The following is a 133121-nucleotide window of genomic DNA, read 5'->3' as shown; positions in this document are numbered from 1 at the left end:
AATAAATGGTTTTTTAAAATCAAGAAATAGAAGATAAAGTTAAAAAAAATCTCTAAGCTTTGGAAAGAAGAAGTCATTAGGATGGAAAAGAAGATAGAAAAGATAAAATTTCGCAATTAGTTCAGGTGCCCTACCTTGAAGTGTCAAAAGGATCTGGAAAATAGCAGAGATAAATAGAGGGGAGAGACATCTTACAGAAAAAGAATAACAGAGATTCCCTTCACTGAAATGGTGTGTTGTACCCAACAAAGGGTAACCACCTGACATACCCCCTCTGCACACACATGAAATTTCAAATTCTAGTAACGAAGAGAAAAGTCCTAAGAACAGGAGACTGTGGAGGGATAAGTCACATACAAAGAAATAGAAATAAAAAGGAATTGTATATTTCAATGACAGTAATGGAAGGAAGCCACAAGATAGTTGAATGTAGAAGTCTGAGGGATGGAGAATGGCTATTTACTTGCTAGAAATCTGTTTGTACTAACTTATCTTTCAATTATGTGTGTGTAGTGCTTTGCTGAAAGATGGGAAAGAGGCTTTGGGAAAAAGTTTTAGAATATAAACTAAGAGATGCTGTTTCTAGTACCAATACTAACCTAGTGGATGAATTTTTTTGACCATCTAATTTCTCTGGCCCCATATTTACTTATATTTAGAATGAGTGTTTTGGACTAGACTGGCTATATAAACAAGATTTTTGGTTTGGGTAATTTTAAGATTTTATGGCAATACTCTCTATTTAAAAGTATCTAATACCAACATATGTTAAGCCAAAAAAAAAATGGAGAGATGTTCTGTGATTAAAAAATAAAAATCAACATTGGCCGGATTCTACTGTTAGCAATATCCATACCCCCCCCCCAGCATAAGGTTGTTATGTACAGTAGTCTTCTATATTCTTCAAAAATAGCCTATGCTGATGGAGCTTGACATCTTCAAACTGACTATACCTACAATTTCCTTTTCCAGTGCCTGATTAATTCCCAAACATCAAAAGATTTTATGAGAAGCTTCCAAGTAATTACCTTACAGGAGGTCCCACATACTGTGGGATTTTCTGAATGCCTTAATAATGGGTTTTATAATCAAAAAACATTTCTGAATCCATTAACTTTTTCTTTCTCAATATTATATATATCATAGGGAAAATAATATATGTGGATCTGATTTATACTAACTCATCAAGGCGTTTCAACCTCATGAGAAGTTTTGAAATAATTTTTAGACCGTTTTTGTCTAAGTATTCTAAAAAAGCAAGCCAAATTTAATTAAGAATAATTAACTAGAATTAGATTTTTCTAGTACCAAAATGTTTTATCTCAATCAACAATTTATTCTAAGTTTTAGACAAATCCTAATTGTAGCCAAAATCAACTCATTCCTGTCAACATTGTTGATGATTTGCTATTCTTTTTCATTACAAGATAAAATCAGCCAACTCAATTATGAACTTGAATTTCTTTAGGGACTTAATTCATATTTAATCTGTATTTGCACAAGGGGCATAATTCTAATTTACTGAACTCTTTTTCTAAGCTGCAGGTGTTCTCAAATTAGAAGCCAGAGGAAACTGCTACTTCCTTCTTGTTAGTCAGTTTTTGGAATCAGAAAGCAAGAACTTTGACTTTCCAACAGTATTTTTTTTTAAACATATTCCCCACTCTCAACAGAATGTTCCACAAAATTTGTAAATCACTCTAGGGAAATTTCCAGAGTTTCAAGATGTGAACAGCTGTGAACTACCTAAATGATCCATCTTGCCAAGAAATTGTTACTCCAGAGACGATGAAATAAACAATCACCATTTTTTTATTGAAAGTTTCTGCCACTGTTCAATAAGAAAGTACTTAAAATTCTAAAGCTAATGACTGTATATGTTAGGAAACTTTATTTATCTCTTTACATATTCTTTATTAACTATTTTCTTTCTTCACAAGCTACACACACACACACATACATACCGAGTCATTTAATTAGGGAGAAAATATTTAAAACCACTGCATTCCACAGTTTCTGTCATCTCCACTGGTTGTTAATAAACTGGCAGATGCACATGAAGACTATTTTATGACTATAGCGGGAGAAAAATCAAATGCCAAATCAAATATGATGATAAAGAATACAGGGTTTGGATTCAAATCAACTTAGATTTGAATTCAGTAGGCCTTCGTATCAATCCTCTTGCTTTGTCTGTAAAATAATTGTGAGGGCAAATGAGAGCATACATAGAAGAGGGCTTAGTACAGTACTACATAGTAAAGATTCAATAAAATGGTAGCATTTGATATATACAATTTAATGACTGTTTAATATTTCAATGCTTTAGAATACAGTCTCTGAGCTGTAATAATAGTTATTCAAATAAGCTAGGCAATCACAAGTCAAAGTAGAAAATTTGAGGTAAATTTTGTCTGCTAAGGTAATTCTATAAAATGAGAAATGAACATAAATATGATGTAGTTGTACTGTTAACAGGATCAATTAAGGGACAGGTAAAAAATATGCATTAGATAACTTTTAATTAAAAAAATTTTTTTGACATAATTGTCTAGGAAGTGCTAATAGATTTTTAGTATGAAAATTTTTCTAACATGGGTTTTAAAAGGGCAAAAATCAGTAAATTGTTCTTTTTATTTACAAATTTATATAAAACTCATCTTAAAATATTTGCATATGTCTTATTTTCCTGAGAAGTTTTAAAAGTTTAAAAAATGATCATCATTATTGCTTGTGTCATCCTCCCAAATATTCAGAACCTATATCATTATTCATACATGAATAATAATGGAAATTTATGATCTGAATAGACATCAGAATTCAAAATAGAAAAATGATCAAGTTAGTTGTTAATGTTTTAGTGTGAACTTGCTGAAAACTGTTATGTTTTTCTATTTTGCTAATGTTCACAATTTTCTTTTTCTCAGTGTGGAATTATCTAACTGAAGACCCAATAACCCATATAATTTGGCATAGAATTTATATAATTATCTTCCAAAAATATGTGAAATAGTTTACCAAATTAGATATTTTTCAAATAATGAAATATTGGTGGTAACATGTTGTAAAGAAGGAAGACACGTTCAATAGCGAAACACCTAGAGTGTCAAGTTTCAGTTCTACCAATTTCCAGTGGAGTAAACTACTAAGATTCCGTTCCCTCACCTAAAAAGTGGGAATAAAATCTCCACAGAATTAAATAAAGAAAATGTCTAAAAAGCATATTTTTGGAAACAATCCTGGTTTTCAACAATGCTACTTTTCTGTCCCCACTTTCTCTAAAATAAAGCAGAGACCCATCAGTGTTACTAGATATTAAATACTTGAAAATATCGTCATGAGCTGCATTTCAGTCAATGATGAACCACACATGTGACAGTGATCCCATAAGTTTATAATGGAGCTAAAAAATTCCTATTCCCTAATGATTTCCTAGCTGTTGTAATGTCATAGCACAACAGATTACTCCTGTGTTTGTGGTGAAGCTGATGAAACCTACTGTGCTGCCAGTCATATAAAGGAATAGTGCACACAATTTTGTGCAGTACACAATACTTGATAATGATAATAAAATTAAGTTATGGGTTTATATATTTATTATACTATACATTTTACTGTTATTGTATTTAATTTTTACTTATTCAATTTGGAGTTTTTTTGAGACAGAGTCTTGCTCTGTTTCCCAGGCTGTAGTGCAGTGGTACAATCACGACTCACTGCAGCCTTGAACTCCTGGGCTCAAGCAATCCTCCCACTTCAGCCTTCCGAGTAGCTGGGACTACAGATGTGCACCATCAATTAAAAAAAAATTTTTTTTTTGAAGAGACACAGTCCCACTACTGTCTTGAACTCCAGGCCTCAAGCAATCCTCCTGCCTCAGTCTCGGGAAGTGCTAGGATTATAGGGGTAAGTCACTAAATCCCACATTATTATTTTAGAGTGTCTTCCTTCTACTTATTAAAAAATAAGTTAACTGTAAAACATCCTCAGGCTGTTCAGAAGAAGGACAATCCAGAAGAAGGCATTGTTTATCATCAGAGATAACAGCTCCATGCATATTATTGCCCCTGAAGACCTTCCAGTAGGACAGGATGTGAGGGCAGAAGACAGTGATATTGATGATCCTGACCATGTGTAGGCCTAGGCTAATGCATGTGTTTGTGTTTCCATTCTTAACAAAAACTTTAAAAAGTAAAAACAAATAAATTTTAAAAACAGAAAAAACCTTATGGAGAAAAAATATTTTTTATAGCTGTACAACGTGTTTGTGTTTTGCTAAGTTTGTGTTTTGCTAAGTTGTGTTAAGCTAAGTGTTATTACAAAACAGCTCAAAAAATTTAAATTAAAACTTTTAAAATCAAATTTGACTTTTTATAAATTAAAAAGTTTATTGAGTAAAAGACACAATAAGCTAAGGTTAGCTTATTGTTTCAAAAAATATATATTTTTTTACAAATTTATTGTAGCCTAAGAGAACACTATTCATAAAGTCTACAGTAGTATGAAGCAATGTCCTAGGCCTTCACATTCACTCTCCACTCACTCACTCAGAGCAGCTTCTAGTCCTGCAAGCTCCATTTGTGATAAGTGCCCTATACAGTATTCAGTACAGCTACATGCTGTACAGGTTTGTAGCCTAGAAGCAATAGGCTACACCATATACCCTACGGGTGTAGTAGGCTATGCCATCTAGGTTGTGTAAGTACACACTATGAGGTTCACACAATGATGAACTCACCTAACAACCCATTTCTCAAAACATGTCCCGATTATTAAGTGACATATGACTGTAGAATAGTTGACATAATCCAAAATCAAATTTGTTTTTATGCTTCCTTACAATTAATCCAAAAAAAGAGAGTCTTTTAATTGTAGCATTTTTATTTTCTGAATCTAAAAATGCCATGAGAAATGAATTTTAAGAGTATCACATATAAGGGACTGTGATTAAAACTAAGGATATTAACTTCAACTAATACTTTGTAGAAAGTCATAAAAAATTTCTAGAAAAAGTTTTTGTACTTTTCTCCTGACCCAAACCTCATCCAGACCCACCAGCATGTTCCTAAAACATGCTTTGGATTATATGACCCATTGAACATGGAGTAAAATACAAATTCCTTACCCCAATCAACATGGCCCTACATTCTGTGTCCTCATGTACACATATGTGTCTCTCTTCTTGCTCACTGGTCTCCAAGCTCTAGGAGCAATCCAAGTATAGCACTTGAGCAAGTTTTGCCCACCTGCAACAGCCTTTGTAGTAGACTCTGTTTTGATGCCTCTTCCACATATTTAAAAAAATTGTTATATAATAGTCACACATTTTATGGGGTACATATGGTCTTTTGTTAGGTGCACAGAATGTGTAACAATCAAGTCAGGGTATTTAAAGTATCTACCACCTGAGTACTTACCATTTTCCTATATTGAGAACATTTCAAGTCCTCCCTTCTAGCCATTTAAAAATATATGATACATTGTTGTTAACTCTAGTCACTCTACTTTGCCCTTGAACACTGGAACCTATTCCTTGTATTTAAGTGTATGTTTGTAACCACTACCCAATCTTTTTTTTTTTTATCCCCCACCCACCCTTCCCAGACTCTGGTAACTATTATCCTAGTCTCTATCACCAGGAGATCAAATTTTTAACCTTTCACATATGAGAGAGAACAGGCAATATTTGACTTTTTGTGCCTGGCTTATTTTACTTAACATGATGATTTCCGGTTCTATTCATGTTGCTACAAGTGACAAGATTTCATTCTTTTTATGGCCAAGTAGTATTCCATTGTGTAGGTAAACCAAATTTTCTTTTTCTAGTCATCCACTGATGGACACTTACGATGATTAAAGATCTTGGCTATTATGAATAGTGCTGCAATAAACATACGGTGCAGATATTTCTTTGATAAACTGATTTCCTTTCCTGTGAATACTGTGGGATTGCTGGATCATATGGTAGTTCTGTTTTTAAGTTTTTAAATAAATCTCCATACTGTTTTTTATCATGGCTATGCTAATTTACATTCCCACCGACAATATATAAGCTTTTTTTTTCTCCACATCCTCACCTACATCTATTGTGTTTTGTCTTTTTAATAGTAACCATTCTAACTGGAGTAAGATGATATCCCATTGTGGTTTTGATTTTCATTCCCCTGATGATCAGTGATAATAAGCATTTAAAAAATATATCTGTTGACTATTTGTATGTCATCTATTGAAAAATGTCTATTCATGTTCTTTGCCTACTTGTTAATTGAGTTATTAGTTTTTGCTGTTATTAGTCCCTTGTCAGATGAAAAGGTAGCAAATATTTTCCCCCATTCAACAGGTTATTTCTTTATTCTGTTGATTGTTGCCTTTGCTATACAGAAGTTTTTTAATTTAGTATAGTATCATTTGTTTATTTTTGTTTTATTGCCTCTGCCTTGTTAAACATAAAATCTTTAACTAGATCAATGTGTCTCCTATTTTTTTCTAGTAGTTATACAGTTTTGAGACTTATATTTTGGTCTCTAATCCACTTTGAGTTGACTTTTATATATGATACGAGATAGGGGTCTAGTTTCATTCTTCTGCATATGGTAATCCAGTTTTCTGGATACTGGTACCATTTATTGAATTGGTTGTCCACTCCCAATGTAGGTGCTTGGTGCCTTCGTTGAAAACTAGATGGTAGTTTGATATGTAAATATATTTCTGGGTTCTCTATTTTTGTCCATTGAACTAGCTTTCATAGGGGAAGACTTTTTCCTGAAGACATATCTATGGTATTGGTTGGGTAGGACACTTTAGCTTTAATTTTGAGAATGTAGTCTCTGTGTAATATCTGCAGCTACAAATAACATCAGTGGTGTTTGTGATTTCCTCAGTGGCTTAGGCTGCAGTTGTTATTGCAGGCTGTGGTGAGATTTTGCTGGGAACAGGGACTCTGCTTGGGCCAGTCCTCAGGACCCAGTGGATGCAGTGGTGGGCCAAGTGTTCCTGTCCTTAGGTCTCTGGTTAGCCTACATGGACATCAATGTTAGCAGGTGCAAACAGGCTAATTTGGGGGCTTTCAAGCAACTCTCCTCAGGTAGTGGCAGAGATAATATTGGGCAAGGCAGGTGGGTGGGCTTTTATTCCCCTGGGAATCATGTGTGGCATGGGCAATGGCAGTAGCAGTAGTGAGACAACCCTTAGGCTTCAAAATAGTATGCACTGGTGTTAGCAGGAGCTACATCATACTAGGTGGGCCAGTTCCCATGCCCTCAGGTGGCAAATGCAAGTAGGTACTGGCTATGGCAATGTTAGCAGGGTGGGAGTCATTAAGCCAGAGCAGGATCATAGTGAATTAATGATTGATTTTGTTTCCAACAGATAGTGGTGGAACAAATGCTTTCCATGCTGTAACATAGTGAGAGCCTTGTTTATCAGACATGAGAGACATTTATCACTCTGTTGTTAGTTTTCAATGATTTGATTTGTATTCCTGATCAGATATGTAGGAGTTAGTCTTCTTTGGCCTAGCCATCTCTAGCTTTGAATCATGAATACAGATGGAGTGATAAATACATAGAAAGACAAAAGAAGGTATGCCATCTTAATTTGTAATTTTAAAATTACATTGCGATTTAACATTTATTACATCATTGTTTTCCTTTGCACTTAAAATTCGATGAAATACATATTCTCCATCGACCATATGGGCTTTAATTTGTATAGTCTACATTAAGTACCTGCCCCTTGTAACTATATTTATCAAGTACATAGACTGTTTTCTTAGAAATCTTCCCTAGTTGTTGAGATTTTTTTCATTAGAGAAAAAGCAATAGAATTTCATTTTTATTCTGGTCAGAGAACAACTTTTTGTAATTTGAGAATGTCTAACACTAGATGGCAGGATGACACTATAGATTCCTCAAAACTGTAAAAAGAAAGATGTGACACTTTCTCAAAGGTGTTAAGGGTTCCTAGGCAAATCCATCATACATTTCAATATATGCATTACATACAGTTCCATAGTCATTAATAGTTAAAGTCTCACTGTATGTTATTGACTAACATTAAATATGAATAAGCTTTTAAAGAAAATGAAAATATAAGTTGTTAATGTTTTTACAAGTTATATAAATATGATGATAGCTGAAGAAAATAGTTCGTTAATACTGGAAAGACATGAATACTATTTGGCATCTTTAGAACTTAATGATTAAATTATTTATGTAAAATATAGGGATTGGTCATTTAATCAAATACTACTTAAGTCAAAATGCCTAAATACAAATATAAATAAACCTTTTATTTTCACACTCAAGATTGATATTTAGCAAATAAGAGGCATTTCAGAATAAATCCACATTAAATGCATATCCAGAATTAAAAAGGGCATCTTTTTTGATGCCAACTAAAACCATCCTAGAAATAGTAAGAACTATTTTAAACTCTTCTGGGAAAGAAGATTTGGGTTTCCCAAATAAATTACTCACACACTCTTAGTATTTATGTGCTACTTGTCATTGCTTTATTGATAAGTATGGCTAAGTTCACCATATACTGTATAATATTTTTTTCTTCAAACCAGAGCATTTTTGAGCCTGAAATTATGAATTGGGACTGCCCCAGAAAACTAGGACATATGATCACTCTATTGAAGGTATTTCCCCTCAGAAAGTTCATTGTGTGCTCCCATTTAAAGTAAGCATTTATAATTTTGTTGGATTTAAAAATCCATTTGAATTAGTCTACGACATAGCTCACTAGCCAGTACTGGCACTTTATTCTAGCAATAGCCACCCCTCCAACACTCATGAATATCTGTAAGAAAATACTAAGTTCCCAGGAAGATCTAAATCCATCAGGATATAAGAATTTTTAAAATAGGCAAATGTTTGGCCAATTATTTTTTATGTTACTTGGCTTTCTTGAGAAAATACATTATTGAATACTAAAAGAAACTCTACATATAGGCTATAAAATAGTTTTATTTATCTGTATATTAAACTGGTATACATTTCTGTATATCTGACCTGATATATATACTGTTCATTTCAAACATAGTTTTCTGCACCTTCCAAATTCTTATTCATAGTAACTATTTTTAAAAGAATATTGTAATCTTCTTTAAAATGATAGCTATGTGCCCAATTAAAGTGAAAAACGGCCCTTTGGTTTTAGTGATAGATAATAGCATATTCACTCTCATGTCCCAGACATTGTACCTAGATTCTTTTACTAAATGCAATTTATTTTTGTTTTGAAAAGCAACTTGAAAAGTGCTAACAGCAATTGCTAGGTAAAATAATAAAAGGTTGGGTCAACTTATTTCCTTGCTAGAAGTAGTGTTTTAATGTAAAGCTTTAAAACATATAAGCTTCTGATGTAAAGTTTATGTGTTTCTCCTCAAATTATTGGTGCATTTATCATAAGGCAAGTTATATATAATATTGCTGACTGCATAAATTATCACCAAGTATAAGTAATTGCTTTCAGACAATTAAGAACACAGAAGAATTATTAACATAAAATAATAACTTTTAAAACTTCAGAATAATTATTTTAAAAGTCTTTCTTTTGACTTATTCTTGCGCTCTCACTAGGGAAAGTCTGTCCTTAATATATTTCCTGTAAAAGTGTTCAGCTTTATTTTGTTTGTTCTTGTGGCAAGAATTATGCTCCAAGGCAGTATCCATACAAATTCAAAATAAGTGGTCAGTTTGGTCAGTAGAAAATTAAATTTGTCAAACCACATTTTGGTCTGGTTTAACTAACATATTCAATATAAACAGTAGCCCAGAAACTTGGAGTTAGCCTACTCTTAATTTTGAGTCAACTTGCATTTCACATAGTAACTAGTATCCCCTATTGGAAGAAAAGGTCGCTTGTGAGCCTTATGTGTGAGCACAAATAAAAGCACAAATTCTGCATGTAGGATGCTAAAATGAAAATGTGTGACTGTCCATCATTACATGTATATATTTCTACACTTATACACCATTCCTCACTTCTACAGAAAACCTTATTGCAGTGCTCTGCATCATTACCTCTAGATTCTGTGTTAGCAGCATCAGTTGCTAATTTCACAGAATTTGGCCCTTGACTTCTCATGTGCTAGTCAATCTGTTCATTAAAGGACTAGATAGCAGGGAACATTCTATTTTTACTTATCTCACTAAAACAGTTAGCACATTACCTAGCTCAAAGTACAAATTTGGTCACTACTAATTAAATTATTGCAAGTGGCTTTAATGTCTTCTGAAGAAAGATTATAATATATAAATCCATATAATGCCACGTTGGCTCAAAATTGCTTCATTGATTATTGAAATGTTTTCATTTAGCTCTGCTACAGTTTTCCAAACATTTGCCTTCATGTTTCAGTAGGTATTAGAGAAGTTTTTATGATCTATCTTATCACTTGCTCCTACATAACTTAGAATACCCTGAATGGCTTCCTGGAAGTCTTTGTACCATTTATTTTTTCTGAAGTTTATGAAATGGCAGCTCTTGAGGATTACTAGGATGCAATTTTCCTGTTATGTCTAAATAAGAATTAAAGATGATATTAATAAAATTTATCAAGGAGTCTTCATGGACTACAGCCATGGGCCCATGTGTCCATCAACTTAAATATAAATGATACAACTTCTATTAGACACCCCATAAAGTATAGCACTTGATAGAGAGTAGAAGAGAAAGAGCATTGGATTAAGGGTCTTATGACATGAGCTCAAAACATGAATTTTTTTCCTTCAGTAGACCTTACTAGTATTGGGCAAATGAAATCAATGAATCTCACCAGGCGCAGGGGCTCATGTCTGTAATCCCAGCACTTTGGGAGACCAAGGTGGACGGGTCACCTTAGGTCAGGAGTTTGAGACTAGTCTGGCCAACATAGTGAAACCCTGTCTCTACAAAAAAATACAAAAAGTTAGCTGGGTGTGGTGGCGGGCGCCTGTAATCCCAGCTACTTGGGAGGTTGAGGCAGGAAAATTGCTTGAACCCGGGAGGTGGAGGTTGCAGTGAGCTGAGATTGCATCATTGCACTCCAGCCTGTGCAACAAGAGCAAAAACTCCATCAAGAAGGAAAGAAGGAAGGAAGGAAGGAAGGAAGGAAGGAAGGAAGGAAGGAAGGAAGGAAAGAAAGAAAAATGAATCTTTGGAAAGACAAAAATATTAATGCTTTTATAAACATATTGGGAAAAGTTTTAGTTTTCCATGATTTAATTAAATTCAAAAACTATATATTAATCTCTTTATAGGATTCATATATTACACTTAGCATGGAAGATGAGAAGACATGACCCATTATTACCTTCATATTAAATCTAGTATTTGTTTTGCTCTGAATTTCAAGATGGGAACATGAAGCCTAAAAAGCTTTGTCAAGATCACACCAGACAGTATCAGAACCGGTTCACCAGTGTAACTCAGTTTCTTACAAGTCTTTTCTATTAACCATAATTATAGAGATAAAAGTATATCTATTTTTATATGTCTGTATTTTTTTATCAATATTGATCTTACTGGTCTTAAAATCAAAGATTGTATAAACATTTTCTTCCACTAATTCAGACGATAAAAATGTCAACATGAGCACCCTGCTTTAAAAACATGATATTCCTGAATTTATTTTGCCTTTACCTCCTTTGTTTGCCTATAAGGTGTATGGGCACCTCATTTTATCCTGGAATTGCACTAACAATTTACTAAGAGTTGAATGATCCTCACCGTATCTTATCTATTTCAAAATGTTATGACATTTGTCGATTCAAAGCCTTAGAGATAAAATCTATCTCTTCTAGTTTATAGATGAGAAAATTTATGCCCTGGTAAATTAAGTGACTTTTAGTGCTGTTTAGGTTACAGGGATTATAATTATTGCTTCATATCGAACATTTACCAAATTATAAAAATGATAAAAGCATTTCAAATTTACATTTTCCCCTGATCATATCCAATGATGTATTAAACATATTCAGGAAAAACTATGCTTTGAGATGAAATTTTGTCTAAGAAATAAAGTATCCTTTGTATTTATATTATTTTATAATATTACGTTTACAACATCTATCTTTTCTTTAAGATTATATTGACTTACAAATATTGTGGTATAAATTATTTTTATATTATAAATAACATAATTATACCAAATATTTTTAAATGTGTGCAATAATTTTAAAATTATGAATTATTCAAAAGGCTATTTTGTCAAATATATATACTTATATATTATAAAAGAAACACTCTGTACACACACATACACAAGTTGAATTTATAACACATACACTCATGTTCTTATGAAGAAGGTAAAGGAAAAAATAAAAGATTTAAAAACTGCAGGATAAAGTTTCTTTATCTAATTAACTGATTAGGAACTGCACTTAGGAACTGATGGAGGAACAGCACCCAATTAGCAGAGCTCCAAATTAAGAAGAGCCAAATCACAAAACCAATTATGATGAATACAGTTATTTTTTTTTCTGTGTTGTGCTATGAACACAGATTTGTTAGATTTTTTTTCCTGGATACTTTGTAAGCTATAATTCAACACACACACACACACACACACACACACACACACACACACACACACACGCCTAACTCCTTTGATTCTTTGAGCAGAATACTATATTCAGATTTCCTTCAAATCACAAGTAGCTTGTTTGGCAAGTTCTAACAGAACTCAGTCAAGGTGAAAGCCAGCCAGCTTTTTACTGGTAACAATGTATTCACACAGCCTATGATCTCTCTCTGTTCAGGCTGCTTCTTGCTCTTGTCTCACAATAAGAAAGGAGTGCTGCTTTCCTGGGGTATGCTATTTGAGAAAGAAAGTAACCTAACACTAACTGCAGGCGGGGTCAGAGTGATGTAACAGGAAGCTCTGATGTTTCCCTTCTGCTGCTGATCACTTACAATCTGACAACACTTACAATCTACTCAGAACAACCTCTCTCTCTCCAGCAGAGAGTGTCACCTCCTGCTTTAGGACCATCAAGCTCTGCTAACTGAATCTCATCCTAATTGCAGGATCACATTGCAAAGCTTTCACTCTTTCCCACCTTGCTTGTGGGTAAATCTCTTCTGCGGAATCTCAGAAAGTAAAGTTCCATCCTAAGAATATTTCACAAAGAATTTCCTTAAGAGCTGGACTGGGTAAGTGCACATTCAAAATAAATATATTTATTCTAAGTAGTATTCTCATATAGTTTGGCAATGTTTCTATTATAGAATTTAGTAGATAGCATTGAAATAATGTTGAAACATATTCTCACTTATTTCACATGCTAGAGAAAATACAGCCTACTACCCCAACATGAATACAAAATCTAATACTACTAGATAATATTGTTTACCATGGTATTCTAGAAAATAAATTTAGCAAGTATTAAAAATGTAAATGGATTAAAAGACATATTTCTGAACAAATACCTTAATCACAGAACAATGTCTTTTAAAATTAGCTCTAATATTAGCTAAGCTTGAATCTTGACAACTGGAAAACATTTCTCCCCCCGGAAGGGTCTTTAAACTTTCCATGTTATCAGCTGTAAGAAAGAGGTGAAAGAATAACTACTTAATGGGTCTCGGAGTCTCACTTACTCTGTGGTTGATCATAATGCAGAGTTTTGAAAAGTAATCACTTTGCATTTATTACATTTGCTTTTATTTGCCTTTCACCTTTATTTACACATATAACTGTAACTACTGAACTAATTTTTGTGTTCATTGTTGCCAGATGTGTTTAAATCTCTCTTCTGCTAACCCTGAACTGTTTGCTCTTTATTTGGATCATGGTGTCGGCTACAAAGAAAAAAAAAACCTAGAGTTTAGGAAATGTAGATTTTTAAAACAATTCTTAATTTTGAAATCTTTAAGAGAATACTTCAACTTGACTGGTTCCCCTCTGCAAGCTTTTGGAGGGGGGTGTGATACCACGATATCTGTGGATAAAGAAACGTGACAGCTTTCCCAAAGAAGTGTATTAGACGACTAAACAAAGAAATTAAAGTACTTATTAAAGAATTTCCAGGATGGAACTTACTGAAATGTTGAGATAAAACATCTGTTAATGCTCATTCCGATAGTACAGACTGTCCTGAACAATTTAAGAAACTAATATCTGCTTAATAAATTGTTTGTGTAGATATATCACAAATTTGTTGCTGGAGAAAGTTTGATGTCAAATTTTAAATGATGTTGATAGATATGATTTTTAAGTTATATATTTTCTTGCCTAAATGCAATTATACTTTCCAAGATGTCCTGCATTGGAAGCATCCTGTACTTAATCACTTATATCTGGCACATTAATAATAGACTACAAACATCCTGAGTAACTCCTCAGTAATTTACAACTCAATTTTTCCACAAATTCCTCAATATAATGAAAATTTAAATTAATTCTTAGATTTGTGATTCTTTAAGAGTATCATGGCTGATTTCTCTCTCTTTTCAGTCTTCAGTTGTACTGAGTTCCCTGACACATGTGTAGAAATGGGAAAAGTGTTTTTAGAATGTGACTTTAGCCATTATATAAATGGGGGAGAAAGTGGAAACAACACATTTACTAACCCAATGCCGTGGGTTAGTAACAAAAATTAAAACAACATGATTTTTAATTCAGATTATTTTCTTAGGAGATATTATATTATGATCATATTTTATAATGAGAAACTCTCCAAACTTCCTTAACTTTTGTTTAATTGCTAGTCCCAAACCCATAATTTTCTTGTATAATTTGATTAAATTTTTATGAGTTTACTTACAGTATGGTTTATAATCTTTGTTTTCCAAAAATACTTTTGAAAAACACTAGGCGATGAACATTGAAGGTCATTAGCCAAAGGAAATATTTGAGGACATAACTGGAAGTTTGAAATAAAAATTCATATTATTGTATTCAAAATGTGCTTTCTTTAATGATAAGAAAATATCAGAATATCAATGCATGCTTTTAGCCATAAAGAAATGAATTTACTTTGCTAGAAGATGTTTCCTTGTAGCATCATAAAATCGATGCATTGAGCCTACAGTCAATTCTCAATATGTAAAACAAAACATAGAATTGAAATATTATGTGAATAATGTGAGCTGAAATATGTTTTACCTGAAATATTCTATTTCTTAAAGAGATAATGTTTTTGGTTATTGTTACAAGATTTTTTTTCTATCTTACATACCAAAGCATTATACTAAAAGTTAAAATATGTAGATTTTTATAATATATGAAACTGTTCATTCACTTTGAAAAATTGGAATAACAAAAACATTGTTTAAAATAATACTGGGTCTGTAATTTTAAAAATTATTTTAAATGAATGGGAAAGATGTATATGGTTTTCTCACTGGTGACTCCGAACATGTAATGAATTTTAAATGAAGACAATACTTAGCATATTTGTAAGAACATTTATGTTCACCTGCACATATTATACTATTTTTTCATGCATAACAGAAATACAATTTCATAAAAAATTGAAAATAATATAAAGGTAAAATGATTACCTTGTTTGCTTTACAGATTAATGTGGACAAAGTATTTGATAAACACATAAACACTAACTGAATTTCAGTTAATGGCATCATTATATATTTCTAACTAGATCATATTTGGAAACGTAAAAATATTTTGCTACCAATTTTATCTACATGGCAAAAGTTTGATAGTAACTTAATTTTAAAAGATTGTTCTAGATCTTTATAGAAAAAATATAATAATCTTTAAAGGATCAAAAACGTATTCACTAAACAAAATTTATTTCATACTCTACATATGACTTTGAATACAGCTTTGACAAATAATTCTGGTTTTGGAGATATAATGATTATAGTATCGACTTTTCAGAATACAAATATGTTCAAGAAATAGTATTTAAAATCTTTTGCTTTATTGCGTATCTTATGCTTGGCATTCAGAGAAGCTATTAAACCATAAACACAAGCTCTATCATTGCAAGGGTGTTAATGAAAGACGCTCTTATGAGAGTCAAGTGTGTAACGTATCTTAGTTTTGACTTAATCAGAATATTGGAGAATACGCTTAAGATAGACAAATGGTACACAGCTATTTAAAACATTTATTTGTATCTGGTTTTCAAATCCATGGGTAAACTATAAACATTCATAATTTCTCAGGTATGTTCTATTTTTCTGACAAAGTACATGTACCATACTGGATTACAAATTATTTCAAGACATCTTCTCATTTAATATACAAAAATATTATGATGCAAATAGGTGGAAAATAAAAACTTACCAGAAATACAAGATAAAGTCTACATTCTAACCAGATGGATCTATCTTTTTCCCATTTATTCACATGGACCATGTAAATTAGATTAGGTCAATTAATCTCTGCATTTTTCCTTATTTGAATAATCTTAAAATCAAATTAATTTAATTATAATAAGCTATATTTATTCACATGGACCATGTGAATTAGATTATGTCAATTAATCTCTGCATTGTTCCTTATTGGAATAATCTTAAAATCAAATTAATTTAATTATAATAAGCTATATTACAAAAAAGAGAAGAAATGTATTCAATTTTTAAGGACATAATAATGTCTTACTTCTTCTTACAAAAATATAAAATAGTATCACTGCCTGTGAACTGAGTTAGGGTCTATGTTTCCTAGGTTACTAGAATTATTATCAGGTAATAAGTTGCAAATATTTTCCTAAAACACATTTCTTCCATTTTTTTCTTCAATTAGTTTGTTTACTTAAGAGACAGTATTATTCAAAACTAATACACCAAAATATTATTGTTTGCAAAAATAGCCCAAATAGTGTATTTACTTTTGAAATGTTAAGCAAGTTTTATTTTTTAATGTTTTCATGGTTTAAATTAAATGTGTTATACACCTTTTCCATTACTAAAAATTAAAAAGACAAAAATCCCAACCCAGTTCAATCTAGCATAAGCCAAAATGAATACATAAATAACCCCTATGGTATTGGGGCTATAGTTTTATATTTTATTAACACTGCTGGATGGAGCCCAATTTTCAGACAAATCTTATTTCCCTTAACATGGAACATATCTTTTTGAATTAAAAAGTGTTAATATGATATAAACTTTTGTATAAAACTGTAGTTATTTCTCTATTCAGGCTTAGGCTAACCTAAGCTCATTTATGTTTCTCATGAAATTATGGTGAATTTTGAGCATATCATTTGGTATGTTAAATTGCAATGATTTAGTTACATAGCAACTAGATGGTTTATAAGTGCCCATCTCCTTACAGCGTAGTCACATGGAGGATCAATAGCATATTCGTGAGCACACAGGTTTGGTTTTATTAACCAAAATGAAGATAAATTTTTCTTGTATCCAACTACCAAATTCATAAATTTTACAAATGAGTGTTAATTTGAACCCACATTCACTAATTAAACTGAGACCAATGATTACGCAGATATTTTGCATATGCACCTCAATTTTGCCTTTCTTCCAAGGATAATTTGAAGGAAAAATAGAAACTTTGGTAAGTATCAGAGAGCAATAAATAACATTATAATAGAAAAAGAGAGTTAAAACCATGGGAAAAGAATGTCATCAATACAAAACTGTGATTTTTATTTTGTACTTAGTAATGGAAACAATATTAAAGTAACATGTTTATTGTTTTATTAGTCAATGTGCATATGTCTTTAAAATTTTACTTTTAATGATATATTTGTTTCTGTCTTTTCTACAAATATACCAATATACTTTATAAATTAAGAAAAAATATGCATTTATTTTAGAAATTTAGGTATATGGTATTTATAGAAGTGCACTGTGATGCACTTTGGATTTAGATAATCCACATAAGAACCCAAAATTTTCCACTTATTAGTTCCCCTTTCTCATCCATAAAGTGGAAGTGATAATCATACTGCTTTATAAAGTTTTGTAAGTAATCCATGAATTAACACGTGGAAATTTTTTAGCACTTGGCATTTAGTACATATTCAATAAATTTTCATGTTCACCTTAAGTCTGTTGTGAATGAGACTGAGGACATAATTTGTTTCTATGCAAAATTTTATTCCAAACAATCAACAACCATACGGATAGACAGAATGCAATCTATCTGTAAGACAGGAAGAGTGAACAAGTGTGATTTATAATTACAGTTGTTAGAGTGACCATCCTTTTGCCATTATACAATACATGCCAGAACCTAATAAAATTGATATTGATAATTACTATCTCCATAGAACTTGAGCACTTAAAAATACCTGCATATTAACAATTTAAAAAGGTATATTAAACAAAAATTATTGTGTTTCTTTACACATGAAACTCAATGAAACCCAAAGTTGCACAATCCTCATTGACAAAACTCTGGTTTTATCCTACATATATTATGAATATAAATCCTAAATATTTAATTATACTATTGTGTATTATCTATTATTAGACCTCTCATTACTGAAGTTGTGCAAAGTTGAATAGTGATATGATTCACCAAATCCAAACCGAATCTCTTCTAACATAAGATAATAAAAGTAAATTTATTTACACAAATTTGTTTGCTACTTGTGTGACTATACTACAGTAGAGATAAATGTAGACATCTGTTGGAAAATTTTAGTTTTGATTACTATAGCAGCTCCACAATCTCAAAATGGGAACATTAAGAAGGATCCAATAAATTCAGTTTTTAGGATTCCAAGTTGTTTTTGACTATTTTTTTTAAAGTTCTTATTATAGGAACTTATTACTGCCACCTAATGGAAGACACTCATATTTTCTTATTTATTATATTTCAAAAATACAAAGAAAGAGTGCCTGTGCAATAGGATGGCAAAAACAATTTAGGTTTTGGCTTAACATAATTCATTTTAAGAATTTATCATTGAATATTTTATAAATTAAGACCCACATTGAGAATGTAATGAAACCAAAAACTTTTTTTCCATAAATTAAAAAAAAAATACATTCAAAGGGATTCTCATTTTGCTTACAGTTGCATGAGTTTCATAGGATCTCCTTTTTGTTAGCTATGTTAAGAGTTCTTCAACTCTCAGTTTAAACACCCATGTTTCAGGTAATTCACGTGACAGTTACTCTTATAAAATAAGGTAAAATATATATATACACGTATATATATACATATACACGTATATATATACATATATACACACATATATATGTGTGCGTATATGTGTGTGTGTATGTGTGTGTGTGTGTGTATGTATGTATGTGTATATATATATATAATGTTTTTAAGCCACCTCAGATACTTTTATAGATCAAGGAGTAAGGAACAGAATTCAAAAGACAGACATGGACATCAGAAACAAATGGCCAAGAGTTTTCCCAGCAGACAGACAGCATGACTTGCAGGGCTTTAGGAAAAACTATACAGTAAGTACAATCTGCAGTTGGTAATTTTCCATCTCTCTTTTGGTATCCCTCTCCTTCCACTAAGTTTTCTCACTTAGCCTGTCTAACGTTCACTTTTTTCCAAACTATATGCCCAATAGCTGCATTCTGGCCTCAAGTGGTCAAGAGTAGCATATTTTCCTGTTTGCTGAAATTGCTCTTTTTCTAAACAAATTAAAATCTGGTAATATTGCAGTATATTTCATTTGGGGGAAGGAAGCAGACTGATTTTTCATCCCAGAGTTTATTTCTGTTAAAGAATATTTATATTTTAACTCATATGACTATACATTTATTTCCTTTAGGGGATACTAGGATTAAACAATATGGTCCATAGAAGTACCTCATAAGAAGTACTTATGAGGTGCCTGGCCCTATGCTAGGTGTCAAAGGCCAACAAGACAGGTCTCCTTCTCTGGACAACACCACCACCACTTCCATGTTATGTAAAGACAATTCCAATCAAAGTGTAAAGTCTTAATCCATACTGGCTGCCACTCTATTTTTCATCTTGTCACAAGATCAAGACTCAATATCTTAACTAGAGTGTTTTCTAAAATGACAAAACCTGGTAAATCAGATCTCTTAATGTCTCATAAATTAGATAAATCAAATACATATAATAAATATGTATATATTATCGTAGCAAACCTTCAGTTATTGATGAAACATAAAAAAACCTGAAATAAACAACAACCAGATTCACTGTGTTCGCAATTTTATGTTTTCCTTGGTTAAGATATTCTGAAATATCTCCCTTTCAATTGCTTCTAATATAATTTTTACCTTTCTTACTTTGACAAAAAGTATTTTTTTGTGTCTAATTCCATTGCAAATACCATGGTTAAAGAAAGTGATATTCCTAAGAATAAAGCTTTGATGAATATTTGTCTTCATTAATTTGAATAGGAAGGCCTTCAAATGAGATATGAGCAAATATTAAGGTCTGGAACAACCTGGCAGGAGTGAAATTCATATAATGATTTTCCTAAATATTGTTTAATTTTTTAATTAATTGAATTTCTCACAATAGCTAACTTCCTTAATTATGCACTTTCCAAAAGGATTTCCTGTTCTATGTTCCATGTTATCAGTGTGAAAGTCGTTTTGATCATAAAATTAATATATGTTTATATCTAATGAACCAAATTCCAGTCTACTTCCTTCAAAGTAAATACACACCAAAATTAACAAAGACTTTATATTTGAGTTTAGATATAACACAAGCATTCTTCAAAAACATCCATTAAATGTGTAATTTTCCATACTAATCCTGAAAGCTAAGTTCGTTCAGCAAGTTCTCAACTTTCCTGACTCCAGTACCATAAAAGACTGCATATGTTCAAAACCTTAAATATAACTTGTGCCTTCCTAAGCTACAGGCCTGAATAAGTTAAATAAATTTAGTTAACGGATTCCTAACTTAGAAAAGGGAGACTCCATCTCAATGTTTCATTAAATCTAACTATGGTGTAGGTCTTGAAATGGCATGTGCTTTTTTAAAAGAAATAAAACATGTTAGATGTTTACACTCTGACAACATTCTACCCCTAATTACTCAAAATAGTTTAGACTTCAAGGCTTGTCCTACATTCTGGTCTACATTTTTCCTTACAGAAATAGTTGTGTGATGTTATCATCATGGAAGGGAAACAGTCTTTATAACAGACATGCTTTTTTTTTCGTCTGGACATTTTAGTTCAACCTAATATGCATATGGACATCAGTTACTACAGTATATCCATTCCAGTTTAAAAACTATTTGCAATGAAATTAAATTTTTGGTAAGGAACAAAGATCATTGTGCATCATATAATTTTATTGATATAAGATTATAATAATAATATAATAATAGTATGAGGGAGTATTTATTTGAATAATTTCTAAGTTTATTATTTGTCTTTTTCTCTACATTACATAAGCATCACATTAGCATCTGAGTATGAAAAGAATGCTAATCTTCCTTACTTATGGACCTATAGATCTTGTATTCCAGCTTTAAATGTCTCTTCTTCCATTTATCAAGTCCTTCACCTCTAGACAAGTTTACTTACTGCCAGTACTTCTGATTTCATTTGGCACAAATTTAAAGAAAGATACGCACATTTTCTAAAGGAGAATTAAGAATTACCTGTGGGTTTCTTTCAACTAGCATAAAATGTTCTTATTCCAGATATCCATATACCTAAGTCTCTCACCACCCTGCAATCTTGCTCCAATGTGAACTCTTCTAAAGAGCTTACATCGATAATTATTTAAAATCAACCTACGTCTATACTACCACAGACCTCTTTTCTTTTTCATCTATTTTAGTTTGTCCTTTTTTCCTGTAATACTAATCATCTTGCACCAATCTACTATAATTTACATATTTACTGGTTTTTTTGTTTGTTGGTTTTTTGTTTGTTTTGTTTTGTTTTGTTTAGTATTTATTTAGTTAGTCATTTGAAACACAGTCTTGCTCTGTTGCCCAGGCTGGAGTGCAGGGGCATGATCTTGGCTCACTGCAACCTCTGCCTCCTGGGTGTGAGCAATTCTCCTACCTCAGCGTGACCACACCCAGCTAATTTTTGTATTTTTAGTAGAGATGGGGTTTCGCCATGTTGGCCAGGCTGGTCTCAAACTCCTGGCCTCAAGTGATCCGTCCAGTCTGGCCTCCCAAAATCCTGGGATTACAGGTGTGAGCCACTGCACCCAACCTTGCTATTATTTTTTATTTTCCAGCCACCCACTAATACGTAAGCTCCAGTGCAAGGATTTCTGCCTGATTTTCATTTCACTAATATATATGAAGCACCTAGATAAGTGCCTGTATATTAGGTGCCCCAAAACTGTTTACTAAATATTTAAATGAATAAATGAATGAATGTTTCTTTATACTAGAGTCTAAATCACAGAAAACTGGATATTGGCTTCACGTGAGTTTATATATTATTCAAGAGATGCCAGAGTAAAATTACTGAAGGTGTTAGAATCACTGTATATTTCCAAAAAGAAAATATTCAAAAATTAGTTTTCATCTTTTTATTCTTACTTCAACCTAATATGTATTTCTTCACTGACTTTGAAAGGAAAAAAGTTAGTAAAGATGCTTCCTGTAATATACTTAGTGTTCAGATTTTACTAAATTCCAAGGAATGACCTTTCACATTAGGGTAAATGAGAAGATTGCTCAGTATTTTAACATAAAATGTTGAAGCCTTTCCCCAAATGGCCACACAATGGCTAAAACTGGCAGAATTCTTGTTGAAACTGGCTGACTTGCCAACTCTTGCCTCCCAACAAAAGCCTTATTCCGTTACTTATTGCCTTTCTGGACAATAGCACTAAAGAGCCTATACAAGGAGGGAAAAAAAAACAACTTAGCAATGAAATTGAGGGAAAGAAAATTAATCTTTTCTAAAAACATCTATAGCAGAATACAAATTCTGTTTAATTGCCAAAAAGTTTTACGTCTGTTTGGTAAACAGACATGTTTGTCAGTCTGTAATTTATTAAGCTTTTCAGTGTTGATGTATAAATACAGATAACTCTAAAAACAATGCCAACTGTCAATGACCTTACCTCATTGTATTGTTATGGAAGTTTTCTAAACTTACAGCCAAAGGACTCTTTTATAAATTGAAATACATATTTGTGATTAAATAAATCATAATTTGTTTGAAAGCTTCATTATGGATCTTTACACAAGTTATATTCTGAATGGACCCAACTCATATTATAATAATACATCTTTTATTTTCCCATTTAGATTCCCCATTTGTTTGAGATTCAGTGTTAACTTTATTGTTTTCTTTTAAAACAGAATTCTAATTATTCATTTACCTAGAAATGTCACTATTAAGGTTTTCTTTCTTCTGAGTTCAAATATGTATGTCATTCAGTAAAACAATAACTTTACTTTGAGAAAAATACTGATTGTCAACATACATCCATAGTATTCAGATAAAATATGTATATAAAATGTGTCAAAGTTGTAATTTTACTGTTTTTCTACATATTCTCTTATCACACTACTGACTGGATTTTAAATCATAAGCAACACACTGGTTTGGATTAAATAACTCTCTGTCTTAGATGAACTATTACTCAAAACATTTTTAAAAATTGTCAAATGGCTTCTTCCTACCACTATCCTTTCCTGTTTCTTAACTCTTATCCCTAAACTTTCTGACTTTATTTGATACAGTCATTATCAAACAACATATTTTTGATAAAGTTATTATTACAAAACATAAAGATAAGCATGTCCTTTAAAAAACTATATTTTGTTTTTAAAATTAGTCAATTTGTTCTGATAAGTTTGTATATGGCAAGATAACTCAGTATTCTACAACACATTTTCTTTATTCTAAGGAGCTTAAAATAGAAAAAAAATAGGGCTGTCTTTACAAAGACAAGAGAGTGGAAATTTCTAATCTGAATAGGCTTGATGAAATAATGTAAAAGGCACTTAAGATAAACTTTACATAAATAAAAGCCTTGAAAGAAATTTGAATTTGTATACTTTGCCCTTAAAATTTGAGTGCAAAGATGACTAATTTTTCACAGTAAAGAGGCACTTCACACTTTCTCAAGCTAGTACCAGTCCCTGCAATAACAAATGGTTACTCCCAATATTCTTGTTTAGAAAAAGGCTGTGCCAAAATACTTGTTCACTCTCATCTAGATTCAGTGGGGACACCAAATATCCTTGAGAGCCTTTTCCAACAAAACACTACTTGTAGATTGAATTAAGGTTATTTTGAAGTCTGAATAATTGTTTGATCCTAAATTAGATGTAAAAACATTTTCTATAAATTTTAAATAGTTTTGCTAATTATTACAATTTACTCTTTGTTGCAGAGTGGACTTTAGGGTATGTATAAAATTCAAAACTTTTTTAGTAGTTTTTATTTATTTATTTATTTATTTATTTATTATTTTTTATTTTTTTTAGCTCTCTGTTATGTTGGAGTGCCTTGACTGTGTTAAGTATGTCTATTCCAGAGATTGATAGTAACACCAGTGACATAACCGGCTAGTCTACAGCATGAAATAGAACCTTAAATCAATTTTATAATTCATGATGTAGTTTACAAACAAATGTTATTAAGACTTCTCTGATAAGTCCTGTTTTAATTAATTCCTATTGCTAACTAGTTCTTCACTTCAGATGTTTCCAAAGTAGATGTGCTCTCCATGTTTATATGTATGTATCTCAGCTTTTTTTTTTTTTTTTTTTTTTTTTTTTTTTTTGAGACGGAGTCTCGCTCTTTCGCCCAGGCCGGAGTGCAGTGGCGCCATCTCGGCTCACTGCAAGCTCCGCTTCCCAGGTTCACGCCATTCTCCTGCCTCAGCCTCCCGAGTAGCTAGAACTACAGGCACCCGCCATCACGCCCGGCTAATTTTTTGTATTTTTAATAGAGACTGGGTTTCACTGTATTAGCCAGGATGGTCTTGATTTCCTGATCTCGTGATCAGCCTGCCTTGGCCTCCCAAAGTGCTGCGATTACAGGCGTGAGTCACAGTGCCTGGCCTATATGTATCTGAGTTTTAAATATGTTTTTAAAATTGAATTTAACATTTTAAAACGTTGCACATCCTAAACTTTGCTCTTTTTGAGTAAATCCAGAGCAATGCATTTTGTTTCAGGTCTGGTGACAGTGGCTTTTACAAATGCAATGTGAAGGCTTGGGAGATTGACCCAAAAATTAATGAAATTTGAAATGGAAGGAACAAGATTAAAGAGTGAAAAGCCAACCAGAACAAAGTATATCCAAACAAAATTCTCATCTAAAGAATAGAAAGATATGACTTTAAGAACAAAATTAACTTAGTGATTATTGCTCACCAAGTTAAAAGATCAGAGGGAGGCCTGAAATTTGAAAGTAAGAGAAACCTTAAAAGAAAAGGGGAGCACATAGAATAAAGACAAGAAAAGAAAGAGAAGATAAAAGGAGAGGCTGTAAAAGAAGACAAATTAGTCCAATAAGACATTTGATTTGCTAGATTTATATAATTTGTTAGATTATAAAAATCCAGTGCTGAATCACATAAATTGAGATGCTTTGGCCTACGTGGCCATGGACAATGGGCATGTCAGTGGGTACCATTTTTAGTTGACATGCAAATATCTTCCAGGTGCTTGGTCTAAACTTTTGGATGGTAAAGCCTTATCTGCCTTTTCGATTGGGACATGGTAAGTGTTAAGTCTCAGGGTTATTACTTCTGATCAGGGCTGAAAAGTATTTATTTAAAAAATTGTGAAAAGTAAGTACCACCTCCTGGGTGGTAATAACTGACTCGTGTTTCAGGATTGAACCCAATTGGTCGAGATAATTACTCTGCTTTTAAGTGGAGGGGTCATAAAATCTGTCTCAGTCTCTCAGGACCTCTACAGGTTGGGCTACACTGATCATACCACATTTAAAGCAGCAGTGCTGTTTGGTAAAGTGAAAATCTCTCTGCTTATTCTGAACCTACCAAATTAGTCTGGGATGGCTCAATGGACAGATGGAGATGATGCTTAAATGATGCATGTGTGCCCTGACATAGTGTTCTCTTTTCTGTATTTTGGATTTTGTATGAATAGGGCATAATAAAACAATAGAGTCAAACTAACAATAACAAAATAAGTCAGTAAATAGGATGCATGTTTAAATCAAGTGATTGTCTTTACAAATAACTAAATAATAACTATAAATATATATTGAACTACCAATAAATAACAAGAAGTATGTAATACTTCCCATTTTAATTCTGGGCTGAGAATGATTAGTTCTGTGAGTTGGTGGCATATTTTTCCTGTCTGAATCGTTCTAACTTAAAAATCTTAGGAACTTGGTAATAATCCAAATTACAAATTTGTAGACACTTTTCACCTTCATCAGATTCAGGGGTAAATACACACACACACACACACACACACGCACAAACACACCTTGATTCAAGGGTTAGTCATTATTGCTGTTCCAAAATTCCTTTGTATGTATAATAATAAACTTGAAATCATATATAATTTATACATTTAAATCACATAATAAACTTTCAAATAGGATCAGTACTGTATAAGGCAGCTCCATCTCCGATCCAGATCCCTTGACCTTTCCCTAATAAATTGCATTTCATATATTTTGATACATAGATTCATAACAAATACATCATTCCATAGGAGAGAATTATACTCTGCATACTTTTCTACAAAAACCTTTATAATTAAGAACATTTCTTGTATGTAGAATATTATGTATACCATACTGATATAGTTTAGATGTTTGTCCTCTCCAAATCTCATATGAAGGTTGAATATTGAAATGTGATTCCCCAGTGTTGGAGGTGGGACCTGGTGGAAGGAGACTGAATCATGGGGATGGCTCCCTCATGAATGACCTAGCACCATCCCCTTGGTGATAAGTGAGTTCTCGCTTAGTTAGTTCACACAAAGTCTGGTTGTTTGAAAGACTATAGGACCTTTCTGCTCCCTCTCTTGCTCCCTCTGTTGCCACGAGATAGGAGATATGAGGATATGTCAGCTCCCCTTTTGTCATGATTGTAGACTTCCTGAGGCTCTGCCAGAAACAGATGCTGGAGCCATGCTTATACAGCCTGCAGAACCGTGAGCCAATTCAACCTATTTTCTTTATAAATTACCCAGCCTCAGGTATTTCTTTATAGCAAAACAAGGACATTAACACATACACATATACTGTTTAAATAAATAAACTCCTGTATGCCTAGACCCAAGATTGTCCATCATGTTCTTCCCTGATTGACTCACACGGACATCCTCAGAAGTAAACCTTTACCCTAAGCTTGTACTAATCATTTCCTTGTTTTACTTTATGACTTTACCACATATGGTTTCTGGGCAAACTATTACTTTATTTTTCTGCTTTTATTTTTACTTTAATGAAAGTGGAGTTATCTTGAATACATTCTTTGAAGACTTGCTTCTTCCATTCAGCATTATGTTCTTGAGATAAATCATTGTTAATGGGTATAGCTGTGGTTCTTTCCTTTCACTATTACAGTGTTCCATTGTATGAATGTAACACAATGTATTTATCCTTTTTCCTGCTGAGGAACATCTGGATTGCTTCCACAGTTTTGCTGCTACAAACAATGAGGCTATGAACATTTTGTTAACATATCTCCTGGTACACATATGTCCATGATTTTTTGAGGATATATTTTTCAGTGAGATTTCAGGATTCTAGAAATTCAAAATGCTTATGCCAATTTATACTCCCACCAACAGTGTATGAGGTTTCCATTGCGTCATATCTTTTCTAATGCTGTGTATTATTGTCAAACTTTTTAATTGTTGCTAGTCTGCTGAGTGTAACATAGCATCTCATTGTGGTTTTAATCTGCATTTTCCTTATTATGAGTCACAATGAATTTGTAAGCTAAATGAATTAAAATTTTCCTCTGAAACATTTGTTTCTAATTGAATGGCAGTGACTTAATGTTGCAGGGTTATAATTAAGTCACTTTTTGCTTGTAACTATTTAAGAGAAGGATTAAGTATCTCTCTTTGGTTAGGTGGTCCAGGGAAAGCAAAAATATGTTTTATTGCTTTTAAAATTGGATATGTATGAATAACATTTCTCATGAACAAGAACACAGATAGAAAATGTCTTGAATCTTAGCTCTAACTTTCTATTTCTCTTTATTCAAAAACTTTACCTAATATCTATCAAAATCTCCTTTGAAAAATAAAGAGAGGAGGAAAATGAATAATTCTATTCAGGGTGTGTATGTCTTCTTTTTTAAAAATTGGTCGCACATTTACAATAATTTATGAAGCTTACATATCTCCTGAGAGTGTGTCTCTCTACCTATTGTAAAAATTATTTCTTATGCGTCAAAACATCATAGAAAGCATTGAAGTTTGTGTTTTTCACATAATTCCTCATTTTTTAATTCACTTGATTGCTTTTATAGCCATCAGCTGAATTTAACCAGTATATTTCTTCAAGGTTCTGATTTTCTGTTCATAAATATACTTAGGTTTTATATTTTTTCTTCAGCTAAGTTGTTATATTTCACCATGGCAACATTATATCAAGAAAGTATAGGTGTTATCCCTATTTGCTGTATTTCTCCAGATTTAGTTGATTAGGATTTTATTGTCCAACCATTTCAGCCAGTTTTGCTACTTGAACAAAATTAGCTCTTTCTTTTGAGTTTTCTCTAGGTATTTTTATCTTTCACATTGGGGCTTAATAATGTTTTCTTTTTGGCCTTTCTTCTTGCCTAATAATCCATTTTAGTACATAATTTAATACCACAGATAACTGATATTTTTCAGAAGAGGTAGTAAATACATGTTCACACATACATTGTAATTTTATTAATATATGCAACATGTTTATTAACCAAAATTAACTCATCAATACATTTTCTGATAGCCAGAAGTGACCATTTACATGTCCCAAACACCAAAAAGCTGGAAAGATTCTTTCATAGCATTTTTTGGCTGGGATGAAAAAAGAACCATGCAGAAAAAAAAAAATGCTTCTGAGTATTTCTACTTCTACTGGTATTTTCTAGCAAGTTGGGAAAATACTCAAAATAAACTTCAACTTTGAACCTGGTAAATTCCATATGTATGCCAATAAAGGCTGAGACTAATAGGAACTTTTATTTTTTCTGAAATAGCTTTTAGAAATCCAGATTCTAAATACAGTCAGTTGTCACTTAAGGATTGGGATATGTCCTGAGAAATGTGTCGTTAGGCAAGTTTGTCATTGTGCGAACATTACAGAGGGTACTTACAGAAATCTAGATAGGATAGCCTACTACACACCTAGGCTGTATGGTGAAGCTTATTGCTTCTAGAATGCGAATCTGTATCACTGTACTAAATATTTTAGGCAACTATAGCACACTGGTAAGTCTTTGTGTATTTAAACACACCAAAACATAGAAAGTACAGTAAAAATACAGTATGAAAATCTTATGGTACCACAGTCATATATGTGGACCATCTTTGACTGCAACATCCTAATGCAGTGTGTTGACTGTATATGCAGACTTTTTGCCAATGTACAAATACACATCTAATTAATACGACCGCATGATTCTAATTATAAAATGTGTTAGTTAATTTTTAGTGATATATAATATGTTTTAAAAACACATGAAGGAGGCCGGGCGCGGTGGCTCACGCCTGTAATCCCAGCACTTTGGGAGGCCGAGGCGGGTGGATCACGAGGTCAGGAGATCGAGACCATCCTGGCTAACACGGTGAAACCCCGTCTCTACTAAAAATACTAAAAATTAGCCGGGCGTGGTGGCGGGCGCCTGTAGTCCCAGCTACTCGGGAGGCTGAGGCAGGAGAATGGCGTGAACCCAGGAGGCGGAGCTTGCAGTGAGCCGAGATCGCGCCACTGCACTCCAGCCTGGGCGACAGAGCGAGACTCCGTCTCAAAAAAAAAAAAAAAAAAAAAAAAAAAACACATGAAGGAGTAAACATTTACAAGGTAATTTTTCAAAATAATTGGAAGTGATTTTTGATTTACAAAAGATTCAGTTGCAGAGATTACTTTTAATAATAAGCTTTCTGAATATTTTTGAGGGTTTACATTTTGAGGGTCAACATCTCTGTTGACTTTAAAGAAATTATTGGCAATAGATCTGATTATTGTTGGGTATAGTAGAAAATTGATGCTCCATAAGCACAAGGTCATTAAAAGCCTTTCAAATGTCATTATGGCTTAATTAAGATAAATAATTCACAAAATGCAATTCTGACATTTTTCAAGTTCTTAAAATTCAAACAGCGTGTAAATGCAAAGCAAGGTAAACTAGCTATGTCTTGCTTTCAACATTAGTTTGAGCCTGAAAGGATGTATGTAAACTACATTTATGTAACTTCAATATTTGTTTGACAGGGAATGAGTTTAACTTGTTAGTAACATCCTGTTTATGGAGATTTAAAACTCATTACTGACAAGATTTGGCCTCTGGTTCCCTCTTTGACCAAGTTCTTGAATGCTCTTTGCCCTCATTCACTCCACTATGACCATATTGACTCTGTTTCTGTACTTCAAACTAGCCAAGTCATTCCTGCCTTAGAACCATTGACTCAGTCATCCTTTCTTCTAAAAATGACCATTCTCCTGAACATTTCTTGGTATGCTCTCTTACTTCAGGTCCACTGCTCATATACCACCTCTTCAGAGACGCTTTTTGTGACTATTCTATCTAGTATACCACCATCATACATTTCTCATTTCTCCCTATTCTCCCTTAGCTTGCTTTACTATCCTTCATACCACTTATCAAAACTGGCCATTTTAATATTTATTTGTTTCTTTTTTTTTCTCCTTATAATATAGGCTCCATGAGAGCAAGGACTACCATATCCCCAGCCCGTAGACCAGAGCCATTCATACATAGATTACACATCTTCCTAGGGTCAATACCTTAAACAACAGGCACTATCTGCCTCCATGTTTGTGCCTGTTGGAGTTCCTATTCTTTGGACATATGATGCCAAGAACAAAGTTACTGATTACTTTCAGGTTAGCATGGTGACAACCTCAATATACCTGGTATGTCTCCTCCCAACTTTCCATTGAAAAGTATCATTTGAAATATATATGTTTATGGTTTTAACAAAGAAACACACTAGTATTTAACTTGAGGTTAAATTCTGAGAAATCCCACCATCCACTCATAATATTACCAAATTCACAGGAATGTTCTCTTGTCATCTAGGGTCCTACGATGATACACCAACCACTTGTGCTACCACCTGTCAAAACTTTGGATGGCCCTACTTTCAGGTATTGCATATATTACAAAAGAACATTCATGACCTAATAAAAGTAACATGTTGCATTTCCAGTAAAGCTGAGGATAAGACCATGTTAACAATAGTAAGAAATATTTCACAGAAAGGTATATAGTTAACTTTAGAATAAAAGAGAACCTTGAAAGGCAATCTAACAAAATATTAATAAAGATGGAATTGTGGACATCTGTCAAACTTACAAAATTATTTCCTTGGCACCTTGGCAGTGGACTTAGTCTCCATATTGCTGTTCTCTTGGCCAGACTACCGGGAGTGTTAAATTAATTTGAATGTGTCCTATTAGATTTATTAATATTAGTTATTTTGTAAAATTAGCCACAGACATCATATATTATATGTATATATACTATATAAAACATATAACCATAATTATATGGATATATACAAAAAATTATGTTTAACATTATAAAATAGGGCTAATTTGCTCATTTGAACTAAATTCCTTTTCTCTATAGAGTTCTTTATTTTCTATTCACATTGTCACTTATATTCCTATGAATGGATGTAAAACTTTTTCATAATTGGAACATAAGATGATAACCTTATTTATAAGCGAAGAAAAAACTTTAAATGACTCTAAATATTATTTTTAGAACTCCCAGGCCACTCTGAGAGTCTCATTTTCAATCCTGGGCATTAACTACAGGATTTTGGGGCATTGGTGCTTCCAGAAAGACTACTGTTCCAGATGTGTTTGTCTTGTTATTTATGTTTGGCGTTATAGTACCAGGGCAAATAAAATATTAATTATGCAATTAATGTTACACCTCATAGCTGCCTTTCCTACAAAATTAAATGTCCTGCATTAACTTGTTTTTAGACTGCAAACATTTGACAATTCAATAATGTATCATCGTAATAAATGGTAATAACCTAAATTAAAACTAAAGGCTACTAAATTATTTTCTCCTAAATTTAAAGCTGGGTGACATCATTCCTCCTTCTGTACTTAAGCTGTGATTTTTAAATTCCCAGTTCATACTGCTGGACCCAAAAATAGATCCTCTATAATTGTTCTTTCTCCCACAGCATGTCTTTGGGAACTCATCATTGTTGTTCTGTCCTTTCATGTGTCAGCTTCCTTTGCACATTTCATTTCACATGACTCACTGTTCCTTAGAGCAAGGTTTGAATGCTCAAAATGCCTACTTATATCTGACAGATGGATTTTTCTTCCTGATGGTTTTATGTGAAGTAATATCAGATCAACTTTCAAAAGGCCCAAAGTTTGCTTAATAAAGATATATAGGAAAGAGAGCACAATGGGAGAAAATTCACTTAATAGGGAAGAACTGGATTTGGCCTCCACTATCTGTGTGTATCAGTCATGTCTTCATGTGAACACTGAGAGGAATACACTATATTTTTTCCAAGTGTGTTTTTCAACTTATAAATTATAACATATGTTTGAGAGTTTGAAGAAGATAAATTGGAAGTAGCTGATAATGAAAGGTCCAAGTTTAAAGGTGCATTCTCTTCATTAGCCTGGTCTCACAGAACTTGTAGAGCATTGCAAAGATTTTCTGTGAGAAGTTAATGGCTGCCTTTTGAGTTGTTTTTGTTCTAACAGTGCAGTTTAAGGTGTAAATTCACTTCAATTCCAGCAAGAAAGAGGTAGAAAAAATTATCTTTATGGAGATTAAAAATGTAAATGAGAACTATGATTGCAGTTTGCCATCATATTAGTTTGAATTATATATGTTTCCATTTTAACATAATAAAAGGAGTACAGAACAGACACTTAGGAGAGGGGGCTCCCAGTCTTAGCTCATCTACCACTGCCGTGGAATATAAAGAAAATCACAAAACCCTCCTGAACTCCTAATTTCTGTCTCTAAAATGAGAAGATTTTTCTGTGAGATTTCTCAGGTCCATCCCAGCTCTGAAGTTCTGAAATAGCTGCCTGTAACTCTCTGACCTAAAGATAATAGCTAGAAATAAAATACCATCTGAAGTTCTTTGTAACCAACTATGTGATTTATAATAGTTCAATTCCTCTAACTACAAGGGTTTTTTTTTTTGTATGGTTTTATTTATATAATCATACAGCTGACCGAAACTTGACAGATGGGTAAGAAGTGGGAAATAAAAAATATATAAAGGGAAATGTCTCTGGCTAGTTTGAATTTTGGCAACAGAAGCATCTATTTCTAGTTATCAGTAAAGTTTAGTAATCTTGTGGAAAGTTCTTTCAGACTCCAAAATAGTAAAGATATTAACTTATAAATTTCTAATCATTTAATAGATCAATTTTTGCATTTAAATTTTAATCCGGCTAAAATTGAAGCAATATTTATCATATTATATAAACTAAAAATATATTTGTAAATTATATGAAAATACTTCAGAAAAGTTATGCTTACAGTATTTTTTTTTTTTTTTTTTGAGACGGAGTCTCACTCTGTCACCCAGGCTGGAGTACAGTGGCGCGACCTCGGCTCACTGCAAGCTCCGCCTCCCGGGTTCACGCCATTCTCCTGCCTCAGCCTCCCGAGTGGCTGGGACTACAGGCGCCCACCACCGTGCCTGGGGTTTTTTTTTGTATTTTTAGTAGAGACGGGGTTTCACCATGTTAGCCAGGATGGTCTCAATCTCCCGACCTCGTGATCCGCCCGCCTTGGCCTCCCAAAGTGCTGGGATTACAGGCGTGAGCCACTGTGCCCGGCTGCTTATAGTATTTTGAAGTGTTGCTTAATAAATCAATTTTATGAATGATCATCTTATCGTCTCTTTAAAATTTTATAGCACACTGTCCTATTTCTCAGAGTTCAAATTAGGTATACTCCCATGTGTATGAGAGACACAATTAATGACTTGTAGGTCATAATTAAAGATTCAAAAGATTCATTTTTGTTAATAGAATGTTTACAAATACTTATTCTCATTTTGCTATATAATGAGCAGTGTCTCCAATTAAAGTAATTAAAATTCAACCAAATGAGGTCAGTGTGACTTGTCATTTATGTTAATTTACATGTACCACAGCAAAATAAAGCTGGGACTTAAATATGACACTGGCTTAAATAAGTAAGTACTGGTAATCGTCCTTGATCATGTGCCTTGAGGGTCTCATCTTAAGTGCCATGAAAGTCTACCAGTACTTCTTCATCACTAAAAGATTTTCATATTATTATTATTTCTGTAAAATGGTGGAATCCCTCATGAATATGCTTCCCTGCAATGTCCTTGTTAATTTGCCCTTAATCAGACTCTTCTTTAGTGCATATAGTTGTTCTGCTTTGCATTGATCCCTGAAACAGCCCTGGTGTTGATCTCTGTAAAAAATTTCACTCACACAGACAGTAGACTTCATTAAAGATTTACATGATAGCAGATATGGGAGAGGTTCACATACTACCAATGCAAACAACTTCAGATCAAATAGTAGAAATGACCATTTTTAGATGTCACTTATTTCTCCCAATAATCTATTCTGGACTCTCTCTATCTTTTTTACTTCATTGTGTCTTTACCCCATTCTTTCTTTTTGTCACTCATTTTCCAGCTTCTGTTGCATGAGTAAAAGTAAAGCATTTTCTAATTTGATTCATGGAGAGGAGAATTCTTCCCCTGATATTTGAGCACCTGATAACATTTATGACCAAGAGTCTGCTCTACTCTAAGTGGATTTTTAATTTCTTTTATCAGAAAGAACAGTTCCTCTCATAAGAGGAATTATGATACCAATGTAATAGCAATTATTTAATATGGTAGGTAAACATAAACTGCCATTGAAATTTAGTAGAAAGCATATTATATGCAGTGACGATAATACCTTCATGAAATTCTTTAGTTATCATTTTTTCTTTTCAAATTTGTTTTACATTAAATTAGGATGAATGTCTTATCCTTTTTACTACACTGCCCACCATAATGGTTCTCAAATGAAATGAAAATGAAAAATTTTCATTTTTGATAGAACTGAGTTTCATCATTTACTTTGTGTTACACTTTTCCCTAGACCAAGGATCTATGAAGTGAGTTATCCATACCCTTACCACATAGGCAGAAACAGCTTGTTTTACAGAAATCAATGTCCTGATTCTCAAACTCGATTTGATCTCCTTCCTAAAACTGACCTGCCAGAGAAAACTTCGAAGCTACAAGCTTCCAGCTAGTTATCCTTTTCCACTTCTCTTTTCACAATCTTCCTTTTCCTCTTTTACCTATGTCTCCCTCCCCACACAAAAAACACAAGTGTTGTATCACCCATTCTGAATCTTACTAGAGAGCATTTTTGGAAGGTGTAACAATCTCTTAGGCCACAAACAAGGGGACAGGGATGGTGGATACATTGATGTTTGCCAAGCCTCCTTTCAAAAGGACATGTGAGCTTCCCATTTCTTCATCTCATTAAATAATACAGGGTAAATAAAATTTTACTTTTGTTTAAGATGAATTATGAATCAAATTATATATCAAAGTCTATAATAATGCATTTTGATCTTGAGTGTAAACTTTAAAACCAGACTGCCTGATTCAACTCTTGAATTAATCAATTTTTAATCACATGTTAAAGTTAATAAACTGACTGAGCTTCAGGTCCCTCATAGGTAAAGCTGGGTTAAGCATAGTACCTACCTTACATGATTGTTATAAGGTGATCATAACTCTAGAAAATAAAATATTACTTTTGAAAGTATTACAATCTAATATATATCAGTGAATCATTTATTATATATCATTTGTGTTTCCAGACCTGGTGGACACTCAATATAAATAGATAGCTACAAGTAGAGGTATAAATAGGTAATGTATAGATTCGTGCTTGAAGCTTAGTAAGCCTTCCAGACGTGTTAGCCACTATTATTATCAACATGATAATTATTGCCATTATTTTTTATAAAAGTTGTAGTGATAATGCAATCTGGAAGAACTTTTTAAAAATATTCATTTGCTGCCATTTGGACAGGATTCTTTCAAAATAAAATGTTAATCTGTGTACAAATTTTGTTGCAAAACATTTTAGAGCAGGGTAAAGATTTTCACGAGAAAAGATTAGAAGAGATTTACATCACAGCAATGCACACATCTGCAAAAAAAAAAAAAAAAATGACAGACACCATAACATCACAGATTTTAAAGTGTTACCTGCTCATCTAATGATCTATTTCCATGTCACTTTATCTTCTTTCTTGCTCCGTGCTACCTTTATTCATTTTTTTTCTATATAATGAGTTTTCCTGGCTCTCTTTCAGGGTATCACTAAAAATAATTTAAAGTATAAAAATACATTTTAATAGAATAAAATTCTATAAGAGGAAGGGTGGGTAGTGGACTGGGATATGATTTCAAGGAGAGAAAGAAATGAAGTACCATTTCCAACCGCTGTGAAGAACTCATTTATTTTAAATGAATGTGGTAGATATTGAATTGCTTTTATATTTATGTTTCATTGTGAATTTTTAAAAATGATGTAACAGTTATAGTTTAGAATGTCAACATTTAAAATGTACTAAAAGTTATATGCTTTACAACTGATCTGTCAGTTGAAATGGCTGAAGTTCTTTCAAAATTATTTTACACAAGGTGTCAACAGAAAAACTTGAAGCACACTGCTCTTTACTAGAGTGTTTCATTCATCTTTGCACTTCCTGCACTATAAGGAATACACTTAAAATACGTTTATCAATAAATATGCATACTTTTTTCTTATCATGAAAATATGGTGAGTTATAATGTCATGCTTTTCATTGTACAATGCATTTGTGACTAGAACAACTAACCTTATTTCATAAACTTCACTTACAGAAGGAAAAATTGGATCTAGAATAATGCAACCTAATATTACATGTATCAGATGGAAATGTACTACTAATAAGCAAATAAATATAAGACTTTGAAGCTATGGGTGGAAGATACCAAATGGGTTTCTCTTGTGTTTTAAAAGGGTAATAAATTATAAGGAAGTTAAGAAAGGTCCATTGCAACTGGGACTGTATAATTCTATGTATAATAATTATATTTGTGACATGACTATTAGCAAATAGCTTGCTTTTGTTTTTGTTTTTGATAATGAATAACACTATACATTAACAAAAACATGTTGTCAACATTTATGTTGTCATAAAATGTGAGAAAAATCTATAATCTTTTTCCAAAATGAATTGACCTTTGAAACAAGCAATCAGTTAAATAGAGAGTATCTGAAGAGATTTTATTAGATTCCAAAACATTGTTCTTTGAGACAAATTCAGGTCTACCATTAATAATCTGACCCCTCAGTCCAAATTTCAGGAATAGTCCATTAGATCCCCAGACTAATTCTAATAGTCAATGCAGTGTTGATTTCCCTTATGCAGACATTATAAAAAACTTTATTTTTTAAAAAAATGACATTATAAAAAACCTTATTGCACTTAAATATTATTATTGTTACATTTGTTGTCCATCTTGTCTCCCAGGCCTTCCTTAAGCTTCCCTGCAAAGCATGTTAGTTATATTTTGTGGGATATATCAGTTTTGACAAAATATTTCTTCTTCCCAAATTATGTAGACTCCAGTATGAATATGATGAAGTGAAATTTTTAATCAGGCCATACCACAATTCATTTATACCTATCATGGTTTCAAATCTGCCATTTCTCCTTAATTTTCAGCCAGCTCTTTGTAAGCTGCACATCTTTATACTTTTCCAAGGTTATCCAATTTTTTTGTCTATATTACTCCATCAGTCACAATACTTAGGAATGGCCAGATGCCTTTTGACTTGCTGCATTAAGCTACAGGGTCCTGCTAATATAATTAACAATATATTACTGCTATTTCTACTAGTTAGTGAAAACAAATGAAATGATATTTGCATTTATTGATTTTTGTTAAAGTGAACAAATTTCTATGTAAAGTATTTGAGAAATGCCTAGGAAGGGTGTGGCTTATAAGAAAAGCACAGTCATTTACTGTGATTTTATGGGAAGTTCCTGCTGTGGCTAAATGTACTCGCTCTCTCACATTGCTGTAGATAGCTCACAAAGGAAAACCCAACACAAATATTTGCAGCTTTTAATATGCTGAATCTAAAACATTCCTGCCAAGGAGAAACAGACCCCTCATTTAAAGGAGGGTAAAGCTTGATTCAATAAGCCTGGCAAATGGACCTGCCAACCATTAGTTAACTCGAGCAAGCCTTTTAAACCATTCTTATTTCTTTTAGGCTGTTTTATATGACACCTATCTCCAGATGGGAATTTGAAACTTCTTCCAAATGTTCTGTCTATATGGCACCAAATATCCATTAAACTTTAAATAAGAGAAATTGGGTAACCAACACCTAACCAGCGATTCCCATTGTGAAGAACTACCTCATTGGGCATATCTGTATTTTGAAATCAGATGTGGCTATGCTAATCAGACTTTAAGCATGAGAGCCCCTTATCTATAAAGAAAAACTTATGGTCATGCTGCAGTTTTTTATTTTTTGTATCACACAGGGTAAACTTGTTTATCACATTTACTGTATAACTAATAATAAAGTCTAACTTCAAATCATTTGGGATTCTATTGCATGGAGTAATCTTAGTTATTTATTTCTGTAAAAGTTCATTATTCTCTATTTATCCTAAATTTTTTCCCAAGCCTTTGGATATGCCAATAAATGATCCAGAAAACAATGTCTTGACACATAGGTTTCCAGAATACATAGGTTTCCCTGTCACTTCAAACACTATCACACACACAATTGCAAAATACTTTAGAGTAAATTTTGCCATCCAAGAGTAAGTTTTCTAAATCTTGGGAAACCTTAGAATTTATAACCAGATAATTAAAATATTCCTCAATAATATCCTATTAAGGTCAATTTTGTGTTTCCTTTATGAGGAAAATATGATTTTGAATGCTTTTATAACATCTCAGATTCTACATATTTGATACCATATTTGGTGGGAAATTGTAGACATATGTACAGTTGGTGAAAAAAAAAAACCATACATACATGTAACTTTGAAGCACATTGGTTTAACTTCAAAGGCATTCCAAGTAAAAATTTATGCAATGAAAATGAGGAAGAAGTATGCTTGTTCACACAGATACATTAAATTAAAAACAATATAGACCATACATTCTGGTTTGCATTTTGAAGTGACTGTTGGGAAAGGTCTATTTCTTTGCAGTCAGAACAATTTTTCTATTATGTTCTATTATTATTGTTCAGACTTATATCTTTGAAGGTCAAATTTGTCTGAAATTTTAAACGTGAAATAAGGAAGAGCTATTTATTTCTCTTACTGTCCTATCTAAATACTGTAATGTGAATTGTAATTCCTTTTCTCTATTGGAACTTTATTACTTTGATGCCATTTCTGAACACAGAGCTTTCAAAATCCCTATATTTATATCTTCTAGTAGACTGTCTTCCTAGCTTCTTAGGATTACAAAGATCCTTTTATCTTTTTAATATACCCCCCTCATATTTTACATTAAAAATTGAGAAGCAAGAAAGTTAAAAGAAACAGAATAGTAATCTAGTGTCACAATCAGAATTATACCATTTCTCTTCAATACATTTGTACTGACTATTCCATAAATGTCCACAAACAACCTAATCTTGTCTCTTAGAAGTTATCAGCAACACAATGTTGCTGATAATTTCTAAGAGACAAGATTAGGTAATGTCTTCTGGACATTAATGTGCTCTTCTGGACATTTTCTTATGTGTTGAACTTCAAATTTAACAAAGCATTCTGTGATATTTACTATAAGAGCCTCACTATTATTAGACAAATTTGAGAAACCTTCTCTTGCACAATGCCCCAAAGCAAATTGCCACATACAGTTAAGTCTGGGCTTCAGGAAACTGCCTCATTTTAGATTCATATCCAATCCATTGTCCATTGAATTAGTCAAGTTATTTTCTAATTTAAGAAACTGAGCAGATAGTAAATGGAAATGAATTGAGAAAAAATATATTCTATTGTACTAGATGAAGCTGGATTTGTTAGCAGGGCTATCAAGCCGGACTTGTTTTTAGGGACATCAAGCTGGCACATTAGTAAAGCAAAAAAAAAAAAAAAACATAAAGCACTCTGTTCATTAAATGTAATTTTTAAAACTCATTGATTTTTTAATCTGCCTGAACGCAGATATAAATATCTATTTTCTAGAAACACTAATTTTTTATTGGAATTTTAGTAATAAAAACACGACCTGTGGATACAATTGGGTGTCAGTCCTTTATCTTATTTCCTGCTAGCTACCTTTGATCTCTTGGTAATAGATTTTTTAATGCTACATCATTGAATTCCTGACAATGTCTACTTTCCTTTTATTCATAAGGTGGAGCCAGGATAAAATACTTGGTCCAAATATCTTTCCTTTTGTCCACTTCCTATTACACTCCCGCCAGCATCTGTATGCTTGAAATAATGTGCCAAGAAGCTTTGAATTTTGTTGAAGAGGGAAAAGAAAGTTGGATGGTTTTCTTTTGTTTGGGAGACCCAACTTGTGACGATGAGAATGTAAAGGCTCAAAGGGTGGCATGGTGTCTATGCTTACTGGACACTGAACTGGTTTGGAGCTTCTAGACAGCTGAAGATGAAAATGGTGTTTTTATGAGGGAATTAATAAAACACTTGACAGGAATTGTGCTGCTGTAGGTCCCAGATGGCAACACAGCAGAGGGTAAAATTGAAGGCCATTTTTCGCCAGTTGTGCACAGAATGTAGCAGGACTCTGGCAGCCCAAAAGTTGATGACTTTGAGAGCATCAGGAGATAGTGTCAGCATAAAATAGTACATAGTAGCAAGAGTAAAGGCATTCCAGTTGACTATAAAGGCAGAAGTCATGGACAAATTAAATCGGACTGTTAGAGAAAGAATGGTCTATGGTGGTCCTATGAAAGAGACTGGCTTGCAAACCATCCCTTTAGAGAGTTTAAGAAACACCTTGAACTTTCCAGGATGCTGGAAGTCTCATGTTCTGAGGTGCAAATAAAAGTAGGAATTTATGAGTTATTTTGATATCCAGAGGCTTCTGAGGCCTAACAAGGTTTCAATCACAAGAGTAATTATGGAAGAGATTATTTAGATATAATTAAGATAAACATTTACTTACCAACAGTAAGTTTCAAAGTGTTTGAAAATAGTGCATGAACTATAGGATTATGTAGCTGATTTCAGTTATCTTGTACTTTCCTATGAGTCACCTGGCTGGCAATAAGAAGATATGTGATATTTTCTAATAAAGTTATTTTCAGATGAGAAAGATGAATATAGCTACTTCCACGTGGGAGGTCTTGCTGCTGATCTATGTAACCATAAGGATTAATCTATTCCTGGCACATGCAGTTCCAGCTAAGAAAGGCAACACGTAAATTATTGTAAATCAGCCATGATATAATAAGCCAGTATTCACAGATACCCTTTAGTGTGTTCAAAGGAAATTCTCAAATGGCTTTGAAACCTTTAACTCAATCTTTTCACAAAACTCATGCAAAGTATCCAATATTCAGATATGTTAAATCTATTTGAAAGTAAAACTCTAGATATGGATTATTACTGTATTTGTGTATCAATAAACCAAGATTAGATATTAAAAATTTACTCTTTCTTCCTCTGTTCTGAACCTAGTGTTTCCTACACCTCTACTCTCAGAAGAGTACCTCTCTTACATGCATATTTCAAAATTATTATTTTTTCACCCACAATGCACTTGAACATATATTTTTCTGAAATGTAAATTCATATTATAATATTTACCATCAATTTTGGACTTCCAAATAAGTTGCATGAGGCCCTACTGATTTATTGTTTTTCCTGGCAGTAGTGGACAAGAATTTATAACTGGTTTTAATGCGTTCTTTTAAAAAACTTAAAAAAATTTTTTTCTTTTGAAAAAAAATCAAAGAAGAAGAAATCTAAGTATAACTATTAGCCTATATAAGTTATACCTTCGATGAGCTTTATCATAATGTTTTTCCTATTCTTTGAAAAAAAACAGTGGTTCAGTAAATAAGAGATTTTTCTAAGATATTATTATGTCATAATCTTATAAAAGACCTTTGACTTCTTCCAGATCTAGTTCATTAAATGATTATTTTAATCAAAATAATACTTGATATGAAAGACAGAAACCTCTCTTTTAAAGATACTCACTGGCTGGGAAAGCTGTGATCGCTTAAGCACATGAAATACCAGCAGATTTGATTTACTTCAAGCACTACATGAAAATGATTTTTTAATGTTCTTGTCCTGAAGGCTTTCTTGAAATGTTAGCATCTGTTTCATTTCCTAGGTTTTGGAGTAATTTCTGTTAGGAATTTGTAGTTCAATGTGACAATAGCAACTAGGGGTTGAATTATTAGTAGGGCAAATAGAGGTTGTCAGTATATGAGCCAGCTTCTGCTTCCACAAAGATTAGCATATGACTCCAGAACTAACAGTTATTAATCATATCATTTAAAACTGCTATTTATAATGGCATAATATGCTATTTATATTCATTATGCTATCATAGAATGTTTATAGACAGATTTATGCTTCTAGCTAAAATAATTTAAGGGAGGCTCTTTTAACACATTTTACTTTAACTTCATATTCAGTAAGCATTTTCTTCAGTTAACGTAAGTTGCTCTTCTGCAAATTAAAATATATTTCTTTGTTTTTATCTTTGAAAAAAATGAAATGGCCTACTCAATAATAAGGAAGTGTTTAAAATTAGATAATTTAAAAAATTCCACTTATAAAATTTTCGAAATTTTTGCCAGCTTTCACTTTGGTGTTAAGTTCTGTGAGCTGGCCCAAGCTAACTCTATTAATTTGCAAGGGCTGCCATAATGAAAGCCATAGACTAGAAGGTTAGACAACTGAAATTTATTTTGTAACAGTTCTGGAAACTGGAAGTCCAAGATCAAGGTGTTGGCAGGTGTGGATTCTCCTCAGGCCTCTCTCCTCTATTTGCAGAGGGTCACCTTCTTATTGCATCCTCACAGGGGTGTTTGCATATCCCTGACATCTCTTCCTCTTCTTGGGAAGACATCAGTCATATCAGATTAGGGATACGCATTTATTACTTCATTAACCGTAATCACTTTTTAAAGGTGTCATGCCCAAATATAACCATATTGAGGGTTAGAACTTAAATATATAATTTGGGGGCAGACACAATTTAGTCCATAATATCAGCAGGGCCTGGTGGCTCATGCCTGTAATCCCAGCACTTTGGAAGTTTGAGGCGGGAGGATCATGAGGTCAGGAGATTGAGACCATCCTGGCCAACATGGTGAAACCTGTCTCTACTAAAATACCAAAAAAAAAAAAAATAAATAAATAAATTAGCCAGACGTGGTGGCACGTGCCTGTAATCCCACCTACTCGGGAGGCTGAGGCAGGGGAAATAGCTCGAACCTGGGAGGCGGAGGTTGCAGTGAGCCGAGATCATGCCACTGCACTCCAGCCTGGTGACAGAACAAGACTCCATCTAAAAAAAAGAAAAAAGAAAAAAAGAAAAAAAAAACACAAGTTTCTAAGAAATTATTATGAAGAAGGTGAAATTTTCTAGAATATAGGAAAAGCTGAATAAAGATAAAGAACACATCTCAGAACCTTAATATTATGTAATATTGACAGAATACACAAATATAATTCAGCTTTGCAAAGGTTGGTAAATTACTTAAACAATTGTATTCTAGGTCATTTAAATAGCAATTTAACCAATCTTCCAATGTCTACTATGAGCTGTCTTAAATGCTAAAACAGAAGGTAAGGTAAGAGTGAATAAACCTTGACCTATACCCTTAGGAAGATTCAAAATAACAATAGAAGTCGATATTTAAGACACGATTAGTTTTATTTACTCTCATGAAGAATATATAGGCTAATGAAAGAAAAAAGACAAAATCAACGTGATACAGTGTCATTAAGTAGATACGGGAATGTACACAGAAAAATAAATATTTTATATTGACTTATAGATCCAGTAAAAACAGGTTAAATTTTACATGATTCTCAATTCCTTTTAGAATGCTCTATTTTTATAAAATTATATGCCCAATTGAATATTTTTAAGCTTCAGCTGCATCTCTAAATATAGGTGTGAAGAATAACTTTTGAAATTGATGCAGAGAATGATATACACAATTTTTTTTCTTTTAGTGACCAGAATTCCAGGATTAGCATGGATAATTCCACATTTTTAGTGAATAGAAGTCCTGGGGGTGTGGGTGAAAGGTCAGAACAAAGGCTTCTGCAGGAGGACTCTGAGAACAGAAAACGTCAAAGCTTTTTACATTTAACCTCAAACTAAGCTGGGTAGTAACTTGACTGCATGGAAATACACTTGGTTACAGTGGGAATTGGGCAAAGATGTTAAATAATGAAAATGTAGGCGATATTGATGAAGAAGTAAACACTTGACACTTTGTAAATGTGAAAAATTCTATACTGTGGGTTACTTTTTATTTTATAAACTGTTACATTAACAAGTAACTGTTGAAACATTATCCTCTTTCCTGTCGTGGTTTCATAGTTCATACCTTTAAATTAACTTTTATCACAAAATCTAAATTTAAATACAATTATTTCAATATAAAAATATTTCCATAAAACAAAATATTGAAGAGAAAATTATTTAGACCTTTTGTCTTCCCTGACTCCCATGTTCTATTTAAATAGCTTTAATGTAGTTTACATTATTTTTAAATCAATATTTTACCACAAATATTACTTATGTTACTACTGAATCTTTAATCATCTTTCAGGTTCTGTAGTTGTTCATTACAGGTCAAAGGCATGTTATAATTGTTTTAAAAATTATTAAGAGTTATGCTTAAATTGGAAAATAAATAAGCATACATTATCTGTAACACAGGCATATATTTCATCAAATATTTTAAATCTATATTTGATTTGGATTGAAATCAATTGAAGTCTATACAATAATAAACCTCACCAGCATAAATGTCACAAGATGTTTATTCTGGAAGCTATTCCAAAAGTAGCTTTTCTGGGTTCCATTGATGCTTTTAGTATTTCTTTTCTTTCCTTTGGTGTGTTTATGGGTTTGTTTTTCGTTTGTTTGTTTGTTTTTTGTTTTTTTGTCATAGTTGTAGTTGTTAACTATGCTACTCTGAGTATACCTTTGAAACATCAGTTTTTTCATCTATATATTAGTTTTGAAAAACGTTGTCTTGGGAATACATTTTAAAATTCACTTGAGTATAGAAAGTAAATGGCCTTTATTTTCAGACACAAAAAGCTTTCAATCTTATTCCAGTAAGAGAGCTTCACCCTCATTATTCGTCAAGAATTGTATTTATCAAATATATATTTACTAAAAATCCCTTTCGAGAGAAAGAATATATAGTCAGGGTTACTCAAAGGATATTTAGTGCATTTATTTTTTCAGATAATTCAAAGTCTATTCCTAGGTGAAGTCAAATCAACAGATTGAAGGACCACATTATATTTAATTGCTATAGAATACTTTTTTATGCCTGATTATAGGTCTTTATTGATACATAAGAAACAGCCCTTTGCAACTTGCCACATTTTTTATTATTGAAATTCACGTGAGAAACATATACATTGAATTACAGAATGTTCCCTTTGAGAGAATCCTACATTTTCTGTTTGCATTTAGTTCAGAGTATAATAGCATTTCTTCCTAGAAATTGATTAATTTCATACCACAGACCATACACTTGGTAACTTGATCTACTAGAAGGATCAGACTCAAAATTTTAGACCGTCCCGCATTCACAAGAGTTTTTAATAAAATACAAGGCCTTTTAATGTCTTATTTCTAGCTCTTCTTTACATTTCCAAATATTTTTATTTTTTCTCCTTTTTCATGTATGTAATATTATCTGTGTTTAATAAGTTTTATTTAGGTGTAAGAAACAGGGCCACTCTTGTACCTATTTGGATCCATTACTAGGATAACAGGGAAATTAGGAGTACAGAAGATATTCTATGTCATTCAGTATGACGTGGTAACTCTGTATCATTCAAGATGAAAAATTTTAGATATTTACACACAGAAATTATAAGTGCTGAATGTCCTGCTTAAACATTACTTTATTAGATTACCATTAGTAAATTTGTTTATGATTTTTTAATTGACAGATAAAATTATACACATTTATCATGTACAACATAAGGTTTTGATTTATCTATAGATTGTGAAATGACTAAGTCTATCCAATTAATATATGCGTTACCTAGTAGAGTTGCATTTTGTGCTACAAACAACATCCACTCTCTTAGCATTTTTCAATAATACTTTATACCTGTATTATTATTATTGGCTGAGCACAAGGGACTTTGTTGATGGTACATGACGAGGTCAGGCTCCCTAGGCCCCTCCGTCTTCAGGGGGTCTGCATGGAAACTGTGAAGAGGGGAGATTCTTAGTGTGGTGGGGGACTGAGTGTGGCAGGGACTCCCCAGCAATGAGGGCCTCTCTCTTCCTCTTGTGCTCTTGCTGGGGCTGGTGGTCCAGGGGTCTTACTTTCTGGAGGCCATGTGGACCATGATCCACCACCCTGTTGGTGTAGCCAAATTCATTGTCATACAAGGAAATGAGCTTGACAAAGTGGTCGTTGAGAGCAATGCCAGCCCCCTCACTGAAGGTGGAAGAGTGGGTGTCACTGTTGAAGTCGGAGGAGACAACCTGGTGCTCAGTGTAGCCCAGAATGTCCTTGACGGGGCCCTCCGATGCCTGGTTCACCACCTTCTTGATGTCATCATAATTGGCAGGTTTTTCCAGACGGCAGGTCAGGTCCACCACTGACACATTGGCAGAGCTTCCTGTCCCAAACATTGTTAGATACCACAAAAGTTTATATATAACATTTCAATATTATTAAGTACACTTCAGATGTATATTTTTCCTCTGATTCGTTTGTGTCTTGATATTTTTCAAGCATGCCACCTTTTAAATCTGTTTGTTTTATTTTGTTTGCTAATCATGGCCTGAAGACAAATCTGCTTGCCCACAGACACATTTTGTGAATTGCCTTGGCTATGCTCACTATTCGCTAATGTTCTTTCAAAACCCATTTTCATGTGAGAAGTTCAAAAGCAGGCATATAAGCACAGCTTTTAGCAAAAGTCCTAACATTTAGGAAGCATTTGTCTAAGCATTTACTTAGTGTGGACTTTTCATATATTCTATATCCCTTTTATCTTATCATCTGGAGCTCTCACACTTTTACCAGTAGGATGCATAGAAAACTCTTCCTGCAGGAACCTTAACATATTGCTACTTTATTCCTTGCCTATCTGGCTTTGACTTGTGGGATTAACATTTAACCACAGAGATTATTGTGACAGCACCAGTGACCACACCTAACCAACTAAATCAATCAACAAACAAAATGTATTTCTTGTTTTCTGGGAAATTCATTTTCTGGATGGATGGGGGAAAAACATTTGAAAAAAAAAATAGACTACCTTTTTTTTTTAAAAATAATAATTTTCTGGTGGCACAGCTCAGTTCTCTGAGATTCAAAGAAAATAGTTAATTTGGGATGATGTGTGTGCCAATGTTTGTCTGGTGGGTAGACACTGTTGTTTCTTAGTCCAGTTTCACATTAATAAGAATGCCTCTATAGTCCTAGGAAAATCTGTCTTCAATGTCAGTATTTCCATAAGTTTTTCTTCAACTTCTGTGTATCCCTGTATATTTGGCATAAAGATAGAAGATGGCATATCATGAATAGGATGCCAGTCAGATGTCATTTTTTAGCCAAAAGATTCACATATATACTTTGAGTTTAGGCATTATTATATTATGAAAAAAGAAAGGTTATGTTTTCAATCTCTTCCAGGCTTGGCAGCTAATAATTACAACTCCTGTTAATGCAAAGTGAATTTTAAATAAATTCAGTATGACATGCTGCTGCCTACATTAAGACGTGTGAGTGATGGGTTTAAAATGTGGCCATGCATTTATACTTTTTAAATTTAAAGTTATTTTTATAATTAAGAATGGAGTAGGGTTGACTACTATTGAGAAATTCAGAAACCTTCTTAGATAAAAATTTGCAAATTAACTTTCTTAGGCAACTCTAATTACATGCCTTTCCCATACTCACATCCTAATAAAACATGATAGACAAAAGCTTCCGGCCCACAAATAAAATATGTACATAAATAAAATATTTATTATGTTGCTGTCCCAATTTAGATATGATGCTGTCCCAATTTAGATATGATGCTTTCCTTTCCTCCTGTTAGATGACAGGTAATGATATCCAATATGAAATTTTCATTATAGTAATGCTTAACACTTATTGAATGTTGTGTGCCAGAAAATGTTCTGAGTTCTCCTCATTCCAATATGTCAAGTAGTAGTCACATATAGGCTATAAAATGAAATATAATATTACTATCCACATTTTATTTATGTAGATATTGAGTCTAGAGGAGTAAAATAATTTGCCCAAGTTACATAGATACAGAGAAAGCCTCAGTTTACATTCATAGCTTAACACAATACAGCCTCAATCAATGTCCAGCTCCATAATTAGAAGCAAATTTCCAGTCTTTGCAAATGCCAAATAATTCTCGCTTCCCTTAAGATGTAAATGTGACCAAAGCAACTCTGGATTTCCCTCTCTGGTATTTTACATCTACTGAAATATAAATCACAGTTTTTTGTGTGCCAGCCCTTGTACTGTCAACATACAAGTTATAGTTTAAATAAAGAGGATTATTTCAAGGTCAGGCCATTAACAATTACTTTGCAGAGTTTTTCTATCAGAATTGCCAAATGAAAGAATCATTTCTATTGTTTGCTGGGGACTTAGTCTTCCCCTAGGTTTGTCTTTTTGACACGTAAATTACAATGTCTTCTATTATAGTCTTATCGCATTCTCTTGCTTTTCTCATATGGGAGGGAAGATATAATTACATTAACTGGTAAAATATATAACAGTTATAGATAGAGCAACAGCCAGATAAAAATAGTGATTCACTTACAAGATTTAAAATATAACAGCTGATAATTATCACATATAATTATATATGATATCAAAGAAAACAATGAATGTTTCAGTCTCGTTGAAATCCTCAGATGTAAGTGCTATGCCCATGTGATGTTCACTCTTTTTGTCCCTGTCTTTTGTCTTCGCTCATGTTACCTCTTCTATCTAGAATTCTCTTTCTCTCCCTCTGTCTCTTTTTCTCCTACATTTTCTTTAAGGGCAAGCTTAGATTTCCCCTCTCCCTGGAGCTTCTATTTCCATAACCCTAAGCATTCCAGCCTTCTTTGATAATTCCTTCCCTGAAAACGTACAGAGATAAATCCTTATATACCAATAAATTGAATGCTTACTATGCTTATTTTGTCTTCCTCACAAACTGCAAGTTTGCAGAGAACAAAGCATATTTATGATCCATAGCAACTCTAATAGTACTAGTTGAGAGAAAACAATCAACAAAGCATATTTATGATCCATAGTAACTATAATAGGACCAGTTGAGAGAAAACAATCAATAAAAACTAATTAGTTATTGATATATGTGGAATTAGTCACCAAAGGACAAATATTTTGAGATGTCCTAGGCTTTAAAACCTGAAAGCCATTTACAGTATTTAAATATTTCATTTTGTATTAGATTAAGCCTTAAGACCTTGAGGCTTGATTCAAGTCTCACTCTTCACACTTGTATCTTCCACCTGCTATTTTTTAAAAAAGTTTTAAAATAGTATGTCAAGCAGAGGCTGCCCTTAGCTTGAATAATTCAGATAATAGTCTATGATTTAAATTCCAGATATAGGCATATATTTTATGAAGATCTGCTTAATACAATAAACATGAGATTTTTCGTGTGAAACCAGAAAGAGAATTAGAGGGAGACAGAAATCATTTCGCTTAAATATTTAACTTCATAGATGAGGAAAGAAAAGAGTCAGAGAGATAAGCGAATTTGCAAAGGTTGCCCAAGTCAGATGCCATAATGAGACTGGTGCCCATGCTCTTGAGCCCCCTTTTCAGTACTCGGTTCCAAGTCTACCCTGTGGATCATTTCTCTTGTCTTTGGGCCACTTCAAGAGAAAAATCATGAACATTCCACACAGACTATGGATTTTAAGAAATGACACCCGTTCAAGCTATCCTGACTAGTGAAAATAGGAAATGTAAGAATGTTTCTGAAAATCAGGAAAGATTTAGAGCCGTATCTCACGCAGACTGAAACTCAATTCTAAAACTGGAAGGATGCAGGCAGACCTTCTCTCAGTAACTTCACTCCCATTAAACCTGTGCCGTTACTGTCCCAGATCCCTGTTCCTCCTCTGCATCTCTGTCCTTAATGCCTCTCATTAGAAAGGTGCTAATTCTTTCTCTGCACACAGGATGTAATTATTATTATTATTATCTTTGAGACAGAGTCTCGCTCTGTCGCCCAGGCTGGAGTGCTGTCTGCAAGCTTCGCCTCCCAGGTTCACGCCATTCTCCTGCCTCAGCCTCCCGAGTAGCTGTGACTACAGGCACCCGCCACCACGCCTGGCTAATTTTTTGTATTTTTAGTGGAGACGGGGTTTCACCATATTGGCCAGGCTGGTCTCGATCTCCTGACCTCGTGATCCGCCCGCCTCAGCCTCCCAAAGTGCTGGGATTACAGGCAGGATGTAATTCTTTTTACTACACCCCCTACTTCCCTGGCTTATCCTTCTATCTGCTTCTCCTGTCTCTGTCGCAATACCTCATAATATTTAATGGCCCTGATTCTATATCCTTTATTCTATGTTTTGACACCGATTCTACATCTTAGCATTTATCTAGGTATCCCATTTCATGATCCATCACTAAATAATTTTTTTTCTCAGTTAAAATTTTGAAAGAGATTTAAACTGGCTCAAATTCATCCTTGTAACACTAAATCATACCATGGGTCATTTGCTACCTTATATATTGCTGCTGTTGGATAAGGGATCTGCTTGACTAAACAACTATAGCAATGTGTGAGGCTGTTTCACCTAAAAACTCTTTAGGTGTAGCAGATAATGTTATCAACATGGTTAGTACATACACTCATGAACAAGAATCAATTTAATAGTATTTACAGTAGTCTTATTTATAGTTATATAGAGATATTACAAAATGTTATTACAATTTTTGATAGAGTTTATATTAATTTTTTTAAGATTACCTCAACTGTCTTTTTTTCTCCATGTACTTTCAGTACATTTCTTTCAGTATTTCTAGGGAGATCTGAATTCAAGAAGTAAAAAGGGTATCATTTAAAAGAGAAAATTTGGTTAGCAACGTTTCCAACTATTAAAGCTTTCATGAGTAATTGAAGTTGATTTTTATTTCATGCAATTCCTTCTTCTATCACCCACCAGACAAAATAATGAATCTTTTATTTATTCTTTTATATAAAAGTCAGAAGGATAATGCACCAGATAAAATATTTAAATCCCATTAAATCCTGTGGCCCCACCTACCTCTCCTCGCCCCCTGCCCTGACACCAACACACACACACACTTTGAGCCTCTTGAGACCACCTCAACCATGCTCTCATCCCAAAGTACAAAGGCACAGATTATCAAGGCCCACATGCACCTCTGTCTTGAGCCATAGTACCTCATGATCCCCTGATCCCACCTTCAGCTCTTCTTCATCCTTAACATTCTTCCCCTGTGGGCTGTGGAACTGATGTTACACCCACCCACCAGCAAACTTTAAACTTAGCTCAAACCAGTTTATTCCTTGCAAAGAAATCCTACTTGGTTTAGTCAATACTTTCCTCCACTGTCTAAAACAGGCTTTCAAACCTTCTGTTCTTTCTACAAAACCCTAACACCCACTTCATATTTCCCTTCTCTTTCAACAGCCAGTGCTTCAAAACAAGAGGTTTACAGAATACAGCTCCCTCACCTGCATATTTCCACACCTATAAGCCTATCAGAATCACTGTCCTTTTTTTTCCCTTTATTTCTCAACTTGTGAAGTAGAGCAGATATCTCTTCTCTTCTGTAAAACAGATTGCCATTGCTGCCTTGTACCTCATTTCCTCCAATTTGGTAAAAAATTGAATATCTGTGATGTCTTTTAATACACTCAAACTCTTCCACTCAAATGGATCCCCCATTAATATTTTAAAATGTTCATGTCACTCTCATTCAAAAACAAAACTCTTCTTTCTACCCTACAGATTCTCCCACATCCACCACTATACCCCATTTTCTGACTTTACAAAACCAAAATCTCAAAGGAACTCCTTATTCTTGTTTTCACCCTCACTTCTTAACCCATTTCTCTCTGATTTTTGTTGCCCAGTGCTAAACCACCTATTTTCTGGTCAGCTACTGAAAACACAGGTTTGCCAGTGTAATAAGACAAAGGCCAGAGTCTTTTAACAAGTCGTCTAACTCCCTGCTTAGTGTGGTCCCTGAATCTTCCACAGCCTCACCTGACACAGCTCTCTCCCTTGCCTTCTGCCCTCCATTCCTTTCCATAGAAGGCATTTGCTTATGTTTTTCTCATCCCTCCAAATCACTCTCCCTGTCCCACCTCCAGTCTTTCCCTAGTCGATGAGGACTCAAATTTCAGATATCAAGTGAGTAAAATACCATTTCCTCTGGGGAACCATCGTTAATGCTCCAGATTAGGTCATCTTCTTCCTTCATAGGACTATCTTGTCATTTTGAATTTGTATGAATATTTGATTAATACCTGTCTCCCCTATTATAGTTTCACAAGGGCCTGCATCTAATCTTTTATTCACCATTATTTTCCCAACAGCCAGCCAAGTGTTAGGCACATACCAGTGGCTCAATAAGCATTTGTTGAATGTGTGAATAAAGTTAAACTTTTCCAAGGTACAGCATGACATTTAATAATTTCACTGCAGGTTATGCTTTGGACAGTTGCTGTCTTCAATGGTGTATGCAGTCATGGCACTAAACTTACATTTCTATAAACTCAAATATTTTGTACCAAATTTCTTTTGCCTACAGTTATTTGAGCCTAGTATTTTAGAAAGAAAATATCAGAAAATAAGTATTTCATAAATATCTTCTGACAGATGTTTAGATCTTAATAACGTTTCCTTTATTGATCCAGAGAGAAATCCTGACACCCTACTAAGGTTATTCCCCGAATCAAAGCAAATATATTTGAAAGGCTGACCCAGTGGAAGGAGAAAAAAAATGACTTGATGTTGTAAACACTTTCCCAGGGAGACCAAGGCTATTATCCATCATTATTTGGTAAAGGCAGTCAATTAACTGCATTCACATGTAAAAGATTTCTTTACAAAAAGCTCACAAGGACTGTTACAGTGTTGGAAGAAAGGAAGGGAAGAAGGAAAGACTTCAGACCTCTAGCCAAGAGTAGTTGTGAACATTTTATGTGCTCTGAATTAATTTATTCATGCTCCCTTTAAAATGTAATTGCTACTTATTTTTAGGAAAAAGCAAGTTCTATATTTCTATAAAATATTATACAGCACAATGTGACTATAGAAAGCACAGAGAAAAGGAGAATGGAATAAAAATGATTAAAAAACTGCATTTATAAATATTATTTTTCTTGGTGTAGCTATTTTTTTTTTTTTTTTTTTGAGACGGAGTCTCGCTCTGTCGCCCAGGCTGGAGTGCAGTGGCGCAATCTCGGCTCACTGCAAGCTCCGCCTCCTGGGTTCACGCCATTCTCCTGCCTCAGCCTCCCGAGTAGCTGGGACTACAGGCGCCCGCCACCACGCCCGGCTAATTTTTAATATTTTTAGTAGAGACGGGGTTTCACCGTGTTAGCCAGGATGGTCTCGATCTCCTGACCTCGTGATCCACCCGCCTCGGCCTCCCAAAGTGCTGGGATTACAGTGTAGCTATTTTTTAACTCTGGCTGGAATATAATTATCTCCACTGTACAGTTATTAAATTACTTAATTTATTTCATTAAAATTTTCCTGGCAGGTTTTCTGAGATGTGAGAATTTGTACGTAAATTACAATAAAATTAAAATCCTTAGTTATCCCAAGAGCAAAAACAAAACCAGCCATAGAAGGGGGTTTTATTATTTACTATTAATTTCTGTACAGAACAGAGGACTCTAGCACAAGGTTAGAGTAAATACATTTATTTAGTTCTGCAATAGGTATTTAGGCTTCTGTGTCATCGTAATGTTTTAAAGGAAAGATATGTAGTACACAATATAATTTTATGAACATCATATTAAACATCATTGGGTTTTATTTCTAGATTCTCTATTTCTCAATAATGTTTTAAATAAACTTTAATATATACTGTCATGCTTCTGAGAATGTTGCCCTATTCATTTATTAATAAGGGATTGGAAGGAGAAAGAAAAACCTCACCCTAGCTGAAAACAAAATCCAAAAATGTTTCATAAATATATAAATAAACATGAAAATAGCACTGTGTTGCAAACTGTAATATTTTGTTTCACGTATATCTGAAGTAAATTAACCAGAAAAGGTTTTCTATTTTTTTAACTTTGGCTTTCAATACTTAATGTATTTATATTAATATATATGTCTTGGATGTAATAGTAATGACATTTTTTCCCTCAGAATGATAGAATTAAAGAACAAAAAGGACCTTGAGAATCTAGTCTAGTATCTTATTTTACAAATTAAATAAAAATAATCTGAGGCCACCAAAAGATAAATGGTGTGATTTTGCTCAAACTATGTAGAGTTTCCTTAGTGTCAGAAACAAAGTTAACATATAGAGGTGGGAACATTAGCAAAGCTTAATGCACCATGCAAAAGAAGTCTTAGAACCACACCTGTTGCTGCTGGAACCAGCCTCAATTCAGTCTCCTCTGTAATCCCCAGGTTTAGTTAAAATTAGAACCTGGATTTATTCATATTCAATGTAGTGCTATTTGAAATTTTTAAATGCAATATGTTACCTAAATATGTACTTGTTGCTAAAGAAAGATTTAGTGTCAATGCTTTGTATATTTATCTTTCACTGCACAGCAGTCCTTACCTTATGCCCAAAGACTTTTCATTCTTGTATTATTAAAATTGAAGTTTTTCTCTCGTAATATAAAAGTCAATGTCAGCACAAATTTCTAAGATTAATAGGCGAAAATGCACTACTAAAATTTTGAATATGCATTATTTCTGAATTAAAAGAAATAATTCATTTGAAATTGTTTACAATGTTCCCATTTTAACTGCCACAATATTATTGCCTACTATTTTTTTGCTTGTTTTCTTCAAAAATGTGAGAAAACACTTCCTTTGAGTAGCTCAAGTGCTTTTCCTTATTTACTTTACAAACGGACAAAACAAATTATCTTAACCAGTCTTTATTCTCCCTAAATACATGTGGGTTTTACTGTGATCAGACTTCGTAAAATATAAAACAATGTTAATTATCATCACTATGGATGCATATTTGTAATGGATAATCATTTCATGTATCTATTCATTAAAAAACTTAATAAAGATTAATGAATACCAGACAATACCTTGGGGAATCCCATTGATTAAAAAGGCAATGCCCTCAAATAGCTTTTACCTTTAGTGGGGAAGATAAAAAAGAAAACAAAACAAAAACAGACCTAACTTTATCTAGTGTGATAGTGTGCTGTTAGAAGGCATGTACAAAAGGCACATTCAGCCTATTTGTGCTGTAGGCATAAGGTGGAGCGAAACTAAAGAAGTTATGAGTTCAAATAAGGTTTTTTGGGAATGATAGTTAAGTCCTAAAAAGATAGATGGTAGACTTCACAAACACTACTAGCGTTATTGTACAAAATAGCTCCATTTTTTCCAAAATTCTGTTCTTCACACATCTAAAAGATTTTTCAGTTTTTAATTCGTGTGTATTTAATAATGTTGATTCCATCACTCCTACTCTAGTAGGAAATAAACCAAGTAAGACTGTCCTTCTGTCTTCTTTTTCTTTCTCTGTCTCTTTGTCTCTTTCTCATATGTACACAGCAAAAAGTGACCAAACCACATCTTTTTTCTAACAATTATTGGATCTTTATTTTGAGTACCAACCACAGCATTACCAGGAATGGTTAGTTACAAAGACCATAGATAAAAATAAATACACAGTTAGATTTCTCAATGCTTCCTTTTCTTTTATTTTCTGTATTTATTTGCCTTTCCCTTTTTCTCAGCAACTGGTGTTCTACATTTGCAGAGACAGAATTCACCTAAGATATGTTTTATGATGATGATATTTAGTAGAAATTTAAATTTGACATGTGTATTGAATATTCTGTACATTTACACTAGTACATTTACTTCCATTTTTTCAAGGAACATGTTTGCTTACAAATAATTTTTATAAAATAGAGTTAAAACAAAATATATGCAATATTACAGCCAAGAAATTATTTGAGTTGCTCTTGAGCTTAAACAATAATTTTAGATGATGAACTGATGTTTTTCACATACAACATATCAGATTTGTGGTTTTTTTTTTGGTTGTGTTTGGTTTGTGTTGGTTGGGAATGGTGGTTTGGTGGTCTGGTGTCAAGTTTTGACAAGTCATTCTGAGTGAGGTGATAAAGCCCAACTGCTTCAGAGCCCCACACTGGTACTATTTTATATTAACCGACACAACATTGGTTTGTCCCAAATGGTTAAAACATATGCACATGTAAATGCACACACACACACACACACACACCCCTACATACAGACAACACAGGTATACACACACAGGACTTAAATAGTCCAATGGAAGTACTTCATAAGGACAAAACTTCTTAAGTGATTTCCCTAGTTATTGCACACTAAGTATCTCAGGAACACAGCAGCCATTCCTCCAAACTAACAAACTTTCTGCTAAGCTTAATTGCTGGCTGCAAGCTTTTCTTTCTTACTGTTTCAGCCGTTCGCATTTTATCTCCTTGCACAAATTTATCTCCAACTAATAACCGAGTGCTAATTCCAGGTAATGAATCCCACACCTTCAGTTTCACTGGTTTTCCTCTTCCTCTAGGAATTGATGAAACAAATAAAAATCAAGAGTAATAATGCAAATACACAAGTCATTTTAGAGTCTGTGTTTGTGACAAGACATAAATGTCTTCACCTCCTTAACAATACTGTCCTCGGGATGATGAGAAAAGATGACAGACTTTAACACTGGTGTTTATTACCACTCTTAGAAGGGAAGGTTAATATATATTTAAAAGGTACTCCGTAACAAAGCAGAGTGTTATGCATGCAGAGACAATTAGTATTGGTGAGAAAACAAGTGATTTTGGAGACAGTGCCCGTCTTTATTCACGCTAAAATATGTTAAAATTCTACCATGTGTTCATGAGCTCACAAAGCCTCCTTTACAGAAAGCTGGGAAAGTTGGCATTGTTAAATGTTCACATATAATTTTACTCAAAATTATAAGTCTTCTAACTGAGGCCAATTAAAGCAAACCAAGACATTCCATTTCTGCTGCAGGGGAGAGACCACCACTTACTTAGCAGTTATCACTTCCTAGTCCTTGTGATATGGAATTGTGTGGGTTATTACATTTAACCCCCACAATATACTTATGAGACATGTATTTCCCCATCTTAGAGCTACAGAAGGTAAAGCTTACAGGTTAGGTTTCTGCCTACATTCCAGTTAGGAAATACTGCAGTTCCACAGCTGATATCCAAACCCTAGTATCCAAACTCAGAGTCGTTCCGTGTGAAACCTGTGCTCTCTGCCCTGTGTCTCGCTTTCTACTGCTCTTATCTTTTTTTCCTCTGGTACAAGTCCCTACTGCTATTATTTTTCATTGTTGTTATCTGCTGTCTAAAGCAGCATACTATTCAGATACCCATACTGACTCCTGCTCCAGAAAGCCTCGTTCATGTGAGTTTTCTAGCCATAGCCTCCACCAGTGTCCATCAGATGGTGTTTCTTTTTTACTTACTTTCGTCGTCTTTTTTTTTTCTTTTGAGATTGCCATTGTTATTGCAGCTCAGAAGGAATTTAGTGAGGAAACTCCTCACTGGAAAGACAGACACATACGGTAAACTACGAGCCAAGCTGCAGTTTGAGAAAAATACTCCAGCAATGCATGGGATTCATTTTGAAATGACCAAGATAGACCCCAGGATGTTATGGTTGTGTTTTCTACAAAAAAAAAAAAAAAAAAAGTGTTTATAAGATACCTAGGGAACCATTTCATATCATTAATTTTTTAGATGATTTGAACTTTTATAAAAAACTTTATTTTCTGTAGTGACATTTTTCTCTTTGTTAGGAAAACAAAATCTTACTTTGGTGGACAGATTTTTCACTAGATGTTTTGATTTAACAGAGAAACTTTTAAAGACACTATTGCTTCTTTAGTTTCTTCAGGGTATTTTATATTTTGATAAAAATGCACCATCTTAAGATTCGGTGAGGGAGGGACAGTCACGTTAGGAAAATGTTTCGCTGTTGTTGTTAAGGTCTATTAAACTCTGTCAAGCATGACGGGGCATTTTTTTTAACACATCCTGGTCCAGTTAAGGCTGCAAATCAGAAAAAGTGCTTGGCACAACAATTTAGCAGGAAAGAAAGCTATTTTAAAAGTCTTTTGGGAACATGTTTGTGAAACAGGAAAAAACATACAATTGAGTTGATAATAGCACTTGGTAAAGGTTAGGCTCACTGAAATGGATTTGCCATCTTTTTTCACAGGGAACGTGTTGTTCTTAAGCGGCAGTTCTCACTTAAGCACAGCTTAATTCAGCAAGGATCTCCTTCCTGTGCAACTTCTTTTGCACTGGAAGATCTATTTTTAAATTATAACCCAGACTTAGTCACAGGAGTAAATGATTAAAAATAAGCTGTGTTTGGTATGTGTAAAATTATAGCAGTTCATAGAGTGCTTCATGGTACTTTGTCTAGCAAATGACTGAAGTCACATTTCCAGGTTTCCACTCATTAATTTCCCCAGAGACCTCAAGCTTCTCACAGGCCTGTCCTTTTACCTCTAGTTACACAGCTGCACTCACTTCTGTACCCATGCCTTTGTACTTTTAGTTCCTTGTACCTAGCAAACTCTGCCCTTTATCCAGTTCACCTTGTTACTAACTTTGAATTCCTTAAACACGAATGTTTTGAAATATGTTATAATTCAATTCCAATACATGTTTTAGCACACACTGCCTTTCCAAACAAAATGTCACCTTTCTTTAACTGCAAATGTGTCCTATGATGATGGGTGTGAAACTTCTATTTCAAGGCCCTCCTTTGCTGATCTACAGAACTGTGCAGAAAAACCCTCCTGGACAATTTTTTCTTCAAGATGTGAGAACTGCACTCAGGTATTTCCCCACCACCCATTTTATTCTACGGTATTCTCTATAGTAGTGATTGGAACCCACTCAGATACCCATGATTGAATTTCAGGAATCCATTTACTTTACTTGCACTTGCCAAGCTCTCACATCCTTATACACGAAACCTTTTAAAATAACTCTTTTAAATATTTTTCTGCATCATACCAGTTTAAGGCTTCTGTAACAAATTGCCATAGACTTGGTGGGTAAAGCAACAAACATTTATTTCTTACATTTCTGGAGCATGGAAGTCTGAAATTAGGGTGCCAGCATGGTTGGATTCTTGGTGAGGGCCCTCTTCCGGGTTGTATCTTCACATGGTCTCTCCTTGGTGCATGCATGCAGAGAGAGATTGCCTATCTCTTTCTTTCTCTTTTCATAAGGATGTTAATCCCATCACTTCATGTAAACCCAATTATCTCCCAAAAGCCCCACCTCCAAATACCATCATATTTCATGTTTCTAAAATGAAAATCTTGTCATATGGCTCTACTGCATAATTTTCCTACAATTATTATTCATTTTTTGCAACAGCATTAGCAAATATATGGAATACATGCCATTCCTTCTCAGGATGCTGCCATGGCAGACATCGTTAATGACTCAGGAGACTCTTTCTGATTCACTGGACTAGATTAACTTTAACATTGCTCAGTGTAGCAGTTCTGGCTGCCACTACCAGTAAATCAGAGTAGATATTCAAAATGAAAATATCTATCCTAGAGCATTAAATCAAAACTCCTCAGTACAACAGAAAGTACCATTAATCTGCTTTTCTGTCTTACTGGAAAGCCTCATCTCTCATCTCATGTATCCTGCATCTCTCAAGCACCTGGTACGTCCACACTCCAGAAAAGTACCATATTCTCTACGTAGATGTCTCTCTCTCTCTCTCTCTCTCTCTCTCTCACATACACACACACACACTCACAAACATACTTCCTCCATGTAAAATGCATCATTCCAGCTGATCAATTAGACACATAAAATTTAATTGAGTACCTACAATACTTTATTACTCATATTTGTACATATCATTCTACTCCTACAAAGTTTTAAGTATCTCTGAAAACAGAAATTTTAGCATTTCTGGATCCCTAGAACTTAATATAACTTTTGGAACATATGAGGTTTTAAATAAATGTTTGAATGAATGAATATATTAATACAGTAAAAGGTACTAAGATGGAGTTATATCTAGTATTTGTAAGAAATTGAGACACACCAGAGAAACAAATTTTAGTATATCAACATTTTATTTACTTTTAATAAAAATAACAATTTTTAAAGTGTGCATTTACCTGAGACACACATATTGATTTCTCTCCTTCCTTCCTGCCTTCCTTTCTTCCTTCCTTCCCTTCTTCCTTCCTTCTTTCCTTGATTTCTTTTTTCCATCTTTAATTTTCTTTCACCATGTAATAGCTCCATAGAAGGAGTATAGTTAGGATGTAAAATTTCTAACTTAGGTCAAGTTCCAAGAATAAACCAAAGTTCGACATTTTTTCTTGCTAATATTTCTCTTGTATTTTTGATGTTTCTATTTGTCATAACACAATTAAAATATCAGAAATCACAAATATAATAAAATACCTACATTTTTGTTTGTAAATTGTCAGTGCTCCACTCCTATAAGAAATTAAAATCTGTAAAGTGAAATCACTGACATGAGAAAAAGATAAACAATTATAGATCCTATCTAAAATTAAGGGAAATTTTCTAAGTATGTATATAGATCTTTTCCCTCAACTATGTACAATGGTTATTTTTATAAACTTAAATTTATTTATCAAAGGGAAGACAATATTTTGTGCATGAATTAAAAATTAGTTGTTGAAAATAAATTTCAAGAAAAATGTATGTTTTTCAAATCAAAACAGTTCTATATATATAAAATAGAATTAATTTGTTGTTGAATATGAAATAATGTATCCAACTGAAGGAGTAATTCAGAGTTTACATGCATGATATGCTGTGTTAGCTAGGCAGGTTCTTTGGTCGATGTGTTTTGTTCTACAATGTGAATATCATCTGTCTCTTAACTAAAGAAGGCAGGAGAGGTGAGAGAGAAGACTAAATGATCAGCATTAAGTCTTTCCTTAGATACACATGGCCTTTTGGCATTTACTTTTTTAAAAACAGCTTTACTAAGCTATACCCGTACACTTCATGAGAACACTCACTTAAAGTGTACAATTCAATATGTTCCCTACTTGGGCAATAGAATCATTGGAAGCCCAATCTTCAGCATTGCACAATACACCCATGTAACAAGCCTGCACATATACCCTCTGAGCCTAAAATATAAAGGAAAAAAGAATACAATTCAATGGTTTGTATGTATTCTCAAGGTAGTACAACTATCATTTTAGAACACATTCATTACTCTGAATAAAATCCCTGTACCCATTAGCAATCACTCTCCATTGCCACACTCCTTGAGTCCTAGGTAACCCCCAATAGCTCCTCCACCTTTATCGATTTGCCTATTTTGGATATTTCATATAAATGGGAATCATATAATATGTTTCTTTTTTTTTACTGTCTTTTTTCACTTTGCATAATGTTTACAAGGTTTATTCATGCTGTAAGTAGCATGCATTAAGTACTCCTTCCTCTTTATTGCCAAATAATATTTCATTGCAGGGAATATATCATATTTTGTTTATCCATTCACAAATTGATGAATATTTGAGCTGTTTCCACTTTTTAATTATTATAAATGATGCTAAGAATATTCATGTGCAAGCATTTGTTTGCATATCTGTCTTTATTTCTCTTGAGTTTATAACTAAGAGTGGAATTGCTGGGTCATATAGTAACTCTATGTTTAACATTTACAAAAACTACTAAGGTGTTTATCAATGATTACACTATTTTACATTCCTATAAGCAATATATGATGGTTATAATTTCCCGTATTCTTTCTTACACTTGTTATTGTCTCTCTTTTTTACTATATCCATCCTAGTGGGTATGAAGTGGTATTTTATTATGGTTTGGAATTGCATTTTCCTAATGACTAAGAATATTGAACATCTTTTCATGAGCTTATTGAGTATTTGTTAGATCCTTTGCCCATCAATTTTTTTTAAAAAATGACACATAATAATTTTACCTATTTATGGGGTGATATTTCAATACATACAATGTGTAGTGATCAAGTTAGAGTAACTAGCGTATCAATCACCTCGAACTTATATTGTTTCTTTGTGTTCAAAGCATTCAAAATCTTCTCTTCTAGCTATTTGAAAATATAAATTATTTTTAACTGTATTTACTCCATAGTCTATAGAACTCCAGAACTTACTCCTCCTATCTAGCTGTAATTTTGTATTCTTTTACCATTCTCTCCATATCACTCTCTCCCTGCTACCCACCCCAGACTCCAGTAGTTACCATTCTACCCTACTTCTATGAGATCAACTTTTTAGCTTCTGCATATGAGTGAGAACATACAGTATTCATCTTTCTTTTCTGGGCTTATTTCACATGACATAATGTCCTTCCAGCTCATCCATGATGCCACAAGATTTCATTCATTTTATGGCTGAATAGTATTCTGTTTTGTGTCTATACCATATTTTCTTTATCCATTCATCTGCTGATGGACACTCAGATTGACTCCATATCTTCTCTGCCCATTTTTTAATTGGGTTGTTTTTCTTTTTATTACTGAGCAGTAAGCTTTATTTGTATATTCTAGCTATAAGTCGCTTTCAAATATGTGATTTGCAATTTTTTTCTCCCATTCTGTGTGCTGTCTCTTCGTTTTCTTGATAGTATAATTTGAACACAAAGTTTATAATTTATATGTCATCTAATTTATTTGTTTTTTGTCACTTTTGCTTTCAATGTCCTATCTATAAAGCCAACTGCCTAACCCGAGGTGACAAACATTTTACCCTTACGTTTTCATCTAAGAGTTGCGTTTACTTTTGAGCTGGGTATGAATATCTCGCCATAGGTACATATTAGTTGTGGATTATCCAAGAGCATATACTGCTAAGACTATTTCATCTTTAGAAAAAAATTACTCCATAGATGTATTTGGATAAAAAAGTCAGTTTTGAACTCCTATTTTCTGGGCATGGAATGTGCTTTGGGTGTAAAAAATGATGTTCTTCTTTTGTGAAAAAGAAAACAATCTGTAAATATCTACATTGCAAGATGAAAAGGTGCTTGAAGCCATCTCATTTTACAGGTCAGGAAACGAAGACCCAGCAAAGTGACTAACCTAAGAATATTCAGGGCATTCAATCACAATCAGAATGCAAAATGGAGCCTTCTTATTCCACACATAGTGATTATTCCACTACACTGCTCCAAATAAATCAGTTAGGCATAAATCGTAATTTAATGGCTAATTTGTGAGGATTTCTAGAATTGTATCTGCCTTCAAATATGGCCAAATTAAAGGGCTCTAATGTTATTGGATTCTCCACCAATCCTCAATCTCAGCTAATTGCCTTCACTTGACCACATTTTTTAACATTTTCTCTGTATGATAGGAAGGATGCATGATAATCATCTGATATTCATGCCCTACTTGCTTTGCAACCCCAGCAGAAAGAAAAAGCTTCCCTAATAACAACAATACAAATGTCCCAGGGAGAATTCCAGTGGTGTTGGTTGGACCACACATGTCCATGACCAAGCTAAATTTAATCAGAGGATTGTGCTAGTCTGACCAGATTTCAATCAGTTCCTACTTCAGTGATCAAGAGGGAGGTCTTACTTGAACCAGAGAGAATGGATTCTCTATAGGGAAAAAGGTTCATTTTATTAAGGGCAATAAAGAAGATGTGCTAAACAGACAGTATCAATAGAGTTCCTCTACCTCCTAAAAGTTGGAATGTGCTAGTAGGTGCCATATAAATTTTATTTTGAGAATGATTGGAAAGCTCAATGTAACAAGAATATCATAACTTTGCTTATGGACTGGTATGCAACTTAAAATTATAGCAGAATTATATATTTTCTGATTTTATTGTTGGTGGGAAAAACAAAACAAGACATGTTTTCACATAGCATTTGACTCCTGACTTTGTGGAAGGAAAATAGGTATAAAGCTCTTATTCCAAAGAGCTGGAAAGATGTGTTTTGTTTCAGTGCTCTTTGAGCAATTAATTCTTTCCATATTAGATCTCCTGGAGGGAGAGTGTTCCATCAAGTACAAAGCATTTTTTTCAGGCTCCCTTCCACCTTTTACTAATTGGGCTGAGATTTGGCCGCTTGCCTCCTTCAAATAAAAAGAGGGTGACCAAAATCACCGGAAAATGGCTAATTATGCCCACAATGGGAAAATCAGTCCCGTGAGTAAGTACATTACAGTGTAAAGTGAAGTCCCAAACTTAATCACAAAATTATCTCTCTTTAATAGTTATTCAACTGTTCAATCTGGAATGTTCATTAAATAAGCAAGTAAGCATAGGGTCAATGTTTTCTTTTGTTGTTCCAGTACAGTGTTAGGAAAGGCTATTATAACCAATTTAAAATAAGTGAAACAACTCAAAAAGTCAAATACTGTATGTTCTGACTTATAAGCGGGAGCTAAACAATGTACACACAAAGACATAGAGTGTGGAATAATAAACTTTGGTGGTTTAGAAGGGTGGGAGGGTTGTAGCTGGGGTGAGGGATAAGAAATTATTTAATGGGTACAATGTATATTATTCAGGTGATGGTTACACTAAAAGCCCAGACTTCACAACTACGCACTATATTCATGCAATACAAGTGCACTTATACCCCTTAAATTTATACAAATAAAAAAGAAAAAAATAAAGTAAAATTTGGGAGGTTTTATGTCTTATTTTTAATTGGCTTAGCATTATATTCTTTAAGAAGTCCATATTTGATTACAATGTTATAAAAAATTTGCTAGAGCTTTGGGTTATATATAGGCTCAGTATTAGTAATTGTGCAGTCATATTAACTAGATTGATATCCTATCTGGGAATATACTTACAATTCACTTTATTTGATATTTTCATAACTACTTAAATGACAGAATAAAAAACAACCATATTATTTCTGCAGAAGATAAAAAAAAACTCAAGATGCCTGTGACCACCACCTTGAAATACAGTCAGTTTTCCACATACAGTGTTATTGAAATTACGGCAAATAAATGAAAATATGTATAATAAGCTTACTTATATTTACAAAAATTTTAATGTGGTATAATAAGTCATATTTAGTGCATTCTAAGAAGTTTATATTATCTAATTTTATTTTACAATAGCTTTCTGGTGTAGGAGTTATTTTGCAGAAAAGAAAACTATTCTTAAAGAAGTTGTTTAATTTGCTAGTGTGTGACTGAGTTGGATTTTAAAAACAAGAAGTCTAACTCATATTTATAACCAGTACAACTACTGTTTCTACTTGTAATTGGTATTAGACATCATCCCTTCATTATGTGAATTATTAAATATCAGTTGGATACTACTTTAAAAATTTCAGTATTTCTTTGGAAAAAGAAAAACTGTATCATTAACCAGTGAGACGATATTAACAATATATGCTTCCTTATATATGAATTTTAATGTGGATTTTAATAGTTACAATTAAATTTAGGCATCGCTTCAAAAATAAAATACTTTCTAGAAGTTTTCATGAGAGTTTTTGATGACTTTTAAAAATTGGCAATTTCTATACCAGGTCATCCATAGGAATTTAATGGCTTAAATGTAATAATTTTCTTTTTTTAAATTACTTTGTTGAGTTTAGGCATTGTTGAATCATTTTTTAATGTGTCTTATAATTTCTGTTACTCTGTATATTTAAAAGTCTTGGCTTAGTGATTTTCTCTTAAATGCAAAGAAGATAAAAACTCAATGTAGCCAAAATTCAGAAAATGTTAATTTCTAGTCCTATGAGCATTAAGCCTGTTCCAATGATGATGGTAATAAGTTTAGCTTAGGGTACATGAACTTACCAGATTCCATTCTGAGACATCTGGAAAGGGGGCTAATGAAGAAGTGTGCTTGCTTTTCTAATTTGGACTTTCTGCAGTGGAGAAGAGAGAACTAGACTTTTCTTGAATGGCCTTTCAAAAGTAAGAATAGCTCTAAAAAGAGGCAGTATATGAAGAGGTGAGAGCAAGATAAGTGATTTTTTTCTTTCTTTCTTTATTTTTTTGGCCTAGATATGTTTTCCCTGAATTCTCATGTAATGAGAGAAAAATTAGCCAAATGGTCCACTTTTTCCCCTGAGCTATTAGGTAGTAGGAGACATACACAAAGTCTTCCTGAGCCACAGGAAAAACAACAACAACAACAACAACAAAAAACAGTGTCAGGAGAGATTTGGTTTTAAGGCTATTTTGGCTTTAGGTTACTTGGAGTAAAAACTGTTTCTATATAACAATCATTTTTTTCTTTTCATATAAATTTTGAACTCTTACCCAAGGCTTAATCCTTTTACCCTAATGCTTTGTTTGATGAGTAGGAAACACCTGGGAAGGCATGGAATTTGCCCAGGTTCAATGAATGACAGAGGTAGGACTGAGGAAGACACTAACTTCCTGTTTTAAATGTTGATAAAATCATCCCTCGCTAGAACCTCATGAATGAGTTCCATGGAGAGTGTTTGAAATCAATGAAGTAAGCCTCAAAAGCAGTAGAATACTGTTCTCCAACTTGATAAATACTTTTATCAAGGGCAGAAATCTTAACATATCTCACCACCTTCACCCTACCAAACTAGGTAAAAGTAGATGCTCAATAAATAGGGTAGGATAACAAATTTAATTTCTAGAAGAAGTTTTCTTCATTTAAAACGCATTTTTTAAAGTGCTAGAAAACGAGACAGTACATGTGATTTTGGGACCTTGCCAGAATGGCAAGTATGAGTTGTAAAGCCATTTATTAATGTAAGCTTTGTAAAAGAATCGAATATGACATTGCTAAGAAGAGGAATGAAAAGAAGAAATTGTTGGGAAAAAGTATAAATGTGTTTGATGAGTACAAGTGACATGTAATGAGAAAACTGGTGGTTAAGCAAAATAACTGAATAAGCAAAATGAAAAATGTGTCCTTCACTTTATGCAAATAAACAACTCCATTGTTCGAGTCAGTATGATGATACAGGGCAAAGGGTAGAAATTTAAGGTCAGAAAACCTGAGTTCTGAGCTTGGAGTCAGACCTAAGCATCTTTGTGACTTTGGCCAAGTCACAATTTGCATGCTGGATTTGCCTGGTTTGTTCAGTCAACATGATTACTGCCACGACTAACAGAATTATAGAGGGATACAGAAAATAGCAATAGCTAATGCTTATTGTGTATTTATTATTAAGCAAGTTTTTTTATATCTAGCATGTAATTTAACACTTAAAATAATCCGACAAGGTGAGCTATGATAAAAGTTATAGGCAACATTGATTTAGCCAGGCATTGATTAGCATTATCTCATTTACTGGTCACATTAACCTTCTAAAAACAGCCACTACTTTTATGCAAATTTTCAGGTTAGAAAATCGGTTGAGAGAGTTTAAGTGTATAAGAACTGGCATTAAAGATATGTTTCTTTGACTTTAGTGTGTGTCTTCTAATAAGTATGCAACAGAAAACAGGAAGCTCAATTAACGATCACGTTTTATACTCATTATCCAGTTGAGTAAACCAAGCAGAAAATAGTTGAGTTGATTTTCTTAAAATTACACAGCAATTTAGAAGCAGCTTAGAAGAAACACTTCTAGCTAATGGGATTGTCTTGCAGGAGGATGAATGTATTGTTAAGGTTAAGAGGAATGGCTGGCTAGTTGGGAAGCAGAGTTACTACTTTGGTTTGATGGAAAAAAAATGTAATTTTTGTCAGGTAAGGATTTTTATTAGTTTTCTATCCTAGCTGTACCAAATGACCATAAATTTAGTAACTTAAAACAACACTTATTTACTATCTATCTCACAGTTCTATTGGTCAGTTCTGTTGCCTTGGCTTGTTTCTTTGTTTCAAGTGTTACATGGTCAAAATAAAAGTAATGGCAGGGCTGCATTCCCTTTTGTAGACTCTAGGGGAGAACCTGCCTCCATACTCATTCAGGTTGTTGGCAGAATTCAATTCCTTGTGGTTGTAGGACTGAAGTCCCCATTTCCTTGCTGGCTTGAGGCCACTTTCTAGTCCTTGCATGTGGGCTCCACAGCAGAGTCAGCAACAAGGAATCAACTCTTTCTCAGGCTTTCATCTTTTCTGCTTCCCCTTGTGCTGCATCTCTTTGACCCTTCACCCTTTCTTTTCTTCTTTTAAGAGCTCAATTTATTATTTGAAACTAACCTGGATAATTCAAGATAACCTAGGTCAATCATTCTATTTTAAGATCCGTAACCTAAATCATAGCTGTAATCAAAGATTCTGGTGAATAGGGCATGGAAAGTTTTGTATGCCTATCATTCTGCCTACCACATGAATCTTCTATTTATTCCAGGTATCCTCAACCCTAGCTATATATTAAAATCACCTGGGAAACTTGAAAAAATGCTTGTTCCTGGTCCCCAAGCAAGATGACCTGAATCAGAAATTTTTGGAGTAGAATCGAAGCAATGATCTTTTTTTATGACTCAGAAAATTATAATAGGCTTGAAAGGGTTAGGAATAACTAAAAACATCAGGTTTCTTCAACTTGATTAAATTTATTTTATAAGCAATCTACTTTAAAAACACTTTCTGTATACCCTCTTTATGTGATCACTTTGTTAGGGTGTGTAGCCCCGGAGATGAATATGCTGCCTGCCCTATTCTTACCGTGCTCACAATCTCATGGCAGAGACACATAAAGAAATAATTATAAGATTACATGGTATGTTTTAAAATAGATATTTGAATAACTTGCTTTGGGAGTTCTGTGACATTAATAATGCCTGGGAACACTGCAGAATATTTTGCTTGATTTATACTTTATAGTTGCTTTTAAAATAGTCTGGCTAGTACCTAGAAACAGTGAAATACAAATGTGTTCAGGTTTCGGCATGTCCCAGTGAGGATGAAGTATTTATGTTGTGCTTCCCCAAGTATAACAGGCCAAGAATTTACTTGGGTGCTTACTAAACATGCAGATTCCTAAATTATTCTCCAAAAGGTTCTGTTCCAGAGCGTCCTTTGTGGGGCCTGGCCATTTTAACATTTTCACCAAGTTTTGGGGGTGATTCTGATGCAGGTGGCCCACAACCTCACACTTTGAGGACATTGTGTTTACTACATCAGTGATTTGGCACCTGCTCACTCAATAGCTTAAAAAATAATGCATGACTCAAATGACATCCTAAAGAGGACATACAGCTTGAGTTATAATCTTATATCCGTAACATGTCTTCAGGAAAGTGAAGCTTCTTTATGTTTTGTTTCACTAACTGCTTTATATATTAAAAGTGTGAGTGACATTCCAAGCTAGGTTGAAGTGGGTACTAAAACCTTACACTGGAATTTCTTTTTCATACTTTATTGGAGGCCAGGTGCAGGAGCTCAAGCCTGTAATCCCAACAATTCGGGGAACCAAAGTGAGAGGATTACTTGAGACTAGGAGTTCAAGGCACCAGTGAGCTATGATTGTACCACTGCACTTCAGCTGGGGCAGAGTGACATCCTGTCTCTAAAAAAATAATAATAAATAATAAAAAGACTCTATTGGAAGTAAAGATAGTAACTTGCAACAACAATTCTAGCACAAAGACTTAGGTTTTCCAAAAATAAGCAGTGAGAAAAATAAGTTAACCAGGCTCTTGAACTTTGACATTTTTTAGATTGTGTAGAATGATTGAAATAAGTTTCCATTTGCCGTGCAGGTGTGGAACTCTGGGATTGGAGTAGAGTGTTTATTCCTTGTTTTGATTCAAGAGATATGTAGCTTGTTTAATATGCCATAAGTAAGGGAAAGCATGTAATATAATATATAGGACATAGCTCAACTTTGCTCACACAAAGGTTCAGGTGGGTGAACCTTACGGCAAATTAAATATGTGTAGAAAGTACTTCTGTTAGCCAACTTTTAGTGAATGGATACATAAATGAAAAACAGAGTATGGTTTAGAGCCTGTAAAAATCGAAGTTATTTCAAAAATATAGAAACAAAAGATTAGGTTATTATTTTTCTTAATGTTGGAGTGAACATACACTTTCAATATTAGGGCTAGGTGACTCAATGAAAAATAAGAATTATTATAAAGAAACAAATTAATGGAAAGTATGTATAGGAATAATACACATTTTAGAAAATAAGAAATAGGCTTGCAAGGCACTGGCGCATGTTCAGGATTTATGTTTTTTTGTGTGTTCTTATAAGTATTGATTAAGTCACATTCGTTTCTAATGCTTATGTACAATAAAACATGCTTTTACACTATTGCATGTCAAGAAGATTGCCCTCTTAAAATTTAAGTATTTGGGAAAATTGTCTTGGTAGATGTATAATATATTAAGAAATAAAACCAGAATTGTAAGTTACATAAATTTTTGAGTGACTAGGCAGTAATATTTCAAAAGGTATTTCAGATTTTAAGACATTTTTATTTTTCACAGTTCTTTTTGTGATGAAATATATCATTTTTATTTTAATATTGAAGATGTTGGGGGCCAAAGCACGGAAAACATTTTGAAATAAAGGGCTTTTAAAATTCTTTTTGCATAGTAAAGAAAATTATCTCATTTCCAGTAATAAACCACTTTGTTTAATTTTTAAAAAGGAAAATAAAATAGTACTTATAGAAACTATGAGACTAGCAGCTCTTGAAGAGAAAATGCCAGTAACAACTAGCAGTACCAATATGATTACAAATTTACTTAACAGTATAAATTAGAGCTTTCACAACTCTGAAGTTCTTTGCCTACTAAACAAACCTTGGAACATATGGAAAAATTCTCTGGCTGGCTTAATCACTTAACTTGACCTCTTTTCATTATTTGCTTGGTCTGTCCTCAAAATTAAAAGGAAACTATTATATTTCATGATGTAACATGCAGTTCAATTATCAGTAAATAATTTAACAAGATCTGAAAGAGATTAAAAATGATTTGCTTAACAGCTTTGGTTAACTATCATCAATTGTATTTTAGTGAAGTTATATTTAGAAAAAGCTAAATATATAGAGAGAAGTACTTGCTGAATCAGCCAATTAAAGGCAGTATGCAGAGAACCAGTGAGCTGAAACCAAGGATTACAGTTAAACATACTTCTCCTGAGAACAATGTCATCATTTCATCTCCCAGTATGAGAGTCTATCTAAGTTGACTTTCAGCTATATTTGCAATGGCATTATGCACATGCCTTGCCATGATTCATCTATTATGGAATTTGAGACCTCTTGGTGAAAGGGATGATTCCTCCATAACTACCTCTCACCACATGTGTCTGCTGGCAAGGAAACTTTGATAGGTCCTTTGCAAAGTAGATGACTCAAGTGAATTGCACTACCAAATGATTTGGTCATTGCTAGATCTCATGGAGTGTACAGGTGCCCATTATGTGTTTGAATGGCTGCTAACCTAAACTTGCTGCTCTATCTTTGACAAACCCAGGGGCCATACACCTGCCCCCTTGATTAGGAATACACAAGTTTACACAGTGAAAAATACCACCTTATTCCTAGTAGCACAATTTTCAGATCATTAGGGAATAGGATAAAGAAGGAAAGCTATAAAAGTGGAATTATTTGCATTAATAAATATTTTGTGAGTTGAATACTTTTTAATTATTGATGTCAGGATGATTTAGTTACCACTAAGAGATATTTCACTAAGATACTTTTTGGAACTCTGATTTTGAAGCCTATTAGATAAGCAACAAAAATAATGGTAATGTTGGATGAAATGTGTTTCAAATATGTGGGGTTTGGAAAACCTTCAGACATGACTTTTGAAGCACTTTGCCCCTCAATATTTGGAATTCATGTGCATATTAAAGGTAATTTAATCCTGACTCATGCGTAAATCATTAAAAAATTATTTTGTAAAACATACCTGATTTTTACATAGAATAATATTTATTTACATTGTTACTAGCATATTTAAATATATATACTTTTATTCAGAAAAATATGAACTACTAATACCTTAATATGTACTACAATGCCCTAAATGTGGCTTAACCTTTATGTCTTCCAAATGCAGTACAGAAAACTACTGTTTATTTAACATCTAAGTAATCACAAATTCAAAACTGAATAGTTTTCAGGATTTTATTTTGTAAGAAAGTAGACTTGTAGATATAAGAAACATCCCAACAATTTTCATTGTCAGTACATATTCAAACACTGTCTAAAACTTTCTAATAAAATAAATTACAATTAGTAGTTATGATCAGTGTTCTTGATTGTGACTTTAGGATCCTAAAGTACTTTACTGGTTCATGTTTTAATTCATTTACTCATTCATGTATATGGTAAACATTTGTTAACTGTCAGTCACAAAGGATGCAAAGATAAATCAGATATGAAACCATATCTGCAAGGGAAATAGATACGTTACTAATAATAATCATACATTCCAATAAATTCGTAAAGTTAATCAAAGGAAGATCAAACTATAGTTTAATTCAAAAGGCTTTTTGCCATACTTTAGTTCTTTAAAATTTACTTAAATAAAATATTCAGTTAGATTACCCAGTGTCCCCACCATCCTGAAAAAATGAAAATTGATGTAAGTTTCTCCATCTAATAAAAAACAACAAACATTTGTAACAAAATTATGACCAAATATTAAAATAAAATATATCTGAAAAAAAGTTGCTATGCTTAGCTGGTTTGGGATATTGTTGTAACTTTTCTAATATAAATTATACTTTAAGTTCTAGATGGAAAAATGTGATAACTTCAGAAATGTGAGCTCTGCTTCATTGGTTTCTATATATTTAGGGATAAAATGGTTGAGTTTACCACATTAACTTGTTACTATCTATCTTCATTCATACTAAGAAACATACTAGTGATTATTAAAGAAGTAATAGAGGCAAGGCACGGTGGCTCACGCTTGTAATCCCAGCACTTTGGGAGGCGGAGGCGGGTGGATCACCTGAGCTCAGGAGTTTGAGACCAGCCTGGCCAACATGGTGAAACCCCGTCTCTACTAAAAATACAAAAATTAGCCAGGCGCAGTGGTGGGCACCTGTAACACCAGTTATTCGAGAGACTGAGGCAGGCAAATCTCTTGAACCTGCAAGGCGGAGATTGCAGTGAGCCAAGATCGTACCACTGCACTCCAGCTTGGGGTACAGAGCGAGAGCATGACTCTTTCTCAAAAAAAAAAAAAAAAAAAAAGAAGAAGTAATAGAGAAAAGTATGATATATTTATAAAGTGCAGACAATGAGAAAGAAATTAGCCCATCAGAAAGAATCCTTAAATCTCTATTAATCCATCATTTATTTAGTATTGAATCTCTTATTTCTTTAGCAAAAATTTCTTGAGCACTCAGGTTGTGTCAGGTACTATGTTAAACACCAAACAGTGATTTGCAAAAGCAATTTTGCCTATATAGAACCATGAATACAAAAATTAATTACTTTTTTATATTTAGGGATGGATTAAATGATAGAGTTTTGCAAAATGAATAATTATAAAGAATGTGATATTGTTTAAAATAATCAATTTAAAATAAAATATATCTGTTCATAAATATAGAAGTGATTTTGTATATAGAATCTATAAAGTAAATTTTTATATTAGTCTAACAAATAAAGCTGAATAGGTTGGCATTTCATTAGGTTAGATTAAATTGCATGGGAAATAGAACTTAGCCAAGAGTATGCCATGAGTTGGGAACTTTCAGGGCTCCACAATATAGTCAAAATCATTTAATGGTCACAACAAATCTGTAGTGTCCAGTATCATTCCCTATCACATTTCCAGGTGAAATGTGCATGTAAGAGTATTGTCTAATAATGAACCGTAAATTGCTTTAATTTTTTGTTAACAGAAATCCTAGTAAATTATCATTAATATGATAAGGAGAGTTTTAGGAGTTACTGTATCTGTTAACTATTTTCAACTCTTCCATAAAAAATGTGTACAAAAATAAAAACCAAAAACAAAACAACTCTTCTTTCTTTCACCTTGCTATTAATACTTGATAATAATTAAAGCTCCACTGAGAAGACTAAAACACAAAATTTATTTTTAAAGGCAGTATAATTTAGAATGATTTGTGGAATTATATGACTATAGATACAATAAATAAAGAAATATTTATCTAACTTATAAATGCCTAAGGAAAACATTTTAGTAATTCTATGAAAAAAATGTAAATATCTAAAATCAACAATTTTTCAAGTGAAAATGACATAATTACTCTTTAAAAATTATTTACTCATAGAAAATATGTACATTTCTAGACCAAGTGTGTTCTCATAATATAGATCTATAATTCATATTGAAACATCACATGCTGTGAATATAATGCTATATAATAACTCAAATATATTGTAAGCAAAAGAGGCTTTTAAAAGTTGGAATTGTTCAATAAAAATATGATCTTAGTAGCAGTATTTTCTTTGAAGTTTTTAATTTATCATGGAAATAATTTTGGTCATTAGCATAATATTAAATTATTACATTCATCAATATTTCAGGTCTTGACCCCTGAATTTAAGAAATTCTTAAAGACAATGTCAAATATGATCCAAGAGAAAATGTGATTTGAGTCTGGAGACAATTGTGCATGTAAGTATTGGGAAATTAAATTTTCTCATGGTAAAATGTAATAAAAACTAAAATATTAACTTATTAATTACTGAATTAAATAAACTGATACATTGTTTTCTGTCTATAACAACACTACTTTTATTAAAATTAATACAATGATTCATGGTATTTTGGTTATATTTTTCTCAAGATCGTCTAATAATAAAAACCCATACTAGCCGATAGAAAACAATATTCGAAAGATTGCTACCACTAAAAAGAAAACTACTACAACTTGACAAGACTGCTGCAAACTTCAGTTTGTCAACCACAACTTGACAAGGTTGCTATAAAACAAGATTGCTACAACTTCTAGGTGAGTCATTGGCGAGGGCTAGCAATGGCACAAATTCTGTGTGACAATTAATAGTGTGCTGTCATTGAATGTCATAAGAAAAATAATAAGCAAAACCTGTGAACACGTAAAAAAGGTTTTTATAATTATTTTTCCCAAATTAGCCCTGTCATAAAATCATTACTAGTTTCCTAACAAAATTAAATCTAAGCTTACAGTTCAGTGGCAAATATCTGTTGATCGGAAATTTTTTCTCTCCTTTAAAAATATTGTTTGCGTGTTCAGTGTATTAGTCCGTTTTCACGCTGCTGATAAACACATACCCAAGACTGGGCAATTTACAAAAGAAAGAGGTTTAATGCACTTACAGTTTCACGTGGCTGGGAAGGCCTCACAATCATGGCAGAAGGTGAAAAGCACATCACATCATGGCAGCAGATAAGAGAAGAGAGCTTGTGCAGGGAAGCTCCCATTTTTAAATCCATCGGATCTTGTGAGCCTTATTCACTATCAGGAGAACAGCAGTGGAAAGACCCACCTCCATGATTCATTTATCTCCCACTGGGTCCCTCCCACAACACATGGGAATTATGTGAGCTACAAGATGAGATTTAGGTGGGGACACTGAGCCAAACCATATCATTTAGTTAAATGAATATTATATTTTATGGCTACATCCTGAAAATATGTTGGAGTAGGTTGCTCCTGGACTTCACAGGGTGTAAGCATTTGGAAAAACACTCCAGCATTTCTTGTCTCTTAGAATTAGGAAGCTAGTGGGTAGCATTTTAGAGGCCATTTTTCATTAGCTCAGAATTGTACTTAGTATTAAAAATATTCAAACAAATATTTTATTTGATACTCTTCACTCCCTGAAACCTTATTTGAATAATGTAGATGACTTAGGGAATCTTTTATTTCCTAATTTTAAAAAATTGATTTTCAGTAGTGAAGAATAATTTATATTAAATTATAAAGACATTTTAATGATGTATAGATGTTGATTCTCAAGAAATTGTTTGAGAACAATTTCCTTCCTTAAATTACCGAAGAGTCAGAAAATTGAAAATGAGATTAATACTTACAGGAAATAAAGGTAAGCTTTACAATAAAATATGCTATCAAAATTTTTTATGTCCATGAAAAACTCTCTATTGTAATACCTTTATAATTTGATCCCAATTTTGGTTAAGGCAAAAAATGCAAGTTGTTTTCTAATTATTTATCTATCTATCTATCATCTATCTATCTATCTATCTATCTATCTATCTATCTATCTATCTATAAGAAGTTTTTCTGTTTGTAAGTCTAGTTAAATTAAATTAAAATGTATTTATAAGCTCCTTAACATTTGACACCATAATGTTCTTAAACATTTGACACCATAATGCTCTTAAACATTTGCAGTTTTAATATATTTTAATCTGCTGGGCAGGGTGGCTCACACTTGTAATCCTGGCCAACATGGTGAAACCCCATCTCTACTATAAATACAAAAATTAGCTGGGTGTGGTGGTGCTCACCTGTAATCCATCTACTTGGGAGGCTGAGGAGGGAGGATCGCTTGAACTCGGGAAGTCCAGGCTGCAGTGAGCCAAGATTGTGGCACTGCAGTAGGCCTTGGTGACAGAGTGAGACCTTGTCTTAAAAAAAATGATTTATCAAATCTTTAAAATAAAATTATTGAATTATTGTGTAGTTTTAAAATAAATTTTCTGAGAATCATCTGCATTTATTTCATAAATATTGATGAATTATATTTCTTTTATTTTCTGTTGCAGTTTATGTTATACAGCATATTTCATTTTGGCTTAATGATGGAGAAAAAGTATACCCTGTATTTTCTGGTTCTCTTGCCTTTTTTTATGGTAAGCATAAAATATATATGATTATGTCTGTTATTGCTTCCAGTATACCTATAATTGATAAAAAATATTAATGAAGTTACTAGATACAGAAATTAGTTACATTTTTATATCCAACTGATACAGCAATAATGTGTTTTCATTCGGTGTATGCTTTTAGTCCTATAACAGGTATAGAATGAGAAGGAATTGGAGGGGATCAGAATGGGAAAGATGAATACACACATGCATAAGACACCAGAGGAAAGTAATCAGAGATTGAAAAAAAATGGAATGACTCTATGGTACATGTTGTACATAGTAGAGAAAATATTTTCAACCAGAATTGTAGATTCAGAGTTAGATCTGTTAAAAAATGATTCTCCCATTGATGTTTCTCCCATTCTGCCAGTTGATTGACATATCTTGATTGCAAGGCAATTTAGAACCATACACTTTGTTTTAAATTAATTTCCTCAATCATTCATTCAAATTAGCAGACATTGATGTTAAATTTGAGGCAGGTGTGTGCATAAGTCTGCACACTCATCTGCCCCTCTACATGTATACAATGGGGATATGGGGCCCAAGGTGGAAGGTAGGCAAATAAGACAAAAACTCAATTGCTCTGCTGGAGGAGTCACATACTTCATACACTTAATTTTATGTTTAATTATAGTAATGAATCACCCATGTTTTTCTCTACCTCAAAATAAAACAGTGACTGTGCTCTTATCTCATTATAAACATGAGAAACCAAGAGACATACTCTCATCTAATCCTGTGGCAGCTAAGAATTTTCTTGAGGTGTTTCCAAGCAAACACCACAAAGATGGAAACAAAGAAACTTGGGAGAATACAGAAAACCTAAACGAGAAAAAAACAAAAAACAAAAAAACAAGACTACATTCCTGTCCGCATTTGTATTTGAAAACATTTTCAAGTCTAGGAGCAAATATTTCCAAGTCTAGGAGCAGTCCAAATCCTGCACTTCTTAGACGGTATCTTTAAGTTGACTTAAGCTCACACCCTCCATTGAGCGAGCTGCATAGAACATTACTTTCCGGCAGGTAATTCTGTAACAGATTAGCAACTGATTATTGTAATTAAGAAATTGTGACTCTTCCTCTTGAACTCATGTAAGATCGTGTATAAATCAGAGTCTGTGTACCAAGTAGGGATAAAAATCATATGGATTTTTGCAATTTTATGGACTTTTTGAGAAGAACAGGAGTTACGTGGTTTTCAAATATATTAATTTTCTTTATGTTCTACATTTCCATGTATTACTTGTGTAGCACTACCACTGCATAAATCTTTATTTGGAAATTAAAACAACAAAGGAATGAAAGAGTTATTGTTAAATGGTGGTCACACAATGGTAAAACTTGAGCTTGAGAGGTGCTACCCAGTGAGGGAATGTCATTTTGACTTTACTAAATTCAACTTCCTGCTAGAAAAAAGAAATACTACAATGAGGAGGCAAAGGAAGGATAGGAAGATAACAGCTTATGGGATATAGTTAATAGAAATTATGCAACAATTACTGCTAAAAGTGTTAAAAAGAGGTCTATTTGGGCTTCATATTATAAATCAGAAAAAAAGTCACGTGGAAACTAAAGTAGAATTGAAGCTTAAAATAGTGCTACTATATTGGAAGAAAATAAGTATATAACTTGTCTAAAAACATTACTGATATGCATACAAGAAAAATTTCTATTTACCAACATCATATATGATGTTGCCATTATTTTGATTATCAAAATATCATGACAATGGCAATACATTGTAAGTATTTCCATGTGCCAGATACGTCTCCTCTGTTATCTTGATGCTATTTTATACTATTTTACAATAAGGAAGCAGAGGCTTTGGGGGAGGGGACAGACAATATCTTGCCTTCATTCATAGAGCCAGGAAAAACATTCGGGTCAGATTGGAAGACATCTCTGTCTACATTCCAAAACACATATTAAGGAATGTCCTGGAGCTGGCTACCACAGGCTTCTGAGAACCAACTGTGCTTTCCCACTCTGCTAATGGTGACATCTTGTTGGTGTTTTGAAATTGGACATGGTGGGGATATTTATACCATGGAAATAGCAAACACTACAGATTGGGGGTTTTTCCCTAGAGAGCCAGTTTATCTTCCAGTACATCACCGCACTTGCTGTTTTCTACTGTGACAGACTGCCTTTGACAAACACATTTTCATAATCCTTTTCATGAAGTTGATGTTGTTGTTTTTTTAATCCCTTAGATTCTTGTTACAGCAGAATTAGAAGAGAGTCCTGAGGACTCAATTCAGTTGGGAGTTACTAGAAATAAAATCATGACAGCTCAATATGAATGTTACCAAAAGATTATGCAAGACCCCATTCAACAAGCAGAAGGTAAGCATGGCTACTTAGTTGTAAATGCATTTGACATATTTTTAAAAGAAAACTACTGCCATTATATCATTATAAGTGCTTTAGGTCCATTATTAAAAATAGATTGCTGCCTTTTTGTATATGTGCAGTTTTAATTATGTTTGAAGAACATTTTATGACATCATGTTATATCGCTTTTTAAAAACAATAAAAATATGTGACAGTGATCTTTTTAGTATGATTCTTTTTATGGTACAAAGATATTTAAATCAAATAAGTATTAATATTAACACAAAAACACAAATCTTAATGACAGTTGACTTTTTCAGTTTATGTAATTGTGTATTTCTTTTTTTTTTAACAACCTGCTTGACAGGAGGTGGCATAATAATATAATGAATACAAAAGTGTTGTTTTTCATAACACACACACTTTGCATAGTACATTTGGTGGCAAAGTTAATGAAATCTAAGTGCTTCTGTTTTCATTAAGATATTCTTTTGCTTTTTTGGGTAACATTCATTGAGAGCCTGCTAAGCACCAGATACTTGACTAGATTCTGAAGATAAAAGATGAGTAGCACAAGCAGAGTTGCCAGATAAAGCAAAAACAAAAACAGGTCCTATATTTTACCTGGCAACCTTAAAGAAAGGGTTATCTTCAAAATACCAAATGTAAAACTCACAGTAAAATAAAATTTAACACTCTTTAGATATTTTTAACTTTGAAACCCTTCCAAGCCTTCTTGCTGTATATTATGTAAAAGTAGATTTTAAATTTAATTGTTGAACAATAGGAATATCTTTGTAAAGTTTCATAATAAAAGTATTCTGTGGTAAGAGAAGTTTGGAATCATTGCATAATACACCTTCTTGGAGTTTCATAATGTACTTTGTAATTTTAAATACTCTAGAAAGTCTTGCAATAAAGAGCTATTTTTATTTCAACTTTGTGTCTCTAAAATCCATTTGACCAGAGAAACTTTTTTCATGGAATACCTACTTAGATCTCACTCAAATGCCATAAAACACAATTTCAAAAATTCTGGACCTTGCACTCTATCACATTACCAATGCTGTAGTGAATTAGATACTTTTGGAGCTGTGATACCGACATATCTGAGATGCTTTCTAAAACTACATCAAGAAATTTTTTTCTAATAGGCCATAAAATGTATTTTATCTAGAAATATATGGATTCAAACTATTTAAATAATTGTCCAAAAAATGACATAGCAGAAAACATTATCTGGGGAAACATTAAAATTTTGTTGTTTTTTAGTTCAATTTACTTGAACTTACAGGCCATCAGAATTTTGTTCTATTTTCATGAGGGCTAGATAAATGCCGATATTGCCTTGCAAATCTGTTAAAAACAATAAACATCTCATGCAGCAATCAAGGTTCTATCTCTATCTGACAAGTTAGAAAATTACTTTTGGGCCGGGTGTGGTGGCTCATACCTGTAATCTCAGCACTTTGGGAGGCCGAGGAGGGCGGATCAAGAGGTCAAGAGATTGAGACCATCCTGGCCAACATGGTGAAACCTCTTCTCTACTAAAAATACAAAAATTAGCTGGGCACAGTGGAGGGCACCTGTAGTCCCAGCCACTTGGGAGGCTGAGGCAGGAGAATCACTTGAACCTGGGAGGTGGAGGTTGCAGTGAGCCGAGATCACACCACCGCACTCCAGCTGGCGACAGAGCAAGACTCAGTCTCAAAAAAAAAAAAAAAGAAAATTACTTTTTTGATTATAGACTGTTACAACATTAGAACATTGGTCGGTTAATTTACCTACGCCTTAAAAAAACTTTATATATTTTAATGTAAGAAGTTCTTTCTTTAATTTTGGAGAAACATGTGAGATTATTGAACATTCTGCCTTATTTGAAAAGAAAAGGAATGAAGAGCCAGAATTTGGTGGAGGGGCCTAAATAAGTATCTTTCAGGGTTACAATGGTATAATAGGAAATATTGGAATATTTATTGGCTTGCTTCAGAAAATACTAACACCTTGCCCTAAGCATATAGTTTCTAAAATGAAACATGTTTCTAATTTCCCATTGTTTTCTTATTTTAAGCATAGGGACGCTAATCACTACATTATGGCTAAGGACAACTAGCAAAGACCATTTGATTTATTAAACAAATAGCTACCTTTGACAATTAAAATTAAATCTAAACTGTATATATTTAGATATTTTAAATTTAATTTAGAATTTAATTGAGAAATTATTATAATATTACTTGGTGGGAAGCCAAATAATTTCTATATATAGATTTTTATATAATGTCTGCATTTTCAGTAGATAGCCTTTACTCCACATCAGTGTGAAACCACTTTTAAGACTATGTCTTCATGTATAAGTAGAAGGATTTAATTATCCCTAATTATTATTTCCCCACTAAGGCGTTTACTGCAACAGAACCTGGGATGGATGGCTCTGCTGGAACGATGTTGCAGCAGGAACTGAATCAATGCAGCTCTGCCCTGATTACTTTCAGGACTTTGATCCATCAGGTAAAAGCAGAAATGTATCTACATATCTCCTTGACATCTATTTAATAAATCCTAGGTTAATTAAATTCCTGTTTTCCCTTTTTTTCTTTTTAATTTTAAAGAAAAAGTTACAAAGATCTGTGACCAAGATGGAAACTGGTTTAGGCATCCAGCAAGCAACAGAACATGGACAAATTATACCCAGTGTAATGTTAACACCCATGAGAAAGTGAAGGTATGTCATAATTCTGAATTGAAATTTAACTTACAGTATCTGTTTAAACAGCTCCTTTGTCCAGTACTGTACTGAAGAAAATAAAGTCACTATTCCATTCCCTTATAAAGCCTTTTCATAATATAATTTGAGAAGAATAAAGAAGAAATATATCCGTGGAAAAATTTATTATTGATTTTGTCCTTACACTGAAAAAGCAATCCTTTTAGGTAATAGTGTAATTTACAAGTCAATGTTTCAGTATTGGGGTTTCAAATTTTCCAAAGAAAACATACCTTAAAAGTGTAAGAAAAGGAAAATCTTCCATTTGCAGTGGAATTTCTAGAATGACCTCTGAAACTGTGCTCAAGTAAACAGGATAAGCCCAGCAGGGTTTAAAGAGTCCTGTCTCTCCCTCAGCAGAAGGATCTCATTCTGACTGGCTCTTAGGTTACCCGCACTAACTATCGCATCCTTAAACACTACACATTGGAGTCAAGGTTAATTACAGTTTGGCACTATAATATAGCTTCGATAGAAAACACTTGCATGTATTTGCATGTGTTTGTAATAGAGGCAGTTTATCACAGTGATTACAACTGTGAGTCCTAAAACCTGATTTCTTATTTCTACTTCTTACCAGCTGTTTGACCTTGAAAAAGCCATTTTACATCTCTCTGCTTCAGTCCCCTCATATATGAAATGAGGGTAAGGATAGATTCCATCCTCATTGTTTTCATAAGGATTGATTTAACACAAGGGAAATACTTAAAAGATTAGCATATAGTAAGCTCTTGATAACTACCAGCTATCATTATGTTTATAAATAACATATTCCCAGCTTATTCAGGTAAGAATTGGAAGAGAATTATACAAATACACAATAAAGTGGTAGGTTACAAATAAATGGAATGCAGACAAATAAAAATTAAAAAGTGAAAACCATGAGAAAGAACACATTTGTACAGATCATAGAATCTTCTAAGTTAACAAATTGAGATTTGTCTCTGAGCTTCAAATTTGTCAAAGGAAAAAGAAACTCAGTTTGAAAAGAAACCTTTATCTGGCATTTACATCTGAACAAAACAAATCATCACGTAGCATTTGTTTGAAGGTGCACAAAATATAAAATACTAGTTTCATATAGTATATAATCTAGATCAACAAAAGTTTTGCCTCATAGATTTAATATTTGACTTCTAATTTTTTAAAAAATTATTAAAAAAATAAAAAGGCATACAACTTATAAATTTTGATAATTTCACTGGATAGATATTTTTCATTCCAGATACGTTCAAGTATTTATTGGTTTGCAAACTCATCATTGTAAGGCTATCAGATCACATATTTCTAAAAATATAGTTTATTCAACTGAATTTGAACTTCTGCATGTGTAGGATTATAGATACTTATAGTATTGATATGAACCAAATTTTTTTGTTTATACAAATTACAGACTGCACTAAATTTGTTTTACCTGACCATAATTGGACACGGATTATCTATTGCATCACTGCTTATCTCGCTTGGCATATTCTTTTATTTCAAGTAAGTAAATTTAAAATATTTTAAGAAAATTACTAGATGTCTTGGGTGAATGCCCCATCATGTGCATATTTACATCATGTCTGACAAAATATACCAATATAGATGATTTATAATGTTTAAAATAAGTTGAATGTTTAAAATAAGTTGAAATAAATTGATCTTAGCTTTGTAAAATATGTAGAGGAGACTGATGAAATATCTTAACCTGAATTTTACAAAATTAGTAGGCATATAAAAGTGAAGACATATAATAAGAAGGGAGTCCAAACTAATATATAAACCTAACTGTATTTGCTTTGGGAACTGTTAAATAGTATAGGCCTTCTTAATTGTGTGTTTAGCTTTTGGACAATTTTAATAACAGAATAAGTGTCCATTTTAGAAACTGGAATTTTGTGCAAATAATAGCAAAGGCATTTAACATATATCATCAAAAATATAATCTAAATACACTTTGTTTAGGGTTTTTCCTCGTTTGGAGGGTCATCATTAAAAAGGTTTAATTGTACTTTCAATTTTACTTGTAATTCACTCCATTTTGAGGAGAAAGAGTCAGCTCCAATTTTTTGAACAAAGCAATCAACAACCAATTTTAAATTTATAGAAAGTTAAATTCTAAGTCATCCATGCATTATTTAATCCCTTCACATGATTTTCATAACTTTGATCATCAGCATATATATAATCATAGAATTCAGCGTGACAAGAGTAAGTAGCTATGTTTCATTGTATCTTCATCGCATTGTAGTCATCTTCTGCTCCTTCTGCTCCTGTGGCTTCCACCACCACCGCTGCTCCTTCTCTTTCTTCTTTCTTCTTCTCCTTCTCCTTCTTCTTGTTCTTCTTTTTCCTCCTCCTCCTCCTTCTCTTTCTTCTTCTTCTCCTTCTCCTTCTTCTTGTTCTTCTTTTTGCTCCTCCTCCTCTTCTCTTATTCCTCTTCCTACCCCTCCTTCTTCCTCCAACTTCCTTCTTCTACTAATTTTAAACCAAGAAGATATATATACCTATAATTTTAATACCCTATTAAGCAATTTCTTACATTTTTCTAGTTTTATTTCATATTGTTTCTACAGTTTTAATTATAGTATTTAAAATATTTTAACTATTTTTATAACAGCATTATATAATTAGCACTTTATATGTTACTGAACAGTTTTTAAACAATCATTTGAGCAGCTAAATAATTTTTCATTTAGTAGGTGTACAAAAGTTGTTATTATAAATTCTCTATTTTTGACCATTGACATTGCTTTCATTTTTTCAATTAAAAAACACTGCAATGGACATTTTCGACTATAACTTTTCCCATAGTTTGTACTATTTTCTCAGGCTACATTCCCAGAGTCTTGGGATTTCTTGGTCAAAGGGTATATATCTTTTTATGGCTCTTGAAACACATCATCTCAAAAATATTTCAAAATGAACATGTTCAAAACAAATTCATATTATCTACCTCCTCCTAACCCAAGCTGGTTTTCTTCCAGAGTGACCCATCTTTACAAATGACACTACCAGAAATCCAATCACATTGGCCAGAAATTTAAGAGTAATCCGTGATACATTTCTCTCATTTTTCTTCTCTGTCACTCTTTCCTTATAACCTGTGAACTTAACCTTTTGAAACCCTTCTAATCTATTCCATTTCCTGATCACTACTGCCATCACCAGCAGTCTTGTTCTATCTAGCCTCAGTAAATTCACTTTCTCTCTTCATTTAATTCTAAACAAGGCAGCCAGAATAGTAGTTTCAAATATTTAGATCAAATATTGATCTGATTTTGCCATTCTTTGCTTTAAAATTTTTAGATTTTCCATTGTAATTAATATAAAATCAAAATCATTAACTTGCCCTGCCTGTTCTCTTTGCCTCCTCCCTAGTCTAATTAAATGTATTTATCTTTTAGATTTAAATTTTAGCATCACTTCCTCAGTGAAATCTTCCTGAATTACTTACTGTAATATTTCCAGAATTGCAATTAATGATAGTAGACACAGGGTAAAATTTTAATTAACATTTGGAAGACCACTATCTCTGCAAATTAAAAACTAATACAGCTGAAAGTCTTCAGATTAAATGGTCTCTTTTTATTTTGCATGTCATAAGTTGAAATATCCAAGCACATTAAATTTTTGAAGAAGATAAAGTTGCAAAGTATAACAATTACATTTGCCTGTCAAAACCAGTGGCTACAGGGAGGACAATGGTTTCTAGAATTCTAAGTCATACAGTCCCAAACAAGTTAGAATTTAGTAAAGATAAGTAAAGTCCTGCACCAATTTCCTAAAGTCAAATGCAAAATTAATTATGTTCCTTCATGTGAAAGAGTCTAAGATTTAATGGAAAATGCTTGCTGTGAACTAATTAGATAAGAGTAGGGCTGCCGAGTGAAAACAATGCTGCAAGCCAAATGATACCAACAAATGTAGAGTATTCAATTTTAAATCTCAAATCAGACCACTTATTCTCCTAGTTCACTATATGAGAGCAAAGCAAGATATCATAAAAATTAGCTTATCAAGTGAAGAAATTGAAGAAAATATCAACTGATCCGGGCATCAAGGTACCACACCAAGAGTGTTAAGCCAGAAAAAGACAAGATATATAAGGCACAATGTATGATTTCAAGAATCCAAATTACTATAATTGAGAATACAGTTGGTATAATAAACAGAGAAAAAAATAGCTCAATTAAAAAAATTAAAAAAAACGAATATAACTAAACAAAATGTAATGAACCTTGCATTTGCCTTCCTGTCACTCAGGAAAGTTGAAGTAGATGGCTTTCCTATACTGGGTTCATAGCTAGACCTGAGGATCTTTAATGTTCTTTCCTCGCCCAAGAATCTATGAATGAAACAGTACTTGAATAAAGAGGATTAGAATGAAAGAGTTATCTTTTTAATCAAAATATATAATCTCCATATCAGGGAAGTTAGTATCTGTTAAAGTATTTGGCAAGCTTAAAGCAGTCTACACACATAAACTGTATTTCTTATTGATAAAGAATTGGAATAAAATCATGTTCAATATTTTTATATCTGTATTTATGTATGTTTTATTCAAGAACAAATACTGTTCAACTGATATTCACGAGTAATTTTAAATTTTAATTGAAGGGTTAAAATTTAAAACCAGAGAATGTTTATTTCATCTATGGAGAAGTGCTTTTTAAAAATGATATTGTGTATATATTTACAAAATTATTAACTTTAAAGATGCAACCTGTAGGCACATTCCTCATTCCAAAAGAGAGGCCAGAAATTTGGTTCTCCCAAATATTGTCCTCGTGTTTTATATATAAATAGGCCAATTTTTTAGAAAAATAATATTTTTTAAAATAAAGATTACTATGTGCAATAAATACATGCATTTGTTATTTGCTAAAATGCCCATGCTTTTAAACAAGATGTATAACATGCTACATTGGCAACACTTTGTTAAAGCAAATGAATGTCTTGCCAATATAAGAAATTTGACCTCTACATAAAAGAAAAAATATGTTTTTCAAATAATTACCTTACTTCTACTTGAAGTTTTCACTGAAAGTACAATTACCTGTTTATTCTATATAGTGAACTGAAAGGAAAAAAAAGAATTTTTCAGTGGCAAGTTAGTATAAGAGGTATGCACTTGAATTTAGGCATAACTTAATTTTAATGGATAGTATAATACAATGATTAAGACATGGGATGTATTCCAAACTTGTCATCACTACTTGCTAATAGTATGGACTTAGCCTGATTTTGCTTTAAATAAGCCCCAGGGATGTGTGTGTGTGTGTATGCGTGTGTGTGTGTGTTTACAATGGGTCATGATGTTATTTAAAATACTACGCAAAGTAGACTCATATAGTACCTGGCATTTAGGAGCCCCTCAATGAGTAGTAAGAGTTACTGATTTTTTCATTAGACTATATCAGTCATATAGGCACTCAGAATACATTTATGTAGTCATCTGCAATACTCATGTAATAGTAATACAAAGTAAAATAAACAAAACGAAACAAAAAAATGAGTGCTATTCTGGAGCTACAAAGACCTGGGGAACACTGAGAAAGGAAAGAACCATTCTAACTCATAGAATCTGAAGATTCCTGAGGTGATACTCTAATTGAAGCAAACACTTCAATGATGGGTAAAACTTCAACAGATAGAAATTATAAGCCATAAGCAGTGAAGAGATTGTCTAGTCTCACACCTAATTTTACTTATTTTCTAATTAATTAAGTAACATTTTCAAGATTTCTCCTGATCTGTGTTCTAGCTCACTTCATTATTTTAATTGACTCTACAAATCTTTAAAAATGAAGAATTTGAAAAGAGAGAAGCAAAACTGCAAATTTTCCTTTATTATTATCATTCTCAGGCCTTAGGTAAAACATGAGAAACCGTCTTCAAGTAAAACTCATGTATAGCATTTTAAATACTTTCTGTATGTCTAGATGTCATTACAGGAGAGTGTGTTCTTTCTTTCTTTCTTGTTTTAGAGATAGGCTCTCACTGTGTCACCCAAGCTGGAGTGCAGTGGCAAGATCATAGCTCACTACAGCTTCAAACACCTGGGCTCAAGCAATCCTCCCCCACCCAGCCTCCCAAGTAGCAAGGACTACAAGCACACACCACCACACCCAGATAATTTTTAAAATATTTTTTTCTTTAGAGATAGGGTTTGATTATATTGCCCAGGCTGGTCTCAAACTCCTGACCTCAAGTGATCCTCCCGCCTCAGCCTCCCAAACTGTCGGGATTACAAGCATGAGCCACTGTGCCCAGCCTGAGAGTGTTCTTCAGACAGGCAGTATTGGTCTCAAATTCCACTTTGTCACTTTCTTGCTGTGTAGCATGGAACATGTTCTTTCATTTTTCTAATCCTCAGTTATACATATTAAAAATGCAGATCATATTAGTATCTACATCATAGATTTGCTATAAAGGCTGAGATAATGGCAGTGTTATCAGTGAGATGCAGTGTTAAGCAGAGTGTCTGATTCAAAAAATGTTATCTATGATTGGCATTGTTCTCACTTCTTATTAGTCCATTACGAGGTTTGAATATAAATATTTAGCCCTGGTAGGTATGTTATACCATTAAGATCTTTAAAAACAAAATTAAATAATACAAGTTCTAGTTTTAAATGGACCATGTTTATAAAGAAAATATTCATGTAGAAAAATAAGTAAACATTGAATGAACATTTTTATAAACAAAATTAATAATTATGTTAGAAAAAACTATGGTTAAGTACATCAGTCAAAAGTAATAAGATTTTTTTATGACCAGAAGATACCGTGTAGCTTACTCAATTTTTGAATCAATATTAAGGAATTTTTAGTCTTTGAATTTAGATACTTCTAACATTTATTCCATAGAATGATCTACCAGATATGCCACTAGAATTAATGAAAATAATTTTATAAAGCTGGCTTTGTGAGAGCAGGAGTCTCCTCTGCTTTGTTTCTTTACACATCTCGGGGCTTAGCATAGGATCTTGCACATAGTAGGCACTCAATAAATTTTTAAGGAATGAAGACATGAACTGGCTTTGAAGCTTACATATAGGACAGACTTGCCCATGCCTTATTTGTGACCTTCAACATGTCCCTTAAGATTGTCTGGCCTTATTTGTCTCCATCAACAAAGAAAGGCATTAGACTAAGACTCTAAAATTCAAATCAGTAGAAGCATCTGTGTAAAACAAGATGAAAGACTGCAGCTAGATCCAAAGAAGAGTAGGGCCACCTCAGAAAATATTGAATTTGAATGGTTCATGAATCATGTTCTTGTGGAGTCAGGGGCAATAGAAATTATTAGCTTTCATCCAACTAACCTGAAAACAATTCCTAGAGCAGCTGATGTTTCACATAAAATCATTCATTGTGTATAAAAATACTATTAGCAGATCCTTTCTGTTTCTTAACCCAGTTCCTTATACTGTAGTTATTCATGCTTACTCGGTATGGGAAACTTTTTTCCTCTTCTTTGGTAATTGAGGGTCACTGACCCACCCTAATAAAAACTAAGAACCATACAAAAAGTTGATTTAGGGTACTGTTTGTTATTTTTTATTTAGAGAGAGAAAAGTCTACCACTCATCCATTCTTTAAATTAGAAACAGAGAACACAAAACAGTATTCACCAGATATACTTCAGTTTTATATTAGAGCCAATTAAAGGAACAAGTTAGAGCAGGAGATAAATGAAAGGGAACAGAGAGGGAGGGGAAAAGAGAAAGAGACGTAACTTTAGGGCTTGCCAAGCCCTGAGAGGCAATGACTGTTACTCGTAATGATTCTTGGAAAAACAAAGTGGAACCCTTTAGATAAAAAATAAATAAATAAACTCTACTGGAATTAGTTACAAATTATATTTTAATTACTGTTTAAAATCAGAGAGCAGAGCAAATCTCACAACCTAGACAAAAGCCTTCATCTTTTTCCACAGAAAAGAGAGCATATGACATCTATCCAACTTTTATAGGAAAAAAAAAAAAAAGAAAATGTTGTTTGTTTGTTTTTTTAAAGAACGTCTTTGCTAACATTCAGATACTGACCCCAAACAATTTAAAAGCCAAGTTGCATATTTGGAACTATGTAGACAATGATATCTTTTGTAGGTACTTGCCATAGGTCCCAAATAAAATTCAGAAAAAAATAACCTGTATCCAATTGGCAGACCAAAGCATTCTCAATTTAACTTCTTAAAATAACCTGTTAGTGCTTGTATTTCTGCTTCTCAGTACAAATGACCAAAATTCTCATTTTTTTCTTAGATCACATCTGAATATATCTAACCAATATTGTGAACTGTTATCTCATTTCCAGTTTCTTCATATTTTTCTTCAATTAGAACAAGTATAGTTTTTCTTTAAGCTATAACTTTTCTCTGAAAATTGTGCACGATTAATCTTTTCTTTAAAAAAAAAAAAATGGAGTCTTGCTCTGTCGCCCAGGCTGGAGTGCAGTGGCGTGATCTTGGCTCACTGCAACCTCCGCTTCCCGGGTTCAAGCGATTCTCCTGCCTCAGCCTCCCACATGATTAATCTTTAAACCATATTTAAACACAGCTAACTATTAATGAAATCGTACGTTGAAACCTATAGAGTTTGCTCTACTAATTACTCTGATGTTGTACCTGTTTTGACAAATTGGAACTTTCACTTTTCATTTATTTAAAACCTGGCAATACTGCACTGTCAGAGGTTTGACAAGGACTGAGTTCAAAAGTAGTCATCTAGTATTCCCTGAACAGCATACCTGTCACTGCCTACCCAGCATCACCCTTGCTCTCTTAACTCACGGTACGTCCATTTATTCACTGTAAATTTGTTATACACTATGGTCCTGAGATATAGCCTGTTCTGTGGTCTGTATCCCAGGCTTTACATTAGATATTATTTATTTAACTTTTTTTTTTTTTTTTTAGACGGAGTCTTGCTCTGTCACCCAGGCTGGAGTGCAGTGGCACGATCTTGGCTCACTGCAAGCTCCCGCCCAGGTTCACACCATTCTCCTGCCTCAGCCTCCTGAGTAGCTGGGACTATGCAGGAGCCCGCCATCATGCCCGGCTACTTTTTTGTATTTTTAGTAGAGACGGGGTTTCACCGTGTTAGCCAGGATGGTCTTGATCTCCTGAATTCGTGATCTGCCCGCCTTGGCCTCCCAAAATGCTGGGATTACAGGCGTGAGAACTATAGGTTTTCTTAAATGTTTTATTGGGTCTATCTCCAAATTAATGAATTTTAATCAATTAGTGTACATAAAAATCCATCCCTCTCCAACTGAATGTTGTGAGAGGTGAAAACATTCTTATGCCATAAAGTGAGATGGTGCCAAAATGTTTCCAATATGTCCATTTTAGTTGTATAATAAAATAATTGCATTTCTACATAAAGTATACGGTTTGAATGCAGACAGAGTAGTGCAAGAAGTAATGGACATGCTTTAACATTAACCTGTCTGCTATAAGGTAATTGCTATTGCTGGCTTATGGAGAAGAGTCCCAGGTATGGAAATATAAATACAGTAACTGAATTAGATAATTTGGACTTAAGATATAAAAAATATAAAGCTATAAATCCACATTAAATATCGCATATCTTTATTCCTACGGATATATTTGATAAATATGCAAATTCTGAATCATGAATTTCATCTTTTCTGTTTGAGCTAATTAAATGTGCTATTTAATTTAAGCATGCCTAAGTTTTCCTGGCAATAGAATGACAATAAATTTTGAAAATTATATCATTATTTGAATAGATTAAAACTTCGTTATTTGAAATAGAAAATAGAAATAAATAACATTTTTTCTCCCAAAAGTCATAATATATTTTACAATCAGGTTTTCCATTATTATAGACAGTTTATTTTTCTCGATCATACCCACAGACATATATGAGAAAGTCAAAGCACACTCTCAAAACTGTAGCATATTTTTAGTATTTAGGAAAAAGAAAAAACAGAATGACTAGATATTATGCTGCTAATATTTGCTGATGAAACATTAAGATGTAAAAAACCAAGAAGTTCTTACATGAAAGAGATGGGAATAATTTAAAAACAGAATAAACAATTTTTCATTAATTGTTTAAAAAGCTATATAACACAAAAGAGTATGAACTTCAGAATCAAAAAGCCATTCAGTAAGTGATGTTCTTTGAATTTAGTTTACTCATTCTGTAGAATGGAAAAAAAGCCATGGTGGACTTTTACCTTGTATTCTGTCACATGGCCTGTTCTTGCCCCTCAGAAACTTTAAGCTCAGGGCTTTGACAAACAGGGATGTCTTCCCCGTTTGGAATACTTCTCTCCTCTATACTCTCTTGTTTCAACTGTATGTTAAGTATTCTTCTCACCCTGGCCACATTCTTTTTGTATCCCTTAGTCCTGTTTTAATTTCTAAAAAGCACATACCACTATCTGGGATTACATTGTTTAATTTATGTGCCTATTTACCCTCTGCTATAGTGTGAGTCACATGAGGTCAGGGTTTTGCTTTGTATTATTCACAACTGTTTCCCCAGTTCTAGTAACAGTGGCCAAAATATTACTATCCAATAGTAAGTGACTAGATGGATAATAAAGTAGTCAGAAGCCTTATTGCTTCCTTGAGAACTTCAAAATTCAAACTCAATAGATCACTTTTAATAAGAGTGTAACCTTGAGAGACTTACCTCTATTTTATTAAAAGACAATAATACTTCAAGGAGTTGTTAAATATGATAGCGACTTTAAAGTGCTTATCTCTATGCTGGGGATAGTCTAAGGGTTTCAAAAATCGTGGCTGCTATTATTATAAATTTTGCCTCTAAAAAGGTTTTTGTTTGGTTGGTTGGTTTTGGAGCCCAAGAATCACAGGGATTCAGAAAGACTTTCTTCTCTTGGTTTCCTGCTCACTAGAAGACCAGGAAAAGCAGTCTTACCAAAGCAGTTCACAAATGGTAGAAAATCAGTTGTCCATACAAAATGGACATGGCTGTTCCTTATGCAGTCTGATACTCCTATATTTCATTAAATAAGCAGCCCAAGGGCATGGGAAGAGGGAGCATAATGGAGGAAGAGCAATCATTTCTCCTCTAGGACCTTCATTGAGCACCTTGGTTGAAATACTCACCCTCTTTCTAATCTGGCCTAATCTAATTTGGATCACCAGCAGCCTCCAAAAGAGAGCTATTGAAAGAGGTTATATCTACTTCTCATATGTAAACATGTGATTCCATCAACTTGAGAGTTCCATTGAATAGACAAAAGATAGTCACACTACTGATTCTTTTAATATACTTGTTGTTTTCTGCCTATGGTTTGTGGCAGTGTTCAGATTGACAGGGCTTTCCTTTTGGATATGTTGCTAGTGTTTTTTGGGGGAAAAGATCTGAGAATTTGGAAATTAAATTAGATAAGCTAGAATAAGAAAGCAATACTTTGTAGACTGTGCTATTCTTATATTGCTTGTACTTTCTCCTTTCATGATTCATTTTGCTCATAATTAGTATTGAGAAAAGTAGTTTGGAAGTTTTTAGCTCATGTCAAAAGCAAATGGAAAACAGAGGCAAGGTTATTGTCCATACTAGTGGCAGAACTTTGAAGATGAAGTACTATAATATTTGGGATCTGCATGATAGTGAACCTGGCAATTTGGCAACAACTATAGAAAGAATGAAATTTCTTTTTTTTTTTTTTTTTTTTTTTGAGACGGAGTCTGGCTCTGTCGCCCAGGCTGGAGTGCAGTGGCGCAATCTCAGCTCACTGCAAGCTCCGCCTCCCGGGTTCACGCCATTCTCCTGCCTCAGCCTCCCGAGTAGCTGGGACTACAGGCGCCCGCCACCACGCCCGGCTAATTTTTTGTATTTTTAGTAGAGACGGGGTTTCACCATGTTAGCCAGGATGGTCTCGATCTCCTGACCTCGTGATCCGCCCGCCTCGGCCTCCCAAAGTGCTGGGATTACAGGCGTGAGCCACCGCGCCCGGCCGAAAGAATGAAATTTCTTGGGAAGATAATTTAGGTTGCTTTATGTATTGCCCTTCATCATATGGAAATTCTGTCTAATGATAATTCTTGTTTGGTAAGAAAAAATGACTATTTTTCTGCTTGATTGAGTTACTTAAAACATACTTATTTTAATATAGAGGAAGTTTGACATTACTGAGGTAAACCTGGATGCTATTTTATTATTTGTACCTAAAAACCATTAGAGCGTTTGATTAAAATCAACCATATGATAATTATGTTAAAAAACAACAGCTAACTTAACATGGAGTGTTTATCATGGGTTAGATGTTATGCTAACATTTTAAGTGATTTATCTCCTCTAACTTTTAAGCCAATCCTATGAAGTACAATTGTTAGCCCTAAATTACAGATTAGGAAATTAAAGATTCAAGATCTTAAATAATTTACCCAAAGTCATACCATCAATAGATGGCAGAGTTCAGATTCACTGTCTGAACTACACATAGTGACTTGATGCTGCTTACTTCTAAAATTGTTCCAAAAGTGAATTCAAAGACACGGTTTCATTACATATAAAGCATAATGGTTTTGTTGACACAATAACATCAACTGCCTCTGTAACTCTGCTTGCCAAAATTGCATGTTGAAATGGCATTTTAAAATAATTATATGTAAAAAATATGAAATACAAACAATCTGGACCCACAAACCCCATTTTCTGTTCTGTGGTTATGTGGGGATAGAAAGGGATATTATAAAATTTAAAGAAATCGAAGGATTTTTGTAAACATTCTCTAAGACTCTAAGATAATTGCTTTTACTATTTTGAATAAAATAAGAATATTTAAGAATTTAAAGTAGGTAAAATTGGTTGCAGGTTAATATTTGAAAAAATATACAAATATTTTAGGGCTTCATTTGAACAAACCATGTGTTTACCAATTACATGTTTTTGGTTTTCACTTACAAGTTGATTTTATTTGTACCAATCTACTTACATGTGTTAATGAATATGTTTAGAAGAAAACAATATGCATCATCAGAAAAATCGGTGCCATTTTTACACTAGACATTGATAGAAACCATATGTTACTTAGCATCTGTCTGCATTTGTTTAAGTTGCACAGTGCCTGGAGGTAGAAATGGAAGAAACTAAATAGTATTTTAGGCAGTAGGACATATTTACACAATACAAAATGAAATGATGTGGCGATGGTCCAGTTTACTAAAATTTGGGCAGCTAAACTGGATATCAGAATTTCCAAAGCAGCAGTCTTTGGTTTGAGTTGTATAGGGTGGATTATCTAGTTTGACCACATTATTTCAATAATTGTATAAAACACTCTAAATTAATGTCTTTGTAATGAAATTATTTAATGCATCTTCTTAAGAACTTGTTTTGTCTTGGTATTAAACATTCAGTAAATTTCAAGGGAATTTCATTCTATTATTTCAAAACTTTGCCCATAATGATATTGTTTGGGTCTTAAAAAGGGAAGTATGGTATATCCTTTTATCCCATAATAAGAGAATAAGATGTCGTGTGTGTGTGTGTGTGTGTGTGTGTGTGTGTGTGTGGTTATACTCACAACAATGACATTTTTGGAAGATAATATATACCAGCAGCTCATTTTTAAGTACTTACCTTTCAAGACAAATTGAGGTGGGAGCAGGGTAAAAAAAAATGGAATTCTGAGAGGAACAGAAATATAGACCATCATAGAGGACATTGAACTTTATACAAAGAGGATTAACCTTTAACTGTATACAAGAGGATTAAATTTTTTATCAACTAACTACAGTTAGCATTTTATTTTACTCCCAATCTTTTCACATGTGAATATTATTAATATAAACAGTTAAAATATAAATGTATTTATTATGTTCCTAGCTCCTATCTTTCAGCTCTTCTATCACGTGTTATTTATTTTATTTCACTTTTTAATTGACATGAAATAATTGTGCATATTTATGGGGTACATAGTGATGTTTAGAAATCTACAATATATAGTGATTAGATCAGCATAATTAGCATATCCATCTTCCCAAATATTTATAATTTCTTTGTGTTGGGAAAATTCAGTATTCTTCTTCTAGCTATCTTTAATTTTTTTCTAATTTTTACTATCATGCAATATGCCCACATAATCCTTCTAGCTATTTAAAACTACATATTATTAACAATAGTCATCCTACAGTGATATAGAACACTAGAATTTATTCCTCTTATCTAGCTGTAATTTTGTATCCTTTAACAAATCTCTCCCTAACTCCACTCTCCCCTTACCCTTTCCAGCCTCTAGTTCTACTTTTTTTCTTCTATGCAATCAACTTATTTAAAGCTTCCACAAATGAGTGAGCATGCAGCCTTTCTTTCTGTTCATGGCTTATTTCATTTAATGTAGTGTCCTCCAGTTGCATCCGTAATGCGGTGAATGAGAGAAGTTCATTTTTTTTATGGCAGAATAGTTCTATTTTTGAAAGTCTTCTTTCATGTTTGCTTTCCTTTATTTCAACTTACTTCTTACAAATATATCTTACTTGCTGTTTAAGCAAACCTTCTCAATCTTTTTGTCATAGTTTTAAAACTATGAAATTTTGTTGTTTATAGATATGGACTTAGCCAATGGACTTAGATATATGTGTGCTCAGCAGAAAATGACAAAATCGCCCAGTTAAGAAAAATGCTTTACTTTTTTTCCCTTGATGGTAGCTGAGTTACTTATATTGTATTACGAAAAACATGTATATTTGCATGGATAAGCAGTTCCTCTCTAAACAATACTTGGCACTCAACAGACACGGGGTAAGCTCAAAGCAGGCATTTTAAAATAAGACCATATGAACAAATGTTATATGTCTATAACTTTCATAATGGAACACTGATGAATGACAGAAATAAACCACACATAATATAACTGATTTGAAAAGAACATTATTTACTAGACTTTTTCTGATATTCATTAACTCTCTTCATGCTCAATGAACAGAAAGTAATTATGTCACTGCTGTGGCATTTTATCAAAAATACGATTGTCTTTCTCTTAGTGTTGAATTTCTCTAAGTAATAGCAGGAATCATGCCACTCCTTTGTTCAAAAGTTTCAAAGATTCTTTTTTTCTATAGAATATAATCAATAATCTGTAGATAAGCCCTGATTACTGTCTGCGTCACTACTCCTATACACTACAAAGTCAGGCCAAAGTAAACCACTCTTTAATATGAAAATACTAGCTGGTTCCAGTTGTTTCTATTTTGATGGATTCCAGCTGGATTTCACATATTTGTTGGCATATGAATGTCTTACACACACTCAGCAATCATTCCAAGAGCCGTCTTGCCCATGAATCCTTTCATAGAAGTCTTGTAGAAGGAATATATTGACAATTTATAATATTGATTTGGATCAAATATGCCTCCAGGCTCTTTAATTACTAGAGCTATATATAGAATCACAGACCTGTGGCTGGAAGAAAGGTAATTTCAGAGGCAATATACTCTAAACTGAATTTTTAAATATAGAAAACTGTGGCATCCCACCCTAATTCCAATATCCTGGGCACACAGTCTATTTAAGATAAAGAGATTTAGTGATAAAATTAGGTAAAGATCTCCTTAAAGTTTCCAAAATAGAAGCCTTTGGCTTGAATTATATATGGTGGATTATATAGGTTGACCATATTAATAGCATATTTTTAAAAACACACACACACACACACACATCATGAAATTTTTTGCCTCTGTAGTGAAATAATTCCTCAGGTCTTCCTTCATATGAGTTCACACTTGACATTAAGTATTCAGGTTCAAGTGGATCCCATACTATTATTTTAAAACTTTATCCATAATAAGCCTTTGAGTAAATGCATTATAAAGGAAGTAGCGCTTGAACATGGGCAGGCAGTCATATATGCACAATCTTCTTAGAGTGGAGGTGGATTCAATCTAAGAGTGACATCAGTTATCATTAGTGACACTTTTTCTTGAAATCTACTTCTATGTGAACTCCACACAGTGAACTCTCTTTTGTTTTATACAAGAGGAACTCTAGTAAAAGGTGGTACTATTTTTACCTTATATATGGCTGCACCAATTAGAAAAATTCAGTAAAGCTGTGCAAATCTCATTGGTTGCTAAGTTTACATTTTTATCAATTCATCTATTCTGAATACTTTGTTATTTTTTCCAGATCGGTCTGTGTAATCACCACCATCACAACAAAACACACAGTTATATTTAAACAGAACAATATATATGGTGTAATGAAAAAAGTTATCCACATGAGAATCTGACAGCAAATACAAAGTGTTCAAATTAATTAGCTGCAGAAGTTTTGATCAATTATCTAACTTAACTGAATCCCAATGTTTGCAAAATGAATTGAACTATTAATTATGTTCAGAAATTAATAGAGAAAGTCATGTAGAGGACTTGTACAGGCAAATTTTCTGTTCCTATGTATATCTACCTCTTCTGGAGCAACTCATTTGTCTCTAGGTTTTAAGCACTTACAGGTTTTCCCTAATTAAGATTTTTGTAATGAGTGGATCTTAGGGAGAAAAAATAATTGTTTCAAAAGTGGATCAGCTGCTATGAATTGGGAATGTATCTTATTTGAATAATGATTAATAAAAAAAACATTTCATGATGTCAACACACTTGTTTTTCTTGCTTTTTAGGAGCCTAAGTTGCCAAAGGATTACCTTACACAAAAATCTGTTCTTCTCATTTGTTTGTAACTCTGTTGTAACAATCATTCACCTCACTGCAGTGGCCAACAACCAGGCCTTAGTAGCCACAAATCCTGTAAGTAAACCAAGATTGTGCCCTTGGTTCAAGGGCCTAATGGGAAAGGGGGAACATGGCTGATATATGCATAATGTGTATAATTAAGTACACATAGATGTATATTTTCAAGTCTGACATATATGGATATTTTGAAGTCTTTATATCTTAGGGAATATTGAGAAATATTTACCTTTCTACATTGGAATACAGCTACATATACTCTACAGAGTATTCCCTCAGAGTATTCTCAGTATTCCCCAAGATATAGAGTGAACATGAAAAAGTGTAATAATTTCTTTGCTTCAATTATTTATACATGTACACATATCTTCACTTCATTTTATAGCTGTAGAGTCCTCTCACTATGGCACATAATAGTTTATCACAACATAATATTTATTCAATCCAAATGAAAAACTCAAAGCAATGAACTCTGTGTAATTCGAAAAATAGTACACGCACATGGAAAATTTAAATAAATTATATTTTTTGTATCAGGCTGACTTTAAAATGTCAATAAAACCAGGAAAAGAATGAATTTTACATATCCTACATAAGATTAAACTTCATAGCATAATGTTTTAAAAACTACAGTGTTCGGTCTCAATAAACATTTATAAATTGTTGCCTTACAGGCCATATTTTTCAAACATAGTTTAAAATTTACTTATCTAAATGTAAATATTTTGTGTAAGCTATATGCATATGTAAAATGTTTAAATTAAAATATCTGCATACCTAAACATACATTCAAATTTTAAAAATTATCTGCTTTTATGTTTATGGGATATTTACTATATTTTGTGTGTGTGTGTGTGTGTCTATATAAAGTGTTTTTTAAAAGAAAAAATTATCTAGTGACTGAAATCAGGAAGGGAAAGAATTTTTACCAAGTGGGTCAATAAACAGTCTCATGTGTGTTTTATGTGTGTTTTTAGAGTAATTTTCAAAATTCTAAAAGTCCCTGCATTGTTTGCACATGTGCATCCGGATTGCTTAATCTTGTATATGTTCCACTCTAAAGTCATTGGATTAGAAAACACACTGGAGTATAATTAGCAACATAAAAATCTGGCTAATGTCCTGCCATTTTAGAGTGAATTTCTGTAAGACAAGGAGATTCAGAGTTTTGTCTTGAAGCTGCAGAGCATGAGATTCTAAATCTCATATTTGTATGCAAAGATGTGTTTAATAAACACATTATAAATTGTCATATATTTTTGTTTTGTCTCTGTTACTAATGCCCTGCATAGAAATATTTTTCTGCAGTATGCTCTTAATTCTTTTTTATTGTAATGGTTTATCGATTAACTTTTTTAATGAAATCAAGAATTAGAAGCCGAATTAAATATAAATACTTAAAAACTCTTTAGATAAAAAGTTGAAGCTGAAATTTATGATTTCTCTCCATATAGTAGACTATCTCATTTTCACCTTTGAGTGAACTTTAATATAATGCTGTGTTTTACATACAGGTACATTATTTAAAATTTAATGTTATGTATTCTGCAGATACATTGAATGAGTAAATAGGTTTTACAAATATCCTTTAGTTAGGAGGCATCGTATATAATGAAAACAAAATTGGAATGTTCAGGTTGTAGATTTGATTGATGTATAAATATTAGCAAATCATTTAACTTCTCTGTTACTAAGTTTTTTATCTATAAAATATATGCCTATGATAATGTACACCTCATAGGACTACCGTTAAGAATTAAATAAAACAATATATGTAAAAGTATTTTTAGGCTGACTCCTATGCAGATGCCATTATTACTATCCTGTGATAACCCAATATTAACAATCCAGTGCATTTTCTTTTCAATTTTATTTTTGGTTAAAAAAACTATTTCAAAAATAATGATAATTGCCACTGAACTTTTATTGATTTTCAGACTAGAAACTGGAGCCAATAGGAGTAACAGGTCATGTATTTTTGGGAAAGCTTTAATTGTATTCTCCTGTTTAAGGCAGTAAACTCACTCTTACTCTTTTGTGTTTTCTTTACTGTAATTTGAATGTCTCTCTTCCTGCCTGTTTAAAAGTAGAGAAGCTGGGTCAAATGGTATTTCTAGTTCTAGATCCCTGAGGAATCGCCACACTGACTTCCACAATGGTTGAACTGGTTTACAGTCCCACCAACAGTGTAAAAGTGTTCCTATTTCTCCACATCCTCTCCAGCACCTGTTGTTTCCTGACTTGGCACATGTATACATATGTAACTAACCTGCACAATGTGCACATGTACCCTAAAACTTAAAGTATAATAATAAAAAAAAAATTAAAAAAAAAAAAAGTAGAGAAGCAAAAATGGAGACCTCAGGAAAAATGGAAGGGAAACCATAATTTTGTCCTCCTTTTACTTACACAAAGCCCTCAGACTCCATATTTGGATAGGATAACCTATGGATGTATTAGATTATTTCTTAATAAGCATTTGCATGAGGAGCATGTAATATGCAAAACTTTTCAAGTATTTGGGCACTTTTAATGAATTGGTTTTAAAATTACTATTATTTCCAACAGAATGTAACAGTCAAGGGATTCATGATGATATAAGTAAGTGTAAAGTTATTTATGTGTGACACTTTTATACTTGAATTACATAATAACAAAAACACATTCAGAAAATACACATTCACTAAATAAAGTAGATTTAGAAGTTACACTTTTTTTCTGGAAGATATACCATTATCAATCTTTGGAGTCTGTGGCTAAAAACTAAAGGCATCATTACATGAATATGAAGACTGGCATTCCACAAATCCTAATCATTAATATATAGGATTTTGTGTGTAGGGGAGAATGTTCCATGTTTCCTGAGCTAAACTAGAGTATTGCTTTACATGTGAATTCATAAACAAGTAAATATTGGGTTTTTTTTTTCCTCACAGGTTAGTTGCAAAGTGTCCCAGTTCATTCATCTTTACCTGATGGGCTGTAATTACTTTTGGATGCTCTGTGAAGGCATTTACCTACACACACTCATTGTGGTGGCCGTGTTTGCAGAGAAGCAACATTTAATGTGGTATTATTTTCTTGGCTGGGGTAAGTGTCATTATACATACTTGTTGATTCAGTGGATTAAAGAAGCCTTTGGAGGATGCCAGGTTCCTTTGTAATATGAATATACCAATGAGTAATCATTTTTAAAGAGTATCAGGTGATTAACTTTTGCTTATTATTGTAAATTACAACATTTTAAGCAAAGTATCACTGACTCATCCATTGTTTTCAGTAGTCACAAGTCAATATATAATAGTGTCTTTTTTTCTATTGAATATGCCAATGAATAGGGTATCTTGGCTGAATATGTAGTGACTAAAACAATAGAAGTAGAATCATAAATTAAACATTTAGTCTTTGTACCATTCTGAATATTCATTTTTGCCACGTGTAAAATGAGAGCATTGGGTTCAAACATCTTTGAAGTTTCATTCTGAAAACATTTGTTTAAAATATTGTCATTTTATGGTAAGAGTAGAGGGATTAGTAATTGAATAAAGGCATGCAAAAGATTTATTTTTTTCTACACAATATCCTGATGTGGTATTATTCACAAAGCAAACAGTGATATACTTCTGACATATTAAAAATAACTAGAATAATACAAAATATGAAGTGCAGAAATGAATTTAACAGGACTAGTGTCCAGAAACAAAACTGAAGTTGTACTTATCTATTATCATCTATCTACCCTATCATCTATCTATCTATCTATCTATCTATCTATCTATCTATCTATCTATATCTATCTCTATCATCTATCTAAACTGTCATCTATATCTAGAAAGAAATACATATACAGAGGTGTATATATACACACACACACACACACACAATTTTAGTGTATTCTGATTAACTTTATAAAGCATTGCTTAATTACATATTTGGAAGAGCTGATTTAGAATGTTCAAAGGCTGCCAAATTTTTGGTACATAAATTAATCACTTTTTTTCTTCTTCTCTTCTTCAAATAATGGCTTACTAGTAGTAATCTCTCTCATAGTGGAAGTTCTTGTGATTCTCAACTTTTTTCCACATCTGATAATGTACCAAATATTGGCCAATTCCATCTCACAGAAAGTACACGAATGCTGAATTTCTTCTAATCCTTGTGGCTTAGGAAACACATCTTAAGAGTTAAGCTCTGAAGTCCACTGATTCAAAATGACTTATGAATTATAGTAGAAGAAAACATACACACATATACACACAAACACAAAAATGTAAATACCTAATACTTTATAATGTGTATTGTTGACTATACAAATAATGTTTATTCAACAAATATATAGTGGCTAGTTTTTTTGCTCCTAGAGTATCTTTGAATTTTTGTATTTAATTACATATTTTCGAAATACCATCTGTAGAAAAAATGCCTATTTATTTTCTTTTTCTTTGTTATTACAGGATTTCCACTGATTCCTGCTTGTATACATGCCATTGCTAGAAGCTTATATTACAATGACAAGTAAGAAAATCTCTTTTTATTATTTCTACTGGAATAATGTAAAATAAAAATTTTCAACATAATGTTGTTATGTTTTCTCTAGTTGCTGGATCAGTTCTGATACCCATCTCCTCTACATTATCCATGGCCCAATTTGTGCTGCTTTACTGGTATGTAACAAATTCTCCTTTCCTTATCATTGCTCACATTTCAACTTTATTTCTGAATCATCTGGCCTATGGTATCCTTCAGGGTCCCAGTGGACACAGATGGACATGCATGTTCACAGTGCTTAAATGAATAGCGTTTAGTGAAGGTATCATATCTGATGTATGGGCAGGAAAGGCAAAGGAACTAATTAGTAAGGGATGGTGAGCCATTAGGGACCAACAATGGAATGCTGTTATCACAGCTAGACCTGAAGAGAGAAATGTTAGTGCAGTGAAATGAGCATTGGGAGGAGTCACCCAGTAAGAGATCTGATCTTGAGTAGAGAAAAACAGCCACTGCCAAAACCACAGCCTGGCAGAATAGAAGCAGCAGAAACAAAGACTCAAATTTATCTTCATTCCCATACTCTTATCTTTTGGTTTTTCCAATTAGCCAGATGCAGCAAATGTCTCAGGGCAGGGAAGTCTGGGTGAAGCTGTTCACAGACATCATCCTCCTGTGGCACAGAGAGGAATAGAGGATGAATCTAGCAGGGGGGGTGGGAGGTGACAAATAAGAAAAAACAAAATACCTACGCAAATTTTACATTATAATTATTATCAGTTAATGTGAGTGCATGAATTAGACATTTTAGTGTGATTGCAGGAAAACAGAAGTCACATTCAATGCTTTTATTACACTATTATTATTTTTATTATTTTAATTGAAAAAAGGTCTTGCTCTGTTGCCCAGACTAGAGTGCAGTGGAATGATCACAGCTCACTGCAGCCCCCAACTCCTGGGTTTAAGGGATCCTCCCACCTCAGGCTCTTGAGAAGCTAAGACTATACGTATACACTACTATGCTTGGATAATTTTTAAAAATTTTTTTTATAGAGACAGGATCTCACTATGTTGCCCAGGCTGGTCTTGAACTCTTGGGCTGCAGTGATCCTTCTGCCGTGGCCTCCACAACTGCTGGGATTACAAGTGTATTACATTATTTGAATGAGAAAGTAAATTAATACAAACTAGCAATCTAGCGTGCTTTGTCTCAGAGAGTATTAGAGATCATAGTGCAATTACAGTCTTTAGGAGTGGTATTTTAGTTACAGCTGCTATTCATTGTTGTTGTTGTTGTTGTTATACTTTAAGTTCTGGGATACATGTGCAGAACGTGCAGGTTTGTTACATAGATATGCATGTGCCATGGTGGTTTGCTGCACCCATCAACCTGTCATTTGGGTTTTTTTTTTCTTTCACTGTTGTTGGTTTTTTTTATTATTATTATACTTTAAGTTTTAGGGTACATGTGCACAATGTGCAGGTTAGTTACATATGTATACATGTGCCATGCTGGTGGGCTGCACCCACTAACTCGTCATCTAGCATTAGGTATATCTCCTAATGCTATCCCTCCCCCCTCCCCCCACCCCACAACATAGGTGGGAATTGAACAATGAGAACACACGGACACAGGAAGGGGAACATCACACTCTGGGGACTGTCATTTGGGTTTTAAGCCCCACATGCATTATGTATTTCTCCTAATGCTATCCCTCCCCTCATCCCCACCCCCCGACAGGCCCCAGTGTATGATGTTCCCCTCCCTATGTCCATATTTTCTCATTGTTCAACTCCCACTTATGAGTGAGAACATGCAATGATTGGTTTTCTGTTCCTGTGTTAGTTTGCTGAGAATGATCGTTTCTAGCTTCATCCATGTCCCTGCATAGGACATGAATTCATTCTTTTTATGGCTGCATAGTATTCCATGGTGTATATATGCCACATTTTCTTTATCCAGTCTATCATTGATGGGCATTTGGTTTGGTTTCAAGTCTTTGCTATTGTGAATAGTGCTTCAAGAAAACATAGGTGTACATGTGTCTTTATAGTAGAATGATTTATAATCCTTTGGGTATATATTGCTGGGTCAAATGGTATTTCTGGTTCTAGATCCTTGAGGAGTCACCATACTGTCTTCCACAATGGTTGAACTAATTTACACTCCCACCAACATTGTAAAAGTGTTCTTATTTCTCCACATCCTCTCCAGCATCTGTTGTTTCCTGACATTTTAATGATCACCATTCTAACTGGTGTGAGATGGTATCTCATTGTGGTTTTGATTTGCATTTCTCTAATGATCAGTGATGATTAGCTTTTTTTCATATGTTTGTTGGCTGCATAAATGTCTTCTTTTCAGAAGTGCCTGTTCATATCATTTGCCCACTTTTTGATGGGGTTGATTGTTTATTTCTTGTAAATTTGTTTAAGTTCTTTGTAGATTCTGGATATTAGCCCTTTGTCAGATGGGTAGATTGCAAAAAATTTCTCCCATTCTGTAGGTAGCCTGTTCACTCTGGTGATTGTTTTGCTGTGCAGAAGTTCTTTACTTTAATTAGATCCCGTTTGTCAATTTTGGCTTTTGTTGCCATTGCTTTTAGTGTTTTAGTCATGAAGTCTTTGCCCATGCCTATGTCCTGAATGGTATTGCCTCGCTTTTCTTCTAGGGTTTTTATGGTTTTAGGTCTTACTTTTAAGTCTTTCATGCATCTTGAGTTATTTTTTGTATAAGGTATAAAGAAAGGGTCCAGTTTCAGTTTTCTACATATGGCTAGCCAGTTTTCCCAACACCATTTATTTTATAGGGAATCCTTTCCCCATTGCTGGTTTTTGTCAGGTTTGTGAAAGATCAGATGGTTGTAGAAGTGTGGTGTTATTTCTAAGGCCTCTGTTCTGTTTAATTGGTCTATATATCTGTTTTGGTACCAGTACCATGCTGTTTTGGCTAATGTGGCCTTGTAGTATGGTTTGAAGTCAGGTAGCGTGATGCCTCCAGCTTTGTTCTTTTTGTTTAGGATTGCTTAGTCTTGGCTATACAGGCTCTTTTTTTTGGTTCCATATGAAACGTAACGTAGTTTTTCCTAATTCTGTGAAGAAAGTCAATAGTAGCTTGATGGGGATAGCATTGAATCTATAAATTACTTTGGGTAGTATGGCCATTTTCACGATATTGATTCTTCTATGTATGAGCATGGAATGTTTTTTTCATTTGTTTGTGTCCTCTCCTATTTCCTTGAGCAGTGGTTTGTAGTTCTCCTTGAAGAGGTCCTTCACTTCCCTTGCAAGTTGTATTCCTAGATATTTTATTCTCTTTGTAGCATTTGTGATTGAGAGTTGACTCATGATTTAGCTCTCTGTTTGTCTATTATTGTTGTATAGGAATTCTTGTGATTTTTGCACATTGATTTTGTATCCTGAGACTTTGCTAAAGTTGCTTATCAGCTTAAGGAGTTTTTTGGCTGAGTCGATGGGGTTTTCTAAATATACAGTTATGTCATCTGCAAACAGACAATTTGACTTCCTCTCCTCCTATTCAAATACCCTTTATTTACAGCTGCGATTAAGTTATTTTTATATGTGCTTGTGTATGTATGTGATATTTTTCATGTAAAATTCAAAGCTTCCTCATTCGTCTTTTCAGACTCTTTTTAAATACAGATATTCTATTATTTAACTATATTTCCTAGCTGCAGTTTAGTATATGGTTGTGTTGGATCACTGTTCAAACCATTCTCAAAATGTATCATTGTTAAGCCATTCTTATAGAATTTATTATGACTTTCATAACATTTTTTGATATACCTTAATGTAGATTATAGTGAAAATTTCAAAGGCAGAGGCACTTGCCTCCCTTCCTTCTCCTACATTCTAAGGGCATGAGTGACATACTGTGTTTAAGTTGTACCCTGAGACTGCCTGGCTTTGCGTTGTGTGCATAAAAGAGTCAGCACTGAATCCTGGCTCTACCACAGCTGCCTGTGTATCATCTCAGAGCAAGTTTTCTGTTTTATTTTGTTTTTAACCTCTCTGTGTCTTTGTTTTCTCATCTGTAATGATGGAATAATAAGAATATATACCTCACAGGGTATTATAAGGATTAAATGAGATGCTTTCTGTTCAGTGATTTGGCACAGTTAGTGCATAGAATATTATAAATTCTTGAAAAAATGCCTTCCAAGTTTCCTCACTTGTAGTTTCTGCATGATACCATGCTTCTACTCTGAGGAGAGCTTGAAGAAATTATAATATATCGTTTGGGCTACCCAGGAGATTCCAGAACAAATGCAAGACAATATTTTATTACAAAAGATCTGGCTGCACAGAGGGGTACATGATTCAGACTTCTAAATCAGTAAGGTTCAGGAAGTGAAAGCACCTAGCAAATGCAAAATGTAACATCATCTACACTATCCTTGGAAACATCTGTTCATGTAAACTTTAAGGAAGAAGAGTAAGGATGAAATACAGGAATATAGCCCATCAAGCTAGTCAGTAAGAAAAGAAGCGAAAATCCACATTATTTGCCTAAAATTTTCCCATCTTGTTGGCCTAAAACACGATTAGGAACCTATTTTTCTATCCGGATAAATCATTCTGTCCTTGTTTAAGCTCCAGAGCTCCTTCTTGGTCCTGGCCAATTCCAAGCTTCTCAGAAGAGCCCTAGTAATTGTTCTCATGGTTATCATATGTTTTTGCACAACTTTTATAAATAAGATATTTTAATCACAAGTCATTCCACTCAGACTTCCTCCATCACATTTCCATGTGAGCAGGGTGGTACTGGAGTGACTACAGCATTTTTGAGATCCTGTTGAGGGGAAGTTGAGAGATGATACATTTAATTTGGGTTCAGTGACAGATATTTAGGTGACTTCAGTGCATAGTTAAGTGATTGTTTGGGAATGACTTCCAGAAACTGTCCTACTGCCACTGTATAGATTTACCCCAGTTCCTGTCATGACCCAAGCGTGGTACTGTGATATCAAAATAGCCTGATGTGCCTACTAGCTATGTAAACTTTATGAGTATGTCAGTTAAAGGTTTCTTCTTTTCTACTGAACTAGTTTTGCTCAAGGGTGGGTGAAATTCAGACATAGTTCTTCTAAAATTTAAAATTCTTCTTTTATTTTTGCTTAAAGTAAATGGAAATATTTACAGAAAACAAAGTAAGATGAAAGGATTGTAATTCTCAAAACTATGTTTTGTGGAAAAATAGCATGGAAAATAGCATCCAATTCATTCGAAGACAATTATTTATAAAATAGCTAATAGAATAATTAACTCTATTGTCAACTCTAGTTTCTAGTTTCACATTTTAAATCAGACTTCCCATTTGGAGAAGCACTTTGCATTTAAAAATTTTCATATAATTGGGATCATCTAAATTGCAATGTTTCTACTGTCTTTTTATAATTTATGATTTAATGTATTAAGATTATAAAATATTTGATATTAAGCAGATAAAAGAGCATTATTATCTTTTTTTAAAGAGCAATGGATGCTTAGGAAGGGAATATATTAGGATGAGTGGAATAACAGCTGACATGTTGATTTGTCACATTTCATTCTCACACCTGTTGAAATGGCTTATTCTGCTTTTGCCTTTATCGTATTTCTGTGTCTGCAAACATTGCTTTTCATAGATGTGTTTCCATTAGGATTATAGTGAGCTGTATATTTTTGAAGCATATGTTCTATTAAATTTTCTAAAAATAGTGGTAGAATATTTTTGTGCCCAGTTATTTTTATGACACGTGTCCATTTAGCAAATGCATGCTCTTTGTTAATTCTTTTCTATAATAAGTGGGAAACTACTATTTTTTGCAATTTTTAAACTGTGTGGATATAAATTATATTTGGTGCATAGATTGAAAATTTAAGATTATTAAACAAAGGGCAGATGCCAGAACTAAGGGTGAGGAAAAAGAAAAGAGAATAGCAATTAGCCCCTATGGAGCTCTTCTGGAATTAATATTCATGATTCTATGGAAGGCATAAGGAATGGGCATAGAGAAAATGGACCAAAGTAAAAGATATTGACTGGGTGAAAATAAGAAAGAGATAAACTCTAACTTGGGTGAAAATAAGAGAAAGATAAACTTGTATTATGCGAGAGAAAGAGAAATAAATATGTTTCAGCAGGACCCTGTTGGCTGAGTCACATTAGAGTGTCAAAGGTTTATGTCTCCCATCTAAAGAAACTACTGTCTCTTCGAGAAAGTTGTTAAGGCACAAAAATAGTGAATATTATGTCATTCCAGACAGTAATTAACAGGAAGTCTTATAGAATGCCAAATTACTTTAGCTCTAGAATGACTGGGGTTGAATATCAGCTGGTTCAAAGTTCCCTCATAAGTAAAAGAGGATTACAGTGATACTTTGGAGAGGTATTGTAAAGATTATTGTTACAAGAAGAAACAGGAAAGTTTTTGGTTTGAAAGATGAAAATGGTTATTATGGTATAATATACATTTAGAAAGTATGTCATATGGACATGATAAAGAGGGGATGCTTTAAAAATTAGCATTTTTCTATAAACAATTATTTTCTTTGATATGAAAATGTTCAAAATCTTTAGTTTTTAGACCACAGATTTTTTTTAATTGCACGTGAAAATGAGCTGAGAAAAACTGAAATATTCTTCAACTGAATATGTTCCACAGTAATTAAACCATAATTTAATTTTACTTTTTTAAAACTTGTTTATTAAAATTGATGTACTTGTTAAATTGATAAATCACAATTCCAGAAATATAAATTAATGCCTTAGGCAATAATACCCTTTAAAAATATTCTTGTACATTAAAAATATTTTAAGATTTATAAAATTGGAGATACTTGAATAATGCTTCTTAATATTAAATATGAAATGATTTTCAGATGCCATTTTATTTCGTTTTTAGGTGAATCTTTTTTTCTTGTTAAATATTGTACGCGTTCTCATCACCAAGTTAAAAGTTACACACCAAGCGGAATCCAATCTGTACATGAAAGCTGTGAGAGCTACTCTTATCTTGGTGCCATTGCTTGGCATTGAATTTGTGCTGATTCCATGGCGACCTGAAGGAAAGATTGCAGAGGAGGTATATGACTACATCATGCACATCCTTATGCACTTCCAGGTATGGCATTCTTGATAAGAAGGCAGCTTGAGAAATTTGGTATTAAATATACATATAGCTTTGGTTCACTCCTGACTACTTGTACAGCTATTTGGTTACAAATACATGTATCTTTCCATTTGGATTCAGATCATTCTATTTTTCTTTTACAGGGTCTTTTGGTCTCTACCATTTTCTGCTTCTTTAATGGAGAGGTATGATAATTGATTTTATTCCTTCTATTATTTTATATTTACTATCTGTCTATCTATCCATGTATTTAAATGAGATAAAATTATAAATTCTCCAGGAACAACCATGTTAAATTCTGTTTCCATCAGGGAAAGAACCATAGAATCTCTTACCATAGGTTTAACTCTCCTTCTCAAATGCTCAGGTCATATTGGAGTTCAAAGCCAGGGAAAAGTCAACCTCACTTATAAATATTTCAAATGCTATTCATCTAATCTTTTGAGATACCTTTGAGTCCCATTAAGTCTGAGCTTTTCCCCAGACACAGTGCCAGGCAATCCCAAATCTCATAAAACATACACTCTAATAGGAAATAAGAAATAGGATCATCTCATTTTCCCTCTTTCTCTTTTTTGCCTGTCTTACAATGTAGCCTATGGAAACAACTTTATGGCAAATACGAAAGGATTTTAAAAATTAAACTCTTGGTTAAACAGGGAAGAAATTCAATGGGTTAGGAAATTTAGAAGAGAATGCTCTAATTCATAACATGACCATGTACTCTTCAGTACTTCTAGATTTTTATCCATGCATTTCCTACTTGGGAAGTTTCAGGCATTTTGAAAGCTGGTAACATATTTCTTATGCATACAAATGTGTTATAGCTCAGTAATCTGAGCTCTATTGACTTAGCTCTTTATATGTTTTTAATCTGCTCGACACAATTTAACCTGTAGGAGGATTTTGGCAAAATTGAACAAAGTTTAGAAATCCAGACAGCAGCAGAGTGAGACACAGACACTTGATAATGTGAAGCTTATCATAAAGCTTCAGATGGGGAACACATGGGACCAGTTGGTATAACCTATGACAACCATTCCTATAAAACAAATGAACATTGGAAATCATGCACACATCATGAAAAACTATAACATGTTATTTGCGCTTGCTTAAGTAATATTTTTACTTCCTCATCTTGACATATAATAAAACTCAATGTTTAGTTTTTAATTAAAATATATCTCAAGTTCAACACATATTTATTTATATTATTATTTATCTATATTTATTTATTTGTAATGAGGTGTAGAATTGCCACACATTGTAGACTATATTTCATACATTTAAGTGGTACTTCCATAATTCTTCTGCTATACAGAAGACAAGAGCAACTTTTTCTGAAATCAGAGAAGCATAGACAGAGAATGCAGTTACAAAAAATAGATAAATCATTTGTTTGATAGTAAAATTCAAATAGATTTTATTATATGCCTCTATAAATTTAATGTTATATACACTGAATTAGACAACCCTAAATGCTACTTGTATAGGATGTAATAATTAAATATAGATGAGAGTGATATGGACAACATGCTAAAGAACATGCATGAAATAGGAAAGGTAGACTTCTGTATCTACAGAAACAGATTTTAATTCTATGAACTAATTTTTAAATATTCAAAACACAATCACTAGTAAAATATTTTGTAATAGGAGGCAGTGTAGAATAAACACAGCAATGCATTTAATCACCAAAGATGCTACTTTTCATCTTGGCTGTGATATTTTGGCAAATGCTGGCAAATTTCAGGAGCCTGTGTCTGTCTTTCGTAAAGGGAAATTAAAGCAAGTTCTCTACACAGGTCTCAGAAAAATAAATACAAGCTAAGAAAGATAAAGTTTTTAGCACCATGCCCCACTTCATGAGATTCTCAGTATACTTATTATTTGATTTGTCAAATCACTTATTTTCAAAAATACATGTGCAAACAGGAACATTAATCATTTTGGATCAAAATCCCAAATTGGCTCTTTTATTCAGAAAGAGTGCCCAGGGAATATCTAAAGTAATGCCTAACACTCCTGTTACACTTGATCTGTGTAAACAAAAGGGACACAGAACCTTGATCTTCTGCCATGTCCTAAAATTCAGAAAATTTTGACATTGGAAAATTACAATAATACAAAATGTTTGAGCTAGGTTGTTGCCAAATCTTTCAGTTCCTCACAACATTTCTAATATCTGTTCCTTTTCTTCATCTCTGGAGATACAATCCCTGTTTCAGTATGATTCATTTCTCTTCTTAAGAAATACTATGATCCCTCCCTTTTTGTCTCAATGCCTCTTACTTTTTCCCACTCTCATAACATGAAGAAACAACTGCCAAATTCATTTTGTTCCAACTATGTCATGTACTTCTTAAAATCATTTGCTCAGGCTTAGTTTCCTTCTTGTTTTCCACATTAGGTCAAACGCCTGCCTTTAGCTTAATATTTGTGTTTTTTTCTTTCCCACCTTTTATGCACTTTTTAGCCAACATCTTGCTATTAGCATTTCTCACTAGTTAAATAAATGTGGCTTGACAAGTGCTTGGATTACTTTCATTTTATCCCTAGTGCCCTCAGACAAAAATGTGCACTGTGATCATCAACTAGGGACTCTAGTCATCAGAAGGTTATATTTAACAACACCTGAGGGTAGATATTCCATAAGATGAGCAAAAAGTTTTGTTGAGAACAATTAAACCCAAATTCTTTAATGAGAACTAGGTAGAATTTTTATAAGAGTTTCGTAAATATTTTAAATTGATTCCCATTAAGGAATATAAAGTTAGTTCCTTATTGGGTGTTAATGGGTATATAAAGTTGTAATGTTACATTCTAAACATTTGCCTTACTACTTATACATGGTCATGCATAAAACAATAAAAACATTCATATCTTTAATAACACCCAGCTATCTTCCCTTACAATGGAAATTTGCTCCCATTGATTTTTTCTCATTAAAAGTTTATTAAGAGTAGCTGCTTTAATGTCGTATTTAACAGGTGTGATATTGTATTAGAGGAAGCAGAAGAAAAATGTAACATCCTTAGAGCAAATAACATAAACAAACAAGTCTACAAGGCTTGTGGATCTTTAATTAGGTTTATTTTTAACTATAGTAAGACCTCACAGTTCATGAAATTGGCTTTCTATGGTTTTTCTGATGATTTAGTTGCAAGGAAGAAATAGAGTGATGACCTTAATCAAAGTAGATGTTTTAAGAGCAAACAGTCATATATTTCAATAGCCATTTTCCTTCCAAATTGAATTTAAGCTTTCATTTTTAAGACTATAAGTACTAGACTCACAGCTAAGATTATTACTTCCTGTCAGCTTTTTCTCATACTTTATATAGAATTTTTTATACAAAGCTATATGCCACTTCCCCTCAACCAGAAACTATATTGATTATGTACTCAACCAATTCAGCATTTAGTAACAAAATGAGGAGAAGTTTATGAAACAAAAAATAAGGATCAAAAATATTTCTCATCAGATGTAACTAGATAATTGGTCAATGGTCATTTCTATTTTGAATCTCTGATTGTGTATTTAAAATTCACAGTCTGAAGCCATTCAATTTGTAGTTTGTTCATGATCTTGAGGTTGCTACATATGCAGATGTTATTTTTAAATTATCTTAATTTAGATATTTTGTATGGAGGATTTAGAATTATATTACTAAATTGAGAGGAAAGTTTAATTTTTGCAAGATAAATAAATTTGTTGCCTTATAAATGCTTTTTTTTCAAAGCATATTTACATGAATATAAATTGTTTTCTTCAGATATGGTTACCATATTTTTTTAATTGAGCTTGAAAGGCCTGAAGTTACTGAACTTCATCATAATGTAACTTTCAATACGAAGTTATTTCATTTTAATTATATAATTTTTGAACTATATAGTAGAGTGAAATTAACTGATAATTTTAATACCTCATTTAATTTTACCTAAACACATTGTTGGCTTTATATTTGCTCCTTCTTTTTTTCTACATGAAATGAGACAATAAAACTTTGGGTTTATTTTAAGTGACAGACTATAAGATACTTTAACAGGAACTCTGAAGTATCCTGTAAAGCTGCAGACATCCTGGAACACCTATTTTCTATAGAATGTTTGTAATTGGAGGAATTGAGGTTTTGTGTGTGTGCGTGTGTGTGTGTGTGTGTGTGTTTTAATCCATTAGACTAGGAAATAACAAGAAAGAAGTAAGCCCTTTTTAAAGATTTAATATTGATTTGTATACATGGATATAGTGAAGAGAAAGTTGAGGAATTCTATATAAGTAGTAGAAAGTTAAACAATTATACCTCAGTATGTAGAAAATGAATTACCAGAAAATTGCTGTGAGATGCTCAGATTCCCTTTGGAAAAGCACTGAAAGAGCCAAAGAGCAATAGAGAGCTTGGGGAAGACCATTCAAAGCAAACCCACTCTGGGCAGATATAGATCGGGTCACAAGGATTTGGCTAACACATTCACAACCTAGAAGCAGGCTGCTCCAAGCCAGTGTGCTCACTCATGAGACATGGAAAAGTCCTCAAGGTACTTGAGCTAGAGATGTATTTAAATATTCTCATTTGTGCCCACTGACTGACAATGAAGAAAATTCACTCTTGTGCCTTACATTCCATTATGACCAATATTTTACTGTATAGGACCCACCTACCCATGATCTCTAGCTTCAAACAGAGGGGAAGGAAGTCATTAAACTGCAAATTTATTCAGCAGAAGAGGATTCAAATATATAAAAATGGAGTGGTTACATTCCTAAATTTATTTTTCACAATATTCACCAGATTTATAATTATTTGTTCAACACTTTTCTTTCCTCTATGTAGTAAGCTCCATGAAGACAAATATGATGCTCCCTTTTTTAGAATGTAGCACAATTTCTGGCATATGGGAATCACTCAAAAACAAAGGTTGCTGCTACTGCCCTGCTGCTGCTGATGATGATTTGTATTCTTCGTATCCTAACTTCTTTTCTTTTGTATATCTTTCTCTTATCCTGTCACGAATTGTCTTCTCATTCTATTAATAAAGACATTAATATAAAACTCAATGTTGTACATGAAATCTTGTAAATGGGGGTCCAGATTACCTATTTGTTTGGCAACAATAAATACATATGCATTATAAAAGCTTTGAAGACAAAACATGCCATGAAAAATATTAATGGAATGTAAAGTACAATGTAATTGTAATACATTTCCTAATGTGAAGATGGTACACTTGATTTTTTTAATTAAGAAAATGAAGCTATATTATTCACTAATTAACATAACTTTTTTTTAAAAAGCTCTTCTCCAAGACCTATTTAATTGTGCTTCAAAAACAATGTCTTCATTTCAATTAATGGGTTGTTCTTGTTCTTTCTGTTTTCTTTTTGATTGATAGGTTCAAGCAATTCTGAGAAGAAACTGGAATCAATACAAAATCCAATTTGGAAACAGCTTTTCCAACTCAGAAGCTCTTCGTAGTGCGTCTTACACAGTGTCAACAATCAGTGATGGTCCAGGTTATAGTCATGACTGTCCTAGTGAACACTTAAATGGAAAAAGCATCCATGATATTGAAAATGTTCTCTTAAAACCAGAAAATTTATATAATTGAAAATAGAAGGATGGTTGTCTCACTGTTTTGTGCTACTCCTAACTCAAGGACTTGGACCCATGACTCTGTAGCCAGAAGACTTCAATATTAAATGACTTTTTGAATGTCATAAAGAAAAGCCTCACATGAAATTAGTAGTGTGTTGATAAGAGTGTAACATCCAGCTCTATGTGGGAAAAAAGAAATCCTGGTTTGTAATGTTTGTCAGTAAATACTCCCACTATGCCTGATGTGACGCTACTAACCTGACATCACCAAGTGTGGAATTGGAGAAAAGCACAATCAACTTTTCTGAGCTGGTGTAAGCCAGTTCCAGCACACCATTGCATGAATTCACAAACAAATGGCTGTAAAAGTAAACATACATGTTGGGCATGATTCTACCCTTATTGCCCCAAGAGACCTAGCTAAGGCCTATAAACATGAAGGGAAAATTAGCTTTTAGTTTTAAAACTCTTTATCCCATCTTGATTGGGGCAGTTGACTTTTTTTTTACCCAGAGTGCTGTAGTCCTTTTTGTAACTACCCTCTCAAATGGACAATACCAGAAGTGAATTATCCCTGCTGGCTTTCTTTTCTCTATGAAAAGCAACTGAGTACAATTGTTATGATCTACTCATTTGCTGACACATCAGTTATATCTTGTGGCATATCCATTGTGGAAACTGGATGAACAGGATGTATAATATGCAATCCTACTTCTATATCATTAGGAAAACATCTTAGTTGATGCTACAAAATACCTTGTCAACTTCCTCCTGTCTTACCACACAGTGGAAGGGAATTCCTAGCTGTAAATATAAATTTTGTCCCTTCCATTTCTACTGTATAAACAAATTAGCAATCATTTTATATAAAGAAAATCAATGAAGGATTTCTTATTTTCTTGGAATTTTGTAAAAAGAAATTGTGAAAAATGAGCTTGTAAATACTCCATTATTTTATTTTATAGTCTCAAATCAAATACATACAACCTAAGTAATTTTTAAAGCAAATATATAATGCAACAATGTGTGTATGTTAATATCTGATACTGTATCTGGGCTGATTTTTTAAATAAAATAGAGTCTGGAATGCTATATTTGGTAAATATTTTAAAGACAACCAGATGCCAGCATCAGAAGTCTGTTTGAGAACTAAGAGAACAGAAACATCTATCATAAGATATATTTATTTTAAAAACACAAGGTCACTATTTTATTGAATATATTTGTTTTGATAACTCATACCTTAATAATAGGTGTGTTTGACATATTTCTTTTTTCATTTTGACAATGAACTCACATTCTAATCCAGAAATTTTAAACAACTACTGTGATAAATACCAATCTGCTACTTTTATAGATTTTACTCCATTAAAATATTACTTTACTGACTTTTACTATGTGAAGATATATAGCTTTGGAAATGTCCCAGGTTATTCAAGAAATATAAAAAACTAGAAGGATACAATATATACCATATACAATGCTTTAATATCTTAATAGAGCTACTGTATATAATACAAATCAGGGAAATACTTGAATATATCATTGAGAAAAAATTATTGTCAGATCTTACTGAATTATTGTCAGACTTTATTAAATAAAGATAGAAGAAAACCTTGCTAATGAATTAAAGTGAAATTTGCATGGGATTCAGTTTCTCTAATGTTATTTTCCGCTGAAATCTCTAAAGAACAAGAATGACTTCAATTAGTAAAAGTCAATTTTGGGAAAAGTCATGGGTATCTGTTTTTTAAGTGTGTCAATCTGATTAAAATGGATGAAACTAATAAATTACTCATCATAAGTTGTTTCTTAAGCTGTCAATATGTCAATAGATGGTGAGTTCAGAACTTATTTCAAATTGCTAAGACAAATTATCTAAATTCGTAAGAATTAACATATAGAATGGTCTGGTCAGTACATTTATAATTTATCTATGCATGAAAAAGTATTGTTTTGTTTTAAACATGAATTTCATAGCAAGCTGCCATAGAAAGGAACGCAGGCTGTTCTGGACCTTCAACTGCCTAAATTATACAAAAATTCATTTTAATAAACTCAATTATTAGCTATTTATTATTCAAAGACCCATATTTAAATCCTTTGCTGACCATGTTGACATATATCAGCCTTCTTCTAGACAAACTGTCAACTCTCAACCATCTTGACAGTAGAAGTGACAGTAAAAAATGTTGAATGATCAGAGATTATATTAAAATGAACATGTAATTTTCAAGTATTTTTGTTGTGCTTTTATAATATTAATTCTAGATCAGATTTATTTTATAGCCAGGGTTTGTCTGTTGTAGAGTCTTGAGGCGTAGCAGTCATTCATGATTAATCACTGTTAGTTTTGTACCCATATATTTTTAGAATAGTTTTAAATGTTAGATTTCTCAAAAGCTAAATGCTACTTAATATCTTTGTATCATACTCATAAAGCAAAGTAAATCTGACACTTTTTTTAAAGCAAACTTCTTTGCTGTCAAAAAAATAAATTTGGGGGAATTTCTAGCTTTTAAAATGTAGATCTGCATTTTACTGTGATTACTTGTGAAAGTCATATTTTAATTTTCTAAATTCTAATTTGTCATTTTCTTTCCTAAAGTTAATTTCCAATGCATTTATTCATAAAATATTCATTCTGGAATGCAGTGTTTGTTTAAATGTAATCCAATGTATATAGAATTAGTGGTGGCTATAGTGCTGTATTTATTGCTTATAAATTTTTTTAAATGTGAACTTACTTTTAATTTTCTCTTGGTTTTAATCTGCTAGTAGAAACCACTAGTTATCTGTAAAAATATATTCAAGATATTCTGATCAATTATAACAATTTATGTTATGCCTACTTAGAGTATATCTCTATTTTTTGATTGTATGAAAATATTAAAGTTATGAGTTAAAGTTTATTTTCATTGATATTTACTAGAGTGCCAAAAATCTAATTTATAAACATAATTCTTACAGTAATCAATGGGATACTTCTCAAAATTAACAAATCTCTTAACAAAATATCTCTTTTGCCCCCTTTAAAGTCTTCAGTAAACCAGTAAATGAATTCAATAAACCAATTAAGAAAAAGTCATGATTTGTTTTTCAAACTAAAAAAATCCAACTATACTACAATGGATGCAAACTCCTTCTTATGCTGAAAGAAGAAAAAGGATGTCTCAAAATAAGAAAATGTTCAGAAATTCATCTCCTTTATCTACTATATTTCATTTTGTAGTTTTGTTTAAATATTAGAAAGAAAAATAAATATTTAAAGGTAATTTTTAAAGAGGGCATATTCATGGCTCTCACACAAATATAAAATGAAAATGTTTCAAAGATTTTGTTTAACTCATTAATTAATGAAGGAACAAGTAAGATGTTACAAAAATTCAAAGGAGAATTCAAAATATCACACTTATATGAGAATATTAAAAATGTTGAAATAAATTTATAAATAAGTGCAAAACCACCCTATCCTTAGGGCAATAATCAGTTGCATTCCACTTAATAACTAATTTTTATTTTTATGATCAATAATAATGTACATCATTGTCTGTTTTCTGGAAAAAATGCCCATTTAAAACACTTGCGTTTTTTTCTTATAATCTCTCCTCCTTGTGATTATACTAATCTCAAAGAAAGAATATTGTTGATTAAAAATATTGCAAGTTTAATAAGGTTTGGCCTATTGTTGAGATAGGTACATGAGAGTGTTAATTACAATATAGACCTCCTCAAGTTGGTTTTACAAGTCTAGAACCATAGTGCACTTTTTAACAGCTTCATTGAGATATACTTCACATATCATATAATACTTCATATTCAAAGCAGTTTTTAGTATATTAGTAGAGTATATTTTAATACATCCATAGAGACACGCTACCATCACCAATTTCATTATATTTTTATGACCTTGAGAAGAAACCGTGTATCCTTTAGCCATCACTTCTCTATCCCTCTATCTCTACTTTCATTTCAGCTATAAACATCACTAATTTACATTCTGTCTCAACAGATTTCCCTATTCTAGAATTTTATATGATTGTAATCAGATAGTATGTGACCTTTTGTGACTAAATGATTTCACTTATGTTTTTAAAATTCATTCATGTTTTGGCATGTATCAGTGTTTCCTTTTATTCCATTGGGTGAACACACCACATTTTATTTATTCATTTGTTTGTTGATGGATATGTTTGTTTTGCTTTTACCTTTTGGTTATTATAAATAATATACCTATAAACATTTGTTTGCAAGTTTTTGTTTGTACAAAAGTTTTCATTTCTTTTCAGGACATTTGCAAAACAGCCAGATCATTTTACATTCCCACCAGCAGTGTATGAAGGGTTCTGAATTCTCCATTTTTCTCAACACTTGTTATTACCTGTCTTTTTTATTTTAGACATCCTAATGGATGTGAAATGGTACCTGGTAGTTTAATTTTCATTTCTCTGATGGTTAAAGATGCCAAGCATCTATTGGCCATGTGTAATCTTTTTTGGAGGAATATTTATTCAGATTATTGGTCCATTATTAATTTGGTTGTCTTTTTATTATTGATATATATATATATATCAATATGTATATATATATAGTCTCACACACTCACACACACGTATCTGCAAATATATATGTATAGGTCTCTTTTCAGATAATTTGCAAATACTTTCTCCCATTCTGTGAATTGTCTTGTCCCTGTCTTAATTGTGTCCTTTGATGCATAAAAGGTAACAATTATTTATTAAGTACATTTTTTTCTTTTGTTGCTCATGCTTTTAGTGTCACATCTAAGAATCCTTAGCCAAATTCAAAATCATGAAGATTTACTCCTATAAAATCTTCTAAGAAATTTATAGAAAATTATAGGTCATTGATCCATTTTGAGTTAATTTTTGTATGTGGTGTGAGGTAAGGGTCTAGCTTCATATATTTTTGAATGTGGCTATTTGTTCTAGGATCATTTGTTGAAAAGACCATTTTCCCCAATGAAAGGTCTTGGCATCCTTATCAAAAAGCAATCAGCCATAGATTCATGGGTTTATTTTAAAATTCTATTTCATATATATATATATATGTATATATATATGTATGTCTGTCCTTGTGCTCAAACCACACTGTCATTATTACCTTTGTTTGTAGTGAGTTTGAAATCAGAAAGTATGAATTCTGTTTTATTCTTCTTTTTCACAATTGTTTTTGCTATTCTGGATCTCTTGCAGAATATACTAAATATATACTATAGTATATATACTATAAATATAAATATATAATATAAATATATACATATATATTTAGTAGAGACAGGATTTCACCATGTTGGCCAGGCTGGTCTTGAACTGCTGGCCTCAACTGATCCATCAGCTTTGGCCTCCAAAAGTGCTGAGATTTGTGTAGTTTTGATATTAGAGTAATACTGACTTCTTAGAAAGTTATGGAAAGTAGTCCCTTCTCTTCCAGGTTTGCAAGAATTTGTGAATAACTGGTATTAATTCTTCTTTAATAAATTCAGTGGTGAAGCTATCTAGGCCCTAGCCAGATGTAGGTAGTTGTCTAGTTACTGATTTAATCTTTACTTAATATAGGTCGATTCAGATTGTCTATTTCTTCTTGAGCCAGTTTCAGTAGTTTGTTTTCTTCTGGAAATTTGTCCATTTCATCTAATTTATCTAATTTGTTAACTATAAAGTACTGAGCAACCACTATGGTTACAAATTTAACTTCTGCCTGGAAGTTTTAAAACGGAATATTGAATTGGATTTTTGAAAGCCTATATTATTTGCTATCTTTGACAGTAATAAACTATGCACAAGAAGTCTATCAGATTTCATCTGCTATGTCTATAAATTTGAATATATTTCTTTTTCCTCAAAGTCCCTAAAATTTGTTGTAATCTCTAGCATTCCTGAAATTGACCTTCCTTATCACCTATAAGGCTGGGACGTGTAGCCAGTTACCAGGCGATTTAGATACCAGGCCAGTTTTCCTGGGAGAACATTATGGGCATTGGCTCCATAAAATAGTCAAACTTTGTTCCCCAATATGAGCATAATTTGATGACCATTATTCTGATATATGACACTCCACATAAGTCCTTTAGTGTATAATCAATTTGTCCTATTATATACTGGTAGAAAGGAAGGTACATTCTTACTGGACTTATGCAATTAACTACATTATCATGAAAAGTAAGGATATTTAATATGTTTTTTCCCCTAAAATTCTGAGGATAAGTTAGAATCTACTATTATTTCTAAATGTATTGTTTCACTTTAAAAGCAATATTTATACAATTATTGTGGATTAGAGATCTTAAGATGAGACAGAAGAGTTTGAGCTATATATCCAGTAAGTAGAATATGAAAACAAAATCAACATTTCACACAAGTAACACAATAAAATTGCCCTCATCAATTGTTTCAGTCTTATGAAATTAATTATTGTTCAACTGGATCTCAGATTAGCAATCTCATGAAGCCATCTCCTGTGCAACCAAAAAAGCCAGATACCAGAGAAAAAATGCTCTCAAAATCCTGGTTCACTCCACTTATATGGAAAGTGCAAGCGCGTACTCATGCATCTGTTTTTTCACATGCCAACAGTCTGAAGTGACTTGTAAATTTTTTTCCCAAGGGCTTGTGTGTTTATCCTTCAGTATTAAAGACAAAACTCTTGTCTATAGCTTACAGCAGAGCATCAGGGAAAGCATCAGTGTAAAACAAAATGTTTAGATATAATATGTGTATGACAGAAATCACAATGTCTGTGGTTAATATATTAGTGAAAATTTTCAAAAGTAAAAGTTCTAATGCAGGTTCTTAATAAGAATAATAATGCAACTAAGAAGAAAATGTAGTTGTTCCTGTAGGAAGAAAAACAACAAATCCATTTTTTAAAAATAGAAAAAATGAAATACACATTGAGCTATAACATAATAATCTTGAGATGTATTTTTATACAAGGAACATTAAGCAAAGTGATGCAGTAAGTTTGGCATAAGACCTAAGTATTATCTTTAGTTTTCTAAACCTTCATGACTAAGTCTGTCTCAGTTGAGAACCACTGATGTAGAACAGGGTCTATGCCCTCTTAGGAACCCTGGCTGCACAGTAGTGACGGCAGTGGCAGCCTGTGTGGAGTAGCCTCTGCTAAGATGCTGGCTGCAGCCGGGGCTGCGGTATCCTTGAAGCCGATGGCAGCCAGGAACAGGCAGGAGACCTGCCCCCTACTGAGTAGGCAGGGCAGGATTCCTGTGCCCCTGGGCGCAGCTGCAGCTGCCCAGCCATGGCTCCAGACCTGGCATCCCTACACTCTCAGGGGCTTGGGAAGTCCCCTTCCCCCACATGCTTGGAAGTGCCTGCTCCCACTCCCTGGCCTGTCCCTACTCCCAGTGCCAACTCCAAGGCGGAGCAGAGTTGTGGCCAAGCCTGGGTGCTATCACAATCTGGCAGGGTGTACATGCACTCAGGGCAGCGCTGACACACCAGCCCCCTGCCACCTCTGCCCCTTCTGGACTTTGGGTGCCAACAAGCATGGGAGGGAGGCAGAGGTGGGGCTGAGCTCAAACCTGATTGTGAACTGCACATGTAAGAGATCTAGTTTGTCAGTTCCTCATGAGAATCTAACTAATATCTGATGATGTAAGGTGAAATAGTTTCATCCCTTCATCCAGAAACCATCCCTTGCCTAGTCCCTGAAAAAATTGTCTTCCACAAAACTGGTCCCTGGTGCCAAAAAAGTTGGGGACCACTGGTGTAATAGATACTAGATTCAAATTAAAGAAGTAAGACTGTAGCCAAACAATGTTTTAAATAATAACTGAAATTATGACTGATAACATTTTATTGTTGTCTAATCTCATCAGGCAAAGCACTGCCAGAACAGTGATAACTATAGGAAAACTTGGCAAATTTTTTTTACCAGTGTTTCCTCCAAGATTAAAATATATTATGGAAATGGAGTGCAATGATAAACTTCTAAGGACTTTCCATAAAGCAATTAGGCTGGAGTGCAGTGGCGCAATCTTGGCTCACAGCAACCTCCACCGCCCGGGTTCAAGTGATTCTCCTGCCTAAGCCTCCTGAGTAGCTGGGATTACAGGTGTGCACCACCACACCCGGCTAATTTTTGTATTTTCAGTAGAGACAGGGTTTCACCATGTTGGCCAGGCTACTCTCCAACCCCTAACCTCAGGTGATCTGCCTGCCTCAGCCTCCCAAATTGCTGGGATTACAGGCGTGAACCACCATGCCCGGCCTCTTGCATATTTTTTATCAGGTGAAAGAATACATTTTTGCAATTTCCAGGGCACTCTGGCAAATGTCAATAGTAGTTTTAAGTGTAAAATATGTCTTGAAATTTTATTTTGCTTTTTGTATATATATAATCAGATTTTTAGAAAGGCAAAAATTTTAAAAAGATATCAAAGGAAATTTGGACATTTAAGATATGATTATGGGAGCCTGAGAAACAATATTTGTTTACCTATTTAATCAAAGAAACAGTACATATTTTAAAATGAAGTACCTGGTAACATATTTTTAAAAACATTTTAGTCTCTTCATAATTGGGGAAATTTTGTGGTCATTTTTATGGTTTTGTTATTGTTTTTGTTTGATCAAAGACATAAGCAATGTCAACCTAAAGTATAAAAAATTAATTTGATAAGACTTGAAATCTATTCTGTCTAGGCAGATTACACGGAAATTAAACAATATATTGTTTCAATATATTGAATATATTTAGTAAACCAAGGAACCAACCCTGAGGGCAAACAAGATTGCGGAAACTCTGCTAACATTTTAACATATTCCGTGGCTTCTTTGCAGACAGGTCTTACAAACTAATGGAAATAAAATTTATTTTGCAAGTTTTGTTCTTCATTATGTTCTTTATTATTCTGTACAAACTAGTAATTTAGAAGAGATCTCAGAGAACCCAGGAGGTAATAACCAATTTTATATTATCACTAAGATATTATTTTTGTTAATATGCAATGTGTTTCTCATGGCTATTTTCAAATTGATCAAAATATAAATATATTTTTTAAATTTCTCTTTTATTTACTAATACAATAAGTACCAATAAATAGAATCCAGAAAGAGAAGCTCTTTGAGGTCCTCAGTAAGTCCGCAAAGTATAAAGGAACCCAGAAACAAAATAAGCAAACACAAAGCAAAAGTCTGTCACTATTGCCCCTAACTGTAGTCTCAAGCATTTTTCTTAATTGTAACTTTTAATCAAAGTAACCAACTTCTATTTCAGAGAAAACTGGGGTATAAAAATTGAGAACTGTTTGTTATATGCAAGCAATTTAGTAGATAAGAAAAGTTCATGAATACAAATAAAATAATTTTCTACAGCTACATACATCCCTTTTACACCATTACAAAGTGGCAAAAATGAATGTGACCCAAAGAAAAAATGATTCTATATACATAAAAATGGCAAGCAAAAACTTAAAATTATGCTTAGAAAGGAATTGTTCAATATTTTCTTATATAGAAATTAACCATATATCCAGTGATTTTCCATTAACTCAATGGATATCAGTCCAAGATTTAGTATCAGTCCAAGATTTTAAATCACTTAAAGATCTTGGAAATTTTCTTCAAGTTGATGTACCACAAGATATAATTACTGCTGAAACTAAAAATGAGTCATGACCATAATTCAATTCAGTAGAACACAGATATATATTTATGATCTTAAACATTATGTAGAAGTAATGTTAGCTTACTGGATCAGTAAGCCTAAATAAGTTTATGACAAACAAACCCATTTTAATATAATGTATGCTCTGTGACCACTAATACTGATAAATGAGAAAAAAAGACAGTTGTGTTTATTGAACAAAAATTAATATGCTAATATCATATGCCAGTGATTTACCTTAACAAGAAACTTGCATTCTTTAAATGTTTCTTAGTTTCTCAGATTCTTAGCATGTTTCTTAATGAATATAGATATTAAGTGTAGCACATATTTAAAGTAATTAGAAGTTCAATTTCATTATTTTCTGAAATATTAATTTCATGTAAGTACTTATTTATCTTTGTAAGCCAATAAAAATGAAGCTATTTAAGAGATTTTTATGTGTCATTAATAATCCCCAAAGACAGGCAAATATTAAACACTCACACAAGGAGAGGTAAAGGCCATGCCGAATTATATGTAGACATACAAAGAGTTTATAGATTCAGTCTACAATTTTAGCCACAGCTCAAAAACACAAGCAACTCAGAAAAACAAAAGTTTATTAGTCTATCAGAGTCCATCAGAGCCATTCTCGTTCCAGATGGGCATAAAAATGTTAAATAATTTGGGCTTAACATAGACAAATAGACAAAAAGAAAAAATGACTGGCAAATCAGAATCTCTTTGTCTCTCATCCAATAAAGAATAGAGCTCTATAATTTATTAATCCATTTACAATGATCAACAAATATCAGAGAATGAAACTAAATTCCCAATCACTGCTGCCGCCAATGCAAAATAATTTCTTAATGAAAACAAACCAAAACCCCAAGCAAACACGAAATTATTAAAGGGGATGGGTGAAAAATTTTTTAAAAAGAGAAACAAAATGAAAAAAATGTCTTTGCTTCTTAGGATTCACTTCTCGGAGCCAGTAAGAAAGAGACGCCTAAGATTATACCATTCATGAGGTACATTACTCTGTCAAAGCATATAACACTGCTCTATCAGGGGAATCCACTGTTCACCTTCTTGAAAAACATGTAAGACTTAAAAAATCCAAATAAACTACAATGCATGCCAATTCCTTTTTATTTAAAAAGAAGGGGAAGGAGCCCAGAAACTTGAAAATGTACGATGACTTATTTTCTTTATCTATTACAGATTCCATTGTGTATTTTTATATCAAATGGCAGAAAGAAAAAAAGAGAAAGAAGTGTTTAAAGAAAATCTTTATTTTATTTTATTTTATTTATCTATAATTAGGGGTACCAGTGCAGTTGTGTTACATGGATGTATTGTAAAGTCTGGGCTTTTAGTGTCACCATCACTCAAATAAGTATACATTATAATCAATAGGTAGTATTTCTTTGCTTACCTTCCTCCCACCTTCCCACCTTTTAGAGTCTCCAGTGTCTATTATTCGTCTCTGCATGTTCATATGTACCCATCAATTAGCTCCCACTTATAAGTGAGAACATGTGTTTTTATTTTTTGTTTTTTGTTTTTTTTTAACTTTCTGTTTCTAAGTCATTTTACTTAGGATAATGGTCTCAATGTCCAACCATGTTGCCACAAAAGACATAATTTTATTCTTTCTTATGACTGAGTAGTATTCCATAGTGTGTGCATGTATATATGTATCTATACCTACACACATATCACATTTTTAATCCAATAACCAGCTGATGGACACTTAGGTTGATTCCATGACTTTGCTATTGTTAAAAGTGCTGCAATAAGCATACGAGTACAGGTGTCTTCTTGATATAATAGTTTCTTTTCCTTTGGGTAGATACTCAGTACTGTGATTGCTGGATTGAATGGTAGATCTATTTTTAGTTGATTGAGAAATTTTCATGCTGTTTTTCATAAAGGTTGTACCAATTTACTGCCATCAACAGTGTATAAGCATTCCTTTTTCTCCACATCCTCACCAACATCTGTTGCATTTTGACTTTTTAATAATGGCCATTCTGATGGTATCTCACGGTGGTTATCATTTGCATTTCTTTGATGATTAGCGCTGTTGAGCAATTTTTTCATGTGGTTGTTGACTGCCTGTATGACTTCTTTTGAAAGATGTCTGTTCATGTCTTTTTTCCACTTTTTAATAGGGTTATTTGTTTTTTCTTATTGAATTGTTTGAGTTTCTTGGAGATTCTGAATATTTAACTTCTGTTGGATGTATTGTTTGCAAATATTTTCTCCCATTCTGTAGGTCACCTGCTTACTTTGTTGATGATTTCTTTTGCTGTGTAAAAGCTTTTTAGTTTAATTATCTCATTTGTCTATTTTTGGTTTTGCTGTATTTCCTTTTGAGGACTTAGTCACAAATTATTTGCCTAGGCAGAAGAATCTTTCCTAGATTTTCTTTATTTATAGTTTTGCATCTTACATTTAAGTCTTTAATCCATCTTAAAAAGAAGGTATAATTATGATTCTCATACAAATATAAAATGAACGCATTTCAAAGATTTTGTTTAACTCATTAGCTAATGAGGGAGCCTGTAAGATGTTATAACATTCCAAGGAGAATTCAAAATACCCCACATATACAAGCAGATAAGAAATGCTGAAGTGGATTGACAAATAGATTAAAAAAGAAAAGTCTATCTGTGGGCAATAATGAATTGCATTCTACTGAAAACAAGGAATTTGCATTTGTATTATTATTCATTTTTCACAACTTAGTTGTAAAATGTCTCATAGAAAATAAACAAATAAAAATGAGTAACCCCGAAGGTTGCACTAGAAATGATCCCCTAATCTTTCTAAATTTTACACCATTTTAAAGTCTTACATTTTAACTCACAGAAGTACATGTGGAGAGGACAGGAACAATGTAAGAATATAAAAGCTCGATGCAGATAGTAAGGGTAAGTGTTTATTAAACAATGCTTTAAAAACCCTACATATGGATATTATTTTTAGCTCCCAATATCTGCAATATGATAATGTTTATTTGCAACATGCAACACTGTGACACTCTATTCTTCTTTGAAGTTTTATTTCTTCTATTCTCCCTAATTTACCCAATGATTTTCATATAGTTGTTGATGATATATAAGAAATGCTTATGTCTTAGGCTTTTCATAAATCTAATGTTTCACTTTCAGAATATGAAAAATATTTATTTCAGATCTATTTTATGAGTTTGAAATTTCAGTTTGAGATATTCAATGTATTATAGCCACAGTATATTGATATTTACTATATTATTGACATAGTATTAAGCTTGTTAAAATGTTACATTCTTTTCATAGGTAATAATACTGTGGCTCAAAAACATAAGCTATTTTCTCAAGTTGACAAGCTCTAGGAATCTTTGAGAATAAATACCTTCAGAAGACCATGACTTTTCTTTTATGCACATCAGACATTCACATCTGCAATTATTAGAGTTTATTTTTAAAAAGGTAAGTCCTAAAATACCCATCAGTTTGTTACATGGAGAATTATTTAAAATAATAATATCATAAACTCAAGAAACAAATCTGAAAAGATATCAGCTTAAATATAAACTTGGTACAAGTACAGCACAAAATATGTGAGCATTATTATTATCTACACAGTTGGGTTTGGACATTTATTTTTAAGGTAAACATCATTCTGACAGCAAAATAATTGTGATATTCAGAATATAGGAAACATTTAGTACATACTGTTATCAAGAATGTTAATTAAATACACTTGTCTATGAAATTAAGGTAGGCATTAAATATAACTATAAATATAACTATAATTAGACTATAAGCACTCAGAGGAGTCAGGGAAACCATTAAAATGACCTACTAATGCTGATATTTGATAAAAATAACATAAGAATAACATCATATAAGAGCAAAGTACTTGTATTTAGTTACAAAACCAAAAAACAAAAAAACACTCAAGCATTCAGAGGGGAAAGTGAAAATATGTAGTAGTATTACATAGGCACCAACCAGTCAATACAGATGCTACCTATTGTGTATTTGCTGTCAGCTTTGTTTTGTTAAAAAACAAAACAAAACAAAATCTAAGTATAATATATACTAACCAATGGCAATAAATTCCCAATGTCCAGCTAATAATGTTATCTTATAACAGAAGAGATTATTAAATAAATTTAAATCAATAAAGTGTATTGAGCATCTTCTATTTCAAAAGCACAATAGTAGGAACATTACAATATAAGAAAGCATTCCTTCATAGGGCTTCAGCAGTTTAAGTGGTATTTTACAATCTAATATGTTTCAGTTTACTTTCAAACTGACATTTCTAAACCAAATCCTTTGCATTATGCAACTTTCTCTTGAATCTACAAAAGACAGCATTCAAAGCTACAGTTCAAACTACACAAATAGTTTTTCAACATAGCTCACAGAAGCAGATGTAGTTATTTAAAGGAGTTGAGTTAGATCTGGTATCATTGTTTTCAAGAACAAAATGAAATTTTCTGTGTTCCAATTGGAGGCTATATCAAAGAACTTCAGAGTATGACCCAGATACAACACCTCCCTTGGATGAAAACTCCCATGCTATATTCCAAAAGTGTTATAAACAGTATGCAAACTAGTGTGCAACTAGCTTACAGCATGCAAGAGACAAAGGATGAAATTATAACAAGTAAGATGACAGAAATCCACATCTATCTCATGTCGCCCTCACATGGACCATTTGCTTTACTTGCTTGTGTATGGTAGGAACACTATATGTCTCACAGTGGAGCCATACATCTGCTGACTTAAGAGAGTTTTACAAAGTCTGCATTCCTGGCTGCACATCCATGCTCTACAAAAGCAGGATACACCCAACAAACAAGCAACCTATTTCAACTCAAATGCAAAGGGAACTTACGTTCTTTTTCTTTCATTTTTATTCTTATTTTGAAAAGTGTGGTGGGACAATAAATAAAGAACCTTACCTGAACCTTAGATCTACCTACAGATTCATTCAGTCATTCAGCAACTACTTATTGTAAAGGAATAGTATTGCCTTTGATCAGGTGATCAGGTGGGTTCCCTAATGGAGTGACAAAGAAACAAAGACATGAATAAAAAGACTAAGACGGCTGCAGTTATAAGGTATGATTATGAATACTGATCAATAAAAAAGTAAGTAAAATATTGGCAAACAGAATTTAATGCATGTTAAAAGATATTTTATGACCAAGTAAGATTTATTTCAAGAAACCAAGGATGAAACAAAATTTAAAAATTTATTAATTTAATGCATTATATTACTAACATTAAGGATAAAAAATACCAAATAACCATCGCTGAAGATAGTAGAAAAGCATTTGACAAAATTCAACAATATAGTTAATTTTAAAAAATAAAAACAAGTAAAGAATTTACTGAAACTTGGTTACATGATCAGAGATACTCAAATCAGCCCCAATGTTAGTATTATATCAAGACAGAAATACTGAAATCTTTGTTCCTGGAGTTAGGATCAAGATGTGAATGCTTAGATATCATAAATTAATATTTAATATTCAACTAGATGAAACAGTCAATGTAATTAGACAATGCAAACAAATAAAGCTAAACAAAATAGAATTATAAAATTTGAAAAGGAGGAGAAAGCACTAGAATTCAGAAATGTACCAACATATAAATGTACACAAATCAATTTTTTATATACACATATAACAGAAGTCACAGTGGGAAAGAAAGAAGCAAACTTATAATGACACTAGAGAAGATAAAATATGTAGGAACAAATTAAACAAGAATGAGTAACTATATAAAATACATCTTAAATACTACTAAAGGACACAGCAGAGGTTATCAATACATGGAAAGATACACCATGTTCTTGAATAAGAAGATTATAAAGATGTCCATTTTCCCCTGTATAAAATAAATGTGATCCAAATAAAAAAAAGAGAGTAGGTAATTATTCTGAAACCAGATGTGCTGATTTCAGTTTCCATGAGAAGAAATAAAAATAAATAGCAATGAAAGCTCTAAAAAAATAAACAAGAGAGGAGGGGGAGATAAGCCCTGTCAACCACTATGTAACTCAATAATTACAACAGTGTGGCAATGGTATATGAATAGAACATAGAGAGCAGTGGAGAAGAGGTGTGTAGACCATGCTTTTGAAGTAATTTGCAGTGAAAGGAATCAAAAAATGATCATTGGAAGGTGGAGTAGGATGACATTATGCCCCAGGAAGCATTTTTTTTTAATTTCTCATGTTTTCTTCTTTAAAATTATGCCACTTCTGGAACACCAGGAGTAATAAATGGGCTTATAGGCAAGGCTCAAAGCTGTTTTGCTTTGTTTTACTTTTATTTGAGGTTCAGGGGTACATACGCAGGTTTGTTACATGGGTACATTTTGTGTTTCTCAAGTTTGGCATATGAATGTTCCTATCACCCAGATAGTGAGCATAGTATCCAACAGTTAGTTTTTCAACACTCATCCCTCTTCCCTCCACTTTCCTCTAGTAGTCCGCAGTGTCCATTGTTATCATCTTTGTGTCCATGTGTACTCATTGTCTAACTCCCACTTATTAAGTGAGAAGATGCAATATTTGGTTTTCTGTTCCTGCATTAATTTGTTTAAGATAATGGCTTCTAGCTGCATTCATGCTGCTGCAAAGCACATGATTTTTTTTTATGGCTGTGCAGTTGTCCATTGTATTAGTTCATACTCACATTACTACTATAAAGAACTACCTGAGACTGAGTAATTAATGAAAAAAAAGAGGTTTAATTGACTCATAGTTCCACAGGCTTAACAGGAAGCATGACTGAATGGCCTCAGGAAATTTACAATCATGGCAGAAGGGCAAAGGGGAAGCAAGCACCTTTTTCACATAGTGGGAGGAGAGAGAGCAAGCAAAGGGGGAAGTGCCACACACTTTTAAACCATCATATCTGTGAGAATTAACTCACTATCATGAGAACAACATAGGGTAAATCTGCCCCCATGATCCAACCACCCACCTCCCACCAGGTTCCTCCTTCAAAATTGGGAATTACAATTCAACATGAGATTTGGGTGGGGACACAAAGCCAAACCATATCATTTCACCCCTGGCTCCTCCCAAATCTCATGTCATTTTCACATTTCAAAACCAATTATGCCTTCCTAACAGTACCCACAAATCTTAACTCATTCCAGAATTAACTCAGAAGTCCATGTCCAAAGTCTCATTTGAGATAAGGCAAGTTTCTTCTGCCTAAGCACATGTAG

The 133121-nt window shown here is 33.0% G+C and overlaps 1 protein-coding gene across 2 annotated transcripts; it reads left to right on the top strand.

Annotated features, from left to right (window-relative positions):
• Positions 1–12765: 12765 nt before the first annotated feature.
• Positions 12766–120497, top strand: CALCRL (calcitonin receptor like receptor). 2 transcript variants are annotated; one of them, XM_055380358.2, is made up of 16 exons: positions 12766–13143; positions 31081–31148; positions 74939–75029; positions 75202–75366; positions 77127–77213; positions 79450–79582; positions 81971–82081; positions 82183–82295; positions 83731–83822; positions 98952–99078; positions 101958–102111; positions 103476–103536; positions 103619–103685; positions 110418–110636; positions 110789–110830; positions 116039–120497. In XM_055380358.2, exons 5-16 carry the CDS (start codon positions 77130–77132, stop codon positions 116252–116254), a joined length of 1419 nt encoding a protein of 472 aa, XP_055236333.1. In that variant the 5' UTR covers positions 12766–13143; positions 31081–31148; positions 74939–75029; positions 75202–75366; positions 77127–77129; the 3' UTR covers positions 116255–120497. The 2 variants fall into 2 exon arrangements, with proteins under 2 accessions (XP_055236333.1, XP_018878124.1); XM_019022579.4 differs by lacking the exon at positions 31081–31148 and having other exon boundaries at positions 12845–13143.
• The last annotated feature ends 12624 nt before the right edge of the window (positions 120498–133121 follow it).

Source organism: Gorilla gorilla, chromosome 11, assembly GCF_029281585.2.
Source record: "Gorilla gorilla gorilla isolate KB3781 chromosome 11, NHGRI_mGorGor1-v2.1_pri, whole genome shotgun sequence".
Classification (NCBI taxonomy): Eukaryota; Metazoa; Chordata; class Mammalia; order Primates; family Hominidae; genus Gorilla; species Gorilla gorilla.
This window is presented reverse-complemented; position numbering and strand designations above follow the sequence as displayed.

Bases quoted from the DNA above. Each gene is read 5' to 3' on its own strand.
- CALCRL (XM_055380358.2), top strand. From the start codon at position 77,130: ATGTTATACAGCATATTTCATTTTGGCTTAATGATGGAGAAAAAGTAT. The intron at 82,082-82,182 runs GTAAAAGCAGAA...TTAATTTTAAAG, and splicing joins TCAGGACTTTGATCCATCAG to AAAAAGTTACAAAGATCTGT. The intron at 103,686-110,417 runs GTATGTAACAAA...TTTCGTTTTTAG, and splicing joins CAATTTGTGCTGCTTTACTG to GTGAATCTTTTTTTCTTGTT.